The sequence below is a fragment of the Perna viridis genome, chromosome 12 (genome assembly GCF_037379345.1).
Source record: "Perna viridis isolate PV_CMFRI_1.1 ecotype Kerala chromosome 12, ASM3737934v1, whole genome shotgun sequence".
NCBI lineage: Eukaryota > Metazoa > Mollusca > Bivalvia > Mytilida > Mytilidae > Perna > Perna viridis.
This window is the reverse complement of record NC_142456.1, coordinates 4,275,213-4,419,391: the sequence shown is the minus strand read 5'-3', so window position 1 is coordinate 4,419,391 and position 144,179 is coordinate 4,275,213. Positions and strand designations below refer to the sequence as shown.

The 144,179-nt window shown below is 33.6% G+C and overlaps 5 protein-coding genes, 2 long non-coding RNA genes and 1 pseudogene across 19 annotated transcripts; 4 read left to right on the top strand and 4 right to left on the bottom strand.

The window, feature by feature from the left end:
• Positions 1–2,641: 2,641 nt before the first annotated feature.
• LOC148600927 (uncharacterized) lies at positions 2,642–12,750 on the bottom strand. The gene is made up of 3 exons (XM_088556596.1): positions 12,657–12,750; positions 4,698–4,882; positions 2,642–3,052 (listed from the first exon to the last, which is right to left on the bottom strand). Exons 2-3 carry the CDS (start codon positions 4,873–4,875, stop codon positions 2,916–2,918), a joined length of 315 nt encoding a protein of 104 aa, XP_088412722.1. The 5' UTR covers positions 4,876–4,882; positions 12,657–12,750; the 3' UTR covers positions 2,642–2,915.
• Positions 12,751–17,850: 5,100 nt separating this feature from the next.
• On the bottom strand, positions 17,851–26,153 carry LOC148600926 (uncharacterized). Its single transcript, XR_015917209.1, has 3 exons — positions 25,984–26,153; positions 19,885–19,987; positions 17,851–18,457 (listed from the first exon to the last, which is right to left on the bottom strand). It is a non-coding gene; the product is annotated as an uncharacterized LOC148600926 (long non-coding RNA).
• Positions 26,154–36,421: 10,268 nt separating this feature from the next.
• On the bottom strand, positions 36,422–64,834 carry LOC148600925 (uncharacterized). Of its 3 annotated transcripts, none has more exons than XR_015917326.1 (3): positions 64,710–64,834; positions 45,536–45,650; positions 36,422–37,554 (listed from the first exon to the last, which is right to left on the bottom strand). It is a non-coding gene; the product is annotated as an uncharacterized LOC148600925 (long non-coding RNA). The 3 variants fall into 3 exon arrangements; XR_015917327.1 differs by lacking the exon at positions 64,710–64,834 and adding an exon at positions 49,377–49,485; XR_015917328.1 differs by lacking the exon at positions 64,710–64,834 and adding an exon at positions 45,876–46,020.
• On the top strand, positions 58,354–97,074 carry LOC148600924 (uncharacterized). 5 transcript variants are annotated; one of them, XM_088556394.1, is made up of 15 exons: positions 58,354–58,493; positions 80,269–81,013; positions 82,307–82,376; positions 83,631–83,711; positions 84,074–84,167; positions 85,119–85,343; positions 85,902–86,062; positions 86,573–86,670; positions 87,616–87,651; positions 88,936–89,055; positions 89,731–89,843; positions 94,230–94,488; positions 95,565–95,690; positions 96,455–96,533; positions 96,880–97,074. In XM_088556394.1, the coding sequence occupies exons 1-15, from the start codon at positions 58,369–58,371 to the stop codon at positions 96,981–96,983; spliced, it is 2,436 nt and encodes an 811-aa protein (XP_088412520.1). In that variant the 5' UTR covers positions 58,354–58,368; the 3' UTR covers positions 96,984–97,074. The 5 variants fall into 5 exon arrangements, with proteins under 5 accessions (XP_088412520.1, XP_088412521.1, XP_088412522.1 ...); XM_088556396.1 differs by lacking the exon at positions 58,354–58,493 and adding an exon at positions 63,679–63,837; XM_088556397.1 differs by lacking the exon at positions 58,354–58,493 and adding an exon at positions 64,955–65,209.
• A 1,529-nt stretch (positions 97,075–98,603) lies between these two features.
• LOC148600923 (uncharacterized) lies at positions 98,604–108,362 on the top strand. Of its 6 annotated transcripts, none has more exons than XM_088556402.1 (3): positions 98,604–98,753; positions 99,193–99,489; positions 106,063–108,362. In XM_088556402.1, exon 3 carries the CDS (start codon positions 106,072–106,074, stop codon positions 107,455–107,457), a length of 1,386 nt encoding a protein of 461 aa, XP_088412528.1. In that variant the 5' UTR covers positions 98,604–98,753; positions 99,193–99,489; positions 106,063–106,071; the 3' UTR covers positions 107,458–108,362. The 6 variants fall into 6 exon arrangements, with proteins under 6 accessions (XP_088412528.1, XP_088412531.1, XP_088412525.1 ...); XM_088556399.1 differs by lacking the exons at positions 98,604–98,753; positions 99,193–99,489 and adding exons at positions 103,586–103,829; positions 104,406–104,420; XM_088556404.1 differs by lacking the exons at positions 98,604–98,753; positions 99,193–99,489 and adding exons at positions 103,586–103,896; positions 104,406–104,420.
• A 3,845-nt stretch (positions 108,363–112,207) lies between these two features.
• On the top strand, positions 112,208–115,093 carry LOC148600922 (pantetheinase pseudogene; annotated as a pseudogene).
• A 5,142-nt stretch (positions 115,094–120,235) lies between these two features.
• On the top strand, positions 120,236–124,797 carry LOC148600921 (pantetheinase-like). Of its 2 annotated transcripts, XM_088555270.1 has the most exons (3): positions 120,236–120,561; positions 122,304–123,590; positions 124,095–124,797. In XM_088555270.1, the coding sequence occupies exons 1-3, from the start codon at positions 120,361–120,363 to the stop codon at positions 124,134–124,136; spliced, it is 1,530 nt and encodes a 509-aa protein (XP_088411396.1). In that variant the 5' UTR covers positions 120,236–120,360; the 3' UTR covers positions 124,137–124,797. The 2 variants fall into 2 exon arrangements, with proteins under 2 accessions (XP_088411396.1, XP_088411395.1); XM_088555269.1 differs by lacking the exon at positions 124,095–124,797 and having other exon boundaries at positions 122,304–123,828.
• A 10,955-nt stretch (positions 124,798–135,752) lies between these two features.
• LOC148600920 (uncharacterized) lies at positions 135,753–141,968 on the bottom strand. The gene has a single exon (XM_088555449.1). The coding sequence runs from the start codon at positions 141,635–141,637 to the stop codon at positions 138,557–138,559; it is 3,081 nt and encodes a 1,026-aa protein (XP_088411575.1). The 5' UTR covers positions 141,638–141,968; the 3' UTR covers positions 135,753–138,556.
• Between the last annotated feature and the right edge of the window lie 2,211 nt (positions 141,969–144,179).

Below are 144,179 nucleotides of genomic sequence, written 5' to 3'. Positions count from 1 at the left end.
GATGATGATGTATCTTATACAAGAGGCGGAGCTAGAGGGTCCTGCTTTATTCTTCGTCATGAGAAGTTTAATGCAAGGATAATTTGCCTGTATGTGTATACGGTGTATATTTGTTCAGAGGTAGCGCATTTCATGTACAGACTAGCATCCACATTCTAAAGGTACAAACTATCTTGCATTGCGTAACTGTATATTATTAATTAGAAATAACAGTATTTAATTGATGTCTAAAACTTCTATTATATTCATACAGTACATGTCGTAGGGCTTACTTACGTTAGTAGTACATGTATATATTTTTGCTGTTAAAAGCTCTGACAAATGCCCTTTTATGTAAATACAAATAATATAGCACATTAAAACAATAAAAACGTATTTAATATTCTGTTTTTTTCCACTGCAAAAACAGCCTTAAGGGCAACAATTTCGATCTACTTGTTGTTTTGGGACAAGCTGAAGCCTGCCCTGTGGTGTGAAGGTTTCTTTGTCGTTCATTGAAGACACGTGGTAGGCCTTGAGCTCAATCCTTTCATCCCAATGGGGTTGTTGTTGCTTTGATATACTCACCATATCCATTCTCGTTTTATTTGTATTACTGGACAAATTCCCTAAATGACATTCATAATTTCATATAGTGTTCATCTTATGAACATAATGTACTCGCGTTTCTGAAATGACATATCTATTGATTTCTTGCCTAAAGATTGCAATTTATGTTTTATAGATTACCTCAAATGATAAAAGAAAAAAAAGTATTCAAATGTTTACATCTCTTATTATAGCAGTAAGTTAATTAAAGAACTTTATGAGGAAAATCTGAACACGTCTTTTTGTTCTCAATATGATAAAATAGTAATGGAATATCTGCTGAAAGATTTCCTGTAATATCACAGGACGCGCACGAAATTTTTCAAATAGGAAAATATGAATTAGACAGTTTTTTGTAATCGAGTCGTAGTCAAATGAATGGCACAAATGAGGTACAAATGTGAAAATAATTAATAATGATTAACATATCTATATGAATCAACAAACTACCTCCTGTCAGGCGAGAGTACTGATGAGTAATGAACTCTACTGAAAACTAGGCGCATGAAAAACATGACATAAAATTTGCTGTTTGTTTTATGGGTGTCAGACTAAAAAAAAAGATATCTATCGAAAGATAATTTACACCTTCGTACTGATTTTCATGTATACAGCAATTATCACCGAGGCTTGAAAATAAAATAAAAACACCTAAAACTCGCAATGGACATGGGCTGTATGAGAAAAAGATGAATATAACAATTTTTAAAAGATATAAATATTAAATTAAAAAATTATATATCAAATAAATTGGATAACTAAAACTAAAAGAACAGCTGTTAGTATTTATCATTTACCAGGTGCATTGGTAGGGTAAATAACATTAAAAGGTCATGTTTGAAGTTAATGAAACAAAGATAAATAAATGCTCTTGGTGGTCCCCCTCCCTCCAAAAAAAAAAAACAAAACAAAACAAAAGAAACAAAGAAAAACAAAAACAAAACCAATAAAGAACAAAACAAAACAAAACGCAGAAGTTACTAAAACTTATCCGAAATATTCTTAAAAAAAAACAAGTCTGCTTTTTATTTTTTTTTATTTTTCAGTGATCTCCTCTTAATTTTATTTGACCATTTCCGCATTTTTTACTTGGTTTACATCATGATTCCTCCTTAAATTGAATGAAATCGAGCTGTTGTGAATTGTTTAGACGGGACTTTATTATGACTCGTGTCAGGGAGCTGCATTATTGCTGCTGGACTATTACCGGATTATACTTTTTCGCAATGTTACGGTCGCTGCTGGCGGGGTAGGACATGCTTATTCTCCGGAGCACCCTATGTCAATCCCGATAGTTTTTGGCAGTTTATATGGCTAGTGGTTTAGTTTTTATGTAACGTCTTGTTTCATTGGTCTTCATTTTTTTTTAATTCGTAATCTGTTTTATGCGGTTCTCAACCATGTGTATGCTGATAGTCTTTGTGTCACGTGTTCACGTTTAGGCTATGTTTTTGGAAGAAATGAAACCTCGGCAAATACCAAGACACAATGATAATGCTATGGAAACGAAACAAAACTATGAACATCAAAATGACACAGACGAAAATAAGATGCGAAACACTATGGAATTGAAATTAACTAAAAAATTGAACTAAAAAGAATTATAAACCTACAAAGTAAAAAGTACTCCGAAAATCAGGTACGACAACACCATTACGTCCCCAACACATTACAAAAGATCAGATGATATTTTATTGATTCTATCTGTTCGGCCGTTTGTCCAAAATCAAATTTAAGAAACATTAACAAATCTTAAGAATGTAATCTTGACAGGCCAAGTTTTCTTGCGAGTTTGACAGGACCATTTAGACGAATATATTTTAATGTTACTTTTGAGTTTCAGGCACGACTACAAAAGAAACGAAAAAAAAACTTTATGTGAAGTTGTTTCAAAATCAATTACGTTCACATTTTTGCCGTTAGAATAACACAATAAGATTTTTTTAAAAAAAAAGTATCAATAAAGAATGCAAAACTTTAGGATTATGCTAGCATAAAAACAGAACATATATTTCAACAAAAATAAACAATCGGAATACTTAAGTCACTAAATTGAAATTTATTATAATTTATTTCGAAATATTGTACAACAATATTTTTTTCTATAAATACTTTGGATTATGATGGAATAAATCTAGCATACCACGATATGCGTTAAAATTGAAACAATTATCGTTCTACATGTTGACATCAACAAAAAGCTTTAGTAAGAAACCTGGATATATGTTTAAAACGTTCAATTATCTCATTATCTAGGTTATTTCTGGCAATTTCAGTTTGACTAAAAATCGGCAGTTTTATAGTCGGTTTTAGTTTTTAAGTTCTATTTAAAACAATCCCAGTCCTCTCATAAGCATCATTGTCATAAGGGGTCCTCCTTCCATTTCTCCTGACAAGAGTTGTCTCATCAACATCATTTTTATGAAGGGATTTTGACGGGGACGCTGCTGTGCGGATTGCGCTCCTGAAAAAGGGAAATCTCTGTATTACGTTACAAGTCATACACAATATATATACCTTTGAGTTTATTGATTTTCAGTGTCAGTCTTTGTATGATTCAGGCAGTGGGTGAAACACGGCATGAAAAACCCACCATTTTGAAAGTTTGATTTGACTATTTGCACCATGAGAATCAAGGAAAAGGACAAAATATTCCATATCATGTTGGTGTAATGAGTTATAATTTCATTGATCTGCACTGAAAATGAATATTTCAAGGGAAGATAACTCTAAGACTGTCAAAAACCTCATTTTTCTAACATACTATTGAACAATTTCTGAGCAAATCCAGTGATACAGAAATCAAATAATTTTTTTTTCAAATAGAGAAAACATTCATGAGTGAAATCATATTGTCAGATCGGTGGTTTTTGACATACATATTTCTGATATTTCCCATGGTGTCTGATTCTTACAAATACTTACACTTAATAGTCTATGTCAAATGAATCATGATACTACTACAATGATGTTGCCTTAATATGACAAGTTGAATAAATGCTTTCATTTTATTTAAAATGTACATTTGTAGCTCTTTGAAAGGAAAGTGCCCTCATTTGATAAATAAATTTTGTTTTAGCTTACAATAAAATAAAAACGAAAACAAAAAGAAAAAACAAATATTTATTAATATATATTTACTAGACATGTGACCATAACAAATATCCGATTTGCACTTTAAGCTAATTAATAGAAGTAAGTGGGTTTAAATCACCATTTCACATTTCAGAGTTTTTATAGAAATAATTTATCCTAAAATGAACTGAATTGAGGGTGTACAGCTTTAAAACCATCTGGATTAAAAAAACAAAAACAAAAACAAAAAACAAAGCTTCAAGTCAAATAAGTTTTCATTCTTACATTTCCAATAGGTTCATTTTATTTAATGAATACATGTATATGCACATCGTGGTTTTAGTTCTTTAAATATGCGTTGATATATTCAAGCACCGCCTTTCCTTGTGACTATTGGCCAATTATCAAATGTCTGCTACATTGATTCTTTCAGTTAGATTTTAAAAATATAGATTTATTCAGGGAGATGAAATAGATTTATTCATTTTATCAGCATTTTCTGCTACAATCATACTTACTGGGCTTTACAAACGCAACCCCTGGGGTCTTTCTATAAACGGAGAATGCCTAGCTATTCAACTGGTGCATTTGTTCGTGCTATAGAATTTAATTTGTATTCCGAATTTAGAATATTTTCCTACTTTTTTGTCTACATGGATATCATTGTAGTTGTATACTTCATTGTATCAGCCGAAAAGCAGGAGGTATATAGTTATTATGCTGCCCATCTGTCCCCAGTTTCAGCAGTTTTTTTTCTACAACAGCTGATGGAATTTAATGAGACTTTTTTTCAGGTTCTTCATTTTCTGATGCCTTTGGCACCTACCATTTTGCTTTCCATCTAAAAGACTAATTGGGTTTCTCATATGATTTCTGGGGAGGGGAGCATCAAGTGACCTTTGCTTGCAATTTTCTAGATTTTCTGGCTAATTCGTCTTTGTCAATTTTATTTTCGAGTTTTGAATATCAGTCTTGTTATTCATTGTTTAATCTAGATTTCGATTTCATCGATCATAGCTGTAGTGTGAACTTACGTCGTGTCATTGCGCTACGCATCATGGCCAGCTGAGCAGGACTCATTTTAGGAGCCACTGGTGCTGCATTAGATGACAGGCTGCTACTACTAGATACTGCAGATGAAGCCTCTTGTCCGAATATTCCACTAACAGTGACGGTAATCACTAATATGGTAGTTACAACCTTGCTGTTCATTTTGAATCTAAAAGTGTGAATATAGTAATCAGACGGAATTAAAGATGTATGCATAATTTTTTTTACAGAACTGACAAAGAGAAAGTCACTCATCACGCATCGTCACATATAATAAAATATAAAAATAAGTAATTGATTTTTATTTCCTATAATAAAGGATTGTCCCTTTAACAATCAAACTGTCAACGTGTTTTTGTTGCAAATATCAGTATGTAAAGAAATGAATTAACCTCGGTATGTTGAACAGCTCGGAAAAGACGAAATCTCGTATTACTCGAACTATTTTGACAGTCCCGAAACAATTTCAGCTCGAATGACTTGAACTTGAAATAATCGAAATCTGGGATAACTCGAGGTTTTCAGTCAATCCCCTCGATAGGTGTTCGATGTAAATATCCTGATGTCTAGAGGTCGGCTTTAATAGTGGGAAATGTGAATGTTTTAATTGTTAACGATGATTAATTTTTTTTACATAGTAACCAATGTAATTATTTATTGACCCCTATGTAGCTTAAGATTGCGTATTTGATTATTACAAAATAGCTCGGGTACTAAAAAGAAACGAATTTTTATTACACCAGCAATGATATTCGATAGTTTGATAAGTATAAACATTATACTCAACTTTTATTCGTTAAAATGGTGTCCCCTTATTTATCTACACACCGTAACTTAAAATATTACAATTACGTTCGTTCCACTAGTGAATCTTTAATTTAAATGCACTTAGTTTGACGTTATTCCTCATGATTTATGTATTCACGACAACATAGAATATGCTCCATTGACATTATCGATATAGAAAGAAATTAATTCGATTTACCACAAAAACAATCGATGTAGTACAGCATGTACAATATATCTGATATATATCACGGACAATTTTTTTTCTTATTATCAGATCGTACAAAGACAAGCACAACAAATCATTTGTAAAAAAAAAGCAGAAACTATCACCAACCAATATTTGTCCGATTTATATACGACATCTGATAACTAGAAATTCGGATAACTCGAATAATTTACCATTGTCTCTTTGACTTAGGCTTATCCAGATTTGACTGTATCGCACAAATTGAAACGGATGTCATTTACTCAACAAAAATAAATGAACGTCAATAATAAAACAGTAACACTCAGGTCATCATACGTTCGAGTAACTATCATTTTAATTTCAATTTTAAGATGCAACTTTGATTACAGTTCTATTTCAAGAACGTCAAGAACTTATTTCGAAACTGAATGAATAATATCACATTTTGTTGCAATATGACTTATTTTTAAATACAATATGTTGATCTTTAACTGAGACGCGAAAAGTTTAACATGTATGTTTAGATACTTCCAATGTTCCCGTTAAAGCATATGCGTATTTCAAAATGTGCCACTGTTTCGGATGTTGAAATTTAATACCACTTAATGACGACCATTTGATATATATACACACAGTGTTCATAGAATGTTCTTTGTTTTTCATATACATCGTACAGTTTTTTTCCCAATGAAACAGACAAATTACATCAAATACTAATGTACATAAGTGGTATGACGGATTCATCGTCGTTCCTCGAAGACCGATGGGTAGCCTTGGTCTTCCGGTGGGGTTGTACATACTCATCGTATCCGTTCTCGTAATATCAATATTTATTTTGAAACCTCATTCTAACATATGTATTTTTCCAAAAAAGTCTAAAATTATTTTTTTCCATATATAAATGTCTACACCTTCCTATCAACGGCTAAATATAACGAGAATGGATGAGGTAAATAGATTTTATCAGAGATAATAACGCCGCCGTGATGTAGTAAGTCATATCCGTGTCATGCCGAAAATTGCTTTTAAATATAGTGTGTTAGTTTCCATTTAAAGATCCTATGAGCGAATAGATAATATAAAACATGCCATCTTTAACAACATCAGAACTATATCCCTAACGAATAAGCCTATTTAAAGATATTAATGTGTGAGTATTGTACAATATGCATACGAAAATATGTTACTTTGTATGTCGATCAAACCTAAAACTCTAATTTGAAGTTTGGAATTTGAAACAGAGAAGGGATTTGTGTTTGTTTGTTTGTTCTTTTACTTCTTGTTTTTAATTTACATTAAAGGGGAAAGTTAAAGACTTATATAACTAGTTAAACACCACCGCCGGTGTCATGTGTCTGTCCTGAGTAAGGATATGTTGGTCATTAATGTTTCTTTGTGTCGTTATATTACTTTTTAGTTTGATTTTGAGGAATTGTCATCGTCCTGTTATTGTGATTTGTTTTGTCATTGTTATAAGGGCCTTTTAGAGCTTACTTAAATGTGTTTGTGTACAATTGTTGAAGACGTTATGGTGACATCTGAAGGTATTAACTGTTTTGGATTAAAGTGATACGGAGATGCAAGATAGTGTTGCGTTTCCCTGTATGAATTCTTTTTTTATTATTATTATCTGTTCTTCTACATTTTTCAGTTGAAAACCGAAATGAAATCAACAACGAAACCATTATATTCATTTGGCAACACACACTATCAGGTTTGTAATAACTTTGATTTGAATAACACGAATATATAGCCGTTAATACATTACTATCGTTTTACTCAGAGGTAAGGTATAGAGATTCAACCTGTATTGGCAATGGGGTTTCAATGATGGTATAACAATACCAACGGCCACTTGCTTATATCATACTAGATACCTGTATACAATGAATTTTTCAGATTGAACAAATATAAGCGCAACATTATCATTAAAGGTTACATGTAATATCTCAATGATTCCCATATGACATTTTTAATTCATAAAGCCACACCGTTTGATTATACAGTATATAAGTGAATAACGATAATTTAATGTCACCAAGTTCAACATTAAAGTAGATACCAATTTAGAATTACACTCTAAGTATTCTTACTTCTGAAAGGTCAAACTAAAGTCTAGTGTTTCAAGGACAATTCTTCAGTTTCATTATAACATTTAGTGTTATGGAGGGTGATAACTGATAAACTCAAGGCAATAGTCAAAAGTAATAATCAAAACGTAGAGCCCGCATAACAAGTGGCGTGATCAAGTGAAAAGCCGTATGGTTGGAACCCACCGTATTGGTCCTGACTTGATACAAGTATATTTGATAGAAATGCTGGGTTAACACTGGTTTATAGATCGTTCAGCCTTTCGCTTACATTATGGTTAGTTATTACACAAACATTATTGACGAGATACAATACTGATCTGTTAATGGCCCTAATGGTCGAAATACAAATGGATGAAAAACCTTAATGTTATGAATTATTTATTTAGAATGAACATGTGTATAGAAAAGTGACATTTTTATCTAGATCTAATTTTGATTCATAATGACAGTAACTTTATCAAACAACAACGGAGCAAGGAGCAATATTTTTAATTTCTGTTTTGTTTTACATTTTTAATTAATAGAAAAACCACAATCGTTTGAAATGTAGGCGGTACTTCAAAAATGAAAAGAGAAAAGTTTTGGTGAAAAAAAAAGAACAATTTGAATGACATAGCCTTTCTTTCACTGGGGTTCAGATACTGGGGTTGATTTGGAGATTCTGAGGGTTCCGGGACAAAATAGAAGAGATTGTACCTAGGCCATTATTTCTCATTTGTGTCCAAATTTTACAATCAGTGAACAATTTTTTTCAAAAAAGGAACCATCAGGTCAGTTCAAGTAACCAAAAATATTTCTCCCAAACCCATTTATACTCTTACTGTCTTACAATTTTATTCTCGTGAAAGATTATTAACTATTTTGTTTTTTATCCGGTTCCTTTAATCTGAATTTTCCTCTACAGCTTCTGAAGCTGGGGTCGTCAGGCCGTAACACGGAAAACCTGACTGTAAACCATAGTGGTGCAACGTGATGCCACGTTCCTCAAATGTTAAAGAACCCTGCAGTGGTAAGGTATTCATTAAGAATAGGAACATTTGCGCTCCGCAATGAAATGAAACGCATTATACAAATCACCTCAATAATGTTTATTAATATCCTAACGCGACCCAATTTTAGGAGGATAAATTGCCGGACCCTACCTTTCCCCCGTGCAGGTCCGGGTGTTACAAGAATAGGCCTGCAGCAGCGCTAAGCTTGTCGTAAAATGCGACTAAATAGTGCTCAGAACCCTAGCCGGGGGCTAGGGCGCTCTGCCCACAGAGCAACTGGGATGTGTGCCCCAGGCGGTGGAATGGGGTACCCCTGGCGTGTTAAATGCTGGGGTTTTCAGGCTATAATACGGAAAACCTGACTGCAAACCATAGTGGTGCATCGTGTTGGGAAAGATGCCACGTTCCTCGCACGTTAGAGAACCCTACTGTGGTATTCTCCCGGAGTAGAAACCATAGGGCTCCGCCACAGGAGGCTAAATTGCCCGACCCTACCCACCTCTCCCTATTTCCAGTGGCAATCAAAATTTGTCGACCCCATTGTCCTTGTGTCCCATCCCTTTTTCATTTCATCATCATTTCATGTTCATTTTATCATCTATTTCATGTTCATCGTCTGAATATAGCTGAAATATTGCTGCTCGGACGTTAAACCCCAACAATCAAATCTGAACTCTTTCCCCTGATAAATCCTGGCATATCATCGGTTGAACAATCAAAAAGGAAATACATATAAACCATCAACCTGTTATTAAAACTCAGCTATTAAGTAGCTGTCTTTGTAAGAATCATGAAAAGTCTGAAAAATGTGATACACACCAAAAAAAGGCTACATATTTTTATTTTTGTAATTAAGTTGTTTTATGGGTGTATTATGAATTATGAATGTGTAATTATTCATTCCAATCTGTCTGCTCTTAGGAGATAAACAACATTGAAAATACAGTAGATTCTATTGTATTTGAATGCCATTTACAGAGTAATCTCCCTTAATTTTTAAATCTACAGTGCATTCTATATAATTTTTATCTCATACGAGCACGGGTTATAAGAAAAACAAATGTTAATTTCTGTGTACTAAAGCATTTTAAGCAAAATATTAAAAATAAAAAAATATGTAGGCTTTCCATCCATGTATCACATTTTGCATGATTCTTAGCTGGGGTGCTACTTAATTGTGATAGGCAAAATCTATTCTGTGCTGGAGCTAATTGATTAGGTAACGTTTCTACAACAAGAAGGTTTGGATAGAACGTGGTCATGTGATTAAAATGAGGTCGCGTTAGGATATTAATAAATATGTTTGAGGTGATTTGTGTAATGCGTTCCATTTCAGTTGAACCACAGATTGGCTCGTGACGAACAAAACAATGGAACATTAAGCTGACCAACAATATGGGTGCTTATCGTGTTATTTTTACCAACAGTCATTTATACGACACATTGCTTCTGGGCCATTTAATATTTCATTTGCGCAACAAACCATATTTGGTTTGCGCTAAAAATAAACTATTTTATTTGCACCAATTACAGGTGAATTTAGTATAAATTCTGTATTCATGGAACGTCGTTCGCAGTTTGTTTGTTTGTAAGCTAATAAAATATCCAACTTAGCGTGTTGCTCTAGTGCAAAGAAAGGTGCATTCGAATGATTAAAGCGTGTTAATATGCATACAATCAGCAATAGGGCGTTAAACTATAATCAGTCAATCACTCTTTAACACAACAGTATAGACTGAGAGGTGCTTGCAATGATTAAATAGAAATATAAGAATAATGGAAATATACGGTATTTTTCCCTTCATCATTGTAAATAAACACTTAATACCTTAACAATATAAATAGTGCTTACAAATAAAAGGTAGAAGTCATTTCATTTTAGGTTCATTATTTTTTCCGTGACAAAAAAAGTAAATCAAAAGACACATTAAACAAGTACTGTCTTTACCAAAACATAGTCGACGCATTAAAATTTTACTCCTACGTTTCTACATTTCTTCAAGGAGTTACAGAAAATATTTATAAATCATTGATTTCTTTCAAGAAAATAACACGACACGCAATTTAAAATTTTCGATACAGTTCTTTCGAAAGCAAATTCAAATTTTCTATACAGTTTTTAGGAACGCCACTAAATTATCGGTATTTGGCCAATCGGGAAACAGAATTGCTATCAGGTGACTTGCGTTTCCATAGAAGAGCAACCTTAAGGTCAAAGGGTAAAAAGCGAAACTATGACGACTGCGTCGGAAAAACATATTTATATTGCACCAATTCTTAAGTTATTCCTTTAGAGAAAAGGAGGAGAGCAACTGTGCAAGCTACTCCAATAAGTTTTTTGGTAAGGACATAAATAAAACAAAATAACCCATAAATGTCATTTATTAAATGACGATAATCAAACAGTAAAAATAAGTAACATATGTACATTAAAATGTGGTGTCACTGTCAGAGATGAGACAAATAATATAAAATTGATAATTCAGTTGACACTCCCTAAAACGTATACGAAATTCCTTACAACAAAAAAGGTATGGCCTAAAAAAAAAAACCGGCCATAGCCAATATTGAAAAAAGATATCGGAGGTAGTAAGGGGAGGAGGTGGGTAATCAACTAAACAAAAAATCACAACAGGCCTTCTTGATCAAGATTAAAAAGTGAACATGTGATCAATCGCGCTAATTTGATTGGATGATCTGCATTGGTATGCATGAATTAAATGCAGCTGGTGATATTGGCTACATTAGATAACATAGTGAGGGTCAAAAAGGGGGAAATGTAGCCACATAAATCATTTTATTTTCAATAAAATGTTATTATTAACATGTTACTAAGATCTACTTTTTTAAGAGCAGAGCTCAATTGTAAATTATTTGATTTAAAACAACACACCAACGCATACTGAGATACAAAAGAAACACATCACTTCTTACTAGTTGTGCTATGTTAAGTTTGAATAATTTGTCAAATTATTTGAAATAATTCAATTTCAGATGTAGCACGCTCTCTGGATAAAAAAATGTCCTTTATCTTATAGACTAAATTTCGTGATTTGACTGTGACGTCACCTAACTTTTTTTGCTGATTTACTCCTTAAATTTTGATACTTAAATTACATTGTAAGGAATGACTCTTATATTCTTTTTGGTCTATTTAAAATATTCCCAATACCCGTGGTGCAAACTAGAAAAAAACTGTCATGCAGGTTATTTAGGGTGCACCACGTGATTGAGGTTATTTCCTCATAGACCAGAAGGATATAACAGTAATTCTTTAAGTACTTAAATACCCAGATAGTCTGCTTAACACGTACATATACCCAGATAGTCTGCTTAACACGTACAAATACCCAGATAGTCTGCTTAACATTAACGCGTACAAATTCCCAGATAGTCTGCTTAACATTAACACGTACAAATTCCCAGATAGTCTGCTTAACACGTACATACACCCAGTTAGTCTGCTTAACAAGTGCATATAGAGTTTGCGCTTCTGTTGTGGCAACAGAGCATTTTATTTAAGTAAGTCCAATCCAATTTTGAAAAGTGCAAAAATTCACACATTCCACTGCCAAAAAGTAAAAAAAAAAGAATTCGATTTCATTAATTTGAAAGATAAATTTCTCTGAATTTCATATCCCCCCCCAAAAAAAAATATAAATGAACGAACATAGTGCGTTTCTTGTGTTGTGTATATAAAACGGCAGTACTTATGGTTATAACTTTCGTGTAATGAACTGATTTCAAATGAAATAACTCTTTTTACAAAAAAAGAAATATCATATTGTATACGTATTAGAAAAATAAGCAAAATTATAAACTATTGTTAAGTACTATAGAACAGTTCTTAAGATGCTTACAATCAAATGTTCTAAAACTTACACTTTGGTGTCGTAGTCCAATGGTAATATCCTTTAAACAAGTTTATAGCAGAAGTTTTATTTATCTTTTATAAACCTAGCATAATATTACTATTTAAATTAATGCACGATAATAAAACCCCAGGAAATAGTTAATATATTTTTGCAATATCGTGAACATAAAAACATGAAAGTGTTATTAACTCCTACCGTATCTACCAACTTTACACGACCAAATAGGTGGGACTATTGTATTCTTAGAATTTATAATGTACATATATGATATAACATACAACCAAACACCACTGTGCCACTACTCTTCATCATTTTATTCGCCTGAAGCACAAAATGATTGAGTGTATACATCAATGTTGGAAAAACGCACGAGAAAGAGGCTAACTTGGTCAAAAGATAATAATTAATGTGTTAACCTTCAAGTAAGACCCAGTTAATCTGTCTTAATTTGTATTTTAAACGTGACTGTTGCGTACGAACTTAAATTCTTGCGGTATCATGACCATTGTTGTTCATTTGCAAAATGTCATATTATGTCAAGGGTGCAAGAAAATAGCATATTGTATGTACAACCGGCTATTAACTATCAAACATAGCCGAATTAGTTTCACCTTAATTACAATCATATGTGTCAGTGACCTAAAATGATGTGAAGGGCGTGAGCTTAGATGGAATACGGACACGCAGGAGCCTGAAGCACCATACAAAATAGATGAGTACAAAGTTTGTAGGTACACACGGTCAGGTTATTATAGAGGACAAAGTCCTTTTCACGGTAATCTTTATGAATGGTACTAATGACCTTTGCATAACTGAGAGCGCCATATCTATCTGACAGAAAGTGGCCTTAAATGCTGTATGACCGACATAAACCCAGGATTGTTGTACATTAAGAGTTCAATAATTGGTAATCAATCTGATTTGTTAAATAGTTAAATACTTGCACTATCAACAGGCAAGAGCAGTAAATCAATTTTATTATTTGACATTTGAGACAGGATTATCGTTCGAAAAGCTATTTGTTCATTCTGAAATATAGAACACTGATTTCAGATGCAAATAATCCTTGCTTTGTAGGACATGTTATTTGCCACTGCATCATTGTGTATATATGATCATCAGTATGATATTAGCATGCCAGTACATATGAAAATGACAGATTCTGACGACGCTTTTATTATTTATATATTTTATTCAAGTATTTGTACCAAAAAGAAAGTGCAATATTGAATATTTTCTATTAATGAAAATGGAAAAAAAAACAATGAGACTCGAAATAAAATCTAGGAAGAACATAAAAGCTTAATATTGTCATGTCGGTAATTAATGACAGACGTACTTCAGTAATGATATTTTTAGCAGGCGTAAAGCGAAGTCCAATCAAGTCTTGCTTTATCGCTTTACCCCTTCGACCGAATATCAGTCACAAAACATGGCGATCCTTCGTTTATTATATCATTATCCGATTAAAAATAGCTCCTTTCCTACAAGAAAACGTCTTAAATATGTAATAGATTTAAACAATTATTCCGACATTGTATTTATACAAAAAAAGGGTAACAACAAAACCACCAAACACTAATCCAATCCATAATCAAGTCAAGTAAAAAAAAAACATTAATGATAACTAATAGAAACATGTTTGCAAATGAAAGTATCAGTTAAAATTGGTTTTAATCCGATATTCACTGCTGAAGTTAATTGGAAGTTAAACTAAGAGAAATGAACGAGACAATTATTAAAGATAATTGTAAACAATGTCACACTTCTAACAGTAAAAGTGAAGTCAAAGTTTTCAACACTAATTAATATGTGTTAGCGGCTGGTCTGTTAATACGTGTTGGCTGCTGCTCTTTTAATATGTGTTGGCGGCTGCTCTGTTAGTATGTGTTGGCGGCTGCTCTGTTAGTATGTGTCGGCGGATGCTCTGTTAATGTGTTGGCGGCTGCTCTGTTAATTTGTTGGCGGCTGGTCCGTTAATATGTGTTGGCGACTGCTCTGTTAATATGTATTGGCGGATGCTCTGTTAATATGTTGGCGGCTGGTCTGTTGATATGTGTCGGCGGCTGCTCTGTTAATATGTGTTGGCGGCTGCTCTGTTAATTTGTTGGCGGCTGGTCTGTTAATATGTGTCGGCGGCTGGTCTGTTAATATGTATTGGCGGCTGCTCTGTTAATTTGTTGGCGGCTGGTCTGTTAATATGTGTTGGCGGCTGCTCTGTTAATGTTTTGGCGGCTGCTCTGTTAATATGTGTTGGCGGCTGGTCTGTTAATATGTGTTGGCGGCTGCTCTTTTAATATGTGTTGGCGGCTGCTTTGTTAATACGTGATGGCGGCTGGTCTGTTAATATGTGTTGGCGGTTGCTCTGTTAGTATGTGTTGGCGGCTGGTCTGTTAATATGTGTTGGTGGCTGCTCTGTTAATGTGTTGGTGGCTGGTCTGCTAATATGTGTTGGCGGCTGCTCAATTAATGTGTTGGCGGCTGGACTGTTAATATGTGTGGGCGACTGGTCTGTTAATATGTGTTGGCGGCTGGACTGTTAATATGTGTGGGCGACTGGTCTGTTAATATGTGTCCGCGGCTGGTCTGTTAATATGTGTTGGCGGCTGCACTGTTAATTTGTGTTGGCGGCTGGTCTGTTAATCTGTCATGGCGACTGGTCTGTTAATATGTGTTGGCGGCTGGTCTGTTAATATGTGTTGGCGGCTACTCTGTTAATACGTGATGGCGGCTGCTCTGTTAATATGTGTTGGCGGCTGCTCTGTTAGTATGTGTTGACGGCTGGTTTGTTAATATGTGTTGGCGGGTGGTCTGTTAATATGTGTTGGCAGCTGGTCTGTTAATATGTGTTGGTGGCTGGTCTGTTAATACGTGATGGCGGCTGGTCTGTTAATACGCGTCGGTGGCTGCTCTGTTAATAAGTGTTGGCGGCTGCTCTGTTAATATGTGTTGGCGGCTGGTCTGTTGATATGTGTTGGCGGCTGCCCTGTTAATGTGTTGGCGGCTGCTCTTTTAATCTGAGTTGGCGGCTGCTCTGTTAATATGTGTTGGCAAATACTCTTTTTATGTAATTGCACTACTTTGTATGGAATGCTGATAATTGTGATAATTTCATACAAACTCAGTCTACTAAATAGTTGGCATCTCTATGAAGAGGTGTGAAATCGATTATCGTTATAAAAATCTGAAATATATACCTGAACATCAAGTAACTCATTCACCTACAACAACATCATTCTTAGAGTAAGTGTTTGGTTAACTGAAACAGTCGAACGTATAGGGCAGTTAAATATCTAGGAACACTTTGATTAATTATCGAACTGTTAGTGAATGTTTCATAATATATATATATATATATATATATATATATATATATATATTGACTTCATACATAAAATATATACCACAGCTACCGTTAGCGGATTAGCGCTTTGTCATAATTCCACCAAGCTGGATATGGAAAATATTTTAAATACTACAAACAGTACTGACAAGGAAATAATACTGACATCGACCAAAAAGGTTCCAGTTATATTTCAAGTAGTACTTTACTGTTTTGGGACAGCAACCATTTGTGTAAATCTTCCTTCAATTTTTATTGTCATTGCTTCATTTTGGAGGAAAACAAAATTAGGATATATGCATGTTCTTAGCCTAAGTTTTACAGACGCATTTCTTGGGATATCATGGTTACTTGTTACTGACACATTAAGCGGAACGGAAATGGGTTTTGCAAATTGTTATACGCGTTGTTTTATTTTAGCGATAACATTTATGGCCTCTATGTTTCAAGTTCTTGCAATTTGCCTGGACAGGGTGTTGGTAGTGTGCTTTAACGCTACAAATATAAGGATGAAACGGAATAAAGTTTCAGTATCAATTATTGTCGTGTCTTGGACTTTAGCGGTACTTATTTCAATAATTATGGGATGTACGCATGTAACTAGCTATAAGACACATGTTCAATGTTCATTTGATGAAATGTTTGGAGATAATAAAAGACAAGCTTACGGTTTGTTCGGATTGATTTTTGCTCTAGCTCATGTCGGAGTTTTTATTTCTATGGGAATTCTTCTTCAATTTCTTTTGCGATACAATTTACGACTTAGAGAAAATGCAACCAGACAGATTAAAATATCAGATGTGAAACTTTGTGTAACAACTGGACTAATAGCAATTTTATATTTAGTATGTAATACTCCGCTGGCTGTAGTGTACTTAAAAGACGGGTATGTATCGAAAATTACGTCATCGAGGTATCTTCGGAACGCGACTTTTTTATTCGCCGGTTTAAGTTCCGTACTTAACCCTTTTATCTATCTTCTTAGAATCAAGTCTTTTCGATCATTATTATATGAAAACGTGAAATATTTCAAACCATGCAAAAACTCAATATTGCCTTCTGAAGTTGATATTCAGCAAAACGTCATAAGGGTGCAGCAGAGATCGACGAATCCAAAACAGACTGAAAACTAGGATCCAGAGTGACATAAACCTACATATTATGTCAATGATGATCTTTCTTAATGTTGATGAAACTTTAGAGATCAAGACTATGTTGGAATCTTTATCTAATTACTTTTTCATAGGAATGAGATATGGATTCAAATTCAATGTTACCAGTGTGTGTAAAAACTAAAATTAAACAAGTACATTTGTTTATGGTTATTATTTTTAAACTAATCAACAATCACAAATTGAAAACAAAACAATAAAATAAGATCCCTGTTTCATGAGGAATCTCAAACTGAGATTTAATTCAAATTCTTTCAACCAATCAAATCATGTAAAATTGAAAATTTGAGCAAAAACTGAAAACAATTGAGGTATATCCAAATTTGTGATGTGTAATGAAGCTAGGTTCGAAACGAAAAAAATCCACGTCTTAAATGAAGTGTAATGATACAACTACCGATCTGATAAAATCTAGACAAACGTCAAAAAGGAAGAGGTCAAATAGAAAAGTCCGTATAACAAATGGCCATATCAAGGGAAAATTGGAAATTCGGAAACCACCTCAAAGGTCCTGACTTGGTACAAGTATTTCCAACGGAAATGATTGAATAAACCAGATCTATAGCGCGTAACCTCCCACTCCTATTACGGTAAATTATTTCAGGTATATTAAACTAAGGTTTACTGCCTTGGCAAAGAAGGGTTTTACATTTTTTTTTCATCTTATTAACAAGTTTTTTGGTGGTTGTTTAAAGGAACCAAATAATGAATTTTGTACCGCCCTTAGATAATGCAAGTTTATGGCTCTTCATACAGGGAAATGTAAGTGTTGACATTTAATTTACTTGTTTTTATGATATCCGTATAATAAACATTTTATTATGTAGTTCTGGTAAATAGATGTGCTTTGACAAACTATAGTGAACTTAGCGCACGCGGGGGTTCATCTAATACGTTTTAATTTTTAGTACAATAAAAAGTCGCCCATTATACATTGTACGGTATATCATAACCAATTGCTATGTGCAATCAGTGTACAGATTATTTAAAAAATAAAGAATAAAAAATAAAAACAAAACAAAACAATAAAAAAAAAGGAATAACACAATACAAATCTAAACAATTTTTAATAACAACTTAACTCTGTAAAGGTAAGCATTAAACTACTGCTGTACACATTGGTAACGCTAATCTACCATACAAGTCACTAAGAAAAATAACATAAGGTTTGTGTTCCTCAAAATGTCTGTGATAGAAAATAGAACCTCATCATATCGTTCATGTCAAGTTCCTTCATCATCAATTGCATCATCACCATTCTCATGAATGGGCTTTGTTTTGGTTGGGGGTTACCTGAAATGAAATAATATATTTGTGATATTTTTTTTCAATTTATCATATCAATAACGTAAGTCTTTTCTTAATGTTATATATTTACGCTTGAAATCGAGTTACGTAGTACCCACGAGGCAAAAAAAAATTATATATTTCTACACCTTAATTTAACCTATAACCTTGGTTCCCTTGATTACTCTTTAACAAATGTCTTGGTTATTTCTTACACTTAGTTATTTAATAATCACTAATAATAGCTTCATGAAGTTGTGTTTGTGACTCCATCCACATTGACAAAATGTGTTATGGGTGTGTAACTCAATCCATATAGACGAAATTTGTCATCGGTATGTGACTCCATCCACATTTAGAAAATTTGTCATCGGTATATCGCTTTATCCACATTGACAAAATTTGTTACACAATTAGTCATCGGCCAAACCAGTCACTGACATAATCTCATTTTTCGACATTTTTTGCCTTCATTGACCAATATTGTGTTCGCATATTAGTATGTTAAAATTACATCACAAATATTATCTACGAAAGGAACCACATCATAGACAAAATACTAGTAACTTTCTATCGTAGTAAATTGATAGAAGATAAAGGTCAACTTTCATATGCAGAAATTCGCCTTGACACGAAAAGACGGAGGATTAAACTCTATTTTTCAATGTTTAAAACAGATTAATTATCCCACGATTTATATATTTTATTTCTGTAAGAGACAAAATGAAGGTAATTCGGACTAAATTATTTCATTAAACATTAATTGAGAGTTCTTCATACAGTTACAACTATATATGATATATTTTCTTTAAATTTTGATTTAAAATTAGATAGAATATTTTTTTCTTGATTGAGTTTTATCATAATGGAACAGAAATATCTAAACTTTAACTTAGATCAAACATGAACAACTAAGTAGCACTCCAGCTAAGCATCATACAAAATGTGATTCATGGGTAAAAAGCCTGCATATTTTTATTTTGGATACCTTGTTGGAATTGCCAGAGTAAACAGATATTAACATTCAGTTTTTCCCGTGCTCTTAGGAGATAAAAATAATATAGAATGTACTGTAGATTCCAAAATTAAGGAAAATAACTATGTAAAAGACACTCAAACACAATAGAATCTATTGGATTTTCGATGTCGATTATTTCCTAAGAGCAGGGAGATTTGAATGAATAATTACACATTTCATAATATATACCCATAAAACAACGTAATTACAAGAATAAAAATATGTAGCCTTTTTGGGGTGTATCACATTTTTCAGATTTTGCATAATTCTTACAAAGACAGCTACGTAATTAAACATTCCTTAATTAAAACGACATTTAAATAGAGGAGAAATGAACATTAGTCGCTCTTTGGAGCTTCGTTGTACATTTGTGTATACGAGTTTTCCTTCAGTGCAAAGATATTAGTTTATATACCTGTAACTGTGTTTGGTAATATTCTTATGCCAGCTAGCTGGGAGTAAGCGCAGGATAATATTGAAAGGATTGTTAAGACAACCAGCGTCTTAGGGGAAGTCATCTGGAAAGAAAACAAATATGTGCAGTAGAATATATATCATATTCAATGTAACAAAACATTGTCTTCTATACATGACAAGTATGGTGTCGTACCAGCAGACCAAGCCCAAAACAAAATATGCTTTCGTGTGCAAGACAAATTACTTTCAATTTTTATCATCGGAGGTAGACGTAGAAAATAATAGCAGTAATAAGACTTAATACTGTTACCACACTCTCCAAAGAACCATAAATCCATTTTATCTTCTTTTGGTTCTTCCACTAAACACGATGATTATGATCTCTCGTCCATGTTTTGAATTCCACTTGTCCATAAGAATTCATACATACAACGCTCCATAGTGGAACTGCAAATTGTTCCACAAAGCCTTTTTTCGAAAATGTAAACTTCCATACTTACAGCTTTCAAAGAGGGACTTCGGGTTCATCACGACACTTGTTACTGCCGTAGTAGTATAAATTCAATGTGTATCCTGAAAAATTCGGAAGTTCTTCTGGAAACCCTAAATGCTAGATTATTATCCGAATATAATACACCAAGATCCTCAATTTTTCAACCCTTTATACTGCTGTTCCAAAACTCAGTTGAAATCCCGACTCAAAAGCATTATGCATCAGTTGTCAAAATGCTAAGATTCTTTATCGATAACATATTTGTCAAGTGTGGTGGAAGTATTTTTCAACAGACTGCATTCCCATAGAAACATATTGTGCTCGGCTACTCCTTCACTCCTATGAGGCTGACTTACATTTGAAAAAAAAGGATAATCATTTAGCAAGATTCTTTGTTCTCAGTTTTCGTTATAAAGCTGTTGTATTGTTTTCAAACAATCCTAGTTTCGGGGATGTTATACATCCCATTTGCCCAAAGAACTTAAGAGGCAGGTCACTACAGACAACAGTCAGTCTCAGATCTTGAACTGCACTTAGAGATCGAAAGAAAGGGACAACTCATGACCAAACTATACAATTAACGTGATGACTTCTCATTCCGTATTGTCAAAATTCCTTCATCTGTGGCAACATCCCTTCAGCACCTGTGTATGGAGTTTTCGTAACTCATACACCATGTAAGAGCTAGTCAAAAATATGCGTGCATTTTGTACCATGCTAGAATTCTTACAAATAGGCTTTTGGAACAGTGTTATGTTGCTTTAAGATTAGTGATTAAATACTGTCAATATGACATCACTACTGATTTTTCATGGTCGGCATCATGAACTTGTTATGGTTTATCTATCTGCCCCATGAGAACCAATTTGTCTACCGTATCAAACTTTTCTCTCAAGTCAAGCCCGGGCCAGCTGTTTTAAAAGAAAATCTGTGTGTTTTTTTTTTAGAAAAGCAGGGGACGCTTACCCTATTGTTACTCAGTTATTAGTTAAGTCCGGTTGCTCATTTGTTTTTGTTTCTTTATACGTGTAATGTCAATATATTCATGTTCTTTGTTGTGTCTATTTTCCCTGTCTAGACTTTATCCGTGGAATATATTCTTTTGATTTTCACAACAATCCTTGTTCCGTTGTTTACTCTTTCAAAAAAGTGTTAATTCAGACAACAAATGTGTTTAGTAACGTCGACTGACAAACAATACACTTTTTTCTTAGAAAAATATAAACAATATTCACAACCAATAGTATTCCACACAGTATTTCATAAGCTGAATTAATTCCATATGATGTGAAACATAGCCAGCATTGGCTGCTTTACACCTGACCAGGGAAATTTTCATGGGTGAGTGGCTACCTATTCATCAACTCTTACAATAGCAACTGGTCAGTTTAAATGTCCAAATAGCTTTGTCAATCCTTTGTATTGTTAGAAAATACATTATACATGATTTGAGGTCTTTTTTATAACAGAAAAAAATATTTTACTGAAAGCTCATTTGTTATCACTCCTTTTTTATTGTAATTTAAGAAACTATTACACAATTTGAGTCTTTTTATGGGCTGGTTCACCGTTTGTCGGACGATGGTTCTTTTAGATTTACTCCAAGTTTCGGTAGAGAGATGTGTAGATGTGAGAAACAAATATTTAGGTGCAAATTTTGAATAGATTGACCAAAGATATGTGCATAATCTATGGAAGAATTTATTAAAAGTTGCTAAAATGTATATAAATATAGGCTGTTGGTCATTGCAATGCTCGTTTTGATCTAAATACTATCGTATTCGAAAGGCCGTTGAGTTTGTTTTGTTTGTTTGTTGGGGTTTAACGTCCGAGCAGCAATATTTCAGCTATATTCAGACGATGAACATGAAATTGATGATAAAATGAACATGCAATGATGATGAAATGAAAAAGGGATGGGACACAAGGACAATGGGGGGTCAATAAATTATGATTGCCACTGAAAATAGGGAGAGGTGGGTAGGGTCGGGCAATTTAGCCTCCTGTGGGGGGAGAATACCACAGTAGGATTCTTTAACGTGCGAGGAACGTGGCATCTTTCCCAACACGGTGCACCATTATGGTTTGCGGTCAGGTTTTCTGTATTATAGCCTGACGACCCCAGCATGTAACACGCCAGGGGTACCCCATTCCACCGCCTGGGGCACACATTCCAGTTGCTCTGTGGGCAGAGCGCCCTAGCCCCCGGCTAGGGTTCTGAACACTATTAAGTCGGAAAGGCCGTTGAGAAAATACTACCAAAGGTCTACAAATTTTTTTTCTTTATTATGAACGTACATAATCATTTTTAAAACAATACATCGATGTTTACCTGGAATCATTGTTGCCTGACCAATGCAGCAAATACATCTATTGTTATCTATTGTTATTATTTTCAAATAAAGATAAAACAAAATAAATGATTTGACCGCAACATGTTGAACTCTCTTCACCGGGGAAAAGTGTGTACATAATATTAGTTTCTGACACACTTAAGCACAGGGGCTTACAATCATTATGGACAGAACAACTGGTTTGGACAGTGTATAGTACAAAATTTGAAATTCTGAAGGTAAAAATATTCTGCTTTAAGGGTGATAAACGAAAAACAGGGACATGGAAAATAAATATGAAATCCAATAAAAAAAAAAAACCGGACTAAAAATTTTATAAATTCGATTTTTAGGGTGTTGCTCATTTGGTCGAGAACTCGAAAACCGTAAGAATCTATAATATGATTGAAATATACAGGCACGAATTTTCTCATGGAGTCCAATAAAAACAGTTCAAAATCGGACGAAAATGAAAAAAAAAAGGTAAATTTTATGGGCGAGCAGGTTTCCTCTAGCCACCTTAACGCTGTTACATGATGCATGACTTACGTAAATGAACATCATATAAAGAAACTCCACGCTGAATAATAAAGTGCAATGTGTATATTCTTTAAACGCAACAGAAAATGAGTAATACAAAGCTGAACCCTTTTTTTTTGTTTCAAAGCTGCTTGCATTTACATTTACACTTGGAATGAACGACAAAATAGAAAGAAATATAACAGGACTTCCACATAGGACATGGACACCATGTTAGAATGAATTAATCACAAACCTTTAAAGGGATGCAGTAAAATTCAAATCAAAACTGGTATATATCAATATCCGTTCAGAACTGGTATCCCAAAAACACTTTAGTGCATGCACAGAGAATAAATGTCAATATTACTTTAAAGAAAAAATGTTACTAAAATAGTTCGGACATGGGACGTGCCGATATGTCATACATCATTTAATTATAGATAAAATTGTTACTTGTCATTTTGCGTATTAATTGTTTGTCATTTGTGGGTCTTATTAATTAATATATTTTCCGCCAATGGTGTTCTTATGGCTAATTAACAAGTATTTCATAAAAGTACATTAATACATTTTTCTGTAAGGAAGTTAATCTGACGGAATATTAGGTTCACCTCAGTCAATGGATTCTTTAATTCCAATTAGCTAACTGTTTGACTCGGTATGATATAAAAATCTACTAAATAATTAACATTTTTTTCCTATTGAGATATCAGGTATCAAGACAAAATATTTTCCATAATTCCGATTTTTTTTGTATGAATGCTTGTAACGAGACTTACAAACCCTATAAAATTAACATATCTTCCTCTATTTGTTGTTGTTTTGTTGTTTTGGTTTTTTTGGTTAATTTTTGCTGGTAATTTTATATGTGTTAATGTGTGAGTTTATTTTTCAGAGAAGTGTTTTTTTGTCATATTGTGTTAACTGTTAATTTGAGCTCAAGGAATTTATAGACAAAACCGGACTGCACCTGTCGAGAAAAATCAACAGATAGACCATAATCAATGTCGACCTAACTGCCTTTGAGATGGGGAATGAACAATGTTATAGTTTATATTAGACTTTTTATTTATCTTTTGATATGTTTAAATATTTTTTTTTCTTTTCTGAACTTACAAAATCAGTCCATTTTTTACATTCCGAGCCGATATGATGAATTTTGCGTCTGGGGTAGATTGAACATAGTTTTTTGTTCTTTTACAATCCGGGTATTTCGCTTCTAACGAAGACCATAAATATATTAACTCGGGCCTCCTATTGTTAGCTTCTCATTTACATAAATAACCAATGTTATTATTATAACATAGATTTTTTTAAATTTTCATTTTACATCTATATTTCGGATGAGTATACCATGTTTAACCAGACTTCGAAAAAATTAATTGAATTTTAGATACTTTGACATTTCAACCTTAATCGAACCCTGTTTCAATGACTTAACCTACAAGGCACAGCTGTTCAACGACTGCTAGATGATGATAGAAATTCTTGTCGGCAGTGACTCAGAGTTAAAAAACATAGTGATTCTTGTAGGCAAGTGAGCTAGGAACATGAAGATACTTATCAAACATGGAGATATTTGTAGGTAACTGAACTAGGAACATGTAGATTCTTGTCAGTAAGTGAGCTAGGAACAAATATTCTTGTCGGTAAGTGAACTAGAAACATAGAAATTCTTGTCGGTAAGTGAGTTAGGAACATGGAGATTCTTGACGGTAAGTGAACTCTACGAACACGGAGATTGTTGTCGGTAAGTGAGCTATGAACATAGATATTATTGTCGGTAAGTGAACTAGGAACATGGGAGATTGTTGTCGGTAAGTGAGCTAGAAACAGAGATTCTTATCGGTATGTGAGTTAGAAGCATACAGATACTTGTCAGTAAGTGAGCTAGGAACATGGAGATTCTTGTCAGTAAGTGAACTAGGAACAGAGATTCTTGTCGGTAAGTGAGTTAAATGCGTAGAGATTTTTGACGATAAGTGAGCTATAGACATACATGTAGAGATTCTTTAGGTAAGTGAGCTCGAAACATGGATATTCTTGTGAATTAGGAACATGGAGATAATTGCCTGTATGAGAGTTAGGAACATAGAGAGTATTGTCGATAAGTGAGTCAGTAGCAAAACGATATTTGTCAGTAATTGAATTAGCAACACAGAATTGATGTCAGTAAGTTTGTTAGTAACATAGAGATTCTCGTCAAAAATTCAGTTAGGAACATAGAATATGATGTCGGTAAATAAGCTAGGAACATAGAATGTATTGACTATAAAATAATACTTCGAAAGTTATTGCGTATCCAGTTTATTTGTATGAGTCTTTTTCACAGGTTGATACATTGTCACTTGTTGATACGATTAACTATAATAAAAAAGGGAAAAAAAACAATAAAACTATGGAATTTACATGGGGGCGTTTCGAAAATACAAACTATTTTTTTTCTACTTCAAAATTCCAACAAACCAGGAAAAATATCAAAGTCTGTGCTAGAAATTACTATCACTACAGATATATTCGTAGCAATAGCCACTGTGACGAACTAATTTGACGGCTATAAAAAGCATACTGATCACATGATGGTCACGTGACTAAAATTATACAGATAGAGAGGGATCTATAACGCAAAATTATTCATATCTACGATTAATGCCAAGTTGAATTTATCATAAAAATGCGTAATAACAACATTATTTTGTTCAAAAACAATAAAATTGAGCATAATATAGTTGTATCTGATCCAACTCACCAAATCTAAAGTATTCCCACCAAATATCAGTACAGAATCTAGGAAAGGACAATAGCGTACACACTGGAAAATGGATCATACATTTCACTGTCTAGAAAATGTCACTTTCACATTATAAGCACATATATTCTTTGTTTACGTGTGTGTAACTTGAAATGTTTCCGGGAACCAACAAGATAAGGGTGGGCAACGGTCAGATAAAGTGCAATCTGAAATTCACTGTCTACATAGAATTTGATATCGGTAAGTAAGTTAGGAACATAGAAATTACTGTCGTGAATTGAGTTCAGAATAAAGCGATTCTGGTCGCTAAGTAAGTTGGGAACACATAAAATTTTACTGTATAGTCAGTTGCAAAGATAAAGATTTCTATTGTTAAGTTAGTTAGGAGCCAAGAAATTCTGTTCGTTAAGTTATTTTGAGATAAAAGATTCATGTCGTTAAGTAAGTTAGGAACATATTTATTCATGTGGTAAAGTGAATGTCATGAAAATTACATGCAATTAGTTTTCAAGAAAAGCTATCTTGTGGATTAATTGCTCTGTACTAAGAAGACAGTCTTGATAATAATGAAATAAACATAGGATGCATTGGCTTATTTACATGAACAAACCGTTTTATCTGAGGAACGCAAATTGAATTGGAATAAAATTGATAGGCTGAAACCAGTTTTAGAATAGTAAATAAAGATTTTCCAATACTATACAGTGTATTTACATGCACTTTTCTGTATAAAGTAGGCGTGCATATTTTTATTTTATCGGAATTTAAAATTACTAATTTTACAAAAAAAACAATTTCATTCCCATTCAATCAATTCCAGATTAACAAATAACTAGGCTAACTGTACAATTAACGTCCTGGAGAAGAAGTGCTATCCAGACACGATAGATGTTTTCGTATATATCTGCCAAATATGAATAAAGCTCTTATGTATGCATTTAGCCTATCATTCACTGATGAAATGGAAAATTAAAGTATTAAATTCATAAATGCGCAAAGTTGAGCCAAAATTTTTATATTTTCAGAATGTTTTGTTATAACATTCACTATTCACTAGATCTTGTAAGTCTACTGTGACGTCGGTAAACATTATTAAACTTATCCATGGTACATGTACGTCGGAAATAAGACAATAAGTTTATCAGAATAATGAATGAGTGAACAATAGTAACGTTTACAAGGTAATTATGTATGTAAAACTCTTACTGAAAAGTGTTGGTGTTTATTGATATTAATGCTTTTATATTGCGGCTTGTTATCAGAAGATAGTTTGATGGATCAAGTTATCTCCCTTTCAAAAAAAAAGTAATAAGGAACTCATTTTCACATGTCTAAACAAACTGATCAATGCGACAGAGCACAATAAGTGCTCATTGGAATGCCGATGATTCACTGAACGAGTGTCCCGAAAACGATGCATGAAAATACGTGGTTAACAGTTTTGAATGCAGAATACAGTCTTAATATTATTAGAGCGAGTATTTCACTTATAGGTATGTCTATAATATGTATCACGCCTTCAAGTTCTTTACTTCTGTTTATAGTTACTTTGCAAGCTACAATAATCGTACCAAGGAATATGTCCTTTGTATACTTTGGTGAAGGATGGACTGGGGCTGCATTCCTTGTGTCAGACTTGGTTCAGAATTAAGAAAATCACAAATTTTATTAAGTCGAAAATTTAGGTCAATTTTAGGACGACTATGCTAGGATGATGATTTGTAATTTACATTCATGTTTTTTTCAATTTCAAATCTTTTTACATCATGCATTAATTTTGTACATTACTAGCAAAATAAGTGTATTCCTTTTTCGAAAATATACTTGACACACAACAGTTCGTCAATCGGCTAAGATCGGCAAACTTTGAGTGATTCCAAAATGGTACGAACTCAAGCGAAGTTGCGATATGCTCTAAAATCGAGTGACTTCGTAACCGTGACCCGATAGAATGTTTCTAAATCAAAACATTTCGAAGACTAGGCGTTTCTCAGCTATATCACGTACAGTTCAATGCTAACCGGTCATGGCGTCTTTTGATGTAAATTTCCCGTTCTCATACAAGTAAAAAAAAAAACACGCATAGAACACACGTGTAGGATCTTTAAAGGGTATAACTACATTTTGATCTTTTATTAAGAGAGAAATGTCGGTTTTATGACACTTATCTGCAACAAAAGGTGGTGTAGTAATATCATGCAAATTATATACAGAAAAAACGAGTGAAGAAGTCGCCAACAATATTGGCGACTTAAAAAGAAACGGATATGGTGAAACACAACAAATGCACAATCGCATATCATTTATAAAAATAGTAAATATTAATTTCCTCTTTATCTAGTTTTTTTAATTAATAGAACATTTTCAAATTGAACTGTACTATCAGTCGACAAAAATCTTAGCTCATGCGGGTCAACATTCTATCATTTAATTATCAGTGGCAGATCCAGAGGGGCCAGAGATTGATACCCTTCCCCCATTTTATTTGACAATTTGTCATTTTTCATGTGTGAAATAGCCAAAACATGTAAAATAATATCTCAACCATGCACCCCCCTTTTCCGAGGATCCTCGGCTGGCACCCCTCCTTCTCAAGGTGTCTGGGAACAATTATACTCCGCAGCCTGTCCGGATATCTGACATTGCTTTTTTTTAACACGACAATGAAGTAAACTTTTCTGGTTATGTGACGTATTATCGGACACGTTTGTGGAATCGTACACATTGGTGAGTCCTACATATACATGTAGGAATCACCACGTCTCTCTACCCGCACGTACGTCCGTCCGTCTTTCCACATTTCTTGTAGTTGCAACTCCTTCTTAACTGCTCAAAGGATTATGGTGAAATTAAATAAGAATATTGGACATCATATGTAGATGTGCATTAAGAATTATACTTACTGTTCGAGGACTCCAAGTAAGGGATTGTGATGACATTTTATAGGAAAGGTAGGTACAATACATGTAAATGTGCATCAAAGAATATAGTCATGGCCAGATGATTTCAAAAAGATATAATCCAACTTAAGAGCTTAACATGTTCAAACCTCACAAGTGCACCTCATCCTTAACTTCTCAGGGGAACACAATTAAAAAAATATTTTAAAATTGTTTCTGTTAAATGTAATGTGTCAGTCAGAAAAAAAAACAACGTTTCAGTTTCTACAGATACTATATTTTTTTTACAAAAAAACTCGATCCATTCTTGTCTTTTTGTAAATGGAAGATGGAAGATGAAAGAGAACCGATAACTTTAATTGAGGAACTTTCACGTGGTTGATATAAATATAACTTGCAGTATGACGGATGCCACTGGCGGGACATAATATGCTTACCCTTTCTTGTGCAACTGATGTTCCTCTCGGTTGTTTGTGAGAGTTTATAGTGCTAGTGCATTAGTGTTTTTGTTTTGGTGGGGTTGTTTTCCTAATTTCCAATTTTACATGTACTCTATTCTATTCTTACGTGTACATTGTGTCTGTTTCCTATTTTCGTGTTAAGGCCATGTTTTAGGATTTTGACATACATGTATCTGAGTTGTCTTAATGCTGACGCTTCGGTATTTTTCTGCCGATATTCATGTCTTCATGTTTTTAGTGTGCATTCAGAAATCGGAATAAACAGTAAGAATTTCAAAATAAGTTTTGCATATATTCTAGAAAAACAGAGGACGCTTACCCTACCGATGCACCTGGTCCATGCTTCCAGTTTTTAGTGGAGTCCGAGTTGCTCATTTGCTTTTGTTACTTTGTATGTATGATTTTATAGTTACTTTATGTTCTTTGTTGTGTATTTCTGTTTTCCATGTCTGGTCTTTGTCCCTGGATTACATTCTTTTGATTATCGCTATAAACTTGGTTCCCTAGATTACTCTTTTATATAACACCAGAAAAAAAACATATTTCTCAATGCTTTCCTTATGTTTAGAATCATTATGATAAACATATGTTTTTGACAAACGAATTAATTAATGAAAAACAAACAAAATTTAGCGTTGACTAATCTTTCTTTTATAGTACTAGAAGAGTTAAAACGAAAAATTATTCTCATTTTATTTGGTACTTGGTAGACCTAGCAATGGAACTGATTGTTCCTATTTGTTACTTTCATAATTCGTATGATAACTAAATCAATTAAATCAGAAAAAAAGAATCTGAGCACATACCTACACACCGGGAAAATCTGTGACAACGGGTGGGGGGGGCTAAACGCATAACTACACACTGGGAAAATCTGTTACAACAGGGGGAGGGGGGGTGTTACTAAACGCATAACTACACACTGGGAAAATCTGTTACAACGGGGGGGGTGGGGGGGGGGTGTTACTAAACGCACATACCAACACACCGGGAAAATCTGTTACAACAGGGGGAGAGTTACTAAACGCACATATCTACACACCGGGAAAATCTGTTACAACAGTGGGGGAGGGGGGTTACTAAACGCACATACCTACACACCGGGAAAATCTGTTACAACAGGGGGGTTCTAAACGCACATACCTACACACCGGGAAAATCTGTTACAACAGTGGGGGGGGGGGGGGTTACTAAACGCACATACCTACACACCGGGAAAATCTGTTACAACAGTGGAGGGGGGGGGGGGAGGTTACTAAACGCACATACCTACACACCGGGAAAATCTGTTACAACAGGAGGGGGGTTACTAAACGCACATATCTACACACCGGGAAAATCTGTTACAACAGGGGGAGAGTTACTAAACGCACATATCTACACACCGGGAAAATCTGTTACAACAGTGGGGGAGGGGGGTTACTAAACGCACATACCTACACACCGGGAAAATCTGTTACAACAGGGGGGTACTAAACGCACATACCTACACACCGGGAAAATCTGTTACAACAGTGGGGGGGGGGATTACTAAACGCACATACCTACACACCGGGAAAATCTGTTACAACAGTGGGGGGGGGGGTACTAAACGCACATACCTACACACCGGGAAAATCTGTTACAACAGTGGGGGGGGAGGTTACTAAACGCACATACCTACACACCGGGAAAATCTGTTACAACAGGAGGGGGGTTACTAAACGCACATATCTACACACCGGGAAAATCTGTTACAACAGGGGGGTTACTAAACGCACAAATTTGATATAGTCCCACGTTTTTCCAAATATGAATTTGTATATGCAAAAAAAAAAAAACAAAACAAAAAAAAAACAAAACAAAACGGGGGTTATTGCAGTATCAAGTAGGCGGACATTGAAAAACAGCATGGAGTTTTGCAATATCAAAACATTGCAGACGATAAAGACGATATCAAATCTGCTGTATAACTCTTCACTTGTTTCAATTTTTTTAATATTAGAACTTCTAGCGCCAACATAGCAACATGCATCATAGTTACTTTTAACCAACTTAGTATATTAGAGGTCTCCTTAATAAAATGAGTATTCCTAAAGAGGTTTAGCATATAACATCATGATTTCAAATACTAAAAGTTTCAGTCTCAATATTCACTTTCATTTAATTTTTGCGTCAATTGATAAAAAGATACTACATGCATTGTCGGGTCGGTATCATTCATAGTTGTCGATAAGCAGAACACATTATATGCCCATACGACACACACGATAACTTCTGATTCCGTATCGTCAATTGTTCTTTCATATATGGTAACATTCCTAAAGCACCTGGTGTTTTTATATCACATGTCAAATATAATGTTAAAGCTTGCCACAACTACGCAGACGTTTTATTAACCGTGCTAGACTTCTCACAGTTGATACTGGGTAATGTTTTACATGTCATATTACAAAAACTTCATGATGGTCATCATAAGCTAGTGATTCATAAATGTGTATCCATCTGCACCCTAAGAACAGATTTGTTCACTATGGTCATGACATTGTTTTCTTTCCTTTTTAATCAAGGTCGGATGTGACGTTGATGAGTAACTCCGCAGGTTTTTCTGGAATAGCAGAAAACGCTTACCTTACCGGTGAACCTGGCCTGGTCCATTTTCAAATTTGAGTGGCGTCCGGGATGGTTATTAAATTATATTTTTGTACGGATTATTTTGATTATTTCATGTTCTTTGATGCGTGTGCCTGTTTGTCTTGCCTAGTAACTATCATAGGATTATCTTATTTATCAAATCTTGGTTCCCCTGATCATTAATGAGAACAACTTGCAACAAAAATCATTATTACGAAACAAGTAACATGATTATGATATTGTTTGAAGTTGAAAAACAAAATCCGTGTAGTGTTTAATTTATAAAATAGCTGTCAAAGAAACAAACGAACAATTTTTTATATGGGTTGTTGAGTTATTTTGAATTCGTAAAACGTAGAAATAAAACGCAAAGACATGGCACATATACGCTTCCATAATAGTCTACTACATTTAATGCATTCAAGTCCTAGAGCGTGTTATGTACAGTAAAAGTAATGATTAGAATAACTATATATGGATATGCAATGTCACTGAACGGTGATAAAAAAAATAAAATAATAAAAAAAAACAAGTTCGCTTTTATTATCAAAAGACATTTGTGTAACCTTCCAATAAACCGATAATGGCCAAAATATGTTTTTAACAGAAAAATAATGATAGATGTTATGATAGATATAATTATTAATAGAGTACAAACAAAAAATAAAATATTCGTTAGAAAAACAAAATCAAAAACAAGATTTCCTTCAAAACTACATTAAAACACACTCTCAAATTACATTTACATTTGACTTTGTTGATATTGGTCTGCTATGCTGTTACATTCTATATCGCTGATGTCTCGACCAATGGGGATATCCGCGGCTTCATAAAAGAGTAATCAAGGGAACCAAGGTTATAGCGGTAATCAAAAGAATGTAATCCAGGGACAAAGACCAGACATGGAAAACAGACATGCACAACAAAGAACATAAAGTAACTAAAATCATACATACAAAGTAACAAAAGTAAATGAGCAACTCGGACTCCACTAAAAACTGGGAGCATGGACCAGGCGCACCGGTAGGGTAAGCGTCCTCTGCTTTTCTAGAAACACCCGCCGAGTTGCTCATAAAAAGTCAAGTCCGGGGTAGACAAACGAGGAAAGGTAAACTATGACCCGTTGAATAAATCAGTTTTCATGGTAATGATGGATACACCATAACGATCCACGAGTTCATGATGACGACCATAAAACTTCTGTAGTGATGACTTCAATCTTGTAGCAACATAACCTTGTTCCAGAAGCCTATTTGTCAGAGTTCTAGCGCGATACAAAAAGTCTGCGTAGTCCCGGCAAGCTCTGGCATAACGTATGAGTTGTGATATGAACACTCCATACGCAGGAGCCGAAGGAATGTTGCCACAGATGAAAGGAAAGTTGACAATTCTGAATGAAAAGTCATCACGTTTGTCGTAAGGTTTGGTCAATAGTTTTCCTTTACCATCGATTTCTAAGTGTAGGTCAAGATATGAGGCTGACTTCACAGTGTCTGTAGTGTCTTTTATCTCAAGTTCTTTTGGGTAGATGCGATGGATCAAATTCCCGAAATTAGGATTGTTTAAAGATAACACGTCATCTATATAGCGGAAACTGAGATTGAAGGATCTAGCCAAACAATATTCTTTCTTTCTGATCAGATCAGCCATAAAGTAAGCCTCATAAAAGTGAAGGAATAGGTCAGCTAGTAAAGGAGCACAATTTGTTCCCATTGGAATGCCGACCGTTTGTTGAAAAACACGTCCACCACACTGGACAAATATGTTGTCGATTAAAAATTCCAGCATTTTGTAAACATCTTCCTCTGTATATTTGGAAGATGATTTGGAATTATTTCTTACAAAGTATGAGGAATCTCTACCAAGAACTATATATTTGTTTCTAGGTGTACCATCTGTTTTTGGAAAAACAACGATGTATAATGTTTTTAAGTCGGGATTTAAACTGAGTATGGGGAATAGAAGTATACAGTGTTGAAAAATCATAGGTTTTAATGCTATTTTATTCAGATAATAGTCTTGAACTGATTGTCTCCAAAAGATCTTTTGAATTTTTCAGGATCCACATCGAATTAATACCACTACGGGAGTAACAAGTGTTGTGGTAGGACTGTAGACCCTCTTTGACAGTTGTGAGTATAGAAGTTAAAAGTTTTGAAAGAGGTTTGGTGGTACATTTTGCAGATCCAGCTATGAAACATTGTTTGTATGGATTCTTGTGAAGTTTAGGAATCCAGTACATAGACGGTAAATCACAATCATCGTCCTTGGTAGAGAGACCAAAAGAGGATAGCACAGATTAATGGTTTTCCACAATCTCTTCTTTGGAAAGAGTGGTAGCAGTGTAGGTCTTATCACTGCTATTATTTTCTACGTCTACCTCTGATAATAAACATTGGATATAAAACGTTTTGCAGACAAAAACAATGTTGTTTTGGGCTTTGTCTGCTGGTACGACAACATATTTGTCATGTATAGTAGACAATGTTTTTGCTACAACGGGGTCTTTGAAAACTGATGTAGCCTTGGCACTCATTGACCTACTTAAAACTTTCATTCCACGTTTTGCGTATGCGTCGAAAATTCAAACAATAACTTCTTAACTGTATACGTCACTTCCGACAGAACCATTCATGTTTCAAGAAACTACTCGTCATATATATTTGACAATGATTAAGTCAGTACCGCCATGAACAGTATTATCAATTGTTTTATTGGTTATATACAACTCTTAGTAAATCAAGCACCATGCAAGTATATGTAAATGGGATATTCTGTAATTAAACAACTGCTCTTGCCCAAGGTCTATATTTAGGTTAGAAAGTATGTTATCTATGCTAACAAACACCTGTTAGAAGCACTTATCTTTTATTTGAATTGATATATACAGTTCATTAAAATAACTTCTGACACTTTGAAGCTAAAACAATTCTAATTGATAAATGTCCCCCGTTTACCGTGTTTCAGCTGGAGTTCCTCAAGGATCTGTGCTAGGTCATCTGTTATTATTATTTTTATCAACCATATATCTGAAGAGGTAATTTCATTGACAAGACTTTTTGCTGATGATACATAATTTGGAGTTTTTAGAACCGATCTTCTACGTATTAAATGTATCATAGATCATGATCTTTCTGTACTAGACGACTGGCCTAAAAAATGGTTGATGACTTTTAATCCGGATAACTTAGACAGAAGTCTAATTGATTTCGAACATGAATATACCTAATATAAATATAAACATTAACATCAATAATCAAGCAATACCAAATGTTGACTCTCAGATACACTTAGGTGTAAAATTTAGTTCAAAAGGCAAATGGAATACTCACTTTGACAATATCATAAAAAGTGTAATGAGCCATATCAACGTGATGCGAAAGCATATATATAAAATTTGTGTGAATACTTAGAAAAAAACTTATCTAAATTACATACGGCAAATCCTAGAATATGCATTCGATTTGTGGGACAATTGTGGTGTAATTCATTCGAATAAGAAATGTATAATTTGAAGCAGCTAGTATTATAACTGGATTATCTACATGCATTTTTACCCAGATAGATATAATCTACCGTGAAACTGGATGGGAAAGAATTAAATCTTGACGCGAGAGAAGGCACAATACACCAAATGATGTATACACTTAACAACCAGACTGCACATCCTTTTCTGTGTAATTTCTTCCTCAACAATTTAAAGTACTACTAGCTATCCCCTAAGAAATGTTTCAGATATAATATTACCCTTCTGCAGACTTTCCATAACAGCAAAATAATTATTTATTCCCTTTACGAAAAGACATTGGAATAAACTAGACCAATCAACAAGAGATTTGGATTCGTTATCAAAATTCAAAAGCCAACATAAACGTATAGTAAAAACCAATACCCCTCAATACTATGCTTTTGGATCGATCCAGACGACCTATTAATATCGTTCTAACACAAATGAGAGGAGGAACATCATTTTTTAATTACATCCTTCATTGAGTAAACATATATGTAGGTAACCCAACTTGTAGACGTGAATTCAAAGTAGAAACTCAATACCACTATTTTTTTCGAATGTCATTTATACAGTCTCTTGCGTGGTTACCGGGAAATTTACCAATTAATCTAGAACTACGGGAAATGAGGATCTATCCAACGAATAAAATGTAATATTGGCTGCATTAATTGAAAGAGTAATCATGGGAACCATGATTCTGGTGGAAATCATAAGAATGTAATCCAGGGGGACAGGCAAGCTCAACAACGAACTTAAAATAAACAAAATAATACGTACAAAGCAACAAAAGTAAAAAAGCAACTCGGACTCCACTAAAGACTGTGAGCATGGTCCAGGTGCACCGGTAGGACAAGCGGTCTCTGCTTTTCTAGAAACACCAGTTGAGCTGCCGTAAAAATCAAGTCCGGGGTAGACAATAGAGGAAAAGAAAAACTATTAAATGATGTTACATTATTTTATTTTGCAGATTAATTTCCACACATTTTATGTTGAATTCATTTTTATTTTGCTGGGAGTAGTCGTATGCATACAGTAGAGTCATACATTTGAGATGATATTTTGAAGTTCCAAAAGGTGTAAAGTGGCGGATCAAGAGATTAAAAAAGTGGGGTGTTTCAAAACTATTATTTTCTAATATTTGCCCTTGAAAGTAACACAATTTTCCAACAAAACTGCGGGTTCCGATCCATGGATCCGCCACTAGTAGATATATGAACAAGTAATGGTTGCAACTATACCAGCGTAATCAAGGGAACCAAGATTCAAGCGGAAATCAAGAGAATTCTGGGACAAAGACTAGACCTGGAAAACCATACTATCAAATACAATAAAAGTGTATTTAAAATTTATGACCAACACTTATAAATATATTTTAGACTAAAATGTTAGAATAATTTTATTGATCCTACATGTATGTCACCTTTTGCACTTATAAAAAAATGGCAATAAATCAAATTAAATTAATTCGAGATGAATACTGTAATCTGATTGGTTTAAATAATTTTGTTATATCTCAATGGATAAAAAAATATTGACATGCCCCAATTCAGTTAAATTCAGAGCTACTTTTGTCATGTAACTTCGCGCAATAAACAATGTGTACATAGCAAATTTATGTTCTTCACCACTCAATGACGATAATGAATATTTAATGAAAAAATATCTAAACAAAATCCTGAATACTCTAAAAAAAACCTGTTGAAACCAGAATTTTTGTGAAGTCAATTTTTACATGTATCAATTTCACTGTACTTTGAACCTTGGTAAACCGGACATCTGTCTAAACTGAATAAATATTAAATTCCAAAGTAGTTCGCCTGTCACAAGTTTCATTATGTAACTCCACTAAATAAAGTCCTAAGGAACTATATTCTTCTTAGAGGAACGTCGTAAACACAGTACAGAACAAGTTTAAAGCAGGTTATCAACTCATTGTGTTCGTGTTATGTGTACAAATATTTCTACTGCATTAGTAGTGACATGATAAGTAGATTACTTAAAGGTGTTCCTTCTCTTTCTCCGCTAAGTAATTGCTGCATCAGGTACATTTTCAGGAACGTGTTCTGTCTGTTTTGTTGAGTAGCTGTAATGACAAAAGAAGGTTACTTGTAATTTAAAAAAAACATTTATCATATTGTACTGTAATATTTGGTTATTTTAATCCCATTGGTAGATTTTTATTGGGACACGCTCACTTAAACCGAAGTAATATTATTCAATGCCTGCATTATTGACAGTGTGTTACTTTCTAGACCGAAACATTCATATATTAAATGTACATGTATTAGGAAAAAAGTATAAACATTTACATTGGTAAAAAATTGCCAAAATTTCGTGAACACTCCATTCAATTCGAAAAAAAAAATCATAAACCCAAACCATGCATTTTATAAAAAAAAAATGCAGATGATGGATTCAGATTTTCTTAATATCAATTTTAATTTCGGTACTTTTCACTTGTACCATTTTCATCTTGAACTTAACGTGCCTTACAAAATTTGAGAACAATTTTGAAGGTATCTTTTCCGTTTTGCTGCAATGGCAGCGCAGTTGATGTCTTATTTCATATTTGTATTTTTAAAAAGATATTGGGTTCCTTTTTTACCTTTTAAATGTTCTTCAATTATTTAAAACCTGGCTATGACTAATTCGAGATTTAAGACTTTTTCGTCTGCTAGGAAAGGCGTCGAGTCATATAAGGCATTTTAATCCCGATAATATACAGGTATGAAGTTCAGATATGATGTTCAAATCTTTATTTCACACTGAAGTATTTCAAAATAAACTAGTTTGATTGAATTCGTAAGTCGCATGTGGACACTTTCGTTTCATACACAGTGGTTAAAAAATGTCAAGTTAAAAGCAGTTCAGAACTTTCATAAAAAGTAACCATTTTAAAATAGAATAGAATACTCACGACTTTTGGAAAAAATAGTTTGGGATTATCATTGAGTAATCAAGGGAAACAAGATTCTAGCGGAAATAAAAAAAAAATGTAACCAAGGGACAAAGACCAGACATATATGGAAAACAAACAAAAACAACAAAGAACAAGAAGTAACTTAGATAATACATACAAAGTAACAAAAGTAAATGAGCAACTCGGACTCCACTTAAAACTGGGAGCATGGACCAGCTGCACCGTAGGGCAAACGTTCTCTGCTTTTCTGCTTTAACACCAGCCGAGTTATTCCTAAAAAGTCAAGTCCAGGGTAGACGAAAGGTGAAAGGAAAACTATGACACGTTGAACAAATCAGTTTTCATGGTGCAGATGGACACATCATAACGATCCACGAATTAATGGTGACAACTATAAAACTTCTGTAGTGATAACTTCAATCTTTTGGCAACATAACCCTGTTACAGAATCTTAATTGTAAGAAGTCTAGCATAATATGGCATAACGTATGAGTTGTGATATGAAAACTCCATACGCAGGTGCTGAAGGTATATTGCCACAGATGAAAGCAAAGTTTGACAATTCTGAATGAAAAGTCATCACGTTTGTCGTAAAGTTTGGTCAATAGTTTTCCTTTACCATCGATCTCTAAGTGCAGGTCAAGATATGAGGCTTACTTCACAGTGTATGTAGCATCCTTTATCTCAAGTTCTTTGGGGTAGATGCGATGTATCAAATCCCGAAAAAAAAGGATTGTTTAACGATAATACGTCATATATATAGCGGAAACTGAAATTAAAGGATCTAGCTAAACGATGTTCTTTCTTCCGGATTGAATCAGCTATAAATCAACCTAATAAAAGTGAAGGAATAGGTCAGAAAGTAGAGGAGCACAATTTGTACCCAATGGAATGCCGACCATTTGTTGATAAACGCGTCCACCACACTGGACAAATATATCATCAATCAAAAATTTAGCATTTTGAAAACGTCTTCTTCTGTATATTTAGAAGATAATTTGGAATTTTTTTTTCACAAAGTATGAGGAATCTCTACCAAAAACTAAATATTAGTATCTAGGTGTACCATCCTTTTTGGAGAAACAACGATATATAATGTTTTTGAGTCGGGATTTTAACTGAGTATAGGGAAAAGAAATATAAAGTGTTGAACAATTATAGGTTTTAAAGTATTATATTCTGATAATAATCTTGAATTGGGGGTCTCCAGAAGATCTTTCTAATTTTCCAGGATCCACATTGAATTAATACCACTACGGGAGTAACAAGTGTTGTGGTAGGACTGGAGACCCGCTTCGACAGGTGTGAATATAGAAGTTAAAAGTTTTGATAGAGGTTTGGTTGTACATTTTGCAGATCCAGCTACATGTGTATGTAACGTTGCTTGTATGGATTCTTGTGGAGTTTAGGAATCCAGCACATGGACAGTAAATCATAATCATCGTCTTTGGTAGAAAGACCAAAGGAGGATAACACATATTTATGGTTTTACATTATATCTTCTTTGTAGAGTGTAGTGGAAGTATAGATCTAATCACTGCTATTATTTTCTACGTCTACCTCTGAAAACAAACATTGGATGTAATTGAATATGAAATATTTGGTATTGATCTGTACTTGAAATATTGTGGAATTTTCTTGGTTACGATGGCAGCAAGTCTGTATAATGATGAAGGGGTTCAGAAACAGGAGTGTCAAGACTTTTTTTGTAAACAATTTAGTTCGAATGTGATGAAGTCCAAGAGATTTTTGACAATACTACAATTTTTAAACACTTTTACAACACACATTTTTACTTAAGTCCATATAAAATTCAGATACTGTCTATGTTAAAGTGGTTCATGGCGAATAAAACACACCGAACAAACAATGTTTTTTCCATCTACATATGTTATATTTTACGTATTAGTTGTCCTTTCCATATTCTGACCTGTATTTTTGAGAAATTCATACATTTATCTAACACTAAAATCAACCAAATCGAAAAAAATCAAGAACGATAACTCTTGCAAAGTGCTAATTGTATGTACAATCTACACGTGTATAAATTTTATCTCAAAAGTGCAACATCCAAATGGAAAACTATGACGGGTTGTCTGCATGGTCTGTAGTTTATCCTGAATAAGAAATTAAAGTGACTTCAATGGGTTTTTGACATACATAAATCACCTCCTGTCTAATTTTTATGAAGACTGATACCTAATACAAAAGTTATATAATGATTAGATTCAAATGAAAAATTTGAAACACAGAGATAGCTTATATCTAACTGCATGTAGACAAGCATTGCAGATATTAAATACTAGTAATATGTATCAAAAGTAGTAACTAAGTACATATACATGTGGCTTTGTAGGGACGATGCAAACATACTGAGATGCTGACTGCTTAATATAAAGTACAGTCAAATGTAGTTGACATCTTATATCTATCTCGTGCCTTACACAAATAGCCAGATATAATAAGAATAATATGTAATACTAGTTTGAAATATAATGGGTGGAGAAATGCATGTGTTTCATATAGCAAAGACACCAAGAGGCGATGTATATAGACGGTATGCCAACAATAAACGTCAGAGCAACGAGTTGTAATTATGATATACATGATATAAACACCACTTACTTAGATGATATATATTATCATATCAAATCAACTGCATAAAATGTATTTTATTAATTTGATGTCTGTAATGACAATTTAAATTGTGTATATAATGTTTACATAGCTTTGTCTGTATCATAGCTAATTTTGTTTCTTTAATATCAAATCTTCAACTATGGAGGAAGTAAAGATAAACAATCAATCAATTAATACTATACGGATATTGCAGCAAGTCAATGTGTTCAATCATATATTGAGTCTGATTTGCATTTGATATCCGGAAGCGGAGTCCCTTGGTATCTACCGTGTTCTATATTAAGCCTATGTGCGCAAAATGTAAATCCGATAATTTTTTTCCTTGATTCAAAATGATGTATGGCTGATAGATATTTCTCTTAGTACAAACTAGTTAGCTCTTATTGATGAATAACTGTCTTATATTCCATTGATAAAGTGTACCTTCTTGGTGTACTGAAAACAGTCATACAATATTTTTTTATTCTTCCAAAAAATGTTTTTGAATTCATATAGGCATATTGCAGGAAAGGAAAGAAAATGAATCATCGAACACATTGAAATTTGTGCCAATATTTAGTCACGGCTGTTACTATTTCAAAATGGAGTGAGAACCGTACGTCCAAGTTTTGATGAATTTGCAAAATTTTAAATTCATTTTTTTTCACAGGTTGACTCACTATAAATTCTACAACAAATGTACAATATTTCTTTAAGTTTAGCACTAAATGGATGAAAACAAGCTACATACATTATTATATATTTCAGCATCATAAAGTAGCATTGGTTTGATGGTATGGTCACAAACATGAATTAGGATTTAAAGAAAAAATGCATATGTGGGTCCTAGGTCTTGCCTTAGGTCAAACCTTAACTCTCTAGTGCTCAATTTGCTCGCATTCATGGCGCTCATTTCGCATGTTAACGTGTGATACTTTAATATACATTAGTTCTTCCATATTAATATCATCACATATGGAACACATAAAGTATACGGTCATGTGCATAATTATGAAACAAGCAAATGTTTTTTATGGACATACATGCCAATGATTTTTATGCAGTAAACTTTTCAATAAACGTCAAAAAAACTTTTTTGCAGTGGGACATTCGCTATTTTACAAGAGGAAATTTTCGTCTTAGATTTCCTTTCGACATATTTCTCTTTATTGTTTTTATCACCGTCTGCTATATATTACTGTTGAAATGAGATCAAGAATTAATTGAGGTAACAGACACACGTTTTATCACAGTTTATCAATTTGTAAAAAAACTAATTTGTAATTTAACAGTTAGCCACACGAGTAACATGCTATATACACTAGCATATAACAACCACAGCGCGTTTCTTATTTCCTTCATTGGTTCGCTATGAGCCCTACGTCAATTACAAATCGTATAAACATGAAAAGAACAGGTGTTTCATTTGTGACTTTTTTGTAAACACCAAAGTGGTTTTCCATAACTGACATATTTGATTTCCAAGAAAATAGGATAATTCGTGCGCAAAGAGGAGTATAATAGCTGAATAGTTATCATTTAGTGTTATTCTATAGCTTAAGGCCTGTTACAAATGTACAAATCACGTGTTTTGGAAAATTGTGTTAAAATTTACCCCAGTAATTATCTTTGTACGTTTGTATATGTTCTTGGTTACACTGTCATTGTTAAGGTGACACAGTGCCACATAATTTTATCATACCAAGTATTATTGGGGGCAGCAAAAAGCCCCAGTTATTTTCAAAAGCTAGGCTGTGATGTATGTAGAATCATGAAGGCCAGATACATTTTTGTGGGGACATAAGTGTGTTCACATTTCTCCTTAGCTGCCAAATTACCTCCAAAGTACTTAGGCGAAATGGGATTTTTCTTCTTTTTTTTTCCTCTGGTAAACTAATGAGATGTTAGAACGATTAAGACAAGACAATAGTATCAAAATACTTATCAAGTTATATTTTTTTACTTTAATAAAAACTATTTTTTTGTTTAATAATAAGTAATAATTAAAAGAGTGTTTTTTGCAATGAATTTAATACTCAAATTTAAGACAACAACAAATAAAGTTTCTTGATTGTAAAAGGAACAAAGCCAAAGCTACATGAATAAGTACAACTCCTACTCCATCTCAAACTGGCCAAGATGGCTTTGTGCCTTTTACAATTGAGGAATTGCATTCTCACATGTCTCCTGCCTTTGTTTTTATAAGTGGATCGAACTCCGCAAAAATTCACGACGGTGTTGAAAGATAAAAATCATTTTTGTTGAAAGGAATCAAACGGAAGTGAACTGTTTTCAAAAGTTTTGTAATTTACTGGACTTGAGGTGGTAGACCTTGGATAAGGGACCTAACTCTTGAAATCAGGGATATGTTTGTATCGTATTTAATTTCACCAAAGCCTTTCATGCTTTCACTTGAAACAGAATGAAATAAATCCAAGTTAATCTGATGCTTACATGAGATTGATGTAAAATGCTGAATACAAACGTTTCAATGATTTTAAGAGTTATATCCCTTACCTTAGGTCTACCTCCTTAAGAACTTATCCCCTTTCCCGTACAAAATGTGTTTTAGAATTGTTTGTGTATAGTGTGTTTGGATGTAGTGACATCAGATTGTTAAATTACTGCATCCACTTTTGTGAATTACCTGAATATTCAAATAATTAAACATTTACACAAAGATATTGGTTTACAAGAACAGATATCAGGCGATTTACATATCCATGCAAGCTTTGAATGGAGCAACTTATTACAATAAAAGGTAATTTTAACTTGGGAAATAAGAGAGGATACTTGCATTCGGGAGACTTTCTTTTTTCAGGGAAACTCGTAAAACACAGAGATAGATAGAAGTCCATGATGTGATTTACTATAGTAATGGATAATTTTTATATTATCGAATTAGCCGGCAGTGAGTGCAATTAAGATAATATCAGTTACCGTCAATTGTTTGGCATCCGCTATGCCCAGCGTCAGCAAACGTCAGATAGTATAATTTTAAGAGATCGGAATGTGGAAGAGTAATCAAGGAAACCAAGATTCTAGCGAAAATCAAAGGAATGTAATCCAGGGACAAAGACCAGACATGGAAAATAGACAAACACAACAAAGAATGTAAAGTAACTAAAATAATACATATAAAGTAACAAAAGTAAATGAGCAACTTGGACTCTACTTACCAGTTGCACCGGTAGGGTAAGCGTCCTCTGCTTTTCTAGGAACACCAGTGGGGTTGCCCATAAAAAGTCAAGTCCAGGGTAAACGAAAAAGGAAAGGAAAACTATGGCACGTTGAATAAATCAGTTTTCATGGTGCAGATGGATACACCGTGACGATCCACTAGTTCATGATGACGACCATAAAACTTCTGTTATAATGACTTCAATCTTGTAGCAACATAATCCGTTTCGAAAAGCCTTATTGTAAGAAGTTTTTCGCGATACAAAAAGTCTGCTTAGTTACGGCATAACATATGAGTTGTGATATGAAAACTCCACACGCAGATGCTGAAGGAATATTGCCACAGATGAAAGGAAAGTTTGACTATTCTGAATGAAAAGTCTTCACGTTTGTCGTAAATGTTCTTTAATAGTTTTCCTTTGCCATCTATCTTTGAGTGTAGGTCAAAATATGAGGCTGGCTTTACAGTGTCTGTAGTATCCTTTATCTCAAGTTCAATGGGGTGGATGCGATGTACCAAGTCCCCAAAACTAGGATTGTTTAACGATATAAGGGTGAAGAAAAATGTTAGAAAGTAGAGGAGCACAATTTGTTCCCATTGAAATGCCGACTGTTTGTTGAAAAACGCGTCCACCACACTGGACAAATATGTTGTCTTTAAAAAATCCAGCTTTATGAAAACATATTCTTCTGTATATTAAGAAGATGATTTGGAATTATTTTTTTTTACAAAGTATGAGGAATCTCTACCAAAAACTATATATTTGTATCTAGGTGTACCATATTTTTTGGAAAAACTACGATGTATAATGTCTTTGAGTCGGGATTTTAACTAAGTATAGGGCAAAGAAAGATAAAGTGTTGAAAAAAATCATAGACTAGGTTTTAATACTATTATATTCTGATAATAATCTTGATTTGAGGGTCTCCCAAAGATCTTTTGAATTTTTTCAGGATGTACATTTGATTAATACCACTACGGGAGTAACAAGTGTTGTGGTAAGACTGAAGACCCTCTCTGACAGCTGTGAGTATAGAAGAGTACCTGCGATATACCGGACTGGATATGAGCAAAAATGATCAAAATGTGCATTTGTTTGAATTAAACATAGTAATACTATTAAATTAAAGTAACTTAGCAACTCCCCCCTTTTTTATAGGCTGGGGTTATTTCCCCTTTTGACTAATTGTTGTAATTGCATACATTTATAAAAATGCAGGTAGAATATTGATAAGAAGTTTTTGACCGATTAGTTTTATATTTACTTTACGAATTAGTGTGATTGAACTGAGATTTAAATCAAATCTTCATATGTATATTTTACGCCATGTACATGTAACTTACAAATCATGTTTCCTCCATAGAAGGGTTGAGATGGTTTGACTGCCAGTACACTAATCGTCAAAAGTAGGAAAACAACGACAAAAGACGGTCCAAGTTTCTTTTGTACAGACAGCATCTGTGAATAAATATAAAAAAAATTAATGTAGAATTTTTCGTTTTACTAGATTTTAACTTACTGGCGATATCTTGAATTTGTACATTTTCGGAAATATAATATATATAAAAATGAGAAAAAAAGATATTATTCTTTTTTATTGTGACCTCATATAAACTAACTAGTAATTCAAATTAATTTCGGCAAAATACGCTGTTTCTAGTTCAAATATAACAATATGCTTACCCTGAAACTTCGCGTCTGATGAGTAATTATTACAGATTTAAGATGAATCAGTGTTTGGTTTTAAATCACGTCTTAGTGTCACGCATCTGACAGTCTTTAAAAATCTAAATTGCATATGGACATTTATTGACAATAATTTCATTTCTTATAAAAACTATTGTTTTTGAATTATCATTATGTGGTTGACAGTAACGTTATCATGTCATGTCAGATTAAGGCAAAATACATGCTTCTGTGCATTTTCTTTGTCGTCTTTCTGGTATGTAAAAACATTTACAAGACGGAATTTTTAATTTGATATTACACGGCTTTATGCCATCATTCAAGTTTAAAATGTACATTTTAGATACGCCTAAAGTAGACGAAATTTCGAATTAAAAAAGAAGGTTTAAATAGATTGATTGATTTCTGTCATGTCACAAGAATGATTTATATATATTTAGTCGTTTGGTGTTGGTCCACAACCAAAGTATTAATTACTTCAGCTTGTGTTCTTCTACCCCTCTCGTTTAGATATTCAAGAAGCATCTTTTTGAATTCCAACAACTAAAAACTGGGAAAAAAAACTTTCATTTCTGGTGGAAAGCATGTTAATTAAGATACGTAGTTTTAATATGAAAATTGGGGGCGGATTCCGGCGGGTGCGTGGCGGGCCTGCGCCCCCTTCCTAAAATTTGCAAAGCGTGGGTTGTCAGGGGGTAGATTTAGACGGTTTGATGTTGAAACTTTAATTTCTTGCTAATTTTACCACAAAAGATATCTACATTGCACTCACTCTAGAAGAATATTTCAAAATTTTTTTCTCCTCGCTCCGCTCGGCGAAATTTTAACTGTGCGCCCTCCTAATCTGAAATCTTGAACCCCCCTGAAAATGACGTGATGTTAGGTTTCGTGCTAGGATACAAATGTACCACAACGGCTTAGGCAACACAAAAATAAAGTCGACAAACATGAATTTCCACACCCAGCCCGACCATGATTATTTTCTTTACATAGCATTAAAACATTTAAACCATTGTTAAGGCGTCTACTATTCAGTGACGTCTTTTATGGTGGCCAAAAATAGACAGAACTTTAAAATAAAAAAAAAATAAAAAAAATACATCTTACTAAATCAAAAGTAGCATTAATGTGAAGTAGTAATTATGCAAATCATATGCAAATGTAAAGTACTGAAATTACGAGTGCAAGAAGTTGCTAACAACTAGTAATACTATTCAGATACATTGTAGTTAAGGATTGAATTATAAGGATTTTTATTTGTTTTGTAAGTGAATGGTCCGAACATGTCACTTAGTCTGGTGTATATTGTATTGTTTATGATGTGCAAGCTTACACACTACATTACAGTCAACTGGACTCGTTGTGCTACTTTTCCTTAACATTGGAGTCACATAGAATTTTGACTTTTTAATTTGTTTCACCATTGGATGTAGACCCTTTTGTTATAATTTGATAGATCCTTAGACGAGTTTCTTGACCGGTGTTGTTCACTATATCCATTGTTTGATTGATTGGTGTTTAATGCCCAACCAAGCAGCAGTATTTCAGCTATGACCGATGAACATGAAAATGGATGATAAAATGAAAATGAAATGGTGATGAAATGAAAATTGGATAGGATACTAGAATTTCGATTGTCACTGGAAATATAAGCCATTTTCTAATAGTTTTGCTTTATATTACCGACGTGTTAGTTGATTATGTTTGGTTGATTGATTGATTGTTTGATTGGTTGATTATCTTTATTTCCTCCAAAGTTGAATATTTGATATTTAATGGCCTCATGTGGCATTTAGCAGAATATATGTATGTCACAAAAATGTACTAAACTTTTTGTATTATCTTTTTCACCACTTATGTGATATATCATAGCAAATCAACTGCTTAGAATATATTTTGTTAATTTAGTGTCAGTAATTTGACAATTTAATCTGAGTATATATTATAGTTAATTGTGTTTCTTGCTACTTCGGACGATAATGCGTTCATGGCAATCGTGACTCCACCCAACATCGACACGAGCAGGTTATCATCATGCTGATAAAATATATTACGGATTCTTGAACAGGACGTATTTCAAAGATCTTGTAAAACATCTCTGATCGAACATCTAGAAGTTGTTTGCAACTAAGTACTAAAGTCTAACAATGTCTATTGAAAAAGACTTGCATAAAAAACAACATGCAAGCCTTTTTGTTTACGAAATATCCCCAATCTCATGGTGGTAGCTATAAAATAAGTTTTCTCTTCACAGGCAAAACATTTTTTTAAAGTTGGTATTAGTACAATTTAAAGTGTTGATGACGTCACTGTCACGTGGCTAGACGATAGCAGGGGCGGATCCAGGATTTGAGTTTAGGGGACGTAAATTGAGTTAAAAAATGCCGTGCAAAGCAAGGCAAAAAATATTATGGGGTGAAACTTGTGGTGAAAAATGTTTCTCTTACCGATTAAGGGGGGCGTGGGGGGGGGGGGCGTACGCCCGTTACGCTAGTCCTTGGATCCGCGCCTAGATAGACAAAACAGGAATAGTACATATGATCATGGCTGCAAATTTAGATCGGGAACCCGAATTCCAGTAGGAATACATTAATAGAAGACAGTGCTTAAATTTGCGTGTTTTGATTAAAGTTTTACAGTTTCACATATTTCTTTTTCATTTGAATCCTCGTCAACACTTTTTGTGAAATAAGGATTGAATGCCTTAAAGAAGAATCTATTTACAAATGGGGTTTGAAACGTGACGAAAAAGAGCAGGTATAGAAAAGAATGACTAATACCGATCGAAGCTGCGTGAAACCAAATGTTTACCATCCTGGACCAGATATTTGGTCCCCTACCCCCAAAAATATTTATATTGCTTGATTAAACTGCACATGAAAAATGAGAACAACTCTTCAAAAAAGACTCATTTTTTACATAATAAACTCCTTTCTAATCAAAATGAATTAGAATATCCGATTCTAGAACTCGATTTTAAAATTTTCTAAATACTAGTCTTGCTCAACTAAACAAATTCGACCAATCAAAAGGCTGAAAAAAAGGTTTGCGGATATTTGAGTTAAAAAACACTCCAGACCTGATTTCAATCATGATTTCAAGATTTCAAGATTTTATGAATGTGGATCCCGAGGTTCCAAATGACGATTCTCAACACTGACTGCCTATTGGGTACAAACTTGCTATGATTTAAAAATTATTAAAAAAGAGTTAAACCCGAATTTCTAGCAAAAAAGTTAAAGGCTCTTTAACAAAATTTTATTTATTATAATTGACGTTTTCAGAAAGACATGTAATGAGAAATTACATATTGATCTCCAGAGTGACACACAAGAACATTAAAAAAAGGATATAAGGTATATTAAGATGAGGCGGAGGCACACATCTATATACAATTGTAATATCAAGTAAGTCGTTAATAAGTGAATATTTAGATAATTTTAAATATATGAAAAAAAAACGTAAATATGTGAACATCAGAGAGAGTCTAAAACTTACCTTTGTAGTAACTTTTCCTTCAATTTAAGGACACTTATATTATATTTGACTATATTATAGATATTATCAACATCAATAAGTTTCTGTCTGTGTGTCATGTGCATTCATTTTTTTTTGGATTACAACTCGTAGACAAAAACTACATCTAAATGCTTTTAACAATTTAGCTTACATAATGTTGCGGTAATGTTTTGTTAAAAAAATTGTGTTCGTCAATGAGACAAAAGATCAAAGTACGGGATGATATGAACCCGGAAGACAACTGCATGGATGTGGCTTTATGTACTAGACCCATAAACTTTTGGACACAAACTTTTAGGGAATACAAGAGCTATCATACTACGCATCGCCATAGTGATGTAATTTCGAAGCATTTTCCCTTTGCTTTTAATATTTATACCTGATATCTTACTACTTCAGGTCTTAGTTTAGTTTAAAGTATTAATTTTTATCAGCCCCGTGCAGGTCCGGGTGTTAAAAGAATAGGCCTGTAGCAGCGCTAAGCTTGTCGTAAAAGGCGACTAAATAGTGCTCAGAACCCTAGCCGAGGGCTAGGGCGCTCTGCCCACAGAGCAACTGGGATGTGTGCCCCAGGTGGTGGAATGGGGTACCCCTGGCGTGTTACATGCTGGGGTTGTCAGGCTATAATACGGAAAACCTGATCGCAAACCATAGTGGTGCACCGTGTTGGGAAAGATGCCACGTTCCTCGCACATTAAAGAACCCTACTGTGGTATTCTCCCGGAGTAGGAACCATAGCGCTCCGCCACAGGAGGCTAAATTGCCCGACCCTACCCACCTCTCCCTATTTCCAGTGGCAATCAAAATTTATCGACCCCATTATCCTTGTGTCCCATCCCTTTTTCATTTCATCATCATTTTATGTTCATTTTATCATCAATTGCATGTTCATCGTCTGAATATAGCTGAAATACTGCTGCTCGGACGTTAAACCCCAACAAACAAACAAACAAACAAATTCGTGCATTTATATAAAAAAAAAATAATGACGAGTAAAATTTGTATGATAAAAGAGAGATAACTCAAGCAGAAATTGTTCTGATGCGAAAAATATTTTTTTTATATTTTATATTTTTCAAAGTTTTCTTTTTGAAAGTGTTAAATTTAAAAGCCTTTGATATAGAAGCCAATCATAAATCAATTGAAGAAATGCATTTTACGGACTACAAAAAAAAACCAACTAAAAACAAACAAAAAACAACTTACGGTACATTTCCTGAGTATGATAAAACGTTATTAAACGCTCTACCAATAGCTTCTCCGACTTCATCATTCCTGACAATCTGAATTTGAGGAATTTGTATGGGCACTTTTTTAATGTAAGATTTTCTCAAAAGTGCAGATCTCAATACAGAAATGAATAGTGTTATGTAAATATATATCATATGTAGATTGAAAAAAGACATTGTTTGGTGGGTTTATCTACTCCATGAATCACTTCTACCATTGGCAGTATCTGAATTTTATGTAGACTGGTACTCAATGCATAGATTCATGTTGAAACAGAGACTAAATTTTTGAAGCATTTCTGTTTTAATTACTTGTATAACATTCCTACGTGTATATTTTTCGTTTTGCTCTCATTGAAGAGGAAAAGATCGCGCGACGTACATATACATTCTTGCAACAGTATGCAAGCGAGACATTTATGAAAAATCTGTCTTCAGTTAGCATCTTCAAACAGGTTGTGTGAATTAATTATTAAAAAGTACAACTGAGACGAAGTAAAAATATTCTTTTAATCAACAGAGGAAAATTTACCGTGTTGAACATGGAGTAATCCCATAAACTTCAATATTCTCCAGGGAGCAACAGAATGAATATTTAATAAATGATATGGTAACAGTCGAAACATTCTAGCCTTCACAACAAAGGCAATATAACTCTCGTCACATCGTTTAACGTCTTTATAATATAGAGGTCTGTACACATGTTGTTTTACTTGATAGAAAGCCACTTTGAGGAAAATGAGTCTCATGATTAAAAAACGTGGGTAAAAAAGATCTAATGGAAAAATCGACAAAAAGAAGGATTACTTTTCAGACTTCACATAAATGGAGCAAGAATGGATTGGGGAAGAAAACAAAAAGGTAAATATAGTTTATTCAGTGCTATAGCAGTAGGTTATGGATAAAACAGCTCACTATTTAAAAGGGGCAAATACGTCTATAAAAGACGTAGAGATAGTACTAGTGTTCTTAGAGGAGAGCCAAATATGGAAACATATGCCCCGCCGCAGTAAGATGCTGAAGGGTTACGATTACGACGGTTCTATAATTATTCTGCGTACAACTTTAGAACGATATATAACGACTAACGGCGGGACTTAGAACAAAATACGTACGATTCCAGGCTATAGAATGATTAATTCTACCCACTGACGATTCCAGACTAGAACGATCAGGCGCGTAGCTGCCGTTAGGCAAAAAAGCTTTTTCCTGCACTTAATTTTGCCAATTTTTTTTGGAGATAAAATACACCCTGGAGAGGCATAAATGATGCTTAAAACGCTATCTCCGCGGAGCTTCGGGTGGGGGTGGGGGGGGGGGCGAAGCGGCCCCCAGACCCCCTGCCGTAATTTTGCCTACACTTCAATTTGGCATCAGCTACGCGCCTGACGGTTCATTCCAGAATATAGAACGATTCTACCCTCTGACGATTCCAGACTAGTACCATTCATTCCAGACTATAGAACAATTCTACCCACTTACGATTCCAGACTACAACCATTCTACCCACTCACGATTCCAGACTAAAATGATACTACCCACTGACGATACAACATGTTAATCCTATAGCATTATTGGTTTTCTGTGTGCATTTCATTAAGTTCTTATGTGCCGTAAAATTGTTGTTCCACTATTGTTTTGATTTTATTCAAGACAAGGCTTCCATAGTGCTACTTCTTCAATCTATTGTCTGCATGATGGTTCTGGCCTCAGAAGATTATATTCGCCTTAAAAAAGTTAGGCTTTAAAACAATAATTTACCCTTCCGCAAACATTTGCCTGTCCGCAGTCAATAGACGTTAATCATTAATATGAAGTTGCGTCGTTATTTTATTTTTTAGTTATTTTGAAGAAGTGTCATCATTCTGTAACCGTGGATTTTATTACTTTCGTTGTTGGGGCCTCTGAGCCTACTTGAATGTGACTTTTCATATAGTACACTTGTTGAAGTGCATGTTAAAGACCTTTTGGTGATCCCTATTTTGTATTTAAGTTATACACTGGTACTTTTGACCATATCCGTTTTTTATTTAGTGATTCTACCCTCTAAAAATTCTATCCGCCTAGAACGATTCTACCTAGAACGATTCTAGCCTCTAAAAATTCTATCCGTATAGAACGATTCTAACCTCTAAAAATTCTATCCGGCTAGAACGATTAAATTCTACCCTCTGGCATTGTTTTTTTTTAATTACTCTAAATTGATTCATGAAGATACTCCCTATAGGTTTCTGAAGAAGACTCATCAGGGACTGTCTGGGCTGACAGAAAGGTAGAGAGTTTAGAACATGATGAACTTCTTTCTAATGTAACGAACGCCATGGCAACACCAAATAAGATCGAAAATCCGCACTGAATCGGGGAAGATCGTAAATCGAGACCTTTCCGAAAGAACGTAAAGTCCATTTCATCTTCAAAAGGTTTAGGCGAACAAATTGTCAACATTTATGATTTACGATCTTAGTTTATGAAATATTGTCATAATTACACCCGAAGTACTCAAATATGTCCTTTGATTGTTTTATCAAGAGGTATAACGTTAGCAGATCAATATTCTAAATCACGATGTGTTTGTTTTCGCTTAGTAGATACCGTATAAAAACTGATCATAAAATTCTAACTATTCTTAGTCATAAATCTGACATTAAGTTCACAGATCTTTGACCATAAGGTATGTTCTCCTCAGTCTAATATAATGTTTTAAGGAGCAGCGATTTGACTCTTTATGAAAGGATCGTTATTAATGTTCAGTTTTTCTCCTCAGTCTTTATCTATATTTTATTTTGATTCATAATGTTTTATCATACATGTACATGTATGAAAGTTAAGATACTGTTTTACCTACAGAATGATGTACATGTAGAACGCCCTGAATTGCGTATTTTGTGATGAAATCCGACCTCTCTACTAATAGTTTCAGCTTATTATAAAAAAATGAATGTATGTATATAAATATGTATATTCCAGTTCGTACTGGACATGATATCCCTACTTCTGATGGGATACCACACATCTGACTTGTTGGTGAAAGTTTACATGGCATAAAACTGATAGCTCTGATTGCGAACGGACCAGTTGATAGATTGAGTCACGATTTCCAATTCTTGATGGATATTGACTCGTTATGAATTCATACATGTGCATGTATAAAACACGATGACTTGAAACAAAATGCTTTTTAATATCTTTAAATTTTGATAATGCCAGTGTACAGTGCAAAAATGGGTGTTAAAATATTAATATTTCACTGCAAGGGTATATATCAACAGCAGGGGACGTATTGAATAACTGTGACATGCTTGTCTCATTGATAAACACCTAGAAAATGAGTAAGCAAGTCAATTGACTTCACATGATACAACTCAAATGATTTAAAACAGCTGTCAATTTCTGTCATTTAGAAGTGCTTTATTTACTTCTGGCAACAGTCAAGTACCAGAACACAGTTGTGGGTCTTGACAAAAACGGTATGAAGCCCTCGATATTAATTCCACGTTTGTATTGTTGATATTTTGTTAGCTCATCTGGTCAAAAGATCGTGTATGAGCAGTTACATGATTAACGTGTTGTAAAATGCTTAAAAATTAAGCCATTAAGATTTCATAGACAAATTTTTCATTAAGCTTCCATGGTCGCACAAGTATTCAATAAAATTATAGATCTGAACTTCAGTTTAAATATTGTAAAGATATTGTTGCGTTGTTCATCAAGTAAAGCAAGGTTAATAAAATTAAAAATCCGAAAATATGTTCTTACATGAAAATGTACTAACAATATAAATGTGAAAATTCGGACTTGCCGAATCAATAAAGTGTAAAATAGTTTGATATTTGCAGGAAGATGGAAACACGCAGAGAAGCGTCAAGTGCAGCACGAGATCGTCTGCTTGGGCGGACGCACGTGCAGGAAGAACTTCTGGACTGGGTCCGAAAATTGCACACGCTAGAAGACTCAAGGTAATGAAACTTGTTTTAAAATATTTGTTTTTTATACTTTAATACATTCATGTACATGTACATGTATTTTCATACACGTACAAGATCATTTAAAGCAGATATTTGCAGAAACTTGTCATGATGTTGTCATGATGTTGCAAACAATATAAGAATATATAAAATTTTATTGACGAAAATTACATTTTAATATATAGAATATATAAATTTGAATATAATAAATGTAGTACGCTGCAAAAGGTTAAAAGTTAAAAATAGGACAAATATTAATACCTTATTGAGTATCGTAAGGCAATTCATGATCAGGTATTCATGTACATGTACAGTTGCTCACGTGTTTCCGAGGCAATTTATAGAACTCTGCTATGGTTCAAAGGTTAGACAGAGTCCAAAAAGACTAAGTCTACACCTACTCAAAGATGGGCTGTAAAATTAAACGTGTGCTAAATTTACAAATAACTGCCTCAAAATATAGAAACCTCAATATCTGGTTTCTCTGTACACATGGCACATGCTGTATTTTATTTTGTAATGACGTTGATCACTAAGGTACAAATATTGTTTAAAAACCATGTCCACACCTAAGGAGCAACACTTGTCAATTAAAAACTATGTCCACACCTAAGGAGCAACACATGTCAATTTTGTCTCAAATGTTAGACTATATACATTGTAGTAATAAAGTTTATTTCTTGAAATTACTGCTTTGGCAGTCATTGTTTTGTTTTTATTTTGAACAGACAATGTCGGTGTTTTGTCTTAAAAACCACTTATTACACATGGTTCACGCACAAACCAATTACGAATCACTTCTGAGAAAGTGGCAAAGAAAAAAATCATGATTATATATGATTGTACACATTTGCTAGGAAAAAAGGCGCTCAGTTATCATGGTGTAGTAGATTGAAAATACTTGCGTCAGATATCTTGGTGTGGTAGAAAATACTTGCGTCAAATATCTTGCTGTGATAGAATATACTTGCGTCAAATATCTTGGTGTGGTAGAAAATACTTGCGTCAAATACCTTGTGTGATAGAAAATACTTGCGTCAAATATATTGGTGTGATAGAAAATACTTACGATGACACCAATTATCACTTTATTTAACTCGAAAAGTGAGAGGACTTTGTATAAGTGCCAGATATATATACATTGTACATGTAGCATTAATGCACCCATGCAAGTTGTAAGAAAAATCTTTTAATTTGCCTTTTCAATTATATAGATCGAGATGACTCCCATGATCACCATTTTGATAAAAAAAAAACACACCATTGCTGGGAACTCGATTTATACATTCGCTCGTTCATTTGAGACCGTCCGAATTGTTTCTGGATCCGTAACTGGTGTACTTTGTTTTTTGTTTGTTTGTTTGTTTGTTTGTTTGTTTTGTTTTGTTTTGTTTTTGTATTGTTTTGTTTTGTTTTGTTTTGTTTGTTTGGTTTTTTTTTTTTTTTTTTTTTTGGGGGGGGGGGCTGGTAATGGGTTTGGGTAATGATTGGGGATTTCTTTATACAACTCTACTGAAAAACTTAATTATATGTATCTAAGAGAAGAACAGTATCTTCTTATAAAGCGTTTATACATGTACATGTATCTAGGCATACATGTACATCTGATGTATGATATATGTAACCGATGTACATGTATATTGAATGTCAATGTTTCCATGTGAAAAGAACTATAACCCAATTTAAATAATGCAGTCTGTAGTCAGAATGAATGAACTAACCGAGAACTATTACATTTTTTATAAAAAACTTGCTACTGGTTCAAGTTTGATTTGTAATTCTGAAAACTATCTGAGTCATACTACAGGCTTACAAAATGTGCATGTACATGAAATTGTAACTTAACAGAAAGAGTAATCAAGGGAACCAAGGTTATAACGGTAATCAAAAGAATGTAATCCACGGACAAAGACCAGACATGGAAAACAGACATACACAACAAAGAACATAAAGTAACTAAAATCATACATACAAAGTAACAAAAGCAAATGAGCAACTCGGACTCCACTAAAAACTGGGAGCATGGACCAGGTGCACCGGTAGGGTAAACGTCCTTTGCTTTTCTAGAAACACCCGCCGAGTTGCTCATAAAAAGTCAAGTCCGGGGTAGACAAACGAGGAAAGGAAAACTATGACCCGTTGAATACATCAGTTTTCATGGTGCTGATGGTTACACCATAACGATCCACGAGTTCATGATGACGACCATAAAACTTCTGTGGTGATGACTTCAATCTTGTAGCAACATAACCCTGTTCCAGAAGCAGACAATTCAATATATCTTGTTTGATGCCTACGGGTGCATGGTGTGGGTTATTAACGTGCGGAGAAAAGAAAACTTACATAAAAATCTGATAAATACATGAAAACAGGGGTGATATTATTGTTATTATAGTTATTACTTATGTAATTAATATGAGGCAGGTGTTTTCTGTAATATAATACTGATGTTTGTATGCCTTTTACAGTTTTACCTTAGCTAGGATTTATCTTACTTCATAATTTGACAAACTTTTGAGTTGTGAGCTATGACTTTGAACTTTTACAAGTCGGCGTAACAGGCTAACTGAAATTGGGCTCTCAGTGCTTGTATGGTCATTGGGTAAATTTATATTTATTATTGTAACGTTACGAGGACTTCACCCTCTGACAATAATTCCTATATAACATACTTCAGACCTCTTTAGACCACAGCCGTAGTGCAATAGTGATTAACACATGACCTACATTTCGTGCAACTTATAGGCTGCGTCTATTAAAAAGTATGATTCTTATTAGAATGGAAATAAATCAGGGAAACTCTATTTTATCATTGTTTTACCACGGGCTTCCCATTTATGTCGTTTTTCAACCTCTCCCTATCACTCGGGGTAAAACAATGTAACATAAATGGCCAGCCCTTTTATTAATTGTAACTAAAATAAAAACAAACAAACAAACAAACAAAGTAATAGGAACAAGATTAAAACATTGTAACCGACGTTTACGACAATAATATTACAAATGTATTGATGCAACTGTGGGCTGAAGCATAAAACTCGGTCTAAGTATAATTTATAGGTCAATATATGTTCTTTATTTGACCTTTATGTCAAAGGTTATAGCAAAATGTATGAAAGAAAAAATGTTATCTAAATAATTCTTGGAGCATTGTCAACATCCCATGACGACCTACCGTGCTAGACATTATGGAGACCACAACGACAGAAAAGTTATGATTAATTAACCCAAAGCTATTTACATGTAATAATTGAGCAATAAGTAGATAAGGGGGGTTTAATGGGAAGGGTAATAAGTCAAGGAGGTGATTGATTGGGTCGGTCTATTGTTATTGAGAGTTGGATGATTACATTTGAATTCGAATTTATAACAGTAGCTTAGTGTAATTATAGACTTACATATGTCATGGGATAAAGCAAAAAATAGCTCACATGTTCACATTTCAAAGCTATATCAGTCTTCAATGTAGGGTATACTAGTTATGGATATTTTTTTAGAATAATTAGGAATAATTTATCACTTTCTCTGTGATTGGTGTGTTTTGTTCACGACTACTTTTATAGTGTAGTTTGGTATTAGCATTTATTTCGTCACAGAATTGGGTAGCAACTGTGAAATATGAATATTGATATAGTAATTGCAATTACAGAGGCAAGACTGATTGCACTTTGTTTTGCAAGTTAAATCGTATTTATTGGAATGATAACACAAAATTGCTTTTAAAGGAGACAAAATTACTTGAAGAAGTATTTCTTGAAATAAATCAAAAGCGACAAAATGACTAAAACAATCATCAGAGTGCCCATACAAATTCCTCAAATTCAGATTGTCAGGAATGATGAAGTCGGAGAAGCTATTGGTAGAGCGTTTAATAACGTTTTATCATACTCAGGAAATGTACCGTAAGTTGTTTTTTGTTTGTTTTTAGTTGGTTTTTTTTGTAGTCCGTAAAATGCATTTCTTCAATTGATTTATGATTGGCTTCCATATCAAAGGCTTTTAAATTTAACACTTTCAAAAAGAAAACTTTGAAAAATATTAAATATAAAAAAAAAATATTTTTCTCATCAGAACAATTTCTGCTTGAGTTATCTCTCTTTTATCATACAAATTTTACTCGTCATTATTTTTTTATATAAATGCACGAATTTGTGTGTGTGTGTTTTTTTTAATTGTTTTGTTCTTTTTTGTTGTTTTTAATGTGAGCTTACTATTATACTACATGACTTTGTACAAATGTATGTTTTGTCACATGATACAGATTGATCTACATCGTATATGCAAGTGGTATATTTTTAAGAAATCAAGATGAGTTGAGGATAACATTCAGACTAAAATGTATCCGTTAGATGTAACTTGCCGAGGCAATAACTTATATACATGTACATCAAACATGTATTTACACGCTTGCACTTCCCATCTTATAATCCAACCCATTTTAGAAATAAATAGGGTACAAAATGTACCTAATTACTTTACTATGTTTCATGTCTGGTTAGGAGTGGATAGGTCTATGTAACAACATTATATTATAGAGAACTTCTTGCAAAATATACAGATTTTGCTAATAATATAATCAAAATAGCTGGGTAATGGTACAAAAAAGTTCAATTATTAAAAACTTACAAAGACCAGTGGGTGATTCGTATTACCCCGTAGGAGGAATACAAATGAAATTTAAGGCAATCTGTGACGCCCTTGACATTCATACACGACGTATATAATACTTTTTTACAATAATAACGGAGTGCAAATACGACGTAAGATTGCTAACAGGAAATCTCATTTTGACTTAAGGTTTTAAATTTGATGTACGATATGCGACTACAATTGTCATGTACATTTTGTATAACTTGATATTTAAGTTTCTGCTTGCCCTTTTACACTATAGTGTAATGAGTTGTGAATGGAACGGCTCTATTGACCCGGTCTGGTCCTTTTTAAGCAGGGAACTTGTAGTTTTTACCAAAAAGGGTCTTGGGTCAACTTTCTCGGTACTTTGTTAATTGAAACGTACGTACTAACAAGTGATTGATATAATAAGCCATTCAATTACATGTATATACAAATTGGTTGATCAAGAGACAAAATTCACAACCTGGCGTCGGTTTCACAAAATGTCGTAAGTGTGAAATTGATCGTAAATCATGACGTCACAATGCTATTTTAGTTTATGACGTCATGACTTACGATCAATTTTACGCTTACGACTTTTTGTCAAACTGACGCCTGGCCGTCCGTCCGAGACCCGACAGGGTAGTCAAGGACGTTAAAACCCACCATTCACTCAAAAACCTGGAAAATAGGTGTAACAATATGAACTTAAATATACGTACTTTCCTGTTATTAAATATGACTAATCGGAAGTCAGAAATGGTATTTTGATGATAACATTTTCACAAAAAAAAAAAAAGAATCAAAATACAGAAAAAAATATTCCTGGGTCAGACTCGAATTAAAGACCTTCGCATAAATACTAATGTAGAGTACGACTCTAAAACCAGTTGTGCTACGTACACTCATAATATTATGGTCATAATAAGCTTTACGTTTACTGTTTTAGTGGTTTATTAATTAATCGTTAATTTGATCCTCTGTTCTACATAATAACATCTAAATGAACTGTCCCGTACTACCATACATCGTGTACTAGATTAATCCTACGAGGAGGAATGACCCGGCCAGCGAAAGCTATATTTTTATATAGCCTAGCTGGCCGAGTGGTCTAGGGCGCTGGACTTTGTGCAGGCGGTGCGAGTTCGAGTCCCGCGGAGGGAACGACCAAAAATTTGCATCGCAAATTTGACAGTTCTAACATCGTTGGGAATTTTTCAGACCTTTCTATACGTTTACATATCTTCCCTGTATCAATTTGATCCGATGGAGCAGTGTAGCGAATAGAGTCGTCACATTCTGAGACGTATATATATAAACGTCTAAGTATGTTTAACATCACCAGAAGATGGTAAAATTTAAATTGAATATTTCGGATAACTGATATCCTTCTTCAGCATAAAACTCATAAAGTTCAAGATCAAAACAAATTCAGAAGCTGAATCACGTACGCTGTGGGTGCTTGTACATTCATCAAAGGTACACATAAGCAAATGATTGGGAACCTGAATGAAAATAACAGAGGCGGTCTTTTTATCAAAATTGAAAATAAAAATTAACTGTGGAAAATAATTTAAAAAAAAAATGTCAAAATATAGTAGTACGGCGTATTGATGTATAGCATATAGTGCTGTACCAGCCTTAGACCAAGACCTAAAAATGAATTTTTTTTTCTTGTTTATTCCATCTGGAGAAGTTGTTTGCAATTTCTTCATCCAAAAGCTTTTCCGAGATACTCTTTTACATTTTGACCAGTTTTTATTATGTTCTATGATCGTAACAACAATGTTGTGGAGATCCTCCTGGGTGTGTCCGGCGGATCTAAGATGGCGACTTAGAGGGAGGTCTGGTTTGCATTTGTAGTCACTGCGATGACCATTCATACGCCTGTTGAAAGGTTGTTCTGTTTCGCCAAAGTACTACATACCACATCGACACTGGAGAAGGTATATGGTATTTTCGGTTTTGCAAGTCACGTCGCAAAAAATGGCAAATTCCTTTCCAGTGCAGTAGCTTTTAAACGTTTTGGTGTGCAGCATCTGGGTACAGGTCTTACATCTCTTATCTCCACATGGTCGACACTGGCCCGTTGTATTTTTTGGGGGCAGAGATGAAATCTCTGCTCTTACTAGGGCATCTCTTAGGCTCCTAGGTCTACGGAATGCCAGGACCGGGGCCCCAGGAAAGAGCTATCCTACATAATAACATCTAAATGAACTGTTCCGTACTACCATACATCGTGTACTAAGATACAGCCCTGATTAATCCTACGAGGAGGAATGACCCGGCCAGTGAAAGCTATATTTTTTATATAGCCTAGCTGGTCGAGTGGTCTAGGGCGCTGGACTTTGTGCAGGCGGTGTTGCCATAGATGTCACAGCAGTACGAGTTCGAGTCCCGCGGAGGGAACGACCAAAAAATTTGCTTCGCAAATTTGACAGTTCTAACATCGTTGGGAATTTTTCATGGCCCTTCTATAAGTTAACGTTATCTTCCCTGTATCAATTTGATCCGATGGAGCAGTGTAGCGAATAGAGTCGTCACATTCTGAGACGTTGTATAATGTTGATTTGTTGTAACATGCATCATTAATTTGATATTTATTGATATTTTATATATATATATAAATGAGACGCAAAATGTTCTACTTAGACCAAAAATGTCGAAAATGCATTTAAACTAGTTTTGTTGCAAATTTTTGTACTTTACATCTATCCAAATTTTCACAAATTTGCATTTTCGGGACCAATAAAAGTTTTTTCTAAAGACTTCAATGAAAATTCCGGACATGTGGACACTTTTTGAAACTTGCTTCATTTATGATCCAAATCCTGGGGAAAATGGCCGAGGTGCTTTATCATTCAAGGTTTTGTGTTATTGCTAAGCTACGGTGAATTAGACCACGTGACACATTTCCACAATTTTGCGCCCGCCGTCGTCTGTGTCTTCACTGTCAACACTACTCTGAATAGCTTAGTTAAAAAAACTGGACACAAGCGTAAGGTCAGAAGGACACGACTGGATGTCGGATATTTTATTTCGCGCAAGCACATACATTTTATTTATATTTCAAGTCACTCAGGTATTCTTTGAAGTTGTACAAAACAATTCCCTCTTGGAGACTACCATTTGATTTTTAGGGGAGGGAGGGATAGGATAAAATTGGAAATTAAAAGGCAGGATTGAAATGTTCAAGAAATAAAAAGGCAGGAAATGCCAAAAGAAATAAGGTCAGACCACATATCTTTTCTCAAAACAAAAAAGGCAGTATAGAAAATTTCATCCTTCCCCTCATGAAAATCAAATGTTTCCTCCATTAGGGCTTACCGTATTTAGTTAAGTTTTCTTTTTCTGTGAGCACTATTTGTTATTTTGTTTATCGTGTTTTCCTTTTGGTGTTCCCGCTATAGTGACGTGTCCTAACTAATGATTCTCCCGTATTTGGTGTTTCCGCTAGTGTGTTGTCCTTACCAAAGATTCTCACCATTTGGTGTTCCCGCTAATGTCTTATTCTAACCAGGGATTCTCCCACATTTGGCGTTCCTGCTAGTGTCTTGTCGTAACCAAGGATTCTGTCCATTTGGTCTTCCCCGCTAGTGTATTGTCCTATCCAAGGATTTCGCCCATTTGGTGTTCCCGCTAACTAGAGTTTTGTTCTAACCAGGAATTCTCCCGCATTTGGTGTTCCCGCTAATGTCTTGTCCTAACCAAGGATTCCGCCCATTTGGTGTTCCCGCGAGTGTCTTGTCCTAACTAAGGATTCTCCCCATTTGGTGTTCCCGCTAGTGTCTTGTCCTAATTGAGGATTCTGCCCATTTGATGTTCCCGCTAGTGTCTTGTCCTAACCAAGGATTCCGCCCATTTGGTGTTTCCGCTAGTGTCTTGTCCTAACTAAGGATTCTGCCCATTTGCGCCGTTGGTATAATTTTTTTGTTATAAACATTTTCACATTTTGCAAGTCGTTATCCGTCCGTCTGTCCGTTCATCTGTCGAATTGTACGATAACTCCAATAAATCTTTAAGTGGTTACTTTTTGTACTTCGCTTTCATGTACATAACGTCATGGGAAGATAAGACTAAATACTAGTCATCATGGGTCTAATCGAAGCTGTCCATAACAATAGAAACCTTTTGAAATAATTCATTTCATTGGCATTTTTCCATATATTTATTTTTACTAAAACTATACACATGAACAAGTCATACAAATGTACTTTTTTTTTGGAAAAATGGATTTTTGAAACGACCAAACTCTCACACACCTGCGAGTTAACCACAACATCTAGACGATAATATTATTATGTCGGATCTTTAAACTGGGCTAAATTATATTTTCCTTCTGGTAATTGGTAATAATATTTTTGTTTCTGATTTTAACACAAACTCTTGGTTATGAATTTAAATGGCATTTCAACATAAGAAAAACTTTATAACAGCATTTTGTAGTAGGAATAAGATGAGTTTAGTTCATTCCATAAAAGAGCAGTGTAATTAAGAACATTTGACAATGTTTAGGAATTATTGCTAATGAGTTTCTATGGAAACGAAAACAAAAATCTGTTGAATCAATACACTGGAAATTCTGGTTTTTATCCAGGAACAAAAGATAATGTCAACACTTGACGTAGACAGGTAAAGTAAAATACTTTTCATGACATTTTATTGTAGATGGTTTGAGGTTGTACTAACGCATTTTCTGTAATAAAAAAAACCCGTCACGGTGATTTTTTGGGGAGGGGGTAGCTATGGTTGTACGCTTTTATGAGACTCATCTATGTTTTTTTTTAATTCGGGAAAAAGAATGTATCAAAACATATACCAGACCCTTAATATCGAGTGTAGAAAAAATAATTAGCATCTTCTTTCTGACTATTTTTATTCTTGACCACAACATTCTTGACTACAACAAAGTGTAAAATAATTATGGTTTTCATTTAGTTTTCAAGCTAATTATAAACGATGTTGTAATGTTTAGTAGACATACCAGTAGTAAGGATATTAAATAGAAATGTGTCAGTAGTAAGTCGGAAGCACACACTTACAGTTCTGAGATCGAAAAACTTCAGGTAGGTTTTGACCCAATAACACAAGAAGGGGATAATTAAAGTTTAGCAGTAAAAGAAATCGTAAAATAAAGTTTAACACAAGGTAAGAGGGATGTGACTTCTGTGGACACCAAGAAGCACATTAATCACAACGCTTTTGCGACGGTTTCGGTGCATATGTACCATTGTCACCAAAATCACTTCTGAATCAGCACTACCATATAAGAAACTCAAACCTATTTGATCAAATGTTAAAATCCATTAAAATATTTTTTGTCAAGCACTGTGCACTTCAATAACTTGATTTTAAAAATAAAACAAATAAACTATTACTACTCTTTTCCATTCTTGACGAACTTCATGGATGCAAGTCAGCGCCGTTTTGTACAAAGCTCCCTCTGCGCCGTTGTATTCTTTTGTAAATACTTAATTAAAAGACTTATTTTATTGCTTACGTACGTTGGATGTTTCTGTTGACAGTCAATGACTTGTACACCACACAAAACGAATAAAAACGGAAGTTTAAAATGAAATTTAACTTAATAAATACTCCTCTCTCAGTCTGACAGTTCATCCATTTAAATAAATTATCAGTAAAAATAGATGACTTTAACAAATTCATGTAGATTTGTGGTTCCGTCTACACAAGTTGTTTATTATACAGTCGTTTAAACCTTTCCGCCCTAGATATTGAAAACCGAGAGGAATAGATCTACTGAATGGACGCCATTAAACATGCAAAAAATATCCAATTACCAATATTTTATGAAGAGAACTATGGATATAACGAACCCTTTTAAGGACTAAATTAATATTTTATTTGTGCAGCTTAAGGGATTATTTCTGTTTATTAAGTTGTTTTATCCTTTTCATCCACGTGTTTTAAGCTACGTAATGAAATTATATAGTGTGAAGTATGAGATAACTTTTCATAAGGAATATAACAGGTGCATTTAAAGGTAGGTACACATTTTCTGTAGTTTTTATTTATTTTCTAATGATGCATTTTTCTATTTGTTTGAATCAACGCTGAGTGTCATATTTTTGTAGAGGAAGACTAATTTATATTTTACTACAAGTATATCAACGTGTTTCTTATATTGGGCTCTGACATATTCTGAAATGTTTGTCCATGCACACCGTGTGTCAAAAGTGTTTCAACAGACATGAGATGAGAATTGAAGATATTTTAAGGGTTAATTGGGAGAAGTTTTGAGACTCATTTTTTTGGTGGTCAGTTTGCGGGGTTCAAACGTGTTTACAATAGTATACAGGGGGACCAAAAGTTCCGAACTTTGGAAATTGGCGATATCCGGAAACGTTCACATAATTATGAAGATTCTGTTACGTGTTCTTGACTCTGACTCACCAGAGAGTTGTAACCAAGTATTATTGAATATTTCAATCTGTCTGTCCACAAGAATTACAAATACAATGCATATAAATTACGCGTTTGCCCTGATTTTTTTCATAATTGTTAGTACTGTCAGCATATAAACGTTAGTTCTACATCGATTTCTACCCGAATTCCACACTCATTATCTATTATTGAGGTTGGATCCAGTATTTCTTCCTTTGCAGAGTTGCTAGCAATTAAAGCTTTGTAATATAAGTTATATTCCCTTGCCTTTAGCGTAGGTAGCCACTATCAAAGTTGCAAGGAAATTGCAAATGGAAATGACTTCTCGTACATGTTTAATATTATCAATTAATATCAAATTATTTTGCTTGAGGACCGTTTTACAAAAATTTTCCCTATCTGACAAGAATATTTCCAGCGCATTTTGAAGTATATTGAAAAATTAATGAAATATCTTCAATACTCGTATTACTGAAATCCAAACGAAAATCAATTAGCAGAAAAGATCTGTTAAAACATTGATGAAATTAAATCTTGATAATTGTCCCGGCTCCGCAGGTTGTTCCTGGTTATAGTGTGTTCTCTACAGACGGTTGTAAGTCTTTTATCAATTTATATAAAGAGTCCAATTATCACTTTGAGTATGATTTTAAATAGGAAAGGTAATTATATAAAATCAAACATTGATTTGATTGATATTTATGGGTTAAATACATGAAGCAGACACCGAGGTTGATACACTGTTCATGGGTATATAAGGTAATCTGGTAAAAGCTAGGATGGGGGCTTGATTCTAATAAAACTTTGCTTGAAGGGTGAGAAATAAATAAACTTTGACTTAACCTTAGAATAACGATTCATAAAATATAAAAATAATCATGTTGTGTCTCTTTGCTTACGCGCATTACATGTACATGTAAAGTGTGCTACATGTATATTGCTAGTATTGTACACCAAATTCTGTTGGATATGTGATGAAATAATAAAAGTTGTGATACCATCCGTGACGTGGTGTCAAAGGCAAAAGATTTTATCTGTATAAAGCAGAGACTAAGTATCAGCTGTTTAACTGGTTAGAAGGGTGTCTGAAAAAATAATGGAATTTTAAATTAAAGTAAGATCGTGGCAATCAAAATATTGAAAATAAATGAAAAAAAATGTTGGAAGTATGCTTAATTTCAAGATCACCACTTCTGCAATCATTGCCAAACATCCAATACAGAGGAACCTAGAATTAGAAATTGTTACCGAAGTACGAATATGTAAAATTTAATCTTAATTCCCAATATTTTGATGTTATATTGTAGCTTTTTACAATTCTCCGTAATATCACATAAAAATATCGATTATTTGACATAAGTTACAGTTAATGCGTAAATCTGTTGTAATAAGATTGAAGGGCCTATTAACAAAAATCAACTCTAATCGTCTTAACTCCAATTACAGGTATCTATATAATACATGTATGAACGGGTACAAGAATGAATTTACTAGGACGATTGATACAATGGTCAAATTGTTCATTTTTTTTTTACATATACGTACGTTTAGATGAGATAACCTGCGAAAATAAAAAAGTTCTAAAAGTTTTACTACAACAGCTCCATGACAGATCTAGAGCAACCTTTTCTGGCAGTTCTAGTCAGAGCGGGCTTGGCTTAAGCTGTCAGAAGAGCTGGCACTACGAGAACAGCTCTATTAGAGCCAGCTCCACACAATAAGTTATATAGAGCCGACTGACTGTGGTAGAAATGTCCGACGAACCGGCTCTAGAATTGTTCTATGATACTCTCAGAACTGCTATATGGCGGCCTGTCGCTTTTCTTACAATTTCCATGAGAGGTTAGAAAGATCTTATCTGTGCATGTACATGTATAAGATTTATTTACATGTACATGTAACTTCGACGTTCCTTCATTTCTGCCAATTTGCTCTAATCAGATGATTACAAAGAAAGAGAAATATATACAAAGCTAACCAGTTTTCCTTTTCGATCACATGTAAATTTAATTTTAGTGGTGGACAATGTACTTGAAAAAGGGCGAAGGGCATGGGTTTCATGCGATACAAAAATGTGCGGCGACGCCATGACTCAATATATTTGCATTTTAAAAATGTATTTACAAAATAAACATAAAAGATAAAGTTAAAATTAAATATTATTTTATTGCATTCCTTTAACTTCGTATAAAAATCCTCTTAATTGTTTGAATATAGCCAGTAATAATAGATTTAACTATTCACTTTTCAAATATTCAGTCATAAACTCAGTGATATATCATACCATACTATAAATGGGTTTATTATATGAAATTTATTTGCTATTAAGCAAATCTTCAGAGTAAATATTTTTTTTACTTTGTTAGATGTATCTCATTGGAAATGTATAGAATTCCATGTGAAAAATATTCAAATACGCCGTATTTTAGTAGGAACAATCTCGTTCAACAGTCAGTTCCCTTGTTGTTCATGTCCTTTGGTACGTTGACGGTTTTAGTTGGATATCTTAAAGTTGTTGCATATCGACGGGTCAATCCTGTGGTTAATCCTGGGGTTAATCCAGCAGATTCACATTTCACATGTCTTCAAATTGTGCAAACGTAAACGTTGATTGTGCCGTTAATGTTATACACATCACGTGTCCAACTACATGTAAATAGGTGACAAGGTGATTGTTTGCTGAGTACATTTGCACGGCCTTTGAAATTCGATTATTATTAGCTTTTTTTTATTTAAATTTTTTTTTTCACTTAAAAATGTAGACTATTCTATTGAAAGCTCATAGTGCCGCACGACTCGTCTTCAACTATGACCCAAGTTGGTTTGGAATAACGCAAAATTTTCTAAATAACTTAAAAATGGTGATATTCCATTTTTTTTGTGCCAGTTTTATCGGCCATGCTACGCAAAAGAGATAGAGAAAGGCAATTACCATGATAAATACTACTTTCAAATAACTAGGGAGGGAGCAACCAGTTGATTTCTAGGGAGTGGGGCTTGGATTAAATTTTGTATCCTTAATTTTCTTATCTGAATTTTTATTTTTAACTCAAGCCTGTTCTTTAAATCATTTACCCAATCGTTCATCCTGATATTTTTACACACATGTCAACGACCTGCCTTTTTATTGCAAATTTGATCCTAGCCCCCCATAAAACCAAATGGTTGCTCCCTTGAGTTAATTTTACATGTACATATCTTCACGTTGTCTTGACAACTTCTGTAGATTATTTCATTAAAGTGTCGTATATCAATATAATATAACACTTATACTTACGATATTTATTTGTAAAATAGAGGTAAGATTTGAACATGGAAGTTAAAAATGTATGTGTCTTCGCGACTCCCAACATTAATTATATTTTCTATCAATAATTACCGACGTTACAAATTAGTATACATGTCAAATATTAGGTTTTACTTAAGTGTAAAGGTGTTAATGACATTGGAAATTTTGTTTACATACAAAAATAACAGTTAAATGCCAGATATTTAAATATCATAAAATTATATTTTCACTTTTAGGTATTGTTTACCTAATGATTGCTAGAGTAAATCATTCCAATCAGGGGAGATTAATCGGAATCACAATTCAAACATCTAATTTAACACATAATTTCAGAAAACAAACAATCCATGTTTTCTGGAGTAGGAGAATGCTAGTACAACATTTAACCCTAGTTTGTCTTTCTCCGTATTTCTGCCCTAATATTTTTGTCAATTGTAAGCCTTCTTTACACAAATGAACTAGCATCAGTATTTTTTCATTGTTAACGGTGTCCATTCATTCAAAATTGTTCCTATACCCCATATAAAGAAATAACCAGTTTTGGCATCTAATCAAACGAGGTATGTTTATGGCACTTCTTAACAATCTAGAGTTTTAGCCCTAATCTTCTAGAATGAATTTTTGTTGTTGAAAAAAAAATCGTCCCATCAAAAAAGTTATATGTACCAGCGACTGGATAATTCCACTGTAATGCTGTGCGGGAAAGGGAAAAAGATTACGAGAACTTTCCCCCCATGGCAAGATATTCATTTAAATCATATATGCATATCATTTGTCATGATTATTTACACTCAATGGATCCACCCATTGCATGGGATACTTAATTGTATACTTGAAGTTTACTCGAATCAAAGCATTGCATAATATGAAAAAAAAAAACTGTATTGGTGGTGTTCTTCATTATAACTATATTGGTTTCAATTGCATATTAATTTCAACAATGAGTTACAAGGACACATACATTTGTATTTACAGATGTTGAGTAATACTGGTATTAACTTTTCGAGAGCTCCTCCTACTGATATATTTGCCAAATAAATAATACATGTTCAATAAATAAAATAAATTCTACTTGAGAGTGATTTAATTAATTTACTTAACACTTTTGTCGTACTTCTAACGATATAAAAAACGATAATTCAAAATGATTTCTGAAAAAGACTTTCAAACCATTTTGGTAAAGAAAAACAGTATGCAACTCATCATGTTACATATGAGGTTCGCAAAAATTGCAACTTGAAATGCATTTTGTGTCAAAATTAGGCTTTATAGGAGAATTGAAGACGCTTTCAAGGAACACAAAAGTAAGCTTTACATGTATCTATACTCAAATTTAAAAAAAAAATCGCAAACTTACTCTTTAAGACAGGAAGTGACTTTTCCGATTTCACTTTTAAACAGAAGAAACTTTTTATCTCGTTCATTTCTTATGGTTATCATATGTTGCAAACCATATTATTCTCACGTGTGATACTTTCGGCTGTGTACATGGCATATTGCTGCTGTTATATCACATCTTCTTTTCCCATATGTTATGCCCAATTTCTAATAAAAGACATTTGGACATGCATGTGCGGGGCATCATTTGATCATTTGTGCCCGCAGACAAAAAAAAAGAAAAAAAAAAAAAAAAAAAAAAATACCTGATGCATTCTTGAGTTTTTTTTATGTTAAAATGCATGAATGCAAGGACCTCTGTATGCATAGTTTTTAGTACGTTGTTATGAACTTTGCTAAACTGCCCCTTTTCTACTGTCTCCCGATTTTTCAAGTCATCTTAAAAAGGGGGTAACTAAGTACTTTATATTATACAACTATGTTGACATCAACTTTTTTCCTGCATTCATTGCAATTCAAATTCGAATTTTGATTTAACTTTGCTATTTAGTGGGGCTATAATGTTGAAAAGTTGAAAAAACACGAATACTTCGACAGCAGGTAATTAATAAAGGCATAGCAGGCTATCTTTATCGTTGTCAACGCATGCAGCGTCTAGTATATCCAACATTTAAAGGTTATTTCATTTGAGTTTTAATTGCTTTATAGAATGATTGTAAGACAATTCAGACTAAGTTAACCCTCAAACAAAAGAGTCATTGACAACGAAAATACCACCAACTGAGTACATCTATTAGGCCTTTTAAAAGCATTAAAAAACCCACTCAGTATTTAATTTACTGTTCATTATATATATTCTGATCACTTTATGACCATGAAATGTCACATTGTGTAAAAGATAAAGAGATTGCACCCTGTAACCGAGAGATGAACGGTAGAGACAAGGAGAAACAAAGCTATTATACCAGTTTTGTATAGTATTTCAGTCTTATTTTCAGAAAGAGTTTCCTAGATGAGCTCCTGAAATTAAAAAAGCTAACAGAATCGTGGTATCAGATGAAATGCATGTATCACACGTGAAAACCACATATCGTGATGTGTGCTGGTGTGAATTTGATATGAACTGTTAGTCTCAGTTTTTGTTGATTTTAAAGCGAATCCATTTGATTTATTATAAAGAGAAAAATAAAATACATGTAGTATAATAGTAAAAAAATCAGACCCGAGATTACGAGGAAAAATAGGTTAAATGATTTTATCCTCGACCCAGGGGACGTCGAAATGTGTGCTCCTTTGATCGTTAAATTGATGTGAAATTTTCTTTTGTTCGTAGGATCAATATGACCGAATTACCACAGGCCCTTGGGACCAGGATTTTTTTAATTACAAAAAATAACATTAAATCATTTTGTTTCCATATTTGAGTTATTATGTGTGTTCTCTGACATGTCCACTTACTATTTATTGCTGTCTATACTATGCCCAGAGAAGGCGATAGACGAAAAACTGGGCATAGTATAACCAGCATTAAATAGTAAGCGGTGATTAAAAAAGAAAATCCTGGTCCCAAGGGCCTGTGCGAATTACCGAAAAGTTGAAATATTACAGAGGCGAATGATATTGTGACCGTTGTCGCAAAATATACATGTATACTGCGATATTTGTGAAATATAGCAAAAACTACATGTATAAATGTTTAAGATGTAAACGCAGGGGAATGAATATACATGCTGTAATAAGTGAATTATTCGGATTACAAAATAAAACAAAAAGAAAAAAAAACTAACTAGCACAATGTACGTAATCCAGTGAATCCAGTGTGTGTTATCACTAAGATCTCTCTATCAGAAAGCTGATCTGTTTTAGAGGACTTTCGCGCGATAATCTCTTACATTGTATATGCATTTTCCATGTGTTCGAAATACTTTGATATTTTTAAGGTCATTGCTTCCTGGCGATTCCCTCATATTTCTTTTACCATTTTAACCTTTCACATAATATTCCGATGTTTGATTTACTATTTGTAAAATAAAGGAACCTAAGCTTTAAGGCCAATCACATCGCTGTCTTGCGTAGGTACCCGGGAACGTGAGATCTTGGTGTGAATTACACAGATCAGTTTTAAATCTTATGATTAGTTAAATGTCAACTCCAACCGTAACAACTTAAATACTTTATTCGATTCAATATTTAATTTGGTAGAATTTTTAACTTACCCAGTAAAACTGGTTGACAGTTCGACAAACACCTCATACAACAGTTCTTATATATTTTTTTATTTGCGCCATGTATAGTAAAACCTGTTTTAATTTTTTTTCAATAAACTGGAAATCTATGTAAACTATCATAGGATTCGAGTTTTTCCTGTGAAATCTGAATCAATCTCGGATACTACCCTGTATAAGGCACTGGATTCAGATTTAATCCGTAATTCATAATATATAGTCTTTCTATTCGGGGTCCGTTTATTTTATTAAAGTGATGCTTACCCTACCGGTGCACATTGTCCACGATCCGAGTTGTGTGGTGTGTAGTACGTTCATTACATGCGCATTCCTTCGGTTCCATGTCTTGTCATTGATTACAGAAGCAGACAGTCATACGATTTCAGATTAAAGGATTGCACATTTTGTAAACACAATTTATTACAGAACAAAAAGGGGGTGGGGGTGGCAGGGGTGAATTGTATTTGAAGTAATCAAAACTGGGGAAAATCATAATCCTATGCTAAAAAAATAGACATTGCTTTTCAAATTTATGTGGATTCGAACGCCAGTTCCGTCTCCTCCGAATATTCCGCAGGCTTATTGATAAATCATCGTAACACTCCGCTATAAAAGCAGAAGGTACATATGTATGTAGTGATCGAGGTCGCTGTCCATCCATTCACAATTTTCAGGTACAGTTTTCTGTGCAATTATTTATCACTTCCACTTTTTCTTTTGGAAGCGTTTAAATATCATTTAAGACCTTCTTATTCGACGATTTATATAGTATATACATTTTTATCAGAGTTTTTTTTTGCCAAAGTGTGTTCGGTGATCGGATTCGGTGAGCAATATTGTACTGTTGATCATGTCTAACTATATAAATCGGGTGAAGTAGATATTGTATTATTTACCAGACGTCTATCTGGATCACACTTGTCTGTTGCTAAATGATAATGTAACTTTGTGTGACTTTTTAAAGGGAGTGTTACAGTTTTTTTCTTCCTTTGTGTAAAAATTCCCTAACTACTAAAGTACGTTAACATGGTAAACGAGGCTATAGTATAGAAGTCCCATTTTATGGCGGTACTAAAAGCTGAAGATCAAAATTGAATGTAACGTGGCTGTGCGAATATACATTTATTTCGAATTTACAAATGTATGTTTTCGGCTTGACAATGCGAATTCCTTATTGTTTGTTATAAAAAAAAGTGTCAGAAAACTTCATTCATTTATACAAATCACCTAATAAAATCGGGTCAGAAATATACTGGTCTTTTTCTCTTACAAGTTCATCTCAAAGCTTTCAGTTGTTCATTTGTTCTCCGAGATGTCAACATTTTGGTATTGAACTCCATCTGTATAGTTCTTAATAATCAACACATATTCCAGTTTGTCATATAAAGATGTCTACTCAAAGTCTTTTCAAGCTGAAATAGATTTAAAACTAATTTCAACCTGAAAACTGAATTAATCTCTGATTGGATAGTTTTGTATTGGTATAATTACCATTTTCGGAAGAAAAGAATCATTCAGTAAATTATCTAAAATGTAGTTCAAATATATTTCCTTTAATTCAAACCGCACAATTATCAATTCTTCTGATTTGTTCGTAAAATGTGACCGTGTAATCAAAATAGATTTTATGACAGTGCTTTTTTTTCTGTTGATATATATTATTTTTATACTTTTTGAAAAAAATCTTAAGCCCACTTTGATCAAAAGTTTCACTTAAAAATAATATTATTTTGTATTTCGTCCTGCAAATGATACCTTCAATGTAATTTACGTTGCATTTTATAAGAAACATGAAACCAGTTGAGTAATTTGAGATTTTATCGAGACGTTTCATGCAAGCAGTCATTATCACTACCACATTACGCGCATATCTAGAAATTAAAATTACTTCGACCCTTTGACTTGAGCCTATTTTGACAATATTGTCATTGTGATATTAAAGATTTTATGGAGGATTGGTGTTTTGCTCAAGGTAAGACGGTGTAATTACGTTCAATTTTTGTAGTCAAACTTCAGAATCTATGTTTTTTTGGTGCATTTTTAATAACAAATTTTATTTCCTTTCACCGATACATGTAACGGTCCTCGTTCGTACTTGTACATGTATTAGCATTCCAATCGGGAACTTGGACACATTTTGATGTATAAGGCGGATGTAGTTTAATTGTTAGCCTTGTTTCGCCAGTTTTAAATTTTAAAATGACTGAAGTTAAATTTGAGTCCATAGAATTCGGTGAATTGAGAAAAATATGACAACATCCGGGAAGTTCTTGATTTTCGTGCTTTATATCCCCACGCGAGGTTCTTAAAATTTTTGTTAAATTTTCTCTTTCGTTAGTTTCTTGAATATTTACCTATGAATATTGATTCTCGAATGTCAAATGTGAACAAAAAATTATGAGGTTTAGAAGTACATGTACAAAAACTGTTATGCAACATTTTAAATTAAACGAAAACTAAAATAAAAATGTATTCTTCATGAGGTAATTATTCAGACTTTCTATTAGGATTTGAAGATACTACATAAAGTATTGAAATTCCTGTATTATGTTTGAAAGCTTTGTTTTATATTCACACAGTTTTTGTTCCAACCCTTCTTCAGTATGTAGTAGCTTAAGAATTATCATTAAGAGACCACTCCGTTTATCCTAAGATTAGATGACGGAGCCTCTCGAATTCTCCTATCTCGATGATTAAGTTAAACAATATTTCATTGTCAACTTCAAGGCAAGGCTGTACACATTATCTATAAGGTTTAAGTAAAACTTAGTGTCAAATCTAAAATATTTGATTTAATTTGTGTTGGAAAGCATTGGACGTATGTACAAGAAAAAAGGGGGTCATATCTGATTATTTGTTCTTTTTTTTAATCAACTGAAATATACATGTATATGAATTACACGTGAGAACTAAGCTAACCTATATTAAAAAAAAATGTTTGATCGCAATTCTAAGTACAAGGGCTATCACAAATACTGAATATTATGACCCTTAGTTTTGGCGTGACATGCATGTGTACCTGTAGAAATAAATATGATATGCTTTCATACATGTACATTTACATTGTACAGCCGATGAATTGGGCGAACATGTTTTTTTTATATACATGTACATGTGTAGGACTCGTAGAGATTCATGTTATTCGATTCCATCAAATAAATCAATCCTTTATGTTTTGACACCTTCCAATTAACACGCATAAAGTACATTTGCATTTTTTGAGGCATGGTAACGAGTGTAATGTTTTCTGTACATATGCACTTTTGTATTGTCACGACGGCTAAATCTGGAGAATTTCATAAGTCAATGTACAGTACATTAGGCGGTTATAAAACACATTAATTATGAAACTAAAATAGGACCTCGAAAATTCTATTAAATGAACGTACTGTATGGTAGCTCTCATATTTCAAACCTTCATACAAAGTTGAACATTTCACAGACAATTATTCAAGCTGTAAAAGCCAGTTATAGCCTGCTATGAATTATTTATGGTTTATTGATTTCTAAGGGGGTCCATCTCTATATTTTTCAATTATGCAAATTAGATAAAATGTGTTTTATATGACCATAATGAGAATTTTAAATGCACATTAAATGTATAGGAATTCTGACGGAGCTAGAGACATTTTTAGATAATAATTTATTACAAATCAACAAATGCTGCAAATTGCAGCTGTATTATTTTATTTTTTGTCTTTATAGATTTTTACAGTCAAATTGAAAAAAAATGATTTTCACCAGCAAAGCAAAGATACACAAATTAGAGACAAGGACACATTTGGCTTTGACCCTCTGCCAGTATTTACTAGAGTGATTGAATGCTGAACCTCTGTCAGTATTAACAAGAGTGATTGAGTGCTGTTCCTCTGTCAGTATTTACTAGTGTGATTGGGTGCTGGTCCTCTGTCAGTATTTCCTTGAGTGATTGAGTGCTGATCCTCTGTCAGTATTAATAAGAGTGATTGAGTGCTGTTCCTCTGTCAGTATTTACTAGTGTGATTGGGTGCTGGTCCTCTGTCAGTATTTCCTAGAGTGATTGAGTGTTGATCCTCTGTCAGTATTAATAAGAGTGATTGAGTGCTGATCCTCTGTTAGTATTTACCAAAGTTATTGAGTGCTGATCCTCTGTCAGTATTTACTAGAGTAATTGAATGCTGTTCCTCTGTCAGTATTTACTAGTGTGATTGGGTGCTGGTCCTCTGTCAGTATTTCCTAGAGTGATTGAGTGTTGATCCTCTGTCAGTATTAATAAGAGTGATTGAGTGCTGTTCCTCTGTCAGTATTTACTAGTGTGATTGGGTGCTGGTCCTCTGTCAGTATTTCCTTGAGTGATTGAGTGCTGATCCTCTGTCAGTATTAATAAGAGTGATTGAGTGCTGTTCCTCTGTCAGTATTTACTAGTGTGATTCGGTGCTGGTCCTCTGTCAGTATTTCCTTGAGTGATTGAGTGTTGATCCTCTGTCAGTATTAATAAGAGTGATTGAGTGCTGATCCTCTGTTAGTATTTACAAAAGTTATTGAGTGCTGATCCTCTGTCAGTATTTACTAGAGTGATTGAATGCTGTTCCCTCTGTCAGTATTTACTTCCGTGATCGGGTGATGATCCTCTGTCAGTATTGACTAGAGTGATTGAGGGCTGAATCTCTGTCAGTACTAACAAGAATGATTGAGTGCTGATCCTCTGTCAGTATTTACTAGAGTGATTGAATGCTGTTCCTCTGTCAGTATTTACTTCTGTGATTGGGTGATGATCCTCTGTCAGTATTGACTAGAGTGACTGAGTGCTGATCCTCTGTCAGTACTAACAAGAATGATTGAGTGCTGATCCTCTGTTAGTATTTACTAGAGTGATTGAGTGCTGTTCTTCTGTTAGTATTTACTACTGTGATTGGGTGCTGATCCTCTGTCATATTAACAAATTAACAAGAGTGACTGAGTGCTGATCCTTTGTCAGTATTTACTAGTGTGATTGAGTGCTGATCCCCTGTCAGTATTAACAAGAGTGATTGAGTGCTGATCCTCTGTGAGAATTTACATGTTTAAGAGTGGTAGTCTTGTCATGCGATTTCTTCTTTTTACGACCCTGCTAATTGCTTGAAAGGAAATTATTGAATAATGATATCCTTTATTCCGATGGTTGTTCAATAAAAGTGTCCAATATCGCGGTAGGTACGCTTTGTTGGATGCTTTGTTTGGATTTTGAAGATGCTGGTCAACAATTCATTTATTAGTGAAGATGACCATGATTGTATCCACGTAATCTTGACTTAACCGTGACTTAACCGAGGAAAAAACAGTTATTTGAAGGCTTCCAAGCGCATAACAAAAATACATTCGAGCTTTATCTCAACTCCTTGAATGTACTGACCAGACCAAGTAGTACAAGTCTTCTTTGTTTTACGGCGCCGACAACATACCACATGAATTGTGATTGTGATTTAATTTTTGTTACTCAATAATTAATATCAATATCACATATTATGTTGAACTTTTTCTATGGCTATATGACGGTTGACATGTACTTTTTACTAGTGTTATTTTCGAAGCTTTCATCGATTTTATTTACGTACATGGTGTTTAAAGAAAATATGAAAGTATACGTAAAGGGAAAATCTAATTTCTGCCCACAATTTGAAGGTTTATATATACTATATCTACAATTTCACGAGCCATTATACAAGTTGTTAAAGAATATTAAATCGTGGATCGTATTATCGCTGGTCTGTGCAATTCAAAAAGGCAGATATTTAAAAATTCCAATTATGTAAACTAGGATATATATGTTTTAAATGATCATTATGTGAGTTTTAATGGGATAAAACTGCGAAGGACTCTTTTTTAAATGATATTTTAGTTTATTCTCTGCGTCATATAAATAAAAGTAACTAACGAATAAAAAATGGAACGTTCCGGCTGAGTTGTCAATAGTGAAATAGACATGCGTGGGTAAAACCAGAATGTTCTGGCGATACTGAGTTGTCAATAGTGAAATAGACATGCGTAGGTAAAACCAGAATGTACCGGCTATACTGAGTTGTCAATAGTGAAATAGACATGCGTGGGGAAAACCAGATTATGTCACTACGTTCCCGCTGAGTTGTCAATAGTGAAATTGACATGCGTGGGAAAAAAACATATTATGTCACTATGTTCCTGCTGAGTTGTCAATAGTGAAATAGACATGCGTGGGAAAAACCAGAATAAGTCACTATGTCCCGAATATACTGAGTTGTTAGTAGTGAAATAGACATGCGTGGGGGAAACCCGAATATGTCACTATGTTCTGGCTCTACTGAGTTGTCAGTAGTGAAATAGACATGCGTGGGGGAAACCAGAATATGTGACTATGTTCCGGCTATACTGAGTTGTCAATAGTGATATAGACATGCGTGGGGGAAACCAAAATATGTCACTATGTTCCGACTATAGTGAGTTGTCAGTAGTTAAATAGACATGCGTGGGGGGAAACCAGAATATGTCACTATGTTCCGGCTATACTGAGTTGTCAATAGTGATATAGACATGAATGGGGGAAACCAGAATATGTCACTATGTTCCGGCTATAGTGAGTTGTCAGTAGCTAAATAGACATGCGTGGGGGAAAAGCAGAATATGTCACTATGTTCCGGCTATAGTGAGTTGTCAGTAGCTAAATAGACATGCGTGGGGGAAAAGCAGAATATGTCACTATGTTCCGGTTATACTGAGTTATCAGTAGTGAAATAGACATGTCACTATGAACAAAAATAACACATAACATTGCACTTTATGTTCTGTTGTAACTGAATTCTACGGAACAGAGGAGTGCCAGTTCGTTAGTTAAGGAGTGCAAAGTAGCAGAATTTGATGCAAGAAACATGTACAAATAGTAAAGCACATTCACTGTTGCAGTGAATGGAGTTATTCTTGTTGAATGGTGACGCTCAAGCATTTCTTAAAGCTACTGGACACACCATAATGTATTTTTAACATAAGAGGCTGAAAACAAACAAACTATTTCTTGTCCAATTATATGATTTCCTTTACTTTTTTGCTGCAAGTTAATGTATAAAGTGCATTTTTTCAGTTTATGCAGTTGCACACATAGAGGTGTCCACATCGCGTACATTATCAACGCTTAAAATTACATAATATTTACCACTCCATTTCTATTGTCATTACAACCTAACAACGTCTTTGGCATGCACAGCATCGTAGATTGTAAATAAAAGAATACAAAAAATTACTCTATCTCGTTACGGCGTAAATCACGTTTTCCCTTTTTAACTCGCAACAATGAAGTACATGTCCTCACATTTTAAGAACGTGCTAACATTGGAAACTTTGTTGCTAATTATTTTACTGTTAAGGACTATTGATAATTCAATGTAAATGAAAAAATCAAGTGTCAATTATAGTGTTCGTTACTGGAGATGCTTAGCATCATTTAAGAGCCCTTAATAAGTGCCTTTCACTTCATCTTGCGTAACTAAAACTTTTTTCTTTTAAGGTATAAATATAGAGGTATTTTTCAAAACTTTGCATTGTCTATCTAGAACCAAACGTTCGCTTGATGATATTTCAATATTTGGATATTTCAATATTTTTAAGTTTGAAAATTCAATCATATAAAGAAATTTTACAGCTCGAGGCATAAAGTAACATGTTTCCAATTTCACTTTTGTTGACTATGATTTTTAAATATATCTGTTCAATAATATTATATTTTTTGTCGCTTTTATCAGATCAAGAGAGCCGAGCATTTAAAGCCAAATAAAATTCAATCGTTACTAAAATTACATTCTGCACTCTTTTTTTTTTTAGAAAAATGCAGGAGCTTGCAAACTATGTTTCTGACACTCATGACTTCTACGAGAGAGCACACGAACAACGCAAAAACGAAACAGAACAAGAAAAGACGGAGAAACATGATAAAAATGTACCTCCTGTTTTCAATAAGAGACTTTACGTAACATCAGGAAACGTTGTTATAACAAAAGAGGCGCGACGAATTATGGCGCGCAATGCAAGATACAGACCAGAAGAGGATCCTATTTTGACAAAATCCGAGTTACGAACAATGCGGTCGGTTGTTGAGGGTCTGAAACTTATTCATAAAGATCAAGGGCACATTAAAGATGCTATTAGTCATTGCGTCACCTTGGAAACATACAATACATTTCAGTACGTTGTGAAAAAACAATGGGAAGAAGTTTTATCTTGCTATTATATCGTTCATGGTGCCGTTGAAGTGACATATGATATGCGTGCTACGGCATCTAGAAGTGTATATCAACCAAATATTATATATAGTCATGGAACTGGGGAATACCTCGGTATTGTTAGTGCCGAAGACCGAACTGAAGATATTGCACCTCCCGCAACTGTTTACACAAAGGAATTTAGTGAATTTTTACGGATTGATAGAGAAAAATTTCATCGTATTTGTGAACGTTTTAAATCTGTTTTGTTATCTGAAATAAGACGCTATGTTTTTGGACAATCACCAATACTCGCAAAAGTTTCAAAAGAAGTTAGGGAGAAAATTTTGCCCCTTATTCTAAAAGAAGTAAGTTCTCTAAACTGCTAATGTTTTCCTGTAGTTCCGAATGATATAACACCGTGCACTTTTTGATAAATAGATGAATAAGAAATATAATATCAATCATAGAAAACTAACATCATTGAAAATTTCGCATTTTCAGGTGTATCACAAGCGACCAGAAGAAAACACGAGAAATTAAACACTATGAACATTACATGTTTACAGAATTTAAATTGAATACATTTTATGCCTCTGTGTTCTTTCCATGATTGAACTATATTGTGTAATTGTCATCATTAATGAGTTCTCCCTAAGCAATACGTGTGTTTGTAAAACCTCTCTGACACCATGTAAAGAAGAAAATAATTTGGGTTATGAACCTTTTGAAGCTTCATTTTATCTAAATTGATGTCTTTTTATCGAGTTATCCGGACGGCTTCATGGAAGGTGACTCTGAAATTACTTCTTGATAATTCGAATGGAGTATTGAAAATTTATTTGCCGAATCTGCTTTTATAAAGTAAATGAAATTTTGCGACCTATGGTTTCTTTTTGAAACTAGAAAAATGTACTTTGAAAAGTAAATGATATAGATACGGATGAAAATATAAATTTAAAGGGAGACATTTGATGAAAGAGCGACTATAGAAAATCATTTTACAAAAGAAGTAATTAACACAAATTCATATTATCACACGTTAGAACGTGTAAACAACATTTCTTCAGCAGACGTGTTCTTATATTGTCTTATTTGCTTATGTTTTTTTTATAATTACAAATGTACTTTATGATTAGATCGCGAAAAATTCTCTTAATTATACGTGAATTGATAGTGGTTACACAACAATAGTTCATGTGAACTGCTCTTATGTTTCACATAAATTAATTATGTAACTTGTTCACCTCTCATCTGAAATTTGTTTCTCACGATTCACGTGAAATTCACGTGAAGGCTAAACACACATGAATTTCACTTGGAAACAGTCACAATATGTTTATCTGTTTCTGTATACAACGAAATCAAGGTTTATTTGTCTACACTGGTTTATTTGGAAGTATATTCATAACAGAATACCTACCCCCAACAAACACACCATGAACTCTCTAAAATGAAGGTACTTTGTAAACTTATTTGATTTGTGTAACTTTTCATTTTCTTGAGAAAAAAAGGAAGAAAAAGATTTAAATAACACTTGATATTTTATATAGGCGAAAACACAGCATCCCTTTTAACTAATGCGTTTTTTTCAATCTTTAAACCGATTGTAAAAATGTTGATCATAATTCATTAATTGTTATGCTTATCATTTTTTGTAGGAATACTCACCGAATAAAACAATTTTGCATCAGGGAGAGACTTCAGAATATCTCTACTTCATCATCACAGGTAAGGGAAAAACATTTGTTTTTGAGGAGTGAACATGGCAAGATTTGTATATAAAAAGTCGGAGCATATTTGTTTACAACTTTAGGAAGGGTCGATTATATTCACTTAGGCCACGGCTAGAAAATTAACGTCTCCGCCACAACCATCGGATGGACCTGGTGATTGAATCCCTCTGTTCGTTCCATCGTACATCCGTCTGTTCGTCCTCTCGTATTCTCCGAAACTGCCCTTTAGATTTTTTTCAAAGATGCAAAGAATCAGAAAATTGTTTTTGAAGTACACACACAAGAAATAGTTTTCTTTCATTTTCGATATTTCTTTACACTTTGATATTTATTATAGTTATATTTTTTTGAAAAACTGAGTTACACGAAAATTTTATTGTATAAATGTATCTAAGGCTACTTTTTTAAAAAAAAACCCATATACATGTATCTAAGGCTACTTAAAAAAAAATAAATACCCCCGGCAATTGAATGGTTGGTGCCAAGTCCAATTGGGAAGGGAAAAAAGGGCAAATGGATGAAATGCGCTGAAGCAGATGTCTATGATAGATGCTACGACCTTAAATACCGGAACATGTTTTAGCACCTTCAACACCTGCGTGTGGAGTTTTCATAACACAACTCATACGTTATGCCAGAGCTTGCCGTAACTACACAGACTTTTTGTATCGCACTAGACTTCTTACAGTTAGCCTTCTGGAACAGGGTTGTTGCTACAAGATTGAAGTCATCACTACAGAAGTTTTATGGTCGTCATTCTGAACTCGTGGATCGTTACGATGTATTCATCTGCGCCATGAAAACTGATTCGTTCAACGTGTCAGTTTTCCTTTCCTCTTTTGTCTACCCCGGACTTGACTTTTTATGAGAAACTCGGTGGGTATTTGTAGAAAAGCAGAGGACACTTACCCTACCGGTGCATCTGGTCCATGCTCCCAGTTTTTAGTGGAGTCTGAGTTGCTCATTTGCTTTTGTTACTTTGTATGTATTATTTTTGTTGCTTAATGTTATTTGTTATGTATGTTTGTTTTCCATGGCTGGTCTTTGTCCCTGGGTTGATTTCTTTTGATTTCCGCTAGAACCATGGTTCCCTTGATTACTCTTAGCCTTCACGTGAATTTCACGTACATGAAAGACAAAAAATGTTGACTTGTATGACGATAACATTTACAATCTGGCTGTTTTCTCTCCATTAATCAGTACGAACCTACTTTCCCTTATTCAAAATACTGTATCTTATTCATTATAGGCCGCTGTCAGTTGTGTCGTGATGTCTATATACCGGAAGCTCAGAAGACGGAAACTTTTTACGTTGCCTGCAAAGAACCAGGTAAACAAAGCGCATGATGGAAATAAAAAATAAGTGTTACCGACATGTAGCTAAAACAAACAATATTCAAAGAGAATCCTTACACCATTAATTGCCTTAACAAGTTATGAAGATGCTAGTACGTTTCAGTTCGCTATGGGGGAGAGCCATGGAACAACATAGTGCAGTTATGTAATTGTTGAGTAGAACAAAATGGAAAAAAAACTATGTAAAATAGATTTCTGAAGTTGCCATGTTTGCATCTTTTCACTTACCCGATAGTTATGTGGTATGCATGTGTATATAAAAATGAAGTATTTCTATATTAGTTTTTTTGTTTTGTACCATTGTTTGATCGATATTTTTTATTATTTTTTTCAAAGATGAGATGTTTGGACTGGAAGGAGTTCTCGATAACAATCCAAATTCTAATTCGGTAATCACAACCAGTGCTACCACAGTGTATAAAGTTCCAAGGTATATTTTATCAATGGACACCTTCTTTGTATCTATTTTATTCAATTATTGTTCTCGTATTCCAGTTTGTATAGCCTCAACAAGTACAGGTTAGGAAAATTTATATGTATCATACTAGTATCAGAATATTTTGATTTGAATATTTCTTCACAGTCAATGTTTACATACAGAAACTAACAGGATCATTATTTGGAGAGAGTGAATGACCAAATATGAGAGCCGAAGAACGTACATACTTCACGAGTGTACGGACTTCACGAGTGTACGGAATATGTTCCGTGCACAAGTTAAATCTTCAAGTGTTCTAAGCACGAGTAATAACATGATTTCTTTATGTTTTGAATATTCACGATGACCAGTTGATTATCCTCTTTATCATAAATATTTTCTCCTTAATTTATTTCTGTTTTCAACATAAATTTTGAATTTTGTAACTCAGTGCTACTAAAAATGCAAATTTGTGAAAGATCAAATGGTTAAAGAAATCGATAAAACTTTGTTATTCATGTAATAAATATACCGTTTAACGGCGATTCAGCAAGCAGATCCTCGCCATTCAAATTTTCTGGTTGGTAGATTCCTGTATACTTTTAAAATATACATGTATGTTGATGTGCAGTGCATATATTCTTATAATTATGTACGATTTGTAATTACCACGTCCGTTTACTTGAAGTAGACCTGCACTTTTATGCAAATAAATTCTACTAGTATGTAACCCTGATTGTCTTTCTACAGAGTATCAATGAAACTTCCGCTAGACGATGACAAGGGGACGTGACTCTTTATAAGCAGAAAAGCATAAAAATGCAATTCTATTTTATTTAATACAAATATAACAAATACCATTAAGAAATATATTGGTATCGATATTAATATTGTTTAATAAAATCAACCATGTTACGATAATAAATTTTTAAGTGAAGATAAAAGTGCACTTTTTTCCCATAGAATTGCATTCGACATTGTAAATAAGGAGAGCCTCGCCAGGATTATTGCCCAAGATCAAGATGAAGAAGTTACAGACGATGATCTGATGGACAGAGGCTATTACAACTCACTCTGGAAGAACTATAAACATAGCAAAGTCAGGGAAGCATTGAAAGAAAAAGGAAAGCTGAAATACATGTCAAAGACCGGCCCAAACCATGTGATAGAGAGGCCACCTACGGCTCTGTAAGTTAATGTAACAATTATGCAACATTTTTGTTTTAGTTCTGAAAATATATCTGATATACCACCAAAGAAACAACAGTGTAACTGAGAAAAAGATTGATTTATTTAGTTTACTGGGTATCTAAATTAGTTCTGTCTGAAAACGGTATTTTTTACAATCTGTTTTTACGATTTACAAGGTATTTACATGTACTAGTTCTAAATATCAGTATATGAGTATCAAAATTAAGTTTGTTTTGGTGGAAGAACGGTTATCTTGTGGTTGTAACTGTGTTTTCACTTTTAGTTAAAATTTAGATAAAACTTATATAGAAACCCACCTTTCTATACTAACACGTTGTAGCAATAGGCCCTTAAAATTGTGTGAAATAAAATAATACTCAACTTATCTGAGTAAAGTAACGGTTTCCTGTATTCGTATTAAATTTTTGATATATAGAAATGTAATAAAGAAACCACAAACTTATTGATTTACTATTTCATACAATACGATACAGAAGATGCTCTACCACATTTAGACAAGTCAAATCATATTTTAGAAACTTTAATTCCATCTAGGGAGCAGCACAAAGAAAACATGTACAGATTTATTCAGAAAGGAGCCGTTTATGAGCCATTTAGAGCACAATCAGCCAAGCCCCGTCCACCATCTAGTACGAAGTTACCTTCCAGACCACAAACCGTTCCCAATGGTGTAATGACAGAAAACGGATTAGAAGGTAATATAAACCCCTGGCATGTCTTTCAGGGGTGAACAGGTGGTAGGGGTTCCCAAAACCCACCCTCTTTATGCTCACGGGCTTCCACATATCAACCGGCCCTTGTTTAGTTAAAGGGTTATGCTACTCTTGACATCCACATGGTTATAATTACATCTTTAATAAGTTTTTTCCTAAGAAATTTTTAGATGTTTTAGATAACAGTAAATGCCTTTTGCTGATACGTGTACTCCACTTAATGAGTGGGTTGTCAATTGGAATATTATTATCCTTCATGGTGTACGAATTTCATCGCAATTATCTCGGCTCCCAATGGCGGCTGGGATGATTTCGTATTTGGTATATGGCCTAATATAGTTGCCAGGGGCTAATGTTGTTTCCGATGTTAAGTGCAGTCCGATATTAATATCCTTTACGAGGGGGGTTATCCGACAACGACAACACATGTAACTTCATGCATTATCTCCCTTTCAACACATTCTTAATACCAAATGGTATCTTTATAAACAGACGATGAATCTGAGAGTTCAGAAGAAGAGCCTGAACAGGAAAATAGTCAACTTATCAGTAAGGAACTTGCAAAGACTCTAGACAATTTCTATTCTAAGGTTAGTCTCTTTAGTTCTATACTTTTTTGTGAAAATTAGAAGTTGTTACACAATGAATAAATTTTGTTTTTGCTTCTACGTTAGAAGTGAATTCACGAAAAATGATTGGTTTGTTGAGGGGAATGTTTCTTTGCTTGTGCTATAAATAGTTCTTCACAAAAGATTGATTCCACTTTTGCTTTTTTATGTAGCAATTATGAATATTCTCTTATGGTGTTTCCAGACGTATGATTTTATTGTCATGCTACATATTATCACTCCTACAATTAGAAAATATATTTCATTAGTTTGCCAATTGATCCTATTTACTATATGTATACTATCTTACCTAGTAATGCAATACAACTGTAGAAAACATAAAAAAATGCAAACAGTGATAGAAAAAGTAAAGTTGATCTTGAGGAATGACGTCACAACCTTGAATAGCATTGTGACGTCATAATTTACGATCAATTTCACACATGAATTTTTGTGAGATTGTGCCAGAGTAGGACATACATTAATATAACTTTATGTATCGATCTTGGTGATATAGTTGTTTATGTAGATTGTAAAATGTCAATATTAAATTTCCTAATGTACTCTTGTAGAGATTCAGTATTCGACGGTCATTTCAAAATTCAAATGTACTAAGAAATATCGTCTTGATATATTCTATTGGAGTGCCCTTTTATCTTTTCCTAAATCCAAACATAAAATAGTCATTATGAAGTTCTAATGGATTAGTAGGAAGAGTCATTATTTAGTTCTTATAAAAAAGAAATATGCAGTCATGTCCTAGGATATCACGTGGAAATGAGTGCATGCTGATGTCCCGAATAATCATATGACCATTCCAGTAGAATATTTTAAGCTACCCTGAAATTAAGCTTTGTTCCACCCATGTAATAGTTAATAATGCATCAGCTTGTATGCTATCATTCTTACCATATTTGTTTAACACAGGGCAGACAAAATAGACGACTTTCCGTCTTAAGAAAGGTATATGTACAAGTGTGCTTGTTTTGCCATCTATCCACCCAATATATTCATACATCCATGTTGTTTTTCCACATGTCCTAGTTCAATGCTAAAATATTTATTTGCTAATTAGCTTGCTATTGTAACCTTGATATTCCTAAAAAAAATTTTATACATCAGAGTTGACTAGAAGGACTTGGAAACAATTTTCGATGTACTTCATTTTTATTGTTTTACATAATGCTTAATCAAGGCATTATTGATAATACAAAGCTTATAAAAACACACAACTAAAAATGTCAGATTTAGTCATTTGGACTTGGTGAATGAGTAATATCTAGTTCTCTAAATACTGACAGAAAAATGCTAGCTTTTAAAGGTAAAATACTATATCCAACAGCAATTCATTCAATATTTTGGAGTCGTGCCTATACATTTTCGAACAATTCAGATGTGCATCTAGATGAACCCGTGCATCAATGATAGCCTTAATTCTCAACTCTGATGGCTCAATGATATTTAACCAGAATGTGTTTTTATGAACCGGTTGTGGTTCTTATATGCATGTACATATACTCCAGAAATTGTATTCCCTTCTTTCAGCCAACATGATTTGTTACCTTTGCAGATTTATCTTCTTTTTCAGATTGTGTCTTGTAACTAAATTCGGACAAATTTTTGCTTTTACTCCGAGGAAACATATCTTTCTTTGAACAATGCTTAGACATATTTATTTCTTTTCCATGTATCTTTACACCCCTTTACCATTTTCTTAAAAACGAACTAATCTACGAGTTGTGTAGAAAATATGACAGGCCTATATTTCTATCACAAATCTGTGTCGTAATGTCAATAAAACAACAAAAACTCTTACAAAGCAAGCAAAACAAATATCTTACAAAAGTTCACCCAATGAACAATAATAAAATAATGAAAGTTTTGATTAACTAGTATTACAAAAATGTATTGCTTTGACTTGCATATTACTGTAGCCATGTGACTACCAGGCTCTAGATAGCTAATTTACTAAGAGTTAAATTAAAAAAAAAAAAAGAAAAGAAAAAAAAACCATTTATTTTTAGAATTAAAGAAACGGTTTAATTATCGCAAAAACAAACTGAGTTCTGTAAATGTAGCAAGAAGGCATTGTATAATATTACTTCATTTCGGAAGCACGGGCTTCATCATCTCAAAAATCTTGTTAAAATACATTGTTATACTTAATCAATCAACAATGTCAATTCAGAAGTAATTTTATTTCATGATCTGACACTCCATATATCTTGATTTTGAATGTTCTTTAAGTTACAAGGAACCGAGGAAGAAATAAGTGCAGCTTTAGAAGAAAATAGTGAACTGGGAAAACATTTGAGAAAAGCATGGGAGATGCCAGGAGCTGACCAAAAAGAAAAAGACGGATTTATGGTAAAGAAGAATATACTTCAAAAACCAAATATTTAGAAGTGACATATTACTGTACATGTGGTATTTTTAGGGATTGGGAATCAAAACACAAGGTAGTCAATGGCGTTAAAAAAAACCCTTGGTCAGGGATTTGGAAAAAAAGGTTTTGATTGCAACAAAGTAAAGGAATAAACTTCATTTTCAAATAAGCTTTGCAGTTGGAAACACATGTTATAGCAAATTATGATAGAAGAGACACAGTCATGCTAATTATCTTGAACAGTAGATCCATCAACGTAGGTCCCCTTGCGTGTTCGTTTTATGTAATCGTTACACCAACGTAAGACTCTTTATAGTTCCATTGCACTGCATGTGATTTGTATACGACCAGTGTATCTTTAAAGTTACACCAAATCCTTAAGTCATCTATTTCCTGTTAGAGGTTACACCAAATCCTTTAGTCATCAATTTCCTGTTAGAAGTTACACCGAATCCTTTAGTCATCAATTTCCTGTTTTCCGAATGAGTAAACGCTCCTCCTTACAGAAAGAAGCAATAGCATTTAATGTACTGTTATTCATACACCATTTTGTGATTAATCGTTTGATCAGCATACTCTCGATTTAATTTTGAACGGGAATCTTTACTTTACATCAATGTGCAGTGTTTTATGAAAGCCCTTTAATCAATTTGTAGGAAAACGGAGTGCTAGCTACAATGAAGTCAGACGATATTGTAAGAAAAGCTATGGCTATGGCGGATAAAAAGGCAACCAGATACAAGAAAAGATCTTCCCAAGAAGAACAAGAGTACGTTGTTATAAATACTAATATATCAATCTCATAAATATTGCTTTTTTTGGTATGCTGTACACGTGTTTCAAGTAATAAACTCTCATCAAGAGTATTACAACCAAGCTACCAAGGCAAATCATGATAGAAAAATAAAATATTTATTAGAAGTAACAAAAACAAATATATCGATTTATGAAGCCTAGTCTAGCACTGAGAAGTAATACCAAAGTATTTCGAAGGTGCTACATTATTACAGCTACCATGTTAATGTTCATGTTATGCCATTGTGACAATGAGGTTTTTAACTTTGTTACTTTCATTTTTATACTTTGTATGAAATAATCAGACCTACATACATACAAACAAATTATATGGCTATTTGTCTTTACATCATTTTAACCCTTTATGTACATTTGTACCCAGTACAATTCAAAATAACTGTAATTGTGACTTACAAGTACTTAAAATAGACGGGCATGGTTTCCATTTGGATGTCGAAGATCAACATTTTTCTCTATTTACATATTCATAAATATTCTCTATATATATAGTATATTGTTGATTATGTTACTGAGTAAGGGATATGTCTATAGACTAATGTTTCGGTTGGATAACTAAACTAATATAACCAAGAGAAAACGGACAGCCGGACCCCTTGGACGTTTTTAGTGGAAACGGAATTTTATTGAACTTTAAGTGCTGGACATTGTTTATTTTATCGTTTTAAGATTTTCTTCGTATCTATAGTATCTATATTAATTGACATTTATTTATTTGAAATTGACTTTGGTCGCCTAATTGTTCTTTAATCCCCTGTTAATCTTTATGTTTGTTATTGAGCTGAGAAAACGCCCCAAGCAAATTTGTCAATATAGCAATTATCGCTAAATACCTAAAAAAATCGGAATTTTGTGTAAGTGTTTTGTGATCCTCTGTAAAAAAGTAGAATATTTTTTTGTCTATTTGAATCGAGGAGTCTGTCCCTGACTTTCGAACTGTACACATGTATTTTCACCAGATATAAATAAAGTTGTATATAGTGTACTGGGACTTTGCAATTATTGCATATCATGCCACTAATAAGATGACATGGCTAAAAATATCTGTCTGGTACACAAAAGTAGATAATCGGTAGAAATATCTGGTCGAAAAATGTACTTCTAGCAATTTATAAATATTTTTGTACTTAAGCATATCTTTAGTTGATTAAGTAGCTTGTTATTTCACACTAGATCTATACGAGAACAGTAAGTCTGTGTGGTACACTTAAGTGTGGTACACTAACGTGTGTGGTTTATGCACGGGATATGTTTGTCTTTGGTTTAAATGTGTGTTGTTTTATTTCCTGATTTCTAACTTTCCACACTAAGTCACTATTGATTCTTTTTTACTGTTGGAGTAATAAGAAACTGTTACGACTCAAAATATTGATAGGATAAATATCCAAAATATTATCACGAGTGCCGAAGAACGCCTAGATTTAACGAGAGTGCAGAACTTGTTCCGTGCACGAATTAAATCCTCAAGCATTCTTGAAACGAGTGGTCATATTTTGGTTACTCACGATAACCAATTGATGTTCCTATTTATTATATAGATTTTCTTCATAATTTATCGATATTTTCAACAAGAATTTTGAATTGGCGGATAGATATAAAAAATGTGACGCTTTTGTCTGGAGAAAGTTCGCGAGTGAAATTACCGAATTTATTTCACATTATTAATTATCGAAATTTATTATACTGGGGACATTTGATAAAACACTGCTATCTGTATAATAATCATTTATATCACACACAGACAAAACGATGAAGAAGGGAATGATTTTGACTGTTTTGATATTTCATTCTTTGTTGCGTCCACCCCTCAGCATGAATGATAACTATCCAAGTCGAATAACATTTCCTGTCATTTACTTTGTCACTGTTGAAGCGAATGCGCAAAAAAACAACGGTTTTGAGTCTACTCGTTTATTCATTTGCGTTGAGTTTTTGTTTTTATCAATTTTCTCCCGATTAAAATTTGCCAGATACAAGTATCACCACTGGATTAAAACGTAACAATCAGACATAGGACTACAAAGAAATGGTAATTTTTATATCATGCCCCTCAGTGATATTTTCCCTAAATTACTAAAAAATTACACTTTTAACTAACTTGTCACACCAAAGTGATACCTATGATAATTCAAGAAGTTGTAATAGTAAATATCATTTATCATTATGAAAAAAGAGCAGATTTCAACAATTTATATCATACCTATTTCATTACTGTGTGATTTTAAGTCTGTGCTGTGTGACTATTTGAGTACTTTGAATATCCGAAGCAGTTACGTTATATATTTCATGGATGACGTCAAGTTATGAGTCACCGTTACTGATAAAAATCGTGTTGCTATGTTGTTATTTAAAATACCTTGCACAATGCACCTCTTAAAATATAGTCAGATTACCAATATCACTATACTGATTTTATGGGAAAATGGAAATAATGACCAGGAAAGGCAATTTTCCTCATATTATGCATTTCTCTGAAATATGCCGTAATTTAGTTCATGGTCTCACTAACCACTTCTAACGTTTCTATTACTTTACATGATAAGAAAAAGTAATTTTCAAAGTTTCACTGTGAATTCCCAGGACAAATGACATCTTAAAGTTGCATACCGTTGCAAAGCTTGGAAAATAAGGCTTTCAAAATCATTATGCTAATGGTACGATGATTGTATAAATTCTTCATAAAATTTACTTGAATAAATATTGCTGAAAATCCGCATTTTTACCTGTTCTGCTAACTTACAGCATGGAGGCAAATTATTCACACGTAAACAATATTCATACACGTTTGTAGTTAATTACATATATGATTTTAAAGTACACATTCTCAGCTTTATTTTGACTACTTTCAATCATAATACACACACATAATGAACTTACAATGCATATGTCTAGGTTCAATGTATTTTTGGTACTACATAGGGGGGTGGCCATTTGACCCGGAAGTGGTTAGTGAGACAAACAGTAAAGTATAGGGTAAACTTCCTGTTTATTTGAGTACCGTATGGACTTATAACAGTCTCAAATTATATAAAACCTAAGATATATTTAAAGAAATCCCAAATGAAAACTCACCATTTCAAAAAAAAAAAAAAAATAAATAAATAAAGCTGAATTAGGTAAAAATAATAATTAAAGGATTCGCAAATGACAAGTCACCATACAGACAACACGCATATGTATTTTCTATTTTTAATGATAAATTTGAGGTCGTTATCAATAGGACATACAAGGACAACAAGGGCGGATCCAGACACTTTTAAAAGGAGGGTTCCAGCCGGGATTCCTTTGGTAAAAGGGGGAGGGGGTAGCTAGGCCATTATTTACCATTTGTTTTGGTCAATTTTACAGATGGAAATAAAATATTTTCCAGCAAAATGTAGGGTATCAGCCCTGTCCACCCACTTGATCCGCCACTGGATAATATTTACTCAAAAATAGAAAGTGCTTAACATGTCTGCTGCAAACATAATTTCTTATAATTTACGACAAAGAACTGAGAATATACAGCAAACAGAAACATTGTCGGAGGTAGAAGTGGTTGCAATCAATAACTGTCAGAGATCGTTCTGTCCTAACTGTTCAGAATTGTTCAAACTTAGCAAAAAAGAGAGATAAAAAGTAAAATTCACTACAGGATTTGATCTTCCATTTAGCTATTAATAACTATTTTTGACTTGCAATGAAGTACAAAAGAGAAATCAAAACAGTGTAATCCAGGGATAAAGATTAGACACATAGGAAACATGCAAACACAACAAAGAAACTAAAATTAGCAAAATAAAACGTACAAAAAAAAAAGTAAATGAGCAACTTGGACTCCTCTAAAATCTCTGAGTATGGACAAGGTGTACCGATAAGATAAGTGTCATGTGCTATTCTAGAAGCTCCCGCCGAGTTGCTCAAGCCCAATGTAGACGAAAGACGAAAAGAAACTTATGACGCGGTGAACAATGCAGATGGATAAACCGTAACGATCCATGAGTTTAATAAAAGGATCAAAAAGCTACAATATTGTAACTATTTAAAGTTTAGTTACACGAAACGGAGGACAAGTTACCTCCCGTAAACATTGTTGCCTAAAAGCCTAAAAAATTAGATGCAGCACATTATTCTCACCATAAAAATTAAATTATACCGCAGTCGGGGTATTTTTAAGTTTTGGCGCGAAAATCAGTCACCATGGCAGCTGCGACTTTCACTTGTTCTTGAAACCCAAAATTTAGATGCAGCATGTCAAGTTTACCCAAGAAATCAAATTCCATCCAAATAAGATCAGTTTTAAATTTTGAAGACTTAATTAAGTTTGGTTTTAAGTTCTTACTGTATGAAAAATATTTGTTAGATGGAACACAGTTCTCCACGCAGAAAACAAACAGGCGAAATTCATGGCTGCTGCAAACAACATGAGAGTGAAAGTACTACGGAAAAAGATGGAAGACTTACAGAAACGAAGAGCATTAGTGTTTGGTAAACCTGATAGTGACATTCAGAAAGTAGATTGCCATGACACAGATGCTAAGGACAAAACAAGAAGAAAGAAATTCATGTTAGACGCACTTTCTGACATAGGGTCAAAGTCTAAGCAAGAAAGAGATGCTGAGGTTTGTAGCTTTTCTTCACCTCCATCAGTCAAAAATGTTCTTCTATCACCAACTTAATCTTCAACGGGCAATACAGCTTGGCAATACAAAATAAGTGAACAATAGCTACATGAACTACTATAAGCATTAAAACGTAACAAAACACAGAATGTGGCACCCTACTGCTTGTGTCTTGTAAGCGGAAAAAACTGCTCAACCCTTAATTCACCACTGGTTTATTTGGTGTTCATTTTTCAAGACTACATTCCTTAATTCTTTATTTGTGTGTTTGTTCCGATTATTTTTTAAAGAAGATTCATATACAGTTTATTTACTAATCCTGCAATACAGCAAACTCCCCTTTAAGCCCAGGGTAGCTATAAAGGGGTTCCCTGCTTTCTTACACCCTTCGCGCCCAGGGATTGTGTGAAGACATACAAAATACTCCGATCTTTAAATTAAAGTACACTTATAAATAAAATATTCTATATCTTGTACAATATCACAATTAATTTATTACAATTATCAGCCCGACAATTATTAGATCAATGATCAATTTTCGGAAAAAATGTTTTACATCAAAGTTGAAGTACCTGTAACATAAACACTGTACATTGACTTTTGATAAATTCTTTTTAGTTTATAAAAATGTTGAAGAGTGGAAGTCAAAACATTAAGCCAAGAAAACGATGATGGAAAAATGAACATACATATGTACATAAGGAACACGCACAATGTTCTAAATGTTTACTTCGATAATCTACTAGACTATCCGGTCACTGAGCTGGTTCTTCGTCGAAACAATTATTTTGGGGAAGATAATGAAATATCAATGACGTAGGTTGTGTCATGTATTCATCTGTATTGTATCAGTAGTTATTTGATAGAACAAGTAACCTTTTTGATATTTTAATGATTTTTTTTGCTGCTTCGTAGGTAATTTCCGTATCGTTTAAAAAACTTTTTTTTGTAGTGAATAGATGAGATACAGAAATGATATACAACACAATTTCACAGCTTATATTACTTTAAACATGTTGTGCTTTTTGCAAATTGAAGTAAAATTTGATATTTAAATAGTAATTCATTTTTTATAGAGTGCTATTGCTCTTAGAGGATCACTTTTTATAGCGAAGACAAAATCAAAGTTGAGTTCTCCACGAATTCAGGATGATACTGATATTGACGATCAAAGGAGTAAAGATGAAGAGTTTTTAGAAAAGGTATGAATTATACCAGAGTCATTACTCAAAACTGAGTCTTTTAAAAAACGTTGTGACTTACAAGCCACTGTAATGAGTAATCAGGGGAACCAAAATTCTAGCGGACATCAAAAGAATGTAATCCAGGGATAAAGACCAGACATCAAAAACAGACAAACACAACAAAGAACATAAAATAACAAAAATTATACTTACAAGTTAACAGAAGTAAATGAGCAACTAGGACCCCACTAGAAAAGAGAATAAAATCATTAGTTTTGGTGCCAAAGGTTTTGCCTTCAAATGACCCTCACTTTATCTTAAAATTCGTTAACCTATTTATATTTTGTATGTGCATATACATTATGTTTTTTTTCTACTAAATTTAAATAGCGGCGGTATTTTTATTGTTCATTCCAAGTTAGAAGCTTTGCATCAAGCTGATTTGTTAACTGTGAACGAGAAACAGATAGCAAACACAAATATTATATCTACTGTCATATATGATGTACATGTGCCGTCTATTGCGCATAATGAAAATCTATATTATACACTTTGCAACACTAACGTCATTACATGGCTTTTAATTTACACGTGAATGGCTTGAATTATCATTTTTTAGTATATTTGTCACGCTGTTATTGCGATTTCGTTAATTTTCTATCAGATTGAAAGCTGAAAGCTTAAAAAATCATGATCAGGGAGCGTGTCGATGTATGCGTAGTATTGCAGAATTTACAATATATAATCCTACAGTTCAATTTATGCCTAACCTTTCTTAATAGCATCTTTCCCGACTGAGACCAAGCAGTGCCATAGTGACGAAACAGGAGGAGACAAACTTTAAATCTTGTCATAAAAAAGGTAAGTGACTATTACTATAATGATCCCGGCTAATAAAAATTAACATTTGAAAACTTTGACCCAAAACTAGTATCCTGATACAAATAATTAAATATTATTCAGGAATCCGAATTAGAAAAAAGTGTCTCATATTTCTAGATGAACGATAAGTACAAGTTATATTAATCATAATAATATCTTTATTTAGCTAAAACCAATAAAGTAGGCAAAAAGTGGTTTCGTTAATTTTTTTCCAAAATTTTGCGACGATTTTATACTTTTTACTTCATATTGACAATTTTACCGATAATTCATCCATGCAGTCAAGTTTAGCGAAAATGCACGAATATTTTTTTTTTGTATACAGGTCCTACTAGACGAACATTGGGGCTGTCTACGAGTTCATTCAGTTCACTCACTAGTTCCTCGTCTGGTTACAGGAGTTCCCGGATGTCAATGCGGTCGTCATGAGACTACTGTGAATCGATTATCATGTGCCAATTGCAATTCATTGTTATCCATATTTGTTATGTGTATAAATAAATGTTGTCATAACTAGAAATTTTTTTTTACATGAAGTCGTACAATTATACCAGAATTATGTGTTGGCATTGGAACAAATATTTTATATGTTTCTTCATGAAACTTTCTGTTTTAGTATTTTGATACTTTGAAGATATGATTGTGGATTTGATGGTCACAAGTAATGTTTACAGACACCCTCAAGAACGGGTCTTTATAGTATGACAAACACTTACTTGATGTTCAACCTTAGGATTGTAAAGGATTGTGTACATTCTGGACATAAACTGCTCGAATGTTTGATTGTCTACTTAAGCAAAGATTGTTCAAGGCATAACCTAGTAACTTCTCCCTTCTAGGAGTGGTAGAGAAAGAGTAATCAAGGGAATCAAAATTCTAGGGGAAATCAAAAGAATGTAGTCCAGGGACAAAGACTAGACAGGCAAAACAGACACACACAACCAAATACGAAAAACAATAACCAAATTAATACGTACAAAGCAATAAAAGTACATAAGCAACTCGGATTCCACTAAAAACTGTAAGCATGGACCAGGTGTACCGGTAGAGAGAAGTGAGTTGGAGCTAGCAGAAATGGAACTTCAGTTTATATTATTGCTCCCTTCAGTTGCCTTGAATATGTGCTGTTATGAAGAGGAAATATCAAACTCAAATTTCTACTACTTCTCGATAGAGATAAGTTAAATGAGACGAATTTCCTGGTATTCCCTAACCTTTAACCATGTCGTCAGAGGTTATAAAAATTGTCAATCAATCAATAGGAGCATGAATTAAAAGTGTTTTGAGGTACAGAGATATAAAAAATAACCAAGAAAGAGAAGTAATGAAACAAAAAACACAAAAATATCTAGCAGAACAGTGTACACTTAATCGTTCAAAGAATGAAAGAAAAGACAGAAAAAGAAACTGCACTTACAAGATCTATACTCATTCGGTATCTATGTATTAGGACTTGTTCCTGAAGTCGTATTATGTGGGAGCAATCATAACATGAAACCATTGTAAAAAGGTTTGTCAGTGTCGTCATGTAACTATATGAATTCACCAGAATGTGTCCCAAACTCTAAATCAGAAATATCAGAATTGAAGGTGCATAGTGAATAATGTGCAGTCATATTATGACTAAAATGTGATGCTCAACTGATTTTACACTATTTTAAGTTTGGTTATGACGCAAAATAAAATATTCTGATAAATATCCATCGAATTAACGTTCCCGGAAAATATAAATTAAGTATAGATCGGTCTTCGGGTTCAGAGGATTTCAACAGATGTTATTCCGGTAAAAAGTAAAAACTCTATAGAGAAAAAAAAAACATCAAAACATTATATTCAATGTTTTATTGACATGTGTACTGAAGAATATAAGATTTATCACTAAAGATACAAAAGAAAGGTAATGTAAATACACCACTTGTAAATTATGACAATCCTGGGGTCTGTTTAAAATACCACATGTAATACCTAAGAATATGTGCAATATATTAACCATTTGAATACAGAATTGTACATCTATTATATTCTACTTCCTTTAGAATAATGAAAACTGACGAACTTTAAAAGATTGTATAAGAAGTTATTTTTTTGTACTTACGCAATCACGTTACCAAAAATGTGACAGTTATTTATAGTTTTTACAATATTTCTGTTTTCTACTCGAATTGAAAGTATCTAGGATAATGACCGAAGAATCAAACAGTAAGTAAATGTGTATTCTGGATACGTGTATCTATATACATATCTCATTATACATGTCAGGATGTACGAATATTGTACACAAAATAAAATTCGTGGGATATCAATTCATGGTTCTATCAAACCACATACATGTATGTAAATACCTAACGAATTGTAAAGATTCAAATAATGAATAACTTGATTGATACGACAAACGCGATGACTTTTCATTCCTTATTGTCTGCTTTTCGTTCATCTGTGGAAACATCCCTTCAGCACTTGCGTATAGAGTTTTCAAAGCACAACTCATATGTTATGCCAGAACTTTGTATTTTTGCAAGGTATCTAAGACTTTACATAACTTTGTAGCATTTTATAGTTTTTGAATTGTGTCACTGAATTCAAATTGATAAACTAACAATGTTACAACATATAAAAAGGTACAAAACCTCTTTTCTAGTGCGACGCCACACATACACACGAAGAAGACATTTAAGAGTCTTTAAGATGTGAATTAAAAAGAAGTCAGGGATAACGCAAAAGAAAAATGGTGTATATCTTTTATGCAAAATGACATGAAATGATCGGCCTTCCAAAGAATAAGAAACACGGAACGGATTCAACGATAGCTACCGTGTGGCAGCTTATTGTGGCGGGTGTATAATTTAGCGATTTTGAAGTAAAATGGTATCAAAAAAAGTTTTGCGTTTCTGATTTTAGTGGATGATAAGAGATGCACTGAGTACTTGGGCCCAGAGTAAGTATATTTTTTTCTGAATTTGTTTTGACATTTTTAGACGCAAAAATGCGCCAAAATTGATAACCGGCGAATGTTACCTGCTAAACGGTTTAATAAGCATTTATGGTCACTTAAATATGCAAATTGCTAAAAATACCATGCGCAATTGGATACTTTAATGCAGAGGATTACTCTCAGGAGGGCTACAAATCTGTCCTCAAGACAGGCAAGGCAATACATGTACCAATCACCATTGCTCGACGAAGTCATAAGGGATAATACAAGGCCCTAATCAATGAGGTCATCCTGATTAAGATTTTGTCCTCGAACAGTTACACAATTTTCATAATATAAACTGTTCATGAACTCTAATGATTATAAACAATGACCAATAATAAGGTGAAGTAAAGGTCAATTCTTCGATAAATCAATCTGTAATGTATAGTAAGTTCGCAAACTATTATTGACCTTTATGTCATCGGAACCCAACAATCTGTCGCTTTAGCCATTTACATAATATCTCATGGGTTTTCGACGACAAATCTTCCTTAGGTATAAGATTGCTTAAATTTAATTCTAGAACGTTGCATACATATTCATTTGAACTACAAGAAAAATTAAAATATTCCCTTTTTCGTTCACGGGAAATATTGACTTTCTGGATTGTCAAGTGGTGGAGCAATAGACTCTGTTTAATCCTCCAAATTTCTGACTTGTTTTCCTTTTCTTTGAGCTACTGTCGCTTTCTGTTGTTATATCCCCGCTTCCAAAAAGAGGTATTTGGCGATGATGTCCGTTCATTTGTCCCCAATTACTTTGTATGTATGATTTTAGTTACTTTATGTTCTTTGTTGTGAATGTCTGTTTTCTATGTCTGGTCTTTGTCCCTGGATTACATTCTTTTGATTACCGCTATAACCTTGGTTCCCTTGATTACTCTTCCTAATCCGCAACACAACAAAGAACATAAAAACTACAATCATATATACAAATTAACAAAAGCAAATGAGCAACTCCGACTCCACTAAAACTGTGAGCTTCGGGACATGTTTTTTTTACACTGGTAGGGTAAACGTAATTCGAAGTTCCATAAACATCCAGCGATATTGTAACAGAGAAAGAGAGAATCTTTCACTGCATCCATTGTTAAACGACAAATTTGATCGAGATTTTAAAAGCCCAAGTTTCAGATAGTGGCTTTAAGTTATGATTTAACTATCGGGAGTATGGAAATATAGTTTGACATGCAGTATACGACTCTAACGATTTGTGACCTTTTCGAAGCTAGGTCTTTAGAAGTTTGCTATTTGTTCGTAACGTCCGAAACCTTTTTTGATGACATTTATATAAAATCCAAATATATCATCCGATCGATTAGTTTATTGTCATTAATGAACAAAAACTTTAACCAAGGAGCCAGATGGTCTCCTTAAAATTTTCAATAAAATTTTCTCATACAATATTCTCAAACATTAATAGAAAACTTATTATATTTGTGGAAAAAAAACACACAGAAAACAATTACTAATCCCATAGAAGGTACCAGTATCGTATTGCATATCCCTGAGCGGGTGTACGTCAAAACATGGATGCTATAAAAAGATAGTGCATTTTCTTTTTGCCTCTCTTCAAACTAATGTTTTATATGAACAATGACTTATAATTGTCCCTTTCGTCTGTTATGAAATTGTCGTTAACACAATCAACACTTAAGCTTGAAATAATGTAGACAAATCTGTATATTTCAGTGACTTTCTTTAAGGTCACACCAAGGTTAAAATTAGGATAAAGTCAATTATTATTGATAGTATGGTTGATAAACAGATCGTCATCGTAATCGAAAGCAAACGGACGTTTTTTGATTGTGGTCTGCTTATACCATCCACCTAATTACCCATAGAACATTCACTATTCTCTCAATTTACTGAAAATCTCCTTTCCCCATCAAATCAAAATTGCAGCTGTTGTCGTTTTTAATCAACGACAAGTTTATAGTTTTGTATTTTAAAACATTTGATTTTTTTTTAAATTAAATTTTAAAATATTTTGACTGAAATAAATAATCAAAATACAAAAAAGCCAAAACAAAACAAAACAAAACAAAAACAAAAACAAAAACAGAAAAAAACAAAAACAAAAAAAGAAAAAAAAAAAAAGAAAAAAAACGTACACCCAACCATTTTGAAAGAGTAATCAAGGGAACCAAGGTTATAGCGGTAATCAAAAGAATGTAATCCAGGGACAAAGACCAGACATGGAAAACAGACATACACGACAAATAACATAAAGTAACTACAATCATACATATAAAGTAACAAAAATTAATGAACAACCCGGACTCCACTAAAAACTGGGAGCATGGACCAGGTGCACCGGTAGAGTAAATCTCATTTCCCGATAGGTCCAAATTCCCTATTCCTATCCATCCTATATCATGACATGAAAACATTATTGCAAAACGGACTGTATAGCTGTTGCATTCAATAACGGTATCGTGAAACATTTCATATATCAATATAAGCATTACATGTGTCTACCACACCCTTCATAAAGGTAAGTTTTTTTGTCGGATTATCTAGTTGTGTCTAGTACATTAGTCAAAATGAGTACGTAACCATTTTTTGTACACGTTAGTTAGTTTTTGTCTACCAATACTTTTTTCGTTGAAGAAGTCAAAAGAGTAATCTATAAATGTCTAACAATGCTTTGTTTTGCAAAAAGATAAAAATCATTATGTTTAATTAGTAAACACTAAACCATATTTGAGGTTTGACGTATAAAAAGTGTTAGTATTACAGGATAGGTTTGTATTGAGTTGGGCAAAATGTTTAATGAACATTTTGAGTACTATAGTCGGCGTCACATAAATAACATACTGTTAAAATTTGAATAAAAATATTTTCTACGACTTTATTGACACCTACCGTCGTTTAAATTGTCTTAAATGACTTGCTCATTCGTTTAGCCAAACGGCTTCTCCCTAAACATTGAATCGTTAAATTCCGGTCAGATTTTAATTCTAGGTGGCAATATTTACATTGTAAAAAGTCGGCCATGTTTACAGTGATCGGGTTGCTAGGAGATGTTGTTTACGTTTAAATGGTTTGTCCAAAAACCGAAGAACCCAGAATGCAATTCGGCGTTATTTCGGATATCTCGGATTTATTTTACGCGAACAACGTATAATATCGAGAAGTTGATCAAGCAGACGATTGTCACCGGAGTTCGACGGGAACTTACGCACTTCGTTTGTAAACAAATCGTCCCGTAAAAACCAACATGGCGGATATAAGTATGGGATTTTCCCGTAAGGATTTGTTACGCATGATTTAAGCTAATAAGCGACTTGTTTTTGAGAAGCTGTTTGGCTAAACGAATGAGCAAGTCATTTAAGACAATTTAAACGAAGGTTGGTGTCAATAAAGTCGTAGAAAATATTTTTATTCAAATTTTAACAGTATGTTATTTATGTGACGCCGAGTATAGTAGGAGTCTTCATATAATGTCAAAGACAATGTTTTTGAACCGCTATAACCTTATTTCCCTTGATTACTCTTTCAAAATTCAACGATGTTTAGCGTTTTAAACGCAATATAGACGTATGTAAACTAAAGAAGGTATCGTTTGTTTTATTGTTTTTATAACGTGTATCAACTCAACCATTTGTAACTCAGTTTCTGCATTGTACAGGTTTGATACTAAAAGTGTTTGGACAGGAATTTATTCAGAAATAATAAATTTGGCGCGATTATGAAGTCATTAAGTGTTTATGTGATTGATGTGTATTTCAACTGTATCTGGTCATTTTAGGAATTATTTCAGCCATCAGTGCAGCAACGTAATAAACTATAGGCTGAGGAAATGGTGAAAAACAATTTAAAAAAATTGTTAAAAGTTATTTGATAGAACAAAACTTACTTTTTTGGTAAGCTGACACGTATTTGTTTAAATTCGATATAAATCATCGATTCATATGTTATATTGACTCCCGATTTTCTCATTTTGATATATCCATGGCTGCCATTTGCTATATTTACTTTTAACCCAATAAAATGAATGCTTAATACTACAAGAAGTCCTTGACCATGAAATAAACAAAGCACAATTAACAGACTTCAAATTTACCAATGACTAAATATAAACTGATGAGATAAAGAGTATATTTAAAATGTAGGTGGAAAATCGATTTCATTGGAGATAAAATTAAATGAATGTTGTCAATTTAAAATTTAAACCTGACAACTCTCTCAAGTTGGGGGAGACGGTAGAAAGGTGTAATTCCCTAATTATAGGGTTTTGTGATTTCTACGCGTTTGACTTAAACACATATGCATGAACAGAGAACAAGAACTATACATGTAAGACTCACGTTTACATGTTGTTATTTATTTGTATATTATATTTGGACTAGTCTTTAATCAAGAAGTGAGTATACATTGATCTTAAAATTTGATAAAGTGCTGCGAGACTAACGACTAATTTTTCATAAAGTATATATCATTAACATATACAATACCTTACTTATATAGTGAAGTTTAACATAGCTGTTGTAAACGAAAGATCGCCTTTATTACATTATAACCTAAGGAAAGATTTTGGAAGACATATTTAACTTAAATTGTAAAATTTATGCATAGTATCCTGTATTGAACAATTTTCATTGGATGTTTTATATACTTAATTTAATAAATGGGAATTTTATAATATCAATGTAATTATCATTGCTATATATACATGTGATTCTTACGATTAGTTATCCAAGTGTCCTAAGTGATTTAAAGAAGTGAAGTGTTGAAATGTGGGTTTCTTTTGTGTGGTAAATAAATGTAGTTCAAGATAAAATAAAATCACACGGAAATATATAAGTGTTAAGAATATTTTTATCTCTTAGTTAGAAGAATCCATGACATTATAGAAAAGTATTTTACTTTCAGGTTGATATCGAAGGGGTAAATTTTAACTTTATTAACATTTTATTATCAAATATTTCACTGGCCTTTTTCTTTTTGTTAAATATTTGTGATAATATCATTTTTGCATCCAAATATACATTTTTAATATGCATTATACGTGTTCGTTTAAACCTAATACCGTTTACCCTATATCGCATACCATATATCACACCTCTAGACCTATATCGTATACCCTATATCACACCCTAGACCTATATCGCATACCCTATATCACACCTCTAGACCCATATCCAATACCCTATATCACACCTCTAGACCTATATCGCATACCCTATATTTCACAACTCTAGACCTATATCGCATACCTTATATCACACCCCTAAACCTACATCGCATACCATACATCATACTCTAGACCTATATCGCACACCCTATATCCACCCCTTCAGGGACTTTATACTTGAAGTATAGGTTAAATATATGATATAATGAACATGACATATAAAAATTTGTATCACATATGGTATCAGCCCTCGACCTACATCACTCTGCGGATCGGTGGCTCTTGGGTGATATAAGAGTCTCGGGTTGAAACAGCATGCGATATAGATTTTGACATGTAATATTTAGTGTGTTCCATGTATGCATAAGTGTTGTTAAAGTTTCTTTTAATTGTCCATATATAATCCTTCATAAAGATGTTTGACATGTGACAAAATTGTCTAAGGTTGCAGAAAATCTTTCGGGAAATCATATTAAAAAATAGATATTTGTCATTTTATTAGTATCTTTACACAAAAATATGTTTTCTTTTCATACTGAAGTAACACTCTGTAGATCACAATATCTATGCATTTGAATTCCACTAGTAAACAAACCAATGCAATTCACCAGTGAAATTCAAATGCATGGATATTTTGATTTACAAAGCGTTACTTCCGTATTTAAAGAAAACATATTTTTGTGTTCAGATACTAATAAAACTGACGATTGTCTATCTATTTTTTAATATGATTTCCCAAAAGAATTTCTGCAACCTTAGACAATTTTGTAACATGTCAAACATCTTTATGAAGGATCATTGGTGTTGATCTAAACGAAATTTATTCTATCCAATTTTGACGTTTTTGACACCTCCGTGTATTTCGAAAATAAATAATGGTTTCTTATTATTAAAAGAAATTGGAAAAGTAACAAAGTAACATATATAATCAAAGATGCTAATCAAATAGAAAAAAAAATGTTTATAAAATATTGTGCTCCAATATTAACAAATACAGCGCTAAAATACCCAATTGACAATTTTAAGATGCGTTCAATTGAAAAAAAAATAACATAAAATGAATTGAGCCAAATTCAAGACAAATGAAACTAGTTAATAGTACAGTAACGTAAATCTCAACACTATTGAGCCTGTTATAAAACGTAGTTAACAGGTATAACGGATGCATAACGGTTGATATAGTCAAACATAGTATGATAAACTATTATAATACCTATAGTAATAAACATGCAATGTTACTGTAATAATTTAAAACAAATTTAAACAAAGCAGAGTTATGGAGCTAAAAACCAGTTCCGTTAAATAAAAAAAAAATGTTGTAGTACTCCCATAATGAACACCAGAAAATGTAAAAGAATAATTATGATACAACTTTATTCTTTAATAATTTTGCAGTCATTAAATATGGATTTACGCAAGCACTTGATACAAACTGGATTCTACACTACTTGGAGACCATGTGCCGGAAACTTCAAGAACGTCAAAAACTGTTCATATCTGGAATGTAACAAAGCCTCAATAACGATGCATCTTGATGACGCATTGGATTGTTTTGAAGCTGGGCGGATAAAATCGAGACCATTCACGGACTTTTCCATTCTTGAACCGTGGGACATAGAAGCAGTCAATCTACGAGCTGAAGTAGTGTCTGAAATTTGTAATAGCGAAAAGAATTCCAGTAGACAGAACTTTGATCCAATAAATGACACAAATGAACTAAACACATTCAAGGATGACAAGGATTCTGTATTAGGCAATATAAAATTCGAAATCGATATTGGGCAAGTTGTTAAACTCGATAAAGTTCCGAATGTGAATATGTACATTGTCGAAGTCGTTGATATGAATAAATACTCTACTATCCGGGTACTTTTGACATTGAATTCATTTCACCAATTTCCAAAGACAAATATTTTGAGTCCAGAATCTCCAATTTACACGGAAGGTAATCGATACTACTGTATGAACAGCCTCGAAAATTTTGAAGGTAGAACAGTGAAATGCTTCGTTGAAATTTTATTCCATTCTGATATTCTTGATCAGTACAAACTATGGGAACATTCAGCCTTATCAACACTCTGTCATGAAGGCAAAAAACGATTTCGCTGCCAAAGAGTTTTAGACAGAAAGGCTCAATATTGCATGTATAATTCAAAAGAGGACAGCATTGCAGGCCTTATAGCATGGATGCTCATTCGGAACCGATTCGATATCTTCGGTAAACTTAACAATACAATAAAATCACGCCTTAAGGCTGTGCACAGAAAATTCAATATAAGTGACAGTTCAAAATGCAGGAAGAATTCATCATCTGACTCAAGTTCGGACACAAGTATCAGTGATATTGATAGTGGGTCAAAGTTCAGTGATTCGGCCAGTCAATCAGCAGATGAAACATACACAGACACTAAATTGAACGCCATATGTGATTACGTTGCACAGGCTTTCTACTCTTCAAACAGTTCCGTTGACCTTGAATCTATCCAGTGTGCAATCGAAAAGTGCGACTTAAATGTTGGAATACCAACAAAAGCTGAAATTAAAGCCTGTCTCGTTTTGATTCTTAAATGTGTCAATGAAGCAACGCTTTTGCACGAGGAAAGCAAAAGACGCACTATTCTTTTGAATATATTGCCATGTGAAAAATTTCTTAGAACCAGATATAAAGCAATCACACCTTGCTCCAATGTGTGGTGTCCCCATGAATACTGTTCGGATGTCTCTAAGATTGGATTAAGCTATTTAATCCATACAATAAATCGGTGGGAAACGGAAGATCTCGAAACATAATTGTTATGAGGCTGATAATGTGAACAATAAAATTGTAATATAAAATGAAATGAACATGAAACATCACAAAAATAAACTTTTACACCTGGTCTATGCTTCCAGTTTGTGTAAAGTGTGGTCGGCGTTGCTCATTCAATTTTATTGCTTTGTAAGTATCATCATGTTTATGTCATGTTCATTGTTGTTGTGTGTGTATGCTTTCCCTGTCTTGTGTTGGTCCCTGGATAACATAGAATGTTGGTTATGATTACTTTTTAAGATATAAACTGTTTTGGCAATGATGAAATTCTATAGAGTAATCTAAAAGCAAGAAATTTAAAACCTGGCGTCGGTTTCACAAAAAGTCGTAAGTGTGAAATTGATCGTAAATCATGACGTCACAATGCTATTTTAATTTATGACGTCATTACTTACGATCAACTTTACACTTACGACTTTTTGTGAAATCGAGACCTGACGAGTAAGTACATGTACGCAAAAAAAAACAAAAACAAAAACAAAAAAACAAAACAAAACAAAAAAAACCAAAACAAAACACACACACACACCCACACAAACAAAAATAACGCTTTTGGTTAGGCAAACTTTACACAAGTATGTACACAAAGTACCAGATACTTAGATAAATAACAATCGAAAAGAAAAACTTAAAGACAAATTTAAAATAGCTTTAAGAATAATCCCGATACATTTTTTTATTAGTAAGAATTTTTGCTCTCTTTACTTTGTATGTATGATTTTAGTTAATTTATGTTCTTTGTTTTGTATGTCTGTTTTCCATGTCTGATCTTTGTCCCTGGATTACATTGTTTTGAATAGCGTTATAACATGGTTTCCTTGAGTACCCTTTCTAATTGATAAGAAAATGATGTAGATAAGAATTTAGCCGTTGGACCTGCATTATTTTGATATTTAATTAGTAGTTCTAAAACAACAAGATGTAACAAGAGTGGAAAGATTATTTCCAAAGACCTGATGAAAAATGTAATTCCACATAGTAACAAAATCATGATATCGTCATCACTTTGTTCAAGTAATTGAACAGCCTCCGTTACATTGGGCATAAATTATCAACAATATGGAGAAATAAATACTATTTCCAAGTCAAGTAAATAAAAGCATTCCAATATCAGATGTTTCCATATGTCATATGATATTTAACATATGATAGTCATATCATTATCACATGATTCTCATATGTTAATTTTGGTTGGAAAACATGGCAATCATATGTTTGTGAAAAAGATATGATTATCATATGATAATCATGCGATTATCATATGTAAACCGATTATCATATGGTGCTCGATTTATATCATAATAATATGATGCAAACCATATGATTCTCATGTGTGGCACATTTGCCTGTGTACTAGTGTTTAGTTTTAAGTATGGTATAATAGTTCGTTTTAAATTTTTGTCACTACTTGTTCCCCAAATATTTTAAGTGTGTATTTTGGATTCCATTTGGTCCTGTGGCCTTCTTGTACTTGATGATGCTTAATGAGTCATGTGTTTTATCTATTGTGATATCGCCTTTCTTATCCAAGAATGGGGCATTGGCCGTTAGTGTCATAATACTGTTGCATGTTTGAATCTACGCCTTCACTGTGCATGTTTTCATTATTAGGCTCAATTATATCACAAATATATTTATCTCATAGTTGACATGCTATAATCAGTTGATGTCTTTGTACTAACATAGGAAAGTTTTGTTGTAAATGAATTCGTTTTTTAGTCCATCGCAATGTTCGATTAAATGTCTATTTTGGCTGCTGCTTTGATCTTTTCAAAGTTTTCTACTCTCCATAGTGTTTTTCTGCTTTCCTTTTACGTTTTTGAACTATCTGTTTTGTCTTTATAGTCAATGTAAGATATGCTCTTTTTATCTTTATGTCTTTTTTCTTCTATCCATACCTGTATTGTTTTTTCCTATTTCAAGTAAGTATTGGAGACTAGGGTATATTTATATACCTGTCGATATGATTTAATTTACACAGACATGTAATGCAATTGACAAGATATTGGCAAACCTATCTACTTCAGGTGTTACGTCCGCTAAATTTATATCAGAACTGAAAGTGATCTGTTAAATCATAGGAACAGTTTGACTTCAATTCAACATTCAAAACACTATTGTTCACAAATTCTGGCAAACATAAAGGTAGATATAATCATATCTTAAAGTGCAGCCTGATATACGTATAATATACATGACATAATGATCTGTAGCATTGATTTAACAATCATTCTATAAATTTCTAACATTATAAACAAACACCAACCAGCCTTCATAGGATAATGAAGAACTTTCAGTTATAGATATCTCAAATATAATAAGAAAATAATGCATATCCATATATCATACTACGTAAATATGAGGTTTGTAAAAGCTGATAGTTTCATAAAGTTAGATTTAAATTTCAAATTGACACCGAAATGAAAATAGAACATTTTGGTAATAATATGAAAATATTCTGATAAAAAACAATCTTAGGTTCCACTATCTTTCGAAAGTGTAAATATTAGGCAAATATATTCTCATTGTTATACAGGGACTTTCTCTGAGTAAAGTTTTTTTTTTAATAACTAGTAATCTCCTGTACACTGACACATATGATGATAACGAGATCGAAGTAAAGAAGATCAATATATCAATTACACATATCTTCACCACAAATTAATCAGACACAAAAATATATAACAATTCGAGTTATTTCCGTTTGTATATAAACATACATATATACAAAATCAAATATTCCCGTATTAAGTCTTTTTGAACTGAAATAAGATATTGAAAACATATAATTGCATCGAAACAAAGTAAACTTTGACAAATTTAATCTTAGATTATTAGGTCTAAAAACAGAAAATAAATAAAATAGTTTTCGATTGACTGGCACTTCACTAAATTAAAATGACCCCCTGGCACTATTTAGAATAAGGCCCTAAAAAGTTGGGTCCAAGTGAGGTCCCCTCAGGTTTATAGTTAGAAAACGTCCGATGGACTGGCACTTCACTAAATTGAACAATACTCCTTCTTTTGCCGACGTTGAATGGTGCGTACGGGTCTCTTTTCATAACGCTATACTCCATGACTCCCTGGCAATATTTCAAATAAAGCCATTAAAATTACGACCAAGTGAGACCCCCCTGTTTTCATAGTTGGAAACCTTTCGATTGACTGGCACGTCACTGAATTGAACACTTGACCCCTACTTTTTTTGACGTAGAATGGTATCTACGGGCTCTTCTATAACGCTGTACACCATAACACCTTGGTACTATTTCAAATAAGGCCCTTAAAATTGGGTCCAAGTGAGGTCCTCCCCGGTTTTATTATTAATCACTCAATTCAATCGACTGGCACTTCACTCAAATTTCATTCAAATAAGCTATTTCTAAAGTCGGCAAGTTCATTACAACAATACAACATTAGCTCGTAGGAGCTTTTATAACAGACATAAGGTACATAAATATCTATATAGTATACACATACATGTAATATACAAAGCAATACGACAGTTAAAATAAAACATACACATACAGCACAGAAACATAAATAGCAATTTTTAAAAAAGCAAATCAAGCAAATGAACTAAAACAAAACAGGCATAAAACAAAACAAAATTTAATAAAATCAACATGAATATGGTTTCGGGGTCGCTGCTCCAGGTATGAATTAACAAACGCTACAAGCAACCACAAGAACATTTTCCCCTAGCTCCCTCTTTGAAATCATGGCTTCGAACTGATTGAAGTTCGAGAACTGCCTGAAGTTTCTGGGCAGAGAATTCTACAGGGCTGGAGTAGCGTACCTGAATGATTGTTTCCCATACCTTATTGTTTTAACATGTGGTATCTGTAATAAGTTGCTGTATCTGAAATTGTTCGAATGATTTTGTTTACATATTAAATCAGATAATATAGGTGGAGTCTGTTCATATAGTATTTTAAAAGTTTCTAATGCCATTGTTTTGATGCGTCTTACATGTAAAGTAGGCAACTGTGCCTTTGCTGAAAGATCTTTATAAGAGTAGTTAAAATCAAAAGAGACATAACGTAAAGCTCTTTGTTGTATTTTTTCCTATTTTCTTTGTATTAGTCAATGCACAAAAGTGCCAAGAAAGAGGGCACAAATTAAATTTTGACAATATAAATGTGTGAAAAATAGTTAATCTACTTAGTTTACATAGGTTTCTGCAATTCGTTTTTAAAATTTTAAGTTGTGTACAGGTTTCTTGCAGATAGATTTAATATGGTTGCCAAATTTAACATAAAATCAATATCTACACCTAAAGGTTTTACAGTATCTTCACAAGATGTATCAATATCACCAATATTAAAAGTTGGTGCTCTATCTTCAGTCGTTCTACCTGCAGCTATCGCTTGGAACTTTTCTGGGTTTGCTTGCATGCAATTAAAATGGAACCAGTCTATTAAAATTTCGCTCTCTGATGCTAAAGTGTTTACAACTTCATTATAGTTATAAAAAGCATAATATAATGTGTTGCCATCTGCGTGATTATACAAATTCCCTGTAATAAAGTAAAAATATCATTGATATAAACATAATAATATAAACGTCCCAATATTGAGCCTTTGGGTACGCCTTATCAATATCTGTCCAATAGCTCACAATACCACATATTTTATTTGCTGTTTTCTACTAGAAAGGTATGACAAAATTACAGGCTTCCCAAGACAGGTCATAGGAAGACAGTTTACAAATCAATATATCTTGGGGGATATGGGGTCAAATGGTTTGGTAGGTCCATAAGAATGGCAACCAAATATTTAATTTGTTCCAAAGAAAGTTGTCAGTCTCCGAAAAGTATAAGTAGAGTTATTTGACAGCCATATACTTTCCTGAATGCACAGAGAAATATATCAAAATTATTTTCGAAAAATTCTGAAACAATTTTAGAAGGAATGGGGAGAATGCTGGCAGGCCTACCATTGTCTGTCAAGAAAGGATAGCTCTTCTTGTAGATCGGGGTAACCTGTATCTCCTTTAACCTGTCTTGACAGGAACAAGATTCAATTGAAAAATAAAAATTGAAATATATAACTTGACCCCTACTTTTTCCGATACTTTTTTACGGTGTATCCACCTGCACCATGAAAACTTATTTGTTAAACGTGTCATAGTTTTCCTTTCCTCTTTTGTCTTCCCCAGACATGACTTTTTATGAGGAACTCTGCGGGTAATTCTAGAAAAGCAGAGGACGCTTACCCTACCGGTGCACCTGGTCCATGCTCCCAGTTTTTAGTGGAGTCCGAGTTGCTCATTTGCTTTTGTTACTTTGTATGTATGATTTAGTTACTTTATGTTATTTATATGTATGTCTGTTTTCCATGTCTGGTCTTTGTCCCTGGATTACATTCTTTTGATTACCGCTATAACCTTGGTCCCTTGATTACTCTTTCATTTTTATCTGTGAAGCCATGGTTAGTGACCTTTTTCGACATTTATTGCTGTATTACATGTAAATGTTATTTCTTTCAAAAGTTATCTCCTCTGACACTACGCGACCAATTGAAACCAAACTTGGTATGAATATTTCTTGGGGTTTCCTGCATAGAACTGGTGTGAGCATTTTAGATCCGTTAGAGAACATGGCCGCTGTTACTAAAAATAGAACACAGGGATCAGACAGTAGTTTTTCACATATACAAATGTATCTCCAAATCCATGAGGTTTAGCCAAAGTCTTCCAATTGCTGAAATGATACTTATTATAAAGCCATCAAAAGTCTTCAGGGATCGAAATTGTCTGGCGACTCCTTGAAAGGTGAAAAATGATGTACTTTTTAATTGTACAGTTTTCAACCAATATCTTGAAAACTATAATAGATAGCAAGAAACTTTCAATTGTTGAACTGATCCTTATGATAAGTCCTATCAAAGTCTTCTGGAGTCAAAATTGTTGGGCAATTCCTTGTTAATTTATTTACCTTGAAAGACAACCTTTATCCAGGTGAACGGTTCAGTTCCAGGGAGCCTCTTGTTTTATTTTTTCAATACTTTTGCTTCTTTCAAGATCATTTATCATATAGCTTTTGTATGTTGGTTCTAAAAGTTGGTGTTATTTGTCAATTCATCATGCATAAAGTTAAAAAAAATGTTATATTTTTAATCTTATTTCAGAAGGTAAATATTATTGTGTTTCCAGAAGATGGAATTTTTGGAATTGCGTTTTCCAGGAAAGGCCTCGAATCCTATTTAGAATATATACCCGACCCTGAAGAAAATTGGAATCCTAGTAAATCACCTGAAAATATAATAACACTGAAATCCAACAGGATTTAAGTTGCATGGCCATAAAATCGTCCCTTTTTGTTGTTGCTAACATGGGAGACTATCAGCCTTGTGATTCAAAAAAGGATAAAAATTGTCCCAAGGACGGACATTACCAGTTCTATACAAATGTTGTATACAACTCAAGTGGTTATATCGTTGCTAAGTACCACACAATAAATTTATTTTTCGAAAAACAATTTGACTACCCGCCTGTACCTAAGGCTGTTACATTTGACACGGATTTCGGTAGGTTTGCTGTCTTTACATGCTTTGATATTCTTTTCAAAAACCCTGCAATAGATTCTCTGAAACCGGGTGTTGGCAATGTGGTTTTCCCGACGGCTTAGATGGATGCCTTACCACTTCTAGCAGCAATTCAATATCATTCTGCATTTGCAGCCGGGGCAAAGGTGAACTTATTGGCAGCGAATATAAATCTCCCATTATTTAGGTTTCATGGAAGTGGAAAATATTCACCAACGGGTTTTTCTGCGTTCCGTTACAATGAAACACGCGGAGGAAAGCTTTTGATAGCTGATCTTCCAGTCGTAAAAGCTAATAATTTCAACAAGGAAAAGCCGGTGGTCAGTACGGATGACTCACTCATCGCCGGTACAAAATCTGAACATTTTTTCAATTCTACCTGTTTCATGATTTATTCGAGTTTGTTCCGGTCATTGTTCAGACTCCAGAAGTTTAAAGGTGTGTCAGAAGGATCTCTGTTGTTATCTCGATTATGAGCGCGTTATGTCAAATAATTCTGAGTTTTACGCCTTTGGTGCTTTTGATGGGCTACACACATATGAAGGCACATACTACTTACAAATATGCACACTCTTAAAATGCCATTCGACCAAAAGAGAAAGTTGTGGTAGTCCATCCAAAGATGCGATGACTGTGTTTACTAAGGTTAAAGTTCAAGGAATATTCGGAACACCGTACATATCACCTGAAATATGTCTTACCAATAAAAGCACTCTCCAACTTTCCCCAGGTTTAGAATGGACGTATGATAACGGTGTATTAAATGCAGAAAAAGGGTTCAAGCTCCCTCTTCTCTCGGCTGGAATGTTTGCGCGGGATTACAGCAGAGATTTGTGAACTTTTCCGGTCGTTTGTCTCCGGCAATGCCAAATGTAATAACAGCAATTTCCATTGTTTATTTATCATTTTGATATTTCCTTGGTTAAAAATTTGATTTCTATGAATTTTTTAAAACTTGTATTGAATTTACTTAAGTGACAGGCATCTTGTTTAATTTGTATGTAGGTACATGCATAATCATGCTAAAGAACTTATTCTCACTGTATTACTGATATTGTACTCTTTTACTCGGGCATGTAATTTAATAAACTTTGTACTTGAAAAGGTTCATGTGTAGTTGCATTTTCAATGAATATTAATTTGTAAACAATTTTACGCAAAAATGGATTTATACAGAACAGAACAGGATCTGAAGGCAAAACACTATTATAAATCAGAAGGAATTACCTTTTCAAGTATTTTACTTATAATAATTCAGATACAACAATTGCATGATATTGGAATACGTTATGCGTAGTCATTTTCAGAAGCTAAAAAAGAATGAATCGACCCAAACTTACTTCCAAAGTGCTATAGACACATTAAATGACCGGCTCCAAAACAAATGTTTATCGTCAACTCAGTAGGGGTATAAGTGGCACTTTTATTAAAAATATATGTAAAAGAATGGGAAATCAACGTTGGTTTTACATTTTTAAGACATTTCCCTCCCATAATCCAGAATTTCATACCAATGCAGTGCAAGGGAGTTTTTAAAGAGGTTGAGACAATTGACTAACACTAATTTTGCCAAATGATGTTGCCGCAGGTTAAAAACAGATCCTAATTGTTAAAATGTTTACCTTTACCCTGTCCACTGAATAGTGTTTACTTGCTGTTGTTATGACACTGTGTGTGCAAAAAATTGAAAATGAGACAATAATTAGCTCATTTGCCCAATTTTACCCTGATGCCACAAGCAATTATTAGTTGTACATTGAAAATCCCATAGAAACCCATTTTTGGACTAAAATGCAAAAAAATGAGAAAAGAAATAGGTTTTTTTTTGCCACATTTCATGTTTATTCCATGAGTTCCGAGAAATAAACCCCCAAAACATATAAAAATATCATGTTTTTCAAAAATGTAACCTCTCTAATAGGTACGAGGACACAATTAATTTCGTAGCGCATTTCAACAGACCCATCTTGACATATAAAAAAAATTCACCCGCTTTAAACTCATTCAAACTTCACCAATATGGAAACATGTGTAAAAGCAGATTTCTATAAGAGTGCCAGAAAAATTCACCATCATTTGTTTTTATTTTAGCAACTTTGCTTCGGAGACCCCGTAGACATGAAAAGTGACCACTGCCAAATGTCCTAAATTTTGACCTTCTTTCATAGGACCAAATCACAACCTCCACATAAAATAACAGAATGAAAAAAATCCCTTGTAACTTTGATCCTTGCCCTACATTTCTGCAGTTGATATTAAGCAATGAAGTTTATGACAGGCAAAGAAAAAAAATCAGGAAAAAACACACTAAAAAAAGGAACTATATTCGTATTCAACGAAAACTCAAGGGAAATTAATTGTGATCTCGTACCTTTAGCTAGCATACGGCATTCGGTTAAGTATAAAGTAATTACATGTATATTGTTATGTAATAAACAAAGTGAAAGAAATGTAGTTTCAGGGATAATATGTGGTACATGTATCTTTACATCCAATTACTGAAGATAAGATTCTTTAAACCAGCAGCCTGGGTATATAAGGGTTGCATCCCTTGCTTTTCAAAAATCTTATTGTAACTGACAGGGTTAAGATCAGAGAATATAATTTTAGAATATCATGAGCAAGAAGCAGATTTTATTGACAATCTTTGTCTCAAATGTTTCTACATGAACAATAAACAGATTGTGAAAAAAATATTTCCTATTTGATCAATATTCCTTGAGAAATTACACTTGAAAAATCTGAAGTGGACACAATTTTGTACAGATTTTGAATTTGGAGGAGTTTGGTATCAGCTGTGTTTGTTTGTAAACAAATGCACATGCAAGTTAGTGGTTACAGGCATGATTCACATACCTTGTTAGCAGTACATGCAATTTTCGCCTTATTCCATCAAATTAATACTGATATCAAAATCCATTAACACATATCCAAAGAATAGAATATGTCAGCAAATAAGTTGTTACACAAAAATCAATCTATTCTTATATACTGCAAGTGAATAGTCAATCTAAATAACAGAGTTTCATATTTAACACTTTAGCAATTTTCAATACCATCTGTGCCCCATGTATAGCTTTGACTTAGGATTTGGGTAAAGTTCTCTCACAAGATTTAAAACACAGATAGGCATAACCTCTCTCCTCACAACCACTACTGAGTCATCTACTCTATCTCTATTACGAAGACGACTTTTTTTCTGAGATACTGCTCATGACTCCAGGCTCTTCATTCTGCATCATTCTCTAAAATAGTTTGTATTTGGTTTTCCTAATAGCACTATTTCTAATGTTAGCCATTTGCCCTTCACCTAGCCAAATTTGTCTGTTTATATTTACACATGGAGTACTAGTCCGAATTTCGTCTGACCCAGCAACCCTCCTCTTTTTTATTTGGATATTGATATGTTGGGACATATTAATATCCAAATAAAAAAGAGGAAGGTTGCAGGGTCAGAGGAAATTCGGACTAATGGAGTACAAAAACATTCCAAACACATGTCCCAATCTACTTCATGCTGAATGTCTTCCTGATGGTTTGGCCCACTTTCAAAAGTTTGCAGGTCAACTTGTTGTTCTTCAGACTCATTTCTGTTGGTGTTGTCAGCTGGTTCTTCGATACAGCAATTTGTCATCTGATTAACTTCATTTAAATCCCAATTATTGTGATCGAAAAAATCTTGTATAGCTAATATTTTTTCTTCAGCAACAGCCAAAGAAAGCACGCATGCATTCTGCGGATTTTCCATTTTCACTGGCTTTTACAAAGTTTATGTGTCATCATTTACTGAAGTGGGTCAGAATCAACTTTATGGGCATTTTGGGGTTATTCTGTGGGTAAAAGTGTCTGTAAAATTTATTATGAATTACTTGTTGACCAAAGATTACCACATGTCAATGCTAGAAATTTATTTATCATTGTTCGTAAAACTTTATTTTCTCGGCAGATTATTGTTTTATTCTTAGGCGATTTAATTAAAACCTATCATTCCCTCTAATGAAACAAAAATGCATGACCTTTGACAACGAGGTTATAGAAGGATAGATATTTTATTCATTATCCCAATTCTCAAAACATTGCAACAATCAATCAGATGGAAGGATATACCTGTCAAAAATAAAATGTTTCAAAAAGTTATGATGATCCTGACAAAATACATCAATTAATATAAATAAAATGCATTACTATAATTTCCTTGATGACCCCACGTTTTAGTGGGAAATTTGTAATTGTCACAGTTTGGAAGGAAATTTTGAATAAATGAAAATAAATGTATCATCATGAAATTTTGAATAAATGAAAATAAATGTATCATCATGGAAGCACTACCTCTTCAGAATATTAATATAAATAATGGAAATGATCAACGACCAGAAAAAAGGAAATATACAAAAGATAATTTTGAAAGTGTCAAGAAGAGAAATATTGCCAGAAAAGATAAAGCAAAACCACTTGATGGAAAATTTAATTTTACATGTGAATCAATTGATGAAAAAGACCAATGACATCAAGTGTGCCATGGGTGGTGGAAATCCATGCTTTTGGAAGTATTTTCTTTTTATACGAGAAATAAACTAACACAAAAGTTGGACCCTGAGAACCAAAATGATGAGGAGGATGTTCCATTTTTAGACTGTTCGTTTACAGCTTGTGATATTGATGCATCCCAACAACAGCTTTTTATAACTGGTCAAAAGTCTATAGAAAAAAACCTCATTCAGAGAATAACAAATCACGGGAAAATCTGCAAGAACAATTTATTTGTCAAATCAACTGATATGAAAGGACATGTTGGAGTTTGTAAACTTAGATGTGAAGACAAACAACATGATTTATTTTGGTCTTCTTCATCCTACCTTGGTGACAACTTTCTTTGTAACCTTCGGATGACTCATGGATTTTATGTCTCTGGTATTTTACCAAACCAGTATTCAAGATTCTGTCAGGCTTCAAATATTGGATGTATTGGCGAAATTACCCTAAATGGAATATTTCAAAAATATTCACCAGTGGTAGAAGGTTTGGTAAATGAGTCATGTAAAACAGCACTTCTCGAGGAAATTGCTTCCAATGAAGAACTTCAAGACGGCATTGACATTGTTACTGATGATAGGCATGGAACTAGGAAGAACTCCATGTTTACTGATGTTGTATGTCTTGGTTCTAGAACTTACAAAGTGTTACATGTCGAAACTATTTCTAAAGTTGATTGTCCAAGTGCACAGAAAAACGAACTGATTGGAACAGAAAGAATATACGTGTATTTTAACAATTTACATGATGAGTTTGAAGTAAAAATCTGTGTTCATTGTCATGACAGAAATACAAGTGTGAACAAATTCATAAGGAGCAATGGAATGGATACTAAATCTAAATACTTGGCGTGCAACAAAAAAAAACATTGCAAAGGAAATTAAATCAATTTGCACATGGCCAAAGTACAAAGAGGGGCAAACTTGGCATCCCGAGTTAGCAGATAAAAGTGCCAGTATCAAGACTCACATTTACTGGGCAATGACAAATTGTAATCCTACAAAGCTTAAATTAAGTATACTGAATATTGTAGAATATTATAAAAATAATCATGAACACTGCAGTGAATTATCAAGATGTAAAACAGAACTGAAGTATGAGCCATCAAAAGTTGTCATTTCTGATCCAAAGGCAGAAATGTCACTTGGAACAGCGTTAATGAACACTCAAGTGTATAAATCACCTGTCGATTATATTCACTGCATGGACAGTTATTATGTTGAAAGCTTCAACAATGCTATATTGCAGTATCATGACAAAAGGATAAAGTTTTCACAGCAAGTTTATGTAATACTGACTAATCTAGCTATCTTAGATTAGAATGAACACGTGAATGGTGAAGCAACATCAACCAAAACTATGCAAGATGCTAAAAATCCAAGGCGATAAGTAGATATAAAAGTACTAAAAAGAAAGGCATATAACATATGGTCAGAAATATGGTGTAAACTAGTTAAAGTATATCTAGATTATTAAAACTGGAAAGGCATAATTCATTTTTCAATTGAAAAGGTGATTAAGAACTATTTCTTTATGTAGCAAACAATAATTAACTCTAAAAGTCGTCTGCATATATTTACATAGACAGCTACACATGCATTTGTTTTTATTTTACACACAGCTGTTTGTTTAAGTTCCGCCCATATGTCCTTATCTAATAAAACTTAATTGCGCATGTTCTCAGATCAGGCTGATCGGATGTTGCTAGTATAACAAGTCCTTACGGGTCAAAGTCCGAAGATATTCTAATGCGTATTTGGTAGCATTTTTGCTTACAGTGTTGATACTGTGGTTCAGGAAACAATGATTCGAGTTTTAGTGCTTACTTCGTCAATCTGTGCTTTAATATACTCCGAGGAATCAACGTTCCGAGCTGCAGTGTATGAGCATGCTGTAATTATGCCACCTCAGAGGAAATTATGGGTCAAACGCTCGAAGGCACTAGAAACTATAATGAAAAATATGGATGTTTACAAACAACAGGCCATAGAAGCCGGGCGCCAGGTAAGGGAATTTTTTTTGTTTGTTTGTTGGGGTTTAACGCCCGAGCAGCAATATAACCATTTGATTCTGAGGGGTTGGGGCTTACAGTTTTTGGAAATAAATATTTTGGCCATGGATTTGTTAAAAATAGCTATTGTTGCCTACACCTCCTAGAACATAAATACATTTTCTGACCCTTGTCCAGATACACCCGCAGAAAACAATTCAATGAAATTGAAATGGAAATTTATGAAAGAAATCTTGCTCCGATGTTGTTGAAAAAAATTCTGTTTCAACAATAAATATTCTGACCACCGAAATTTGTTGGTGAAATTTTCGTGTGAATCTGTTTAGCTATGTTGGAGTTTTTGCCTTTTGACAGTGATTTTTTCCATTTTAATGTTATTACTTTCAAAAATATTCTCACGAGAACCTACTGGACAGAATTCAATGAAAGTTGATATGATTGTTCCTAAGGTATGAACGTTAGGAATTTTTAGGAAAAAAACATGACTGCTTAAAAAATTGGAATGACTTTGTGACTTATCAAGAGTCTGTTTTGTTTTACCTTATTATTACATGTATAAGCCTGGCCGCGGTTGTTTAGTTCAGCCGTTTGTGTTACCGTACAAAAAGAAATATTTCAACATATGGTGAAAAAACCTTTAAAATGTTGATAACATCCCTATAACATTTTTCACTTTTAGCTCACCTGGCCAGTGGTCATTTGAGCTTTTTCCATCACTTGGCGTCCGTCGTCGTCGTCTTTAACAATTTTTTTCCAAACTCTTCTCCTCTGACGCTATTTGACCCAATGGAACCAAACTTGGTATGAATGTTTCTTGAGATATCCTGCATAGAACTGATGTGGGGATTTTTGATCCGTCGAAAAACATGGCTACCGTTACTAAAAATAGAACATGGAGGGGGGGGGCAGATATTAGTTTTTTCGCATTTATCTCAAAGCCGTTAGGTTTAGCAAACTTCTGACTAAGTTAAAATGTTCACCATGATGAGATCTATTTGTGGTCAAGTTGTCATTTTTATCTGTGAAGCCATCTTGGAGTTAGTGACCTTTTTCGACATTTTTTGCTGTTTTACATGTAAATGTTATTTCTTTCAAAAGTTATCTCCTCTGACACTACGCGACCAATTGAAACCAAACTTGGTATGAATATTTCTTGGGGTTTCCTGCATAGAACTGGTGTGAGCATTTTAGATCCGTTAGAGAACATGGACGCTGTTACGAAAAACAGAACACAGGGGTCAGACAGTGGTTTTTCACATATACAAATATATCTCAAAAACCATGAGGTTTAACCAAAGTCTTCCAATTGCTGAAATGATACTTATTATAAGGCCATCAAAAGTCTTCAGGGATCGAAATTGTCTGGCGACTCCTTGAAAGGTGAAAAATGATGTATTTCGTATTTGTACACTTTTCAGCCAATATCTTGAAAACTATAATAGATAGAAGAAACTTTCAATTGTTGAACTGATCCTTATGATAAGTCCTATCAAAGTCTTCTTGAGTCAAAATTGTCGGGCAATTCCTTGTTAATTTATTTACCTTGAAAGACAACCTTTATCCAGATGAGCGGTTCAGTTCCAGGGAGCCTCTTGTTTTGTTTCTCCAATACTTTGCTTCTTTCAAAATCATTTATCATATAGCTTTTGCATGTTGGTTCTAAAAGTTGGTGTTATTTGTCAATTCATCATGCATAAAGTTTAAAAAAATGTTATATTTTTTAATCTTATTTCAGAAGGTAAATATTATTGTGTTTCCAGAAGACGGACTTTTTGGAATGGCGTTTTCCAGGAAAGGCCTCGAATCCTATTTAGAATATATACCCGACCCTGAAGAAAATTGGAATCCTTGTAAATCACCTGAAAAATATAATAACACTGAAATCCAACAGGATTTAAGTTGCATGGCCATAAAATCGTCCCTTTTTGTTGTTGCTAACATGGGAGACTATCAGCCTTGTGATTCAAAAAAGGATAGAAATTGTCCCAAGGACGGACATTACCAGTTCAATACAAATGTTGTATACAACTCAAGTGGTTTTCTCGTTGCTAAGTACCACAAAATAAATTTATTTTTCGAAAAACAATTTGACTACCCGCCTGTACCTAAGGCTGTTACATTTGACACGGATTTCGGTAGGTTTGCTGTCTTTACATGCTTTGATATTCTTTTCAAAAACCCTGCAATAGATTCTCTGAAACCCGGTGTTGGAAATGTGGTTTTCCCGACGGCTTGGATGGATGCCTTACCACTTCTAGCAGCAGTACAATATCATTCTGCATTTGCAGCCGGGGCAAAGGTGAACTTATTGGCAGCGAATATAAATCTCCCTTTATTTAGGTTTCACGGAAGTGGAATATATTCACCAACGGGTTTTTCAGCATTCCGTTACAATGAAACACGCGGAGGAAAGCTTTTGATAGCTGATCTTCCAGTCGTAAAATCTAATAATTTGAACAAGAAAAAGCCAGTGGTCAGTTCGGATGACTCACTCATCGCTGGTACAAAATCTGAACATTTCCAATCCTACCTGTTTCATGATTTATTCGAGTTTGTTCCGGTCATCGAAGACGCTGGAAGTTTAAAGGTGTGTCAGAAGGATCTCTGTTGTTATCTCGATTATGAGCGCATTATGTCAAATAATTCTGAGTTTTACGCCTTTGGTGCTTTTGATGGGCTACACACATATGAAGGCACATACTACTTACAAATATGCACACTCTTAAAATGCCATTCGACCAAAAGAGAAAGTTGTGGTAGTCCATCGAAAGATGCGATGACAGTATTTACTAAGGTTAAAGTTCAAGGAACATTCGGAACACCGTACATATCACCTGAAATACTACTTACCAATAAAAGCACTCTCCAACTTTCCCCAGGATTAGAATGGACGTATGATAACGGTGTATTAAATGCAGAAAAAGGGTTCAAGCTCCCTCTTCTCTCGGCCGGAATGTTTGCGCGGGATTACAGCAGAGATTTGGTCAACTTTTCCGGTCGTCTGTCTCCGGCAATGCCAAATGTAATAACAGCAATTTCCATTGTTTATTTATCATTTTTATATTTCCATGGTTAAAAATGTGATTTCTATGATTTTTTTTAAAATTGTATTGAATTTACTTAAGTGACAGGCATCTTGTATAATTTGTATGTAGGTACATGCATAATCATGCTAAAGAACTTATCTTCACTGCATTACTGATTTTGTACTCGTTTACTCGGGAATGTAATTTAATAAACTTTGTACATGAAAAGGTTCATCTGTAGTTGCATTTTCAATGAATATTAATTTGTAAACAATTTTACGCAAAAATGGATTTATACAGAACAGGATCTGAAGGCAAAACACTATTATTAATCAGAAGGAATTGACTTTTCAAGTATTTTACTTATAATAATTCAGACACAACAATTGCATGATATTGAAATACGTTATGCGTACTACATCGTACGAATAAAATTTAAAAATTGCTTCCAATGTAATAACCACTTAGTTTATAGGTGATTTTTTTATTTCATATTTCAGAAAAACCATTCATTTGCGTTGAAGTCAACTGAGGTCAACTAGAGGTCGGAGATATTTGAAAAAGATAAAGAGTCAGAAATTTGAATAAATTATTTCTATGGATTTTAGACATTGGAGGTGTAAGCTGTATTTATTTTCGAAAACTATTCTAAACCTTGTACTTTAACTTCACTATTCATGAAATCCAAAATTGACACAAGTACAACACATGAAGGGACGACCATTTGATAATGGCATGAGAGCTTGGAAGATTGATTCCGGTCAAAATATTTATTTTCACCATGTTTACAGTGGAAATATATTTTTTTTCAATTTAAATCAATGTAGATGCTCTGAGGTTTTACAAATATAAAGGCTCGCGTAAGTGCAAGTTCAGAATAGAAATTGCAGTCGCGCGAGCCTTTACATTTGTAAAGCCTGACAGCATCTACAATTATCTTACACCACCGCAGGAAAATAATCCCATCGGCAAACCCTATTAAGGTTAAAATACCGTAGTTAGGTCCAATTTGTAGGTATTTCTAACATATCAAGTTTATTTCAATGTCTTTATACCATGCTGATTAATTTGGTTTATAATATGGGGACGGTGAACCCTTAAACGCTCCCGAAGAAGCATATGAATTAAAACACCTATAGAAAATCTTTTTATAAATTTTGTAATTGGTCAATGTGTAATGACAATTATACGTTATTTATTTTCTTTTTGAATTCTGCTTTTGTCATGGTCTGAAATATATATTGGCCGAAATGTCCAGATTTGGTTAGGAACTGTGGGTTGTCATGGTCCGAAACGTCTTTGGATCGAATTGTCCGGCATTGATTACGTAGTTTTCGTAAACCTTCTGGTACCATGTTTTGACCATCCCTATATTAGAAAAGCTCAGATCTAATTTGTATTTATTCATCAAAGCTAGTTTATCTTCCCTAGACTGGTGTGGTCCTCAATCGCATTTTACAAGTATAGGAAAATGAAGTTACCATTATACTGTTTTAAGCTCCCGACTTTACATGCAGAAACCGAATGTTGGTGCTTTTTCTGCCCATAAGAGTATGCAGGGCCGTTGGTGAAATAGCCATTTACGCATTGTAAACAGCGATACAATTAAACCAGACGTACCAAGTTGCCTTTTTTTAGATGCATAATAAGTAATCATTTGATGTTTAGCTAGAAAAAAAAACCATTGCCTATAATTGAAATATTAATGCTCAGTACCAGTTGGAAAAGCTGTCTTCAGATATTTCATGCAGGCCCTGACGGAGCCAAATATTTGCAAAAAAGGGGCAGTGGTTCCGATAAAGAAAGAGGTTTCAGGCTATTTTATTACTTTGGCCATGTGCATGTTGTGATAAGAGAGCTGTACATGTAGGTGTTCTAGGGCATGGCTAATGTTTCCTGTATCAGACACGATTTTTGTAATTATAAAAAAATTGCGTTTATATTGCTGTACATGTCTCTGGAACTAGGTGCTCAAAAACTAAGTGCTTTTACATGACACATAGTTGTCTTTGTAATAACTGGTAGGACTTGAGCTATCAATCTTGTCAATTGATAAAATGCAGCCAGTTGAGAGGGTCATGCATCTTAGGATACGATTTATTTCAATGATTTTGGTTTAAGTTTGAATTTAACGGACTGTTTCGACCTGAAAATTTAAAAACTATGAAAGGCAATCTACGAGACTGTAATTCAATTATGCAGTATGTCGGAGAGTTTTGCGTTAATTTGTCTAAATTTTCCAAGTAAACCGATATCGAACCTAAATATTGCGAAAACTGGAGCAACGTTACGATACATCATGAATTTAGGTGTGTTTGTGTGTGTAAAGTCGTTTGTAATCAGAATGGCGAATTTAAAAATAGAACAAAGAGTTCAATATTTACCATTTACAATAATAAGCTTGTATTTTGATACGTTTGAATTCGATCTTTGTACTTTCCTTTTATCCCACATTATTGCAATTCAATCGATCGACAAAAAGTTCAGTACATGAGTGCTTTGATATATATATATATTTTTTTCTCTCATCCTTAAGATCAAACTACAACGTATTCATTTAAAAAAAAAGTCAAAGTCAAAATATTTATTTTAAGCCCCCAAGCCCCCGCAAAATCAAATAGTCCCTTAACCACATGAAATCGGGACATGAAACCACCACGTGTTCTAAAATCATACTTCAGTCACGTGGATTTTAATGTGATGATTTTGTAGTACTGAGATATAACAGTTACAAAGTACTGGAATAGCCTAACCTTTCTGCCAGGATGCAAAGTATCACATGGCCTTTATAGTATAGTATAGTCAGGGCGGATCCAGAAATTCTAAAAAAAAAGGGGGGTCTAGAAAAAAGGGAATCCCGGTCATAAAGTTTTTCGTTTTTTTTCCAAATTTTACGCCAAATTAACAATTTAATATTTCAACAAAAGTAGGGAGTACTTCTCGTGTTCCACATTTGCCTTTTAATTTCTTGAAAATGATAAATGATTAGTCTATACATTTTTGAAATTCATGAAGATTAGACAATTTATAGTTCTTGACTTTACTGATACTCTGCCTTGGTTACTCTGTGACAGAGCGTAGGGAACTGACTATCTTTTTCACCTCACACTGTTTTTGACATGTTGAGCCAATTAATTGTAACAATGTGTTTATTCCGCCAGGTGACTGACAGATAGATCACCATTTTGTATAATATCCACAAATGACACTATGCCCATAATAGCATTTATTCTGAGGTTGACATGATTGTGTAAATATGTAGAAATAATACAAGGCGGTGAAAAACTACAAAGCAAAAAAAAAGTAACCTTCTATATAATAATTGACAAAATGAAGTTGATTAAACCACATAATTAAGTAATAAGTCAAAAAACAATACAATATAGGTAAGAGTGTAGTGTGATAAAAACTTTGATTATCTCCCTTTAGTTATCACTTATCCTGTAGTAAAGTTACAAAAATCAATACGTTTATCAAAACAAAAAAAAGGCCAGAATATAGGATACCTAAATTCTTGTTATCTACCAAAAGTCGGAAGCTTCTCTGTTGTTTCGGATCAATGTTATAATATTTGAAAGTAGTAAAATTGACATGTATCATCTCTTTTGTCTTGTACATAACTTTATACATGGTTTTCAGTGTATCCATCTGCGTCTTGAAAACTGATTTGTTCAACGAGTCAGTTTTCCTTTCCTCTTTCGTCTACCCCTGACTTGACATTTTATGAGCAACTCGGTCGGTGTGCCTAGAAAAGCAGAGGACACTTACCCTACCGGTGCACCTGGTCCATGTTTCCAGTTTTTAGTGGACTCCGAGTTGCGCATTTGCTTTTGTTGCTTTGTGTGTATGATTTTAGTTACTTTGTGTTCTTTGTTGTGTGTGTCTGTTGTCCATGTCTGATCTTTGTCGCTGGATTGCGTTCTTTTAAATGCCGTTATAACCTTGGTTCCCTTGATTACTCTTTGATTACCGCTATAACCTTGGTTCCCTTGATTACTCTTTTAAATGCCGCTATAACCTTGGTTCCCTTGATTACTCTTTGATTACCGTTATAACCTTGGTTCCATTGATTACTCTTTGAGTGCCGCTATAACCTTGGTTCCCTTGATCTCTTTGATTACCGTTATAACCTTGGTTCTCTTGATTACTCTTTGATTACCGCTATAACTTTGGTTCCCTTGATTACTCTTTTAAATGCCGCTGTAACCTTGGTTCCCTTGATTACTCTTTGATTACCGCTATAACCTTGGTTCCCTTGATTATTCTTTTAAATGCCGCTATAACCTTGGTTTCCTTGATTAGTCTTTGATTACCGTTATAACCTTGGTTCCCTTGATTACTCTTTGATTACCGCTATAACCTTGGTTTCCTTGATTACTCTTTGATTACCGCTATAACCTTGGTTTCCTTGATTACTCTTTGATTACCGCTATAATTTTGGTTCCCTTGATTACTCTTTCAAGTAAGCACTAGCAATATTTTCATAATTAAGTTAATTTATTATGGTGATTTACAATTTGTCTTATTTTAATTTTTGAAATGCTGATTTTCTTTGATTTATTAATTTTCAAAGGTTTCTAGTATGATTTAAAGAATTAAACTTTTGATTTTAGATCTGATGTATTTGTTCTAATCGTGAAATTTTCTGTTGTAAGTATAAATTGTAAAGTAAATTGTTTAGAAGTTTCACTTGACAACAATTATGTAATTTGTTTCAGTGTCAACTGAAATTGCTAAAATATTGCTGTGTTCACGTGCCTCTAACATTTAATAATTTGACTATAATAACATTGAAAGGTTAAGGATTATTTGTCACTCGAAATGGATGATTACTTTACTCTCTTTTTGCAATTCGAATTTGTTAAAAAAAAACTGTCTATATTAATTAAAACAAGATCAGCTATGTTATGATAGATGTTTAATCACATTTTACTCTCTACATGTTTTCTGTATAATTTAATACTGACTGACCTCATGTAACATAATTATGTTTGTGTGTATTAATTTTATACTACGTCATGAAATAAAAATCATATAATTACTGATATGTTTAGAATTGACCTGGTTTTTACCGTTTCCGTTCCTATAAACACTATTTTTGTAATTTTCTTTTTTTTACACCAGAATCAGGCAATTTGAAAAATGACGAACACAATTATTTAAAAATTAACGCCATTTTTTAGTACGTTTTATTGATCCGTTAATAACTGGTAAACTGTGCCAATGAATATGTTTAAATTCTCTGTTTACATAGATTTATAAGATGTAAATTACTTGTTATACGTGTACATGTAATTACAATCAGTATAATCATTTTAGCACTTAATTAAAGAATGATTAAGCTACCTTTACTACGTGAAAGCGAGTTTTCTTGAAATTTACACAAAACGTTAGTTTCTGTGGACTCGTTAGCATCTATAAAGAGCTTCACGGAGCAAAGCATGATACGACCGCAGTATGTCGAACTGCGTTCACTTGGGGCAAGTGTGGACACTATACTAGTTTTTGATACAATTAAGCAAAGGGTCTTACAGTTTATTATTTACAAAACAACTGGTTTGAACAGGATGTATCACAGAATTTGAAATTAAATAAAATATTGTCGAAATCGGACAAAAAAAATTAAAAGACGATTGTTTTGGACGTAACCCACTATGGTACCTTAATATATATATCCTAAATTTGATTGAAAGCACAGGCAGGGATTTTCATGAGAAATCTAGTAAAAAGAAATCAAAGTCGGACTATAAAATATTGATTTTGCTGGGCGTTGCACAATTTCGTACCCTCTCAACGCCAAAACGATTAAAGATAAACCTACAAAATAATAATAATAAAACATAATTTCGAAAGGAACATATTGACAACTGAATCATAAAAATCGTACAACCTATTAACCTTTTCTATCAATTCTAATGATAACATCTATTTCCCCCTTTAAGTCCCACATTTCCAAAAGGGATGGGGCAAAAATGTTCAAAAACTACAAAACGTACAGGACCCATTGCCTTTTCCCTAGGAATAATGTATCAAATTTCAAAAAAGATTGGATAAGTTTTACTGAAGTTATCGTAAATAATCTAATTTAAAGTTAACGGACGTGAACGACGACGAAGATTATATATATACAAGGAGATACCATCATACGACAGAATTTATTTTGTGGTAGTTTAGGCTAAAAACCACTAATTCCACTTCCCATAGGCTTCTATGCTAATTTCATAATATTCAATGGCTTCTCTGGACTTTATCTTAACTTTAACCTGCAGAGGACTATATATCAGCATGATTCTACATATGTCAGCTCACAATCCTCAGAATGGCATGTGGGGTTAGCAGACTTGCAGTGCAGTACTGGTCACCGGAAGTGAAGGGTCTATAAATAGCATGGGAAATCCCAGTGTTTTCACAAGATAAGGGTATATTTAAAAATCATTATGGAGATTAGGCTTCACATCACAAGAAGCAAAATGCACCTATAAAATGTACAGAAATGTTTATCCTTTCAGAAACTGTTTGATTTCTTTAAATAAGATGAGAACTTTTTTCACAGCACTATGAGGAACAGGGGTAATTTCTGCGTAGGACTATTTTTGCGTACGTTCCAAATGCTCATTGGTTGAATTGGTGGTCTGTAACCTTTAATAACGGAGGTACATGTACCATGTACTTTTCAGATTGGAGTATTGGATTTGAGTCCAGGAATGGAAACTTAGATATTTTTGCGTCTTATGATATATACAAATATAGTTATTCTAATAATAGACACAAAGTAACTACTAACAATCATAATACACTATTATAATCTAAAATAAGTACACAATACATTTATAATGTTTAGGCAGTGCGAAATTAGCCACATACATTACTCCAACAGTTAGCGGATCTGCAAAACTAATCTCCCGATCTTATTTCTAAAAAAGCATCATTACTGTGCGAAAGCTGTGCATAAATGAGCAAATGATCGCTTGAAAACCCCTTTTAACGATGTTTAGATTGGACCCTCCTTTTTGAATAAATTTCTTGAACCGCCCCAACACTGCACTTTTAAGAATTCACTTCAAGACGCTTGTCCATGAAATGTACCGTACTTATTTATTAACACAAACTTATTCAATTCTAAGTTTTTGTAATAATTTTAATTTTAAATATCAATGGATGAAACTATCAGGTTTTATATAAATTAGCTAAATTCTGACTTAGGGTAAAAGTGTTCAGCATGATGAGATTTCTTTGTGGTCAAATTTTCGTTCTGACCCGTTGAGCCATGTTGCAGTTATTGCCCTTTTTCAACGTTTTTTGGTATTTTTAATGTTATTTCTTTCAAAAATCTTCTCTTCTGACACCACCAAACCAATTAGAATCAAAATTGGTATGAATGTTCCTTTAGGTGTCTTGCATAAAACCGACGTGGGGATTTATGGTACTATAAAAATACTCAAAATATAACATAGGGGTCAGACAGTAGTTTTTCGCATATTTTATCTCCAAAACCGTTAGGTTTAGCCAAATTCTTTCAATTGCTGAAATGATCCTTATTATAAGGTCTAAAAAAAGTCCCCAGGGAAAATAGACGACTCCTTGCAAGAATTGTTGCCCTTGAAAGGTGAAAAATGATGTTTTTTTTAGTTTTCAGGCAATATCATAAAAACTGTAGTAGATATAATGAAACTTTCAATTGCTGAAATGATCCTTATGAGAAGTCCTACCAAGGTCTTTTTGAGTCAAAATTATTGGACAAATCTTGTTAAATTTATTGCCCTAGAAAGACAAAATTGAACCAGGTGAGCTATTCTGGCTCCTGGGAGCCTCTTGTTTACGGTTGTCGTAAACCGTCGGATGACTTACAGATTTTTCAGTAATTTAAGAAATACAAACAATTCTGAAAAATCAGTCGCGTACATGCACATTGTATATCTAATTCATCAAATCGAATTTATATTAATATCAAATGCTAGCCATTGTAAAGATAATATTTTCGTTGTTGGGTTAGTCTACATAAGACGTGGAATAAGTAGTTCATGCTAGACGTTTTGGGAAACAATCCTAGGTCAACAGCAATCCTAGGTCAACAGCAAACAATCCTAGGTCAACAGCAAACAATCCTAGGTCAACAGTAAACAATCCTAGGTCAACAGCAAACAATCCTAGGTCAACAGCAAACAATCCTAGGTCAACAGCAAACAATCCTAGGTCAACAGCAAACAATCCTAGGTCAACAGCAAACAAACCTAGGTCAACAGCAAACAATCCTAGGTCAACAGCAAACAGTCCTAGGTCAACAGCAAACAAACCTCGAGTGTGGAGTTTTTTTGAGTCACAAAAAAAGCAATGATCTTTTAATTACTGACAGAACTTCGAGTCACTCATACTGTGTTAGTTAAGAAAATTTTTACGGTGTCAAGCATTTATTCATCAGAGGATGGCAATCGTTCATTTAAAAGAGGGTGGATTACATGTTGCAAATTCTTAAGAAAAAGACATTATTCAATCTATTTCAAAGTAAGCATTTGGGCTGAAAATATAAATGAAATAAAAAAGAAAAACATTATTAAGATGTAAATCCATCCACACACTAATTTACTTGTAAGTAAAACTACTAAGTTGATATCTGTATATTAAATGTACTTGAACACATATAACACTAAAGTGGTTACTACAACTTTTTAATGCTTGACATTATTTATTGATGTAGCAGTCTTTATAAAGATCAGACAGTAGATGTTTTAATGCATGACAAAAACCCACTAATAAGCTTTTTATTTAATTCCAGAGACAGTTACAGACTACATAACCAATCTTGATTGTAGTCTTAATTGGTTATCGCGTTTTTTACGAAATATTTTGCATGGAATTGACTCATTCCATGAGTTATCGTTCTTGATTTGGGTGATTTATCCGGGGATGAATTATGGGTTTCTCCAAAATACAGATCTGTATTACTACATACATACATACATGACGTACGTTTGTATGTAAATCGACAAACATCTTTTTGTTTGCTCCATGAATCATCTACATGTACCATTTACATGCCATAATTTTACATGGATTGGTAATTATTTTTTTTCTAAAGCCATTTCTGATGTTATACAATGCAGCCTCTTCATAATGTATTGTAAGCAGATGTAATTAATTTTTTGGTCAACTTAGTGCATTTGACTCATTGTGTAGTATAATACTGTTCTACCTACATGCAATGACGGGTTCGGGGCTGGGGTGGGGTTTGTTAGGGGTAGGATCCCAATTTTCTTGGGAAAACTTCATTAAGTTCATGCAGAATTTGGGCCAAAAAAAATAATAGCCTAGAGCATCCTGTTTTCTGGACCCTCCTTTTCAAAATCTCTCTGGACTCGTCCCTGTGTTACATGTAGTGTACCAATGTACTATGTACATTTAAATACATGTACACGTAAGTATGAATTAAGCGATAGATACATGAAGAATGCACTTGGAACATCTCTGTTTTATCGACTTGAGTACTGCCTCGGCCTTTACTTCTGCAGTGCATGTGAGTGTCGAGTCCCAAGCTTGGTTATGTTGTCCAAATGAGTATTTGCTGTCACTGTACGTAATGAAACAATAAATTTCCAATATCTTCTGTCACCTCTAGTTGTCTTATCTATGTACTGATACATGTAGCCATTAAACTCAAGTCTGACTCTGGCGAACTTATTTGGTACTAATTCACTGCAAGCATTGTATTTGCCATCGCTGCCACTTTTTTAATGAACCTTAACTGACAGAAATTGTCTTACAAGGCATCAATGAGATATGCTCAATCTTTCATCTGAGCTATGAACAATGCAATCTGACTTTTTAGTTACAATTGACTACATTTCTTGAAAATTATTCCAGTTAGATAAATGACTTTTAAAAAATATAATGACACAAGCCAAAGTCCAGCGATCACGGAATTTGATACAAGTGAATTAATAATAATCAGGTGTACTTACTTGATGTAAATAATTCTAATAAAATTATATTGCCTAAACAAATTTCAAATAATTACCATAAAAAGATAGAAATAAATATTGTAAAATATTTATCGATTTAATATGCTACTTTTTTTGCAAAGACAGAATAAAAATGAAATCAAATGAAAAATATTACATTATTATTATATTGTTGTGTCTCTAAGCAACGAAATCGTTTAAAAATATCATCCAACATTTTTTATTGGAAAAGGTAAAATACAGGTAAATTTTAAGGGCATGCCATGATGGTCCTTTAGCGTAAAATCGTAGTTAAATTGCGTCAAAAAATATTTTTCCGTGTAATCCTTTTCTGCCTTTTTGGAGCAAAAGTAAAACGGCCAAATATAATCAAATCCTTTGAGGACCCCGTAATCTCTTACCTTGATAGCCGTTGTTTTAGCCTAATAATCAAGTACTTCTCCGTCTCAGAATCAGGCAAAATGTGTATAAGGTGTGGCACATGAAGGAAAAATATACAGACATTTTATTGCATAATCCAAGTATTTATACCTCATAACCTCAAGAAATTACTGTCAAAATGTTTGAAAAGTTTGCCCTTTTAAGATATTGATAAGTCAAATTTAGTTGAAATGCACTGTGGAAAAATAGGGGGAAAATTTTCCCGAACTTTTTCCTTATATAAGCAGTCAAAAAAGTATCTAATCACTGGTGCTTCAGGATAAATTTAAATAGCTGTTCAGCTGTTTTCTAGATGTGTTGAATGTATTTGAGGCAAAAAGACCAAATTGAGAAATATGATGTGCCACCCATTGCCTGATTCTTACACAGAATAGTACTTAAATGTTGGAGAAACGTGAACACACCGCCTTCAGAGTTTAAAGAAATTAAGAATTTTGGAGATGAAACGTGAGCATCGATTAAAACCTGTCAGATCTCATGGCAGATATAGAAACAGTCAAAGAAATACATGTACTAATACAAAAATGTATTTTGGTAAAATGTTTCTGGTTTGGTCCAACCCTGAATATTCCAACAAGACGTAAATACATGCATTCCAACAAAACGTAAATACATGTAGTCCACCAAAATGAAACAAATAAAATACAACGAACGAACTCCATGATAACTGGTACCATGAAATAAAAATGTCTCCTGATAAAAAAAATAACTCGTAAACAAAACGAAAACAGACCGACAGACAGTAAGTCAGTACAATAAAGCAGCAAAACAAATGAAAAAAAATGTCTTTGGATAAAAACAATCAAATAAACAAACCAAAAATAAATGAATACACGAATAAAATAAAAAAAATTGAAACAATCAAGGCAAATAATTCTTTATGGTCCAATACATGTATTAGAAATTTTACTTTTACACGTACATGTACATGTACATTGAATCAAGTGGACTTCAGAAAATGTTGGCTTCACACAAGGTTTTTGTTTAGACTGGGTTTGGTAAAGACGTATTTTACTTTTTATTGTCCAAAAATATCCCTATATACATATATATAGTATGGAAATGGTGTATATATTCAATATTACTACTAGAGTAGCGAATCCAAGGTGTGTGGTGGGGGTGGGGGGGGGGGTTGTGGGAGTCAAAAACTGATTCGCAACTTTAAGTTCAGAGTTCAAAAAGACGAATTCATGTCGTCAGTATTCAACGATTCGCCTCCCGTTACTGCCTATAGAAAAGGATAGAGTCTACAACCTTGTTACGAGGTCTTTCAAGAGTGTTGTGGTTTGCAAACACTGACACTGGTTTACAGGGAGAGATTTATAGGATGTTAGATTATCGTTTTGTAGAGCACAAACAAAGCTTCACCAATGGAAACAATTTTCTAGCATTTCGGGAGGCCAACCACAGTATTTTAAGGACATTAAAGTAACTGTCCTTTTAGAAATATGTTCGGGTGAAAAAAGGCGACAGTTTCTTGCACAACGGATTATCAGTTTTCTTGGGGCAGTCCAATCTTCGGAAAGAAAGTCAAAATCCGCATTATTCAGTTGCCATACAACAGCTTTCATATGTTTTGTTTTATAATTTATACTTGCAATTACATATTCATTTTTTAAATGAAATTGCTCGATTATTCACATAATGTATTGAATTATACTGCTACTTAAGTGTTTTTTTAACTTAAAAAAAATTTCAATTTCATTAAGGACGGACCTTAAAAATGTTTCCTTTTTTATCCGTCTTTGGATAAAAGCAAAATATTGTCATTATATTTTAATAGAAAACAAAATACAAACAACATTAACATTTATAACAGGAAAATAAAACTACATGTAAGTAAACAATAACAAAACTAGATCGATCTACAAACATCAGTATACATGTACATGTACAGACTATTATAACTCTACTACAAACATCAGTATACATGTACATGTACAGACTATTATAACTCTACTACAGACATCAGTATACATGTAAATGTACAGACTATTATAACTCTACTACAGACATCAGTATACATGTAAATGTACAGACTATTATAACTCTACTACAGACATCAGTATACATGTAAATGTACAGACTATTATAACTCTACTACAAGACTTTGATTGGGTACAGTGGAACATACCATACCCAAAACATCGAATGAACTGAAAAATTATCTGAAAAGTCTCATTTAAGAGGTACAGTGGTATTTTGAATTGAGTTTTGAATCTAAGTAACCGGTTACCGCAAGTAATAAACACATTTTACAGACCAAATGGGGTTTTAGATTTGACCTAGTGTACTGTATGTACATGTTAGCATAGTAAATCTAACCTCATCATTATAAACCTGAAATGAAATGAAACCTAGTGATGTGGGGATCTGACAACAAACTAAACATTAAGAAGATCAGAGTAATGACGTACTGAGTCAAGACAGATCGATTGAAAACTAATGTGAAAATACTCATATGTACACAGAAACTTCACTTCATCCACTGGAAAATGCAATTTGACAAAAAAAATTTACAACATTTACGAAGAAATCATATTACTCATACATGAATGCTTATCCAAATACACAAGAAAAAAATATATGAATCATCAATTTGTATAAGTATACGCGTAATTCACAACATGTAGGAATGAAATCCATGCCATTCAAAAAGTGAAAGTAGATTAATTTTGATTTTTGTAGATTTTTAGATTTGGACTAATTGTACTATTATTTTAACATAATCTCTTAATCATTCTAAACAGCTGTCGTAAATATATTATGTAAAGTCGTCAATGCTATCTTGTAAGATCACTCCTACATAACCTGTTTTATTTATCTTCATATCTTAAAATAAATGTCCAGTGCACTTTTATGCAATTATAAACAAGAACAGCGAACAATGTCCCCAAATTTGCAAAATTGTTTCAGCAGCGTTCCTCCAGGATTTTGAAATACTGTCACAAAATTTACAGAAGTTCTGTTTGTGAGTAAGACTTCCATCTGTGCAAGTTTCATATTAATTTCTATTTTAGATATCAGAGACCTTGAATTTTGCTCTACAGCTCTCTTCAGGGTCAAATATGTATGCCACCAACCTGTTTAGCATCCATCCAAAAACCGACTGCGAACAGAAAATTGCAAATATTAATTTCGAAATATAATTGATATCAGACTTCACCCAATCAAATCATTTATTTTCATATATTAATTATATTAAAGCAGAAGGTCTAAGCCAAAACATTCTTTTAAAAATCCTTCATGCCCCCTTTCACCCCTCAAAATCAAATGTTCGTCAAACTTTACCTTCAGACAAATTTTGTAGAAAAAAATATCAGATGACAAACAAAACATATACCCAGTTGACAAAGCTGGGAAAATGAAATAAAAAAACATCTGTAACCGTGATTGTTTTGTAAGATTATTGTTGCTAGAACATTTAGTAGACAATTCGATGAGCAAGCCATAATAGATATTTTAAAAACAATAAGTCTAAAAATATACAAAATTCATCAAAAAAAACAACAACAAAAAATAAGTTACTGTTATAATTTTTGGAAAGGCGACACAGTTAAATATGTACTTAGTCTTTGTTAACAAATCAGGCATGAGGCCATTCATGCTTGTCAAAATACCACCACATTTACTTTTATTTCTTAAATTATTTAGAAACAGTTACGGACCCTTTCATCTTATTTGTCATTCAGTTGTTTTAATTTTCAGTAAAAATGAATAGATTGCGCTGGAAATAGCCAGTTTTCATATAACGGAATGCAGGTCATTTTATTTTGTAACAGTTTTTTTTAAAGGGACGTAATCCATCTACACCCAACAACCTAAAAAAACAAAAACAATCGAAACTAGGCTATTTCCGTAACATAAAAAAAAATAACCTCGGATGCAGAGAGGAGAATTTTTTTTGAAAAAATTGCCGCAATTGTAGTCATTCATGAATCAAAGTAGTTTTATCCACCTGGAGGCGACCAAAATTAAGTTAGATATCACTAGAACTTATAGCCTCTTTCAAGAATTTTTAGATAGCGAAAGTAATGGTAAAAAATCAAACGGTTTTACTATAAAAATCCGGACATATTCTTCCGACTTGTGACTCCGATGTTTTTCTTTTGTGTAATAAGAAAGACCGAAGAGTTCCGAATGGGGGAAAAAGATTTTCTTGGAAATTTATACTATCTTCACGTCGGTAAGAACCTACAGGTAAATGTTTGAAATAAGTTTTTTTAAGTATTCAAGTACATACGGCAACTCCAACGATCCGAACAATTGAATAATTTAAACGGCTGTCTATTGCTCCAATGGGACAGTAAACAATTCTGTTGGGTACATGTATCTTAAAAAAACGTCAAAGTCGGGGATATGGAAACGGATTATTGACGATTTACAAGAGTTTTCGTTCATTTTGTTCAAGACGGAGATTTTTTGCACCATGAAACACCTCTACCATTGGAATCGGCTGAATTTGATATGGACTAGTACTTAAAATATTGTACCGAGGAAACAACGTGGAATATATCAGTTCCCCACACTCTTATCTAAAACAAACGTACATATATTGCCTTGTCTTAAATATGTGTGTTTTCGGATACAGAAGCAACTGAAGATGACGTTGAAGATAACGCATTTCTACAGATATTACATCTACAGCGTCTAAATAAGTTCTTGTATAAAGAACCCACCCGTCTGTTAAATACAAACACAAAAAAGATAAAAAGTCCTTGAGAACAGTTTAAAACAATGAAAAACATCCCGAGCACATGGAGAGTTACACAGACAGTAGATGACGGTTTATCTGAAAAAGAACTCACAATTGAGGATGCAAGACCGAAAATCCAAGTAAATCCCATAACAGTGGACATCCGAATGTATAGAACAACGTCATGCTGACCGATCGCATTTTTTAAAGATGAATGGCGTATTCGTTTTGAAACGTGTTTTTTTACTGATCTGATACAAATGATTGTTCTTATAAACATTACGGCGTTTGCAAATAAAATAAGAATCATTGGAAGACCGAATGCAACAAGTGCTGCAACGGGTTCTTGAATCCAGCAACCAAATTTTTGACGATAAAGTTTCATAATAGTTGGGGTATTTGTGCCGTTCTCAAGAATTTGATCAAACTCATATTCATAAAAATCGCCCGATGATCCTCCGTATCCAATTATAAAATTCGGAATCAAATGCGAAAAGTCTATGATACAACATACTCCAACGATCACGGCCGGTGATCCCCATGCGTAAAGCGAATACAAAGGGAAGTACCTTTTTGTCCTCCGTATCCGTGTGAGGATGGATTTTGTTTTTGTAAATGTACAATAAACATCATATGACATAACGTTCATCCAGAAAAATGAAGCAAGAAATATGAAATGGAGAAAAACTCCAATAAAAGCGCAATGTTCCGCTCCAGTTTGCTGAACGTAGCCAGATGTAATGAATAGTAACTCTCCGAAAACCAGAGATAGTGTTAGACTTAACATATTGAGACCGGGAAGGTTACGCAGCTGTGAAAAGATGCTGTAGGTTATTATCACTGCTGTTAATACAACAATTGAGAAAATGCCTAATACGAAACTAAGGTATCCCTCAGCCTTCACGACATCAGAATATGAGTCACCACATCCAACTTTAATAGGGTTGAATTTTGGATCACGAAGGTAGTCCGGAGGAACACAAACTTGTATGTCAGTAGAATTGTCGCTGTCATCGACGTATTCGTACTGATCCATATCAAGCACTGTTTTCTTATTTAGCAGAATGGAGGAGTTTCTAAGACGAATATAGTTAGAGTTTGAAATCTGAAAACGGACACAGTCATCTAATGCTATTTTAGGCAAATCGCAAACAAAGACTTGTCCTGCATAATCAGCATGCGAAATATTTCCAATTTGTCCAGAAACCATGAAAAACAAATCATACATTCCTGGCGGATAAAATTTACCTGTACTATTTATATAAACACCGGTCACATTCTTTCCCGTTTTTTTATCAACGTCCACCATCATCTTAAAGTTTTTATTGATGGCTTTCTTTCCTTTGGCACACCAAATATCTAGTTTTATGGGAGGATTATTTGCGACGGGATTAATTGCTTTAAATTCTGTCCCGTTGATATCGAAGCTAAAAGTCTTTCGAAAGTTAAGCATGTCCATATATTTGGAATAACTAACTTTAGTCTTGTCAGGCAATAAAGTAAATGACAGTTCTGTCGTAACCATGGAAATATTAGCAGGTAAAGTGTAGTTAACTAAATGTGTATTGCAGTCCTCATTTGATTCTTCAGAGTTCCAATTCTCAGTCTCATTCGCAATAGCATGTTCTTCAGCATACGCTCCTGATGATGTGTCATTTAAAAGATTAATTTTGAAATTTGCGATTCTGTCTGTAGATATATTCCACCGTTCTGCAAATTCACGCACGATGCTTGAGCAAACCCCAGGCGCTTGTAAGATAATAATATCCGGTAGTGTTACATTGAGTCGAAAAATAGTATTTGTTGTATAGCTTTTTTTGGTAACATCATACAAATGCTTCTCAGAAATTTTATCGTATTTTTGCGTTTCAAGCCTACACGAGTAATCAACTAAAATATATCCCTCACCGCACGTGACTGGTCTACATTGATTCAGTTCCGGGTCATAAATCTCGTGTTGATCACAACGATGTTCTACGATCGGACTCTTTGTAAAAGTACTAAACATCACATGACCTTTCCCAGAAATGCCAAAGTTAATGAAAATTTGAAAGGATAAAGGAACTGCCGAATTCGAATTTTCATCAACTTTGTTCAAATTCATGTTATATCTGCTGCGATGAAAACGACTTATTTTACTAAAGTCTTGAAAATTCTTGCATAAAAATTTGCTTTTTGGTTTAAGTGTATACACGTACGGCGTGCATGTTCCAGCGTTTTCAATATTTCCAAGAAGGGTCATTGTCTCGTCTGAATCCATTAAATGAAAAGGTGATGGAGAATTATATTCGTAAATAAGTTCCACTTCCCATGTTCTCACGTCAATAACGTTATTACAGCGGGCACAGTACAAGTTTTTATAGATATACCCTCTACTGTCAGTAACAGGAACCAGTTCCATATCAATAGTACAAGTTTTGAATTGATCAAGGGAAACAGACTTACTGCAAAGTTCAATGTCCTCGATAGATTTTGACCATTTAGGGCAGCGGTCAATCATGATGAACGGCTCATCAGAAAACAATGGAATGTTATAGCAATGTCCGAACCGTCCGTACGTAATATCATCAATGAAAGACATTTTTTGCTTAGCAAACCTTTTCCTTCGTCCCTCCATTGCTTGTATTTTCTTCATCAGTAATCCATGGTATAAATTGCTATTTTCGAAATCTTCCAAGTTTTGTTCTAAAATGCCCGGATTAAATTTTGTTCGGTTCGTGAATTCAATATCTGTCCATTTTACGGGGATATCCTGCGCCGTATAACTATTTTTTGTCTCCCAAAGCCTGCGTAAAAACATTTTTGAATACTTGATCGACGGAAAACTTATTTGTTCCAAAATGTCGCTCGAAGAATCATTACCTTGCCGTTCAGATAGTTGAACACAATTAACAAGTACAAGGGCGACTACTAGCAGAAGCATTGTTTTAAATAGGATTTTTCTCAACATATTCTGTGATCGAATTTCAAGTAATGTCGACAATGTTCTCGATGATAAATCTCTCCTCTTAAAGGCAGAATACGCAAGGATGCAGGTCCAGTAATAACGGCATCAATAATAATGAAAACTAATTCACAAAGCGATGCCATAACAACTTTTCGGGATAAATAACTGAAACCGCTTCAGCTCTTAATCCAAATCCTCGGATTTTACGTCTCTCACTTCAAGGATACACGAGCCATAATTACCTCGAGAAAAAAAGCAAAACAAAATATCTCCGACAAAGTATACGTCAAGAAATACTGAAGAAGGAGCACAAACTAGGGAAAACATTCTCTTATCTCGTTCTGGATTTAGTATATATGTCACCATATGCTAAATCTCCAATGTAAACTGTCCTGTCAGTTCCTTATCAGTGATCCTTTCTATCTGTTTAGCCCACTAACGTACGTAAGGCCTACCATTAGTAGAGGGATAAGCTCAAGAATTATGCAAATAAATGATAATCTCTTAAAAGGATACATGCTGCACGTACATGTAGGAGTGAAGAATGTTCAATTGCTGCAATAAGATTATTCTAGCTTATCAAATTATTACGGATTAGCTAAGCACATTGTTTTGAAATAAAATTGATAAGAATATTTCATACTTCAAACTTTGTGGTTTTTCTAAAGTCCATTGTTAACTACCATTTGTCGACGAATTTGTTGAATACTTACAAAATGTAGAAATGTTTGTTATCTTATATTATTTCTCATTGCGAAAATTTTGACCGGCTTAAAAATGCAATAAATTTAACTCGTATTTTTGAAGTGATAATATATATTGATGCAATTAACATTTTTGCCAGGATCGTAATAACTGAAGTCGCATTTTCGACTAAAATGACAAGTACTCGCAATAAAAGCATCAATACAACAATATTGAATTTACAAGCGTTTTTTATTTATTTTAGTATGTATACATTAGTATACAATGCAAGCTTTTTGAAAACCCCTCAATTTGTCTATACGCGTATCTCGAAATAGTAACTCCCCCTAAACCAATATGAAAACTTCATTATAATTTATCTGTGTGTTCGCCTTTTACATTTGCACTTATGCTTTCTTTTCATACTATGACGTCAAGAAAAGTTACATATAGATAGACTAAACTATCTTATCATTTCTAATAATACTTTGTACATGTGGATACCATGCAGTTTGTTTTTTTTTTGTTTATACAAGTGTGAACATAGACTGGTACTGTCCGACGGGCAAGTATGGACGCAGACTGGTACATGTATTGCCTTAAGAGCAAATTCGTTTGGCCTTGAATGTGTTTGCATTGGCTGGAGATAGGGGGTGTCGCTGTGATTCTATAACCCCACCCTATTCTAATGCAAAATATCCAATTTTCGCGACTAAAAGATTCTATGAAAGTTTCATTAAAATCCATTTAGTGGTGTAGGAGAAGTAACATTAAGATATGGGAACTCCTTTCCTTAACTTGAGGAAGGAAGGATGGACACCTCTATTACTATAAACCTCCAATAAAATTAGGCGGTAAAATGACTGAGTATATTTCCTCTGCTATTCATAGAGGAAATGGTGGGTACTTGTTTTCGTTAGAGCTGAAGTCCTAGTACTCAGAAACTAAGGTTTAGATTTACATATTATAAGACAAATTATTTAGTTACATAACATTACAACGCTTCTTTTCTGAGGGTGTACTTGCATGGATATGTTGAGCTTTGCTATGTCATATTAAGGATAGGCTATTTCGCTTGATGTAGGTTTTTTGCTCTAAATCTGGACTTTAAGATTGTTTTGTTGAACAGAAACTAACAGTGTGGCTTCTATCAGTTATATTGAATAAGGATATTTCTGTACTGAAGTTTTTAAGTCCTGCAACACTGAAAGGAAGTTGCATGGTTGTTATAGATTACAAGAAGTTACATGTATTAGAACTTTTCTTACATTCTTGTGTCAGAAATAAAGACAATTAAGTTGGTGCAATTTTCCTGACATTTTGTATCTTAAGGAGAAAGAACGCAGAGAAATTTCTTGCAAGCAATAATTTATTTCAAAGCAACAATTTCCTGTGCATTTCGTCAGTACTTTCTCTACAGATACTTCAAAATAAATAACAAAATTAGTGTGAGATGATAATATATTGTTGGGACCATCAAAGGGTCCACATAATCAATGTCAGTATGTTGTAGTTTTGTGTTGAGATTTTAAGACAGTTTTGTGTTAAAATATCCCATACACTCGGTGCCAATTGGACTAGTAATAATACTACAATTTTTTTTACCGTAATGCATGATACATAATTAAAAATATAATTTGGATTGTATGGTTAAATTAGTTCAAAATGTACTTCAATTTTAATTGATTGAAAGTATGGAACTGCCCTGGTATAACAAAAAACATACCTCTGTAGGACTATATATCAGAAATAACTTCAAATGACCAGGTAACACAATGATTATAACTACACTGTAATTCCTTGAAAAACAAACAAACAGACAAAAAAAAAAATAAATAAAAAAATCTACACAGTATATGTC

Coding starts and splice junctions, on each gene's coding strand:
- LOC148600921 (XM_088555269.1), top strand. CDS start 120,361: ATGATTCGAGTTTTAGTGCTTACTTCGTCAATCTGTGCTTTAATATAC. Junction 120,562..122,303: donor CCATAGAAGCCGGGCGCCAG/GTAAGGGAATTT, acceptor ATCTTATTTCAG/AAGGTAAATATTATTGTGTT.
- LOC148600927 (XM_088556596.1), bottom strand. CDS start 4,875: ATGAACAGCAAGGTTGTAACTACCATATTAGTGATTACCGTCACTGTT. Junction 3,053..4,697: donor GCGTAGCGCAATGACACGAC/GTAAGTTCACAC, acceptor TCCCTTTTTCAG/GAGCGCAATCCGCACAGCAG.
- LOC148600923 (XM_088556399.1), top strand. CDS start 103,800: ATGCATGAACAGAGAACAAGAACTATACAT.
- LOC148600920 (XM_088555449.1), bottom strand. CDS start 141,637: ATGTTGAGAAAAATCCTATTTAAAACAATGCTTCTGCTAGTAGTCGCC.
- LOC148600924 (XM_088556394.1), top strand. CDS start 58,369: ATGACTAAAACAATCATCAGAGTGCCCATACAAATTCCTCAAATTCAG. Junction 81,014..82,306: donor TGCCCCTTATTCTAAAAGAA/GTAAGTTCTCTA, acceptor CATTTTTTGTAG/GAATACTCACCGAATAAAAC. Junction 89,844..94,229: donor TCTTCCCAAGAAGAACAAGA/GTACGTTGTTAT, acceptor AATATTTGTTAG/ATGGAACACAGTTCTCCACG.